Here is a 105,105-nt window from a genome sequence, read left to right on the forward strand (position 1 = left end):
TAGCTCAGCCTCACAAAACTTCCGTAGAATGAATTCCTGGACACATGAGCACCTAAGAAGAAAGCAGGGCCACTTGTTAAAATGTCCGCAGAGGGCCGGGCTCCTCACACAGCCCGTGGCTCTCAGCAGGCAGGGGATCTGATTCTGTCTCACACTCCGGCTTCATGTCTCGGTGTCCCATCCCCAACCTCTGCACTATTTCTAGCTTCTTTCCACTTGTGCTTTCCTTAAACTATATAGACCTAAGTGGCTCCAGTTACCTCTCAAGGCATTGACACAGACACATGAGCACACAACAGACAGACCACGCTCCATTTCTCTGTAAGAACCATGGCCCATGTTACATGGCCCAGAGCCAAAAGAGGCTTCGTTCTCATCCCCATGAACCAGGAAGCTCGGCCACCACCCCACATCCTCCCTCAGGATCCCAGCATCTTATTTTCCCCTTCCCTCCATCTCCAATCTGCACACTACTCCAAGACCAAGCTTTTCTAGCCTTCCATTCACTGTCTCTTTCCTGCATACATGTGCTTTCCATAGAAATGTTGGGATCCGGGGGAGAAACCCTGCTGTGCTGAATTTAATTGCATCATTTTACCTTCATGCTTTTCTTGAATGTTCATGAGCATCTGGATTCAGTTAAGAAAGGCTAGGAGTGGGGAGGTGGGTGACTCCTTTACATCTGGAGTCCTGGAGTGAGTGTCCTGCTTTGCCATACCACGGTCCATGGATACATCTGGAGCTTGTCCCAATCTGCTGGGTTCCTATGAAGGTCTCAGGTGCTTATTTGAAGCCCCTTTCCTCTGGGCAGGGCGTGCATGCCTGGGTCACTCCTCACCGCTTGTTACCTAGGGTCAGGCTGCAGGGGTGGGGTGGGGAGAAGAGCTGATGGGAAGGCTGGTGAGCCTTCTCTTGTTTTTTGAGATGGAGTGTCGCTCTGTTGTCCAGGCTGGAGCACAGTGGCCCAATCTTGGCTCATTGCTACCTCCACTTCCCAGGTTCAAGTGACTTTCCTGCCTCAGCCCCCTGAATAGCTGGGACTACAGGTGCCCGCCACCACGCCTGGCTAATTTTTGTATATTTAGTAGAGACAGGGTTTCACTATGTTGCCCAGGCTGATCTTGAACTCCTGACCTCAGGATCCACCTGCCTCAGCCTCCCAAAGGGCTGAGATTACAGGCAGGAGCCACCACACCCAAGCCTTGCAGAAAGAGCTGGATTTATGCCATCACTTTGGAGAGCACCTTGGCAGCTTCTACCGAAATGGTAAATGCATATGCAGTGCCACCCAGTGGCAGAACTGTCCTGCGTGTGTGCACGGAGGCACACAGGGATGTTCAAGGCAGCGTTGTCATACTGGTGAAGAATGGAAAATGATTTAAATGTCTATCAATAGGAGAGTGGAAAAAATAAAACTCGCCTTAGTACTATGATGGACTGTTACAACAGACAAAAAAAAAAAAAAAATCCGTGACATATGTAAAGTTCAGTGATGGAGGCCAGATAGCAAAGACATGATTTGGGGTAGAAAGTAGCTAGTGGCAGAATGACTTGTACTATAGGTATTTATGGGTATTTGATAAAACACAAAAGAATACTAAACAGTGTTTCAGGGCAAAGTATATTTACAAAGCATATTTTAGAAACATGGACAAAAGGGATGCACTTAAAGTCCAATATGATGCTGCCTCTGATGAAGAAGGCAGGAGAGTCAGTGAGGGAGATGGCCAGACGTGGTGGCTCAGGCCTGTAATCCTAGCACTCTGGGAGTCTGAGGCGGATGGATCTCGAGGTCAGGAGTTCAAGACCAGCCTGGCCAAGATGGTGAAACCCCATCTCTACTAAAAATGCAAAAATTAGCCAGGCACGGTGGCACGCACCTGTAATCCCAGCTACTCAGGAGGCTGAAACAGAGAACTGCTAACCCTGGGAAGTGGAGGTTGAAGCAGAGTTTGCAGTGAGCCGAGATTGCACTACGGCACTCCAGCCTGAGCAATAGAGCAAGACTCTGTCTCAAAAAAAAAAAAAAAAAAAAAAAAAAAAAAAAAAAAAAAAAAAAAATTTGGTGAGGAAGAAGCATAATGGAAACATCAACCTCAAAATTCTAAAGAAATGCGACTCAGTGTTGGTCGCTGCAGTGACTCACGCCTGTAATCTCAACACTTTGCGAGGCTGAGGCGGGCTGATCAACTTGAAGTGGTCAGGAGTTCTAGGCCAGCTTGATCAACATGGTGAAATCCCATCTCTAAGAAAAGTACAAAATTAGCCAGGTGTGGTGGCACACACTTGTAATCCCAGCTACTCAGGAGGTTGAAGGGAGGGAATCACTTGAACTCAGGAGGTGAAGGTCGCCGTGAGCTGAGATCATGTCACTGCACTCCAGCCTGGACAGCAGAGCCAGATTCTCTAAATAAATAAATAAATATCCCACAAAAACTCAAGAGCAAAAAGAATAAAAAACAACCATGCAATTCAATTAGAAAATGGGCAAAAGGCATGAACAAAATGGGCAAAAGGCTAATTTTTAGAACAAGGACTAGCACAGAGCAATGAACACACAGGCCTGTGCAGAGAAATTACATTCTGTTCATCTTAGCCTCAAACTGGCTTAAGCTAAGGAAGGAGAATATTTGGTTTTCAAATCTAAAAATCCCCAGAGTAGATCTGCTTTAGAACATTGTGCCTGAATGTGTGCTTTTCCTCTGTTTTGCCTTCTTTTGAGTTGACTTCAGGTTTATGCAGCCTCTATTTTCACAATGGCCCCCAGAAGAGACAGACCAGCCTTCAAGTTCAAGTTCAGTAGAAGAGAGGTTCTTTCTCCTAATGATTAAAAGAGAAGGTCTGGGTTCATCATCTTTTTATTTTTATTTTTATTTTTATTTTTTTATTTTTGACAGAGTCTCACTCTGTCACCCAGGCTGGAGTGCAGTGGCATGATCTTGGTTCACTGCAACCTCTGCCTCCCGTGTTCAAGAGATTCTTCTGCCTCAGCCTCCCGAGTAGCTCGGATTACAGGCATGTATCACCAAATCCCACCTAATTTTTGTATTTTTAGTAGAAACAGGGTTTCACTATGTTGGCCTGGCTGGTCTTGAACACCTGACCTCAAGTGATTTGCCCACCTCAGCCTCCCAAAGTGCTGGGATTACAGGTGCGAGCCACCACACCGGGTTCATCTTTCACCGGCCTGGATTGAGTCACGCACTTGAGTGTGAACCATCATTGTGGTCAGAGGATGAGCTGCACTGATAATCAGGGTCCTGGTTTCACAGCTGCCCCTGGAGCAGGAGGTGAGGGTGAAGTCAGCTCCACCAAACTACATGGCCGAGGGCAAGGGAGGGATGCAGTTACTAAGGAGGAAGGCATGTTGCAAAGAAAGCCAAACCAACCAGTGCCACCTCCAATTGCTGGTTCATTTTTGAAAAGAGACTGCAGAGCATGTTATTATAAAATTGCCATCTTTCCCAGGCGTGGTGGCTCACACCTGTAGTCCCAGCACTTTGGGAGGCTGAGGCGGGCGGATCATGAGGTCAGGAGTTCGAGACCAGCCTGACCAACATGGTGAAACCCTGTCTCTACTGAAAGTACAAGAATTAGCCAGGCTTGGTGGTGTGCACATGTAATCCCAGCTACCCAGGAGGCTGAGGCAGGAGAATCACTTGAACCCGGGAGATGGAGGTTGCAGCGAGCCGAGATTGCACCACTGCACTCCAGCCTGGACGACAGAGTGAGACTCCATCTCAAAAAAACAAAAACAAATTGCCATCTTCAGGTCCCTCAATCAGTACACCCTATCCTCATTTGTGTGTGTGTGTGTGCGTGTGTGTGTGTGTGTGTGTGTGTGTGTGTGTGGTGTGTTTTGAGACAGAGTTTATGCTCTTGTTGCCCAGGCTGGAGTGCAATGGGCAATTTTGGCTCACTGCAGCTTCTGCCTCCCAGGTTGAAGCAATTCTCCTGCCTCAGCCTCCCAAGTAGCTGGGATTACAGCTGCACGCCATCTCTATTTTTAGTAGAGATGGGGTTTTGTCATGTTGGCCAGGCTGGTCTCAGACTCCTGGCCTCAGGTGATCTGCCTGCCTCAGCCTCCCAAAGTGCTGGAATTATGGGCGTGAGCCACCGTGCCCCACACACCCCTCCCTCTTATCACTGTGTCCCACCCCTAGGAGCAGGATCTCCCCAAGCTTATTGACAGTAACATTGTAAATGGTGACATTCTGAGCCCATCTTTAGGAGAAACGTCTCCAATAAGTTTACACAAACCAAGTGACCTGACTTCACATCACAGTCCCTTTCCAGTAGACACTCACTCTCCCCACAATTAACCTGAAAACCAGAGAGGGCTGAGGGGAGCCTTGCCTATGTAACCATCAAGCCTTCCTTTCCTTGCTGAACATGATGCCCCAGGAACCATTTATTTACTGGCAGGTGCAACAGAACCAGCTGAATTGCCCTAGATTATTTGAACTAGATCCTATCAAGTAGTCTAACAGGAAAATACAGGCTTTCACAAAGGCTTTGTGAATTGTCATGTTCAAAATAAAACACACTAAGCCTGTTCATAACTTTTGCCCTGAAAACCTTTCTTTAATCTTTGCTGACAAGAATTAAATACACACTTCCCCCAGCATGACACAGGAGCAATCTAATTAGCGTCGCACTTCCCTCCTCCTCCAGGTACTCTGGCTTCTAAGATTGGAAATCCTACGTATGGTTTGGGTTATATAATATTCCACCCAATTGTAAATGAAGTAATCCTTCCCCATAATACAAGAAGAAAAATACTAATTCAAAGAATCCTTAGGCCGGGCATGGTAGCTTCTGCCTGTAATTCCAGCACTTTGGGAGGCCGAGGTGGGCAAATCACTTGAGGTCAGGAGATCAAGACCAGCCCGACCAACACGGTAAAACCCCATCTCTACTAAAAATTAAAAAATTTGCCAGGTGTGGTGGCACACGCCTGCAATCCCAGCTACTTGGGAAGCTGAGGCATGAGAATTGCTTGAGCCTGGGAGGCGGAGGTCAAGATTGCCTCATTGCACTGCAGCTTGGGTGACAAAGTGAGACTCTGTCTCAAAAAAAAAAAAAAAAAAAAAAAAAAAGAATCTTTAGAACACGAACTAGTTTCTTCTGTGGGGAGCAATTTTGGCTATCTAAGCACTTTTGTTACTTCTTTATCTTCTCATGGAATAGTTCTGGTTGTTAAGTCTCAAATTTAATACACCAACAAACTTTGAGTTTTACCAGGCAGACTTTAAACTCACATCTCTGAGAGCTGAAGTGGCATTAGACTTTATGAAATTTTGAATTGTTAAATACACATCAGGTAGCAGAATGTTTTATGCGTGTGCACAATTGCACTTAGCGGAGTAAGCCTGTCTACCATCTCGCTAAGTCAGCAATTCTCAAGCTGCGGATCTCAGGGCCGTTTATGCTTTTGAAAATTACTGAAGGTCTGGGCATGGTGGCTCGTGTCTGTAATCCCAACACTTTGGGAGGCTGAGGCAGGTGGATTGCTTAATCTTAGGAGTTCAAGTCCAGCCCAGGCAACATGGCACAACCCCATCTCCACAAAAAAAATACAAGAATTAGCCGGGCATGGTGGCGTGCACCTGTAGTCCCAGCTACTTGGCAGGCTGAGGTGGGAGGATCACTTGAACCTGGGAAGAGGAGGCTACAGTGTGTTGTGTTCACGCCACTGCACTCACCCTGGTTGACAGACTGAGACACTGACTCAAAAAAAAAAAAAAAAAAAAGCCAGGTGCGGTGGTTCACGCCTGTAATCCCAGCACTTTGGGAGGCCGAGGCAGGTGGATCACGAGGTCAAGAGATCGAGACCATCCTGGTCAACATGGTGAAACCCCATCTCTACTAAAAATACAAAAAATTATCCAGGTATGGTGGTGCACACCTGTACTACTACTCGGGAGGCTGAGGCAGGAGAATTGCTTGAACCCAGGAGGCAGAGGTTGCAGTGAGCCGAGATGGTGCCACTGCACTCCAGCCTGGGTGACAAGAATAAAACTCTGTCTCAAAGAAACAAAACAAAACAACAAACAAAATTGAAACAGAAAAAATTTTAAATGTGTATTAGCTCATAATAACAACCATAAAACCATTACATGTTAATATAAATAACACATTCCTAGAAACAAACAACTATACCTTCAATACATTCATGACAGTGGCATTGTTTTACATTTTTGCAGATCTCTTTAATTCCTGGCTTAATAGAAGACAGCTGTATTTTCCCATCTGCTCTACATTCATCCCATCATGATACCACATCACATAGCTCTCAAAACCTCCACTGCACCCATTATTGGTGAAATAATGAGGGCTAGCCGGGCACGGTGGCTCAAGCCTGTAATCCCAGCACTTTGGGAGGCTGAGGCGGGTGGATCACGAGGTCGAGAGATCGAGACCATCCTGGTCAACATGGTGAAACCCTGTCTCTACTAAAGATACAAAAAATTAGCTGGGCATGGTGGCGCATGCCTGTAATCCCAGATACTCAGGAGGCTGAGGCAGGAGAACTGCCTGAGCCCAGGAGGCGGAGGTTGCGGTGAGCCGAGATCGCGCCATTGCACTCCAGCCTGGGTAACAAGAGCGAAACTCCGTCTCAAAAAAAAAAAAAAAAAAAAAAAAAAAAAAAAAAAAAAGAAATAATGAGGGCGAGGAGAGCAATCAGCATCTTAATAGCATTATGAATAGTTTGGACCTCACAGACCACACTTTGAGAACTGTGCCCTAGATTCACAGTTTGAAGCTACCTGGGTTGGTTTTTCCTTGATGTGTGGTTTTAAAGGGAAGAGGGAAGGAGGGAGGGAGGAACTCACTGAGGAAATCCTAACATCCTACAATGTTTAAAATAACCATGAAATAATGAAAACAGAACACATAGTTTCCAAGTGAATGGAGGAATAAATGAAATGAGAAAGAAAAAAAACAAACACACTTAATCTCCAAAGAAGGTGAGAGAGGAGAAAAAAAGAGATATTAAAGATGAGGGAAGGCTGGGCATGGTGGCTCACACCTGCAATCCTAGCGCTTTGGGAGGCTGAGGCAGGCGGATCACCTAATTTCAGAAGTTCAAGACCAGCCTGGTCAACATGGTGAAACCCCATCTGTACTAAAAATGCAAAAATTAGCCAGGCATAGCGGCACATGCCTGTAATCCCAGCTACGTGGGAGGCTGAGGCATGAGAATCACTTGAACCCAGGAGGTGGAGGTTGCAGTGAGCCAAGATCGTGCCACTGAACTGCAGCCTGGGCAACAGAGCAAGACTGCATCTCAAAAAAAAAAAAAAAAAAAAAAAAAAAAGGAAAATTAAGATACATTTCCAAAGTCAAGAGTCAAAGAAAAAAAATCACATGGAAATTGGAGCCTAGAGCTCAAAATAATGAGAATTCTGCAAATCAAAACTTGTGACATCCCACTAAAGCTGTTGTTAGAGGGAAATCTATCACACTAAATGCTTACATTAGCAGAGAAGAAAGGCTGAAAGAGCATGTTAGAAAAGGAAAAGAGAAGACTCACTAGAGCAAAGGAAGTAAACAATAAAGATAAGATTAGAAATTAATGCAACAAGTAAACAAAGATAATTGCTAGAGAGGATCTTGGTTTACTGAAAAGACAAATTAGCAGACCTCTGTCAAGACTGAGAAAGGGAAGACGAAGGCACAGACACAGTAAGATGTAACCGCTACAAAGTACCGTGCCCTGCTTCCCACCACGTGGACTCTTCTCCCAAGGACTGTTGCTTTTCTTGCCCAGTTTGTCCCCCTGTGCCAGCCACTGCTTTGCTTGGGGTGCTGTTCCTTTGAGCCCACGCATCAGGAACCCCCCTTTCTGAATGGGGGCCAAGGATAGAGCTAAGAGCTCTGCAGCAGATAAGTGAATGCTACCATCTTCTAGATACAGAGTAGCGAAGATAAGGAATTCCAAGACCGATATTACAGGATAAAAAGGCTTGTGACTTACCATAAGGCAGTACCAGCCATCATTAAGAAAATGTCATAGGCTGGGCGTGATGGCTCACGCTTATAATCTCAGCACTCAGGGAGGCCTAGAGTACAGTGGCGTGATCTCGGCTCACTGACACCTCCAACTCCCGAGTTCAAGTGATTCTCCTGCCTCAGCCTCCCTAGTAGCTGGGACTGCAGACGTGCCACCATATCCAGCAAATTCTTTGTATTTTTAGTAGAGATGGGGTTTTGCCGTGTTAGCCGGGATGGTCTCAATCTCCTGACATCATGATCCGCCCACCTCAGCCTCCCAAAGTGCTGGGATTACAGGCATGAGCTTCTGTGCCTGGCCCAGCAGGCTTTCGTACCTGGAAGAGTCGTGTGGTCAGAAAGAGGAAAGTCAGTGGCTGAGCTCTTTCTAAGGCAGCTTGACCTTCTGGGTCCCCCACCAAACTTTGTCCCCAACAGACTTATTTCACTCAGAGTTCATTCTTGTTTTGTTTTGTTTTTTGGAGACAGTTTTGCTCTTTCTCCCAGGCTGGAGTGCAGTGGGGCGATCTCGACTCACTGCAACCTCTCCCTCCCAGGTGCAAGTGATTCTCCTGCCTCAGCCTCCTGGGTTGCTGGGATTACAGGTGCCTGCCACCACACCTGGCTAATTTTTGTGTTCTTAGTAGAGATGGAGTTTCACCACGCTGGCCAGGCTGGTCTCAAACTCCTGACCTCAGGTGATCCGCCTGCTTTGGCCTACCAAAGTGCTAGGATTACAGGCATGAGCCACTGCGCCCAGCCAAGGAAACAAATGTTTTAAAAGGGAAAAGGATATAGCCACTGGCCATAGGGCAATTAGATCTCTGAGCCACCCCCCCACCCACTCTTGGCATTTCCCGGTGCCTGAGATTTTGTCAGTCACACGGATAGCAAGTAGTGTCCCCATGCCATTTCAGTGCCGTCTCGTTTTTCTGATTACTAATGGGTTGTACATTTCTCAACAGAACTCAGGCTTCCTTGCTCATCATCCTTGTGCTGGACTTGTGTCTCAGCAATGGCTCTTAATTGCAGCAACAGAGACCAACTCTGGCTCATTTAGGGATTTAATGATAAGATATTGGGTAGCTCAGAGACTTGCCAGGAAGGCTGGAAAACCAGGCTTCTAGAATCAAGGAAGCTGCACAGACAGGGCCACATTAAAAGTCATGCCATTAACTCAGTCTAGGGAGGATGCAGGACCCCTCCCCCACCCCACCCCACACTAGGACCTAGGGCCACATTCCGTTTGCCACCGCTACTGCCACTGCCAGAAGTGATTTTCCACTTTCCTCCTTTGTGCCATTGCCTGAGATTCAGAATTTGGGGCAAGTGCATCTGACTGGCTAAAGTCAGGCATCGGGGATGCTTGGAAAACAAGGTCCCTGCATCAGTAGCTTCTCTAGTGGGATGCGAGATGGGTTTTGCCTCCCCACAAGGCTCAGATGTGGCCAGTTCCTTAAACAGAGAAGGGGTTCAGAAGCCAGGAAACCAAAAGATGACCAGTGTTCCCTCAGGGCCTTGCAGAAGTCAGGACAGCCTATACCACTTCTATTTTTTGTGTTCCAATATATGAATGATGCAATACCAAAACCATGAGATTTACGTATTTATGTGCGCATTTGAGGTGACCAAAACCATGCTGTTGGCCGGGCGCGCTGACTCAACGCCTGTAATCTCAGCACTCTGGGAGGCTGAGGCAGGTGGATCACCTGAGGTCAGGAGTTCGAGACCAGACTAGCCAACATGGCAAAACCCCGTCTCTACCAAAAACACAAAAATTAGCCAGGTGTGATGGCAGGCACCTGTAATCCCAGCTACTCAGGAGGCTGAGGCAGGAGAATCACTTGAACCCGGGAGGCAGAGGTTGCAGTGAGCCCACCACTGTGCTTCAGCCAGGACGACAGAGCGAGATTCCGTCTCAAAACAAAACAGAACAAAACAAAACAAAACATGTTGTCTTTTACATGTTTCCAATAATAGAGCAACATTCTTTTTTTTTTTTTTTTTTTTTGAGACGGAGTTTTGCTCTTGTTACCCAGGCTGGAGTGCAATGGCGTGATCTCGGCTCACCGCAACCTCCGCCTCCTGGGTTCAGGTAATTCTCCTGCCTCAGCCTCCTGAGTAGCTCGGATTACAGGCAAGCGCCACCATGCCCAGCTAATTTTTTGTAGTTTTAGTAGAGACAGGGTTTCACTATGTTGACCAGGATGGTCTCGATCTCTTGACCTCGTGATCCACCCGCCTCAGCCTCCCAAAGTGCTGGGATTACAGGCTTGAGCCACTGCGCCCAGCTAGAGCAACATTCTTAATGTGAAATGAGTAATGTATTGTTCATAAAATAGTTTTAGGATGTTATTGTTATTTTTGACAGAATTCATCACAGTGGATAGCCAGAAATAGGCCACAGGTTCAAAGCTGGGTGCTGTCAAGATAGCCCTGTGACTGCATGATCAACTTCCCTCAGCGTTCACACCAGAAGAGCGATGATGAGGCCGCGGCCAGATGCTCTGGTGTGGGCACATGGCCCTAGCCGCGACTCAGCATTGCTGTGACAACAGGACTTGTCTTTGGGCAGCGGCCCCTCCCAGCACAGGCAGCCTAGTCTTTTCCGACAGCCCAGAGCTGCATTCTGTCACGCAGACGCGGAATGCTGAAGAGGTCAATTACAGCACAGCACTCTCCTTAGAGAAGACACTCCTGCTTTCAATGCCTGACGCTTGGGAACGGTTTTTGCATCTCGCTCCTCCCCAGCCCCAGGGATGGGCCCTTGGAAGCCTGAATGTGTGAAATCATTTATTTACTGCAGTGATTCCAGCTACCCTCAGAGTGACCCTGGAGGTCTTCAGGCAGCTTGAATCCCTCTGCTCCCGTATCTGCTCTCACTTGGTCAGAAACAAGGTGCAGAATGGTTTCCCATAATTATTTCTCTAATTTTAAAAAATCGCATTGTCATGCATGAATATATCCTTTAAAAAAAACCCAACGGTACAGAAGTAAAATGTGAAATGCCATTTAACTTCTCCCTGACACTTCTTCCTTTCTACAAGAAACCTCTGTTTTGTTTATGTCCATATATGTATATATACAAACATTTGGTTTAAAAATGCATAAATGGGGCTGGGAGCAGTGCCTCACGGCTGTAATCCCAGCACTCTCGGAGGATGAGGCAGGCACCTGAGGTCAGGAGTTCAAGACCAGCCTGGTCAACATGGTAAAACCCTGTCTGTACTAAAAATACAAAAATGAGCTAGGCATGGTGGCAGGCGTCTGTAGTCCCAGCTATTTGGTAGGCTGAGGCAGGAGAATCACTTGAATCCAGGAGGTGGAGATTACAGTGAGCCAAGATCGAGCCATTGCACTCCTGCCTGGGCAACAAGAGCAAAACTCCATCTCAAAAAAAAAAAAAAAAAAAAAAATTCATAAACGTTATGTAGGTATTATGTAATTTTAAAAGTCTTATAAATAAGGAGGATTTTTTCCTAGTATGACGTAAGGTAGAAGTTATCAAAAAATGATGATAAATGTGAGCAAATAAAATAGAAAACTTATGAAAAACATTAGCAAAGTAAAAGGCCACTATCCTTCTACTTATATACCTGATATGGGGTTTGTAAGCCAATATTCAAAGAACTCCTGTAAGTCAAATAAGAATGAGGCAAGTATTGGGAGAAATACAAATGACTCTACACAATATGCAAATATTGTCTATCTCTTTTTTTTTTTTGAGACGGAGTTTTGCTCTTGTTACCCAGGCTGGAGTGCAATGGCGCGATCTCGGCTCACCGCAACCTCCGCCTCCTGGGTTCAGGCAATTCTCCTGCCTCAGCCTCCTGAGTAGCTGGGATTACAGGCACGTGCCACCATGCCCAGTTAATTTTTTGTATTTTTAGTAGAGACGGGGTTTCACCATGTTGACCAGGATGGTCTCGATCTCTTGACCTCGTGATCCACCCGCCTCGGCCTCCCAAAGTGCTGGGATTACAAGCTTGAGCCACTGCGCCCGGCTTTGTCTATCTCATTTTTAATCTGGGAGATTAATATGAAAATAATACAGAGTAAGATGGTTAATTTTATGTGTTGGCTTGACTAAGCCACAGTGCCCAGATATTTGGTGAAACATTACTCTGGGTGTTTCTGTGAAGGTGTTTTCGGAAGAGATTGACATTTAAATTGGTGGATTTGAGCAAAGCAGATTGCTTTTCAAAATGCAGAGGCCTCCTCCAGTCACTGAAGGCCTGAACAGCACAAAAGGCTGACCTCCACATGCAAAAGAGAATTCTCCCACACACTGGTTTCCGACTTCATCTGCAGCAGTGGGTCCTCCTGGCTCACCAGCAGGCTCTCTTTAGACTCAAACCACAACTTCCTCCTGAGCCTCGAGTCAGCCAGCCTCCTCCATCAGACTTTGGGCTTATCAACCGTTCACAATCACATAAGCCAATGCCTTAAATCTCTTTATACACACACACAGACACATACACACATAGAGACACACACAGGCACACAGAGACACACACACAAAAATGCACACACACACACACGCAAAAACACACACACAGAGACACACACCAGCACACAGAGACACACACCAACACACAGATGCATAGATATCCAAGGACACACACACGGAAACACACACAAACATGCACACCATGGAAACGTACACAGAGATACACACAGACACATGGAGACACACACACAGAGACACACAGACATGCACACAGAGACATGCACAGAGACACATACACAAAAACACACAGAGACATGAACTAACACACAGACACACAGAAACACACACGGACACACACAGACATGCACACAGAAGGACACAGAGATACACACAGACACACACAGACACACAAAAACATACACATAGATGCACAGAAACACACACAGACATGCACACAGAAACACACTCACAGAGACACATATATAGACAAACACAAAAAAACATAGAGACACACACAGACACGCAAGACATATGTACAAAAATATACACAGAGACACACTCACACACAGAGACACACTCACAGACATGACACAGACACACAGAGGCATGCACAGAGACAGACACAGAGACACACACACAGACACACACAGAGACACACACATACACACACACAGAGACACACACACACAACACACACACACACTCTATTGGTTCTGTTTCTCTGGAAATCCCAGGCTAATACATGAGTTTCTAAATTCCAGATAGCATCTGAAAACAATTAAAATATAATATTTTCTCTTGTTGGCAGAGTTATGGAATCTCTTACAGACTGTTGGGGAAGTAAGGCAGGAAGGTGATTCATCAATATTTACCAAAACTTTATACGTATATATAATTTAATTCAACAGTGTGACTTTTAGGAAACTCACAGTGTGCTTGCCATTATGGAAAAGGATGTGCCTCATAGCATTATTTATAACAGTGGAAAATTAGAGATCCTTTTTTAAAATCACTCACTCATTTATCCACCATCAAATGCCCACTCTTGGCTAAGCAAGGTTTTCGGCACCCACTGGGTGGGTATATAGCGATGAACAAAACTGACATGGTGGTTGCTGTCATGGGCTTCTCAGTCCTGTAGGCGTCATGTTAAACAAATGAACACACAAATATATACATCAAACCATCAGAGTGCACTGTGAGATAATATCAGAGGGGGGCAACTTGAGACTGGGTGATCAGCGAAAGCCTCTCTAAGGCATGACATTGGACAGAAACTTGGAAGAAGTGGGGAACCGGCCAGGTAAAGAGTGGAGCACAAGGTGCATGCAGACATTCAGAGCTTGGCCTGCTCAAGGGACAGAGAGAACGCCAGGCCAGAAAAAATGTTTAAATTTACCTGCAGCCTGGAAGCCCCACCCCACTTTGAGTTGTCCTGCCTTTCTGGACCAAACAAATGCATTTCTTATACGTATTTGATGTCTCATGCCTCCTTAAAATGTGTAGAACCGGTCTGCACCCTGACAACCTTGGACACATGTTCTCAGGACCTCCCGGAGGGTGTGTCATGGGCCGTGGTCATTCATATTTGGCTCAGAATAAATCTCTTCAAATATTTTACAGAGTTCGACTCTTCATTGACATTAGTAATTGTGTGTATGCACAACTGTGTCTGGACATGTAAGTGATTTTTGGTGGGTACCACATGGCTCCTCTTGATTTGGGAAACTCAGAAGAAATTTCAAGCCCAACTTTTGCACTCTGGCAACCGACTGACCCCACCGGAACCCAGGACTCAGCGCTGGTCCTGTGGCTGTCACCCAGAGGTAGACTCAGTGCATAAGGACCATTTTCCACACCCCTGCAGTCTTATCCCCAACCAGTCAGCAGCACCCATTCCCTCAGCCTCTGCCAACCTAAGATTTGGCCTTTAAAAACCATCTGAGAGAGGAAAGCATCCCGGCTGTTTTAGTTTGGACACTCTTCGGTCTTCAGGCTTGTTGTGGTAGCAATTGGATTGCATTTTGATAATTGTTTGTTTATGTGTGTGTCAATATAGTTGTGACAAATTATAATTTGATCAATAGATATTCTTTTGCAATGCTCCGGCCCCTCCATGGGTCTCATTTTGCTGTTGAATGGGGAAGTGGGATGGAGTTCCATGTATCCAGGTTTTTATGTTGCTGTTCTAAGCAGGGTTGGGTTATAATTGCCTGATGGGTTTTTCTTGCCAACTGCACAGACAAAACTAATTCACAGAGACCATGATATTGCAGTAGAGAAAGAATTTAATTAAGACAGAGCTAGCCAAACAGAAAGACTGGAGTTATTATTCAAATCAGTCTCCCTGGGGACTCAGAGGCTAGGATTTTTATAGATAATTTGTTGGCAGAGGTCTAGAGAATGGGTGCTGTTACCTAGTCGGGGATAAAACTGTAAAGGTGTGTGGAAAATGGTCCTTGTGCAGAGTTGCCTCTGGGTGGGACCCACAGGACCAGTTGAGTCATGAGTCATGGGTTCAGGTGGGGTTAGTTGGTTGCCAGAGTGCCAAAGTCTGAAAAACATCTCAAAACACCAGACTTAGGTTCTACAATAGCGACGTTGTCTATAGGAACAATCAGGGAAGTCTTCTGCTCTCTGGCCACATGACCCCTGAGCAGTAAGAGATTATTGCTATGCTTACATTTTAACAGAAACCAGGCACCTCCCATAATCCCAGTTGTGTGGTCTTTTATTCGTTTTATAAAGGCAGCTTTAGTCTCTGAGGAAGGAGGATTTAGTTTTAGGGGAAAATGGTTATCATCCTTGCTTGAAAGTTAAACTATAAATTCCTCCCATGGTTAGCTTGGTCTATGCCCAGGAATAAGTGAGGACAGCTAGCCTATAAGGCTAGAAGCAAGATGGGGTCAGCCATGCTGGACTTCTCTCACTGTCATCATCTTTGCAAAGGTGGTTTCAAGGCCTGATTAGTACATGATGTTCTTCTGTGATACTCTTGGGCCCCAGTGTTCTTTGGAGTCTGGGGAGGTTTGGCTTTTAAAAATCAAACTATAGGCCGGGCATGGTGGCTCATGCCAGTAATCCCAGCATTTGGGGAGTCTGAGGTGGGCAGATCACTTGAGGTCAGGAGTTCAAGACCAGCCTGGCCAATATGGTGATATCCCATCTCTACCACAAATACAAAAATTAGCTGGGTGTGGTTGCAGGCATCTGTAATCCCAGCTACTTGGGAGGCTAAGACATGAGAATTGCTTGAATCTGGAAGTGGCGATTGCAGTGAGCCAAGATGGTGCCATTGCACTCCAGCCTGGGTGACAAAGTGGGACTTCATCTCAAAAAAGTAAATAAAAATAAATAAATTAATTGAAAAAAAAAAAACAAAACAAAACCTATAGATCAGGCACAGTGGTTTATGCCTATAATCTCAGCACTTTGAGAGGCTAAGGCAGGAGGATCACTTGAGCTTAGGAGTTTGCAACCAGCCTAGACAACGTAGAAAGATCCTTTCTGTACAAAAAACCTAAAGTACTAGCCATGTATGGGGGCATGCACTTGTAGTACTAGGTATACAGGAGGCTGAGCTGGGAGCATTGTTTGAGCCTAGGAAGTCAGGGCTGCAGTGGGCTGTGATTGCATTACTGCACTCCAGCCTGGGCCGCAGAGCAAGACCCCGTCTCAAAAAATAAAAATAAAACTATCGTGGAACCTGCTTTACTCAAAATTTTCGTTCGTAGCCTTTGTCGAATTACCTATTAGCGCAAACAAAATTTACCTATGTGAGTATGTTCATAAACTGGTGAATTTGTATTGCTATCTCATGGCTAGAATTCCTAGGCAAAGCTATTGGATCTTTGCATGTGCCTATGTTCCTGGATGTTATATGTTGTTTTTGCAAAGTACCAAATTAGCATGTAAATAAAGGAACGCTCATAAATTAAGTATATGAGTCCAAGCATTTTTCAAGTTTACATGACTTAGGTTAATCTTTAAAAAATGAGCTGGCTTTAAGATAATTGGTAAAATAAAAATAGAAATGTCTTGAGTTGTCAGCATACATTTTTGTCTGGGTTTTATCTTTGTCTCTGCTAGATATTTTAAGGTGTCGGAGTTTGGCACGAAAGATTGTAAGATTGTAAATCTAGCCAAGAACAAAATGATCTTTGCATAATTTTTTAATAGAAAAGACTAATTTCATATTGTTAGTTTAATAAAAATGGGGAATCCCCTGAGTTATTGGTGAAAATATCCATGTATTTAACTTGCAATGTCTTACTTAGTGAACACTTGATAGTCACAGGTGATAAAAATGGTTAATGAAGAAATAATGACTAGCTTTGTTTAATATCCCAATTCTCATTAGTAAGCTAGATAAATTCCTAAAAACGAGTGAAATGTAAATGGGATAAATGCAGTAGGGAAACTTTTCATGGAATTTAAAATCTTGAAATTACATTGGGTGCTTATTGGACGTCTGGGACATTTTCATAGGAAAACATGTTTTTTTTTTTTTTTAATTGTGGAACTGTCTCACCTATACAATGTTAATATCCGTTAGGCGGTTCAGGATTTCTTGCTTCCAAGGTTTTCACTAAAATTTAAAATTATTAAGAACAAGAATTCGCCGGGCGCGGTGGCTCAAGCCTGTAATCCCAGCACTTTGGGAGGCCGAGGTGGGTGGATCACGAGGTCAAGAGATCGAGACCATCCTGGTCAACATGGTGAAACCCCATCTCTACTAAAAATACAAAAAAAATATTAGCTGGGCATGGTGGCGCGTGCCTGTAGTCACAGCTACTCAGGAGGCTGAGGCAAGAGAATTGCTTGAACCCGGGAGGCGGAGGTTGCAGTGAGCCGAAATCGTGCCATTGCACTCCAGCCTGGGTAACGAGCAAAACTCCGTCAGGAAGAAAAAAAAAAAAAAAAAAAAAAAGAACAAGAATTCTAGTTAATACGTAATTCTGTATGTAAAATGTGCCAAAGAAGATGTGTTCTTACTGAGAATAAGAATAATTTTGTCTAATTCAGAAGTTATCTAGAGGTTGATTCACACTATGAGCTTGGAAAGGTTATTTATGAAACAAGGTAGAAAGTAAAGGGGAGAGAGATGTGGCGAAAGTTATGGATATAAAGATGTGTTTTTGGTAAGGAAGTTTATAAAGAAAACATTTTAGTAGGAGAAAGGATCTTACATGGTAAATTTTTGTCTTAAAGTAAAATTAGTGGTTATTTAAAAAAAAAAAAATTAGGCGCCGGGCGCGGTGGCTCAAGCCTGTAATCCCAGCACTTTGGGAGGCCGAGGCGGGTGGATCACAAGGTCGAGAGATCGAGACCATCCTGGTCAACATGGTGAAACCCCGTCTCTACTAAAAGTGCAAAAAATTAGCTGGGCATGGTGGCACGTGCCTGTAATCCCAGCTACTCAGGAGGCTGAGGCAGGAGAATTGCCTGAGCCCAGGAGGCGGAGGTTGCGGTGAGCCGAGATCGCGCCATTGCACTCCAGCCTGGGTAACAAGGGCGAAACTCCGTCTCAAAAAAAAAAAAAAAAAAAAAAAAATTAGGACAGGCATATGTACAGTGGCTCATGCCTGTAATCCCAGCACTTTGGGAGGCCAAGGCAGGCAGATCAACTAAGGTCAGGAGTTCGAGACTGGCCTGGCCATCATGGTGAAATGCCGTCTCTACTAAAAATACAAAAATTAGCTGGGCGGGGTGGCACACACCTGTAATCTCAGCTCCTCGGGAGGCTGAGGCAGGAAAATTGCTTGAACCTGAGAGGCAGAGGTTGCAGTTAGCCAAAATTATGCCACTGCACTCCAGCCTGGGCAACAGAGCAAGACTCTGTCTCAAAATAAATAAATACATAAAAAATAGGACATAACAAGAAGTCCAACCATGTCATAGACAGCTGGGGTAAGTCATACATAATTTGTTTCCTTTTTTCCTGTTTCTCTGCGTGTCTATGTTCATGCACATACAGAAAAAATAGGAAGTTGAAAAAGTTTAGTTAATAAGATAGTCTCAGCTGGGTGCAGTGGCTCATACCTGTAATCCTGGCATTTTGGGAGGCCAAGGTGAGTGGATCACTTGAGGTCAGGAGTTCAAAACCAGTCTGGCCAACATGGTGAAACCCCATCTCTACTAAAAATACAAAAATTCAGCCGGGCGCGGTGGCTCAAGCCTGTAATCCCAGCACTTTGGGAGGCTGAGGCGGGTGGATCACGAGGTCAAGAGATCGAGACCATCCTGGCCAACATGGTGAAACCCCGTCTCTACTAAAAATACAAAAAACTAGCTGGGCATGGTGGCGCGTGCCTGTAATCCCAGCTACTCAGGAGGCTGAGGCAGGAGAATTGCCTGAACCCAGGAGGCGGAGGTTGTGGTGAGCCGAGATCGCGCCATTGCACTCCAGCCTGGGTAACAAGAGCGAAACTCCGTCTCAAAGAAAACAAAAAAAAAACAAAAAAAAAACAAAAATTAGTCTGGTGTGGTGATGGGCGCCTGTAGTCCCAGTTACTTGGGAGGCTGAAGCAGGAGAATTGCTCGAACCTGGGAAGCGGAGGTTGCAGTGAGCTAAGATCATGCCACTGTGCTCCAGCCTGGGTGACAGAGTAAAACTCTGTCTCAAAAAAATAAAATAAAAAATAAATAAATAAAATATTCTTTGTTTCTTTTGAGATGGAGTTTCACTCTTGTTGCCCAGGCTGGAGTGCAATGGCGTGATCTCAGCTTACCTAAACCTCCTCCTCCTGGGTTCAAGTGATTCTCCTGCCTCAGCCTCCCCAGTAGCTGGGATTACAGGCATGCACCATCATGCCCAGCTAATTTTGTATTTTTAGTAGAGACAGGGTTTCTCCATGTTGGTCTGGCTGGTCTTGGACTCACAACCTTAGGTGATTCACGCACCTTGGCCTCCCAAAGTGCTGGGATTACAGGCGCCAACTACCTCGCCTGGCCAAATAAAATATTTTTTAAAACCTGGTGTAAAATTACAGAAATTTGGCTAACATTGTTCATAGTTAAGGTGCTTAGTTGTAATGAAGTTAAAATAAGAAATATTATAAAGAAATACATTGGCAGTTTGGCAATTCTTTTTTAATGTAGTTAAGCATGAAGCCAGATTTAGCATGGAGCCCAATTTAACATAAATGCGTGTACTGTGTTGTTTCATACTGTATTTGCTATTCTGCATAGACAGTACTACCACTAAGGGTCTTACCGGTCACGTGCTTCAGGTGAATTTCTCTTTTTTTTCTTTCTGTATTTTAGAAAAACAGTTTCACTCTGTCACCCAGGCTGCAGTGAAGTGGCATGATATCGGCTCACTGCTGCCTCCACCCGCTGGGTTCAAGTGATTCTCCTGCCTCAGCCTCCAGAGAAGCTGGGATTATAGGTGCATGCCACCATGCCCAGGAAATTTTTATATTTTTAGTAGAGATGGCATTTTGCCATGTTGGCCAGGCTGTTCTTGAACTCCTGGCTTCAAGTGATCTGTCTGCCTTGGCTTCCCAAAGTGCTGGGACTACAGGTGTGAGCTACCACACCCAACCTCAAGTGAATTTTTTAATAGCACAGAATGTATAGTGGCTTTGGTAGTTTTAAAGACATTAATTTGTGTGCTAGCAACAAAATATCCACGGTGTTTTTGTTTGTTTACTTATGGGCTCTGGGTAACACTGTAACTTCTAAGTTAAAGTAAGTAGGTTGTTGGGTGTGGTGGCTCATGGTAGCCAGGAGTTCAAGAACAGCCTGGCCAACATGGCGAAATGCAGTGTCTACTAAAAATATAAAAATGCCCTGGGCATGGTAGCATGTACTTATAATCCCAGTAGTACTTTGGGAGGCTGAGATGGGAGAATCAGTTGAATCTAAGAGTTTGAGACCAGGCTGTGCAATATAATGACATCCTGTCTCTACTAAAACTTAAAAAATTAACCAGGCATGCTGGCATGGATGAAACTCAGTGACATTGTGCTGAATTAAAGGAGCCAGCTCAAAAGCTTACACACTGTAGGATTCTGTTTATGTGACATTCTTGAGAAGATAAAACCTTAGTGATAGCTGATCTGTGTTTGGCAGTGGCCAGGGGTGAAGGGAAGATGTGACTATCATTGCTTTTTATCTTGATATTAGTGGTGGTTACAGGAATCTCTCTGTGTAATTCACAGAACTGTCCACCTTTTCCTGAAAACGTTCATTTTATTGTATGATCATTTTAAAGATTAAAAAAGAATCAAATCTCTAAAAAAAATAAAGAATGGGCTGGGCATGGTGCTTCACGCTTGTAATTACAGTATTCTGGGGGGCTGAGGTGGGCACATTACTTTAGCCCGGGAGTTCAAGACCAGCCTGGCCAACAAGGTGAAACCCCTCTCTACTAAAAATACAAAAGTTAGCTGGGCACGGTGGTGCATACCTGTAATCCTAGCTACTCAGGAGGCTGAGGCAGGAGAATCACTTGAGCATGGGAGGCGGAGGTTGCTGAGATCACACCACTGCCCTCTAGCCTGGGTGACAGAGCGACTGTGTCTCAAAGAAAGAATGAATGAATGGTGTTTGGGTTTCTGGTGTGAGCAGACTGTGGGTGGTGTTGCCAATCGTAGATGTGGAGTGGGCTGGTGGTGGGGCCACATTAGGGGGACGAAGTAAGGAGCTGGGTTTGGTCTTGAAAGTCTGGAAGTTGAGATGTCGATGTATACAGTTGGATATATAAGCATCTGGTGCTGGAGATGGAAATGTGGGAGTCATGGATGCTTACAGCCATTGTGATGGATGAGAATGCCTGCAGAGAGGAGAGAGCGGGGTGGGGTGGGGTGGGGTGGTGCTGAGCCGGAGGAACACCTGCCTTCAGCGCTGTTGGGGGCGGGGCAGGGAAGGAGGAAGAGCCAGCGTCAGTCCTTGGAGCGGAACTCCCTGCCTGTCCTGTGACCTCCAGACCTTTTTGTGGGTGAGGGTGACAGCTTTCAGAGAAGAGCTGTAGGGGCAGGGCGGGGCCACAAAATAAGAACAAGGGATGAGGAAGAACATCTTCAGAAAGTCAGCAGGTCTCTGCCACTGCCTGTCTTGGGTTCTGAGTAGAAGTATGAGCTGGGCTTACCGAAGAATCACACTTCCTCATGCTCCTTCCCCATCCCTCCCCACCTCTGAGCAGCCCTCCTCCGCCTCCACTGCAGCAGTGTGGCCACAGGCTGGAAGCCTAGTAAGCAGTCCACAATCCTCAGGCCTGATTCACTTTCCCCATACAAATACCTAAACGTTTTGAATTTGTTATCAGTTGAAAACAATGTAAGATTTCAAAAACAGCAATAACAACTGGATTTTCAGCTTGAAAAATTGTAAGGTATGACAGAGCTGCACCCACAGCCTCGCGCGGTGACAGGAGGTGAAAGGAGCCTTTGCACTGTCCCATCGCCACCATTCCCACCACGCCCTGCAGATCTCCAGCACCAGGATAAAAGCTGGTCGCCACGTCTTATTTGTTTGCACACCGTTACTACCCTTTTATGTAACCCAGGTTATCATCCAGCAGCCACAACCTCTGCAGAGCAGCCCAGTAAAAGCAGACACCTGCTTGGCTGAAGGAAACTTAGCGAGATTGATATTAGGTACACAAATGCTACCAGCCAAGAGGTGAGGTGACACCATTTTTTGAAAACTTCCTTACTGGGGCTTCATTGACACACCATAAAATGCATCCATTGTAAGGAGAGAGTTCAGTAAGTTTTGACTTCTTGTGTGTCCCCCCACTGCAATCAAGTGATCTGACATTTCCATCACCCAGAAATGTCCCTCTGATATCTTCCCAGTCAACACCCTTCTCTCTCCCATTCCCCACCCCTGGCAACCACTGGTCTGCTTTCTGTCAGAGGCTACACTGTGAATCAAAAGAAGGTCAGCCGGAAAAGCTGTAAGCAGAAGGGTTCACTGCAGAGTGAACGAACAGACCAGCAAGCGTGGGCCAGGGAAGCGGTCTGCTGACCTGCACTGGCTGGGGATGCCTGGCAGTGCTCCTGCAAGTCATTGGATTGGTTACCAAAGGATACACAAACAAAGAGTTATTTTTATGACAGCTTTAAGGGAGCATTTCAGACTGTTTAAAAAAAAAAAAAAGATGAGGGTAAGTGCTCTAAGCTTAGAGAACTACTGGAAATTATCAAGGCCAGGTGCAGTGGCTCACGCCTAGCATGCCAGCACTTTGGGAGGCTGAGGCAGGAGGATCACTTGAGCCCAGGAGTTTGAGGTCAGTCTGGAACACATAGCAAGACCCTATCTCTACAGAAAAGCCTCTTTTAAAAACATTAACCAGGCATGGTAGCATGTACCTATAGTCCCAGCTACTTGGGAGGCTGAGGTAGGAGGATCTCTTGAGCCTGGGAAGTTGAGGCTGCAGTGAGCCATGATTGTGCCACTGCACTCCAGCCTGGGTGGCAGAGCCAGACCCTGTCACAGAAAGAAAGAAAAAAAGAAAGAAAAAAGACGGGCACGGGAAGGGAGGGTCAAGGGAATAATCTAATTGTGTGCATTAATTGTAAATGTAAATTAGGCATCCAGGACCACGTATCCCCATCTTCACGTGGGCATTGTGTATGTTTGAGTGACTCCACGGGCACAAGGCCTGGGTAGCTCTCCTGTGCCCAGGAACACTGAACAGAGACAAGTACTGTTCCACAGGATAACATTACTCATGGTCCACCTGGTCCCCAGTCTTTCAGCCCTCTTGTTTCTATGGCATCCAAGAGCCCATAATAAGTATGAGAGTGTTTTGTTTTTGAAACGGAGTCTCACTCTGTTGCCCAGGCTGGAGTATGGTAACAGTCTCGGCTCACTGCAGTCTCTTTCTCCCGGGTTCAAGCAATTCTCCTGCCTCAGCCTCCCGAGTAGTTGGGATTACAGGAATGTGCCATCATACCCAGCTACTTTTGTATTTTTAGGAGAGATGGGGTTTCACCATGCCGGCCAGGCTGGTCTTGAACTCCTGATCTCAGGTGATCTGCCTGCCTCAGCCTCCAAAAATGCTGGGATTTATAGGCATGAGCCACCACGCCCAGGCATGTTGATCAGCTTTTCATTCCTTCTATCCCATCTTTTCTCTGGAATGTGATCCCAGCATCATTTTCCCAGAATACAGCCTGCTGCCTATTTTGATTTGCCTCTGTATGAATGGCTTTTCAGAACTGGCCTCAAAGGAAAGTCAGAAGGCTTCCCACAGATGTTAATGAAGTTTTGGGAACCACAACTACCTGTATCTCTTGGGGACTTTTTACTGTTGTTTTCTAAACCAGAAGAGTCATGTCCTCAGAGAGGAAGGTCAAAAGTTGAGCACCTTCTCACACTGTTCTCCCCCCCAAATAAAAACCTTGCTGTCCCACTTCTAATTCCCAGAAACAATGGCCTCACTTTTCTTCCAGGTGTCTTTCAGCTTTTATCAGTGCTCAGCTTCCTTTTTTTTTTGGAAGAGTCCTACAGCTAATTTTGCAGACTCCCAGGCTTCTTGCTTGCCTCGTCTGGTCTTTGCCTCCCTTCTGATGTAGGGCAGATGAGCCCTAAATTAGAGCTTAGCCTGGGAGGGTTCTTGGCTTTACCCAGGAAATTATTTACTTATTTATTTATTTACTTTTTTTCATTTTAATTTTTTTTGAGATGGTATCTCACTCTGTCACTCAGACTGGAGTGCAGTGGTGTAATTTTGGCTCACTATAACCTCTGCCTCCTGGGTTCAAGTGATTCTCCTGCCTCAGCCTCCTGAGTAGCTGGGATTACAGGCTCGGGCCACCACACCTGGCTAATTTTTGTATTTTTTAGTAGAGACCATTCACCACATTGCCCAGGCTGATCTCAAACTCCTGATCACAAATGATCTGCCTGCCTAAGCCTCTCAAAGTGCTGGGATTACAGGTGTGAGCCACTGCACCCGGGTCACCCAGGAAAGAATTTAAAGGCTACCCAGTGGTAGAAGAAGATGGCTTTATTGAAGTGGCAGTGTTACAGTTCTGGCAGTGCGACAGATCTGTGATTGCCCCTGCAGAGCAGGGCTACCCCACAGGCAATGTGCTAAGAGTAGCAGCTTAGGGCAATTTTGCATTCATATTTATATGTATTTATAATTACGTGCAGGTTAAGGGGCGGTTAATGCCCAAAATTAACCCTCCCCCTCCCCTCCCTCTCCTTCCCTTCTTCCCTTCCCTCCCTCCTCCCTTTCTTCCCCTGCCCTCTCCCCTGCTCTCCCCCTCCCTTCGCTCCCCTCCCCCTCCCCTCCCCTCTCCCCCATCCCTTTCCTTTCCCTTCCCTTCCTTTCTCTTTTTTCTTGGTCTTGGTCTGTTGCCCAGGCTGGAGTGCAGTGGTACAATCACGGCTCACTGTAGCCTCAACCTCCTGGGCTCAAGCGATCCTCCTGCCTCAGCCTCATGAGCAGCTGGGGCTATGGGCATGTGCTACCATGCCCAGCTATTTTTTTTTTTTTTTTCCTTAGAGGGAGGAGTCTTGCTACATTGCCTAAACTGGTCTCGAACTTTTGCCTTCAAGCAATCCTCCCACTTCAGCCTCTGAAGGTACTGGGATTACAGGTGCGAACCATCCCACCTGGCCAACACTGGGTGATTTAAAATTTCTAGTTTCCCCTCACTCCCCTGTGCGCTGTGGTCCAGGGAAGCTGTAGCTGAGATAGGACGAGCCTTCCCTTCCTCTTGTCCTTCTGGGTTGCCCTGCCCTTGGTTTCAGTGAAAGAGGATCTCTCCTTCTAAAAAAGTTCCTCTTGTAAGCCTTTAAAAACGTGTTTTGCTAATTAACGAAAAGGATATTGCTGAGAAACCTGCTTCTTGAAAGTCAAAGATAGTCAGAAACTTAGCTGCATGAAATCCTCAGTGAGAAGGGACACGTGCTTCTGCTTAGAGGAGCAGTGTCTCTGACACAGAGATGCAGCCTTGATTTTCAACCCATCAGAGCTTCAGAGAAGGAGTTTTCCAATACCTTTATCGTTGCTTGGTATTTTCCAGGGAAACAGGACCTTGAGTAGTCTTCTTGGCCCCCACCTAACATTGGCCTCTCCACACATCCCTGCCTTGCATTGAGCCTATCACACCCCTCTTCAGCTACATCCATGCTACCCTTGGCTCTAATTCAATAACGGTGTCTCTTCTCTTGTACAAGACCCCATGCTTCTTGCAGAGTGTGATCTCCCTTCCTGCAGCAAGATCCTCAGCCTAGTTTTGTTGGGCTACAGTTGGTGAGACAGGCTCGATCAGTATATTAGATAGAACCATTTCCGTGGCTCAGACATTCTCAGAGGCAACAATATTGATCCTAAGTATGTGAAAACTAGTTCTTGGGGAACAACAACTACAAAAAAAAATTTCACAAGGGTTTGTATCTTCCTTTCTTTTCCTTCTTCTTTTAAGATGGAGTCTCTCTCTGTAACTCAGGCTGGAATGCAGTGGCGCCGTCTCGGCTCACTACAACCTCTGCCTCCTGGGCTCAAGCAATTCTCAGCCTCCTGAGTAGCTGGGATTATAGGCACCTGCCACGACGCCCAGCTAATTTTTGCATTTTTAGTAGATACGAAGTTTCACCATGTTGGCCAGGCTGGAAGTGATTCACCCACATCGGTATCCCAAAGTGCTGGGATTATAGGCATGAGCCACGGTGTCCACGTGGTTTGTGTCTTTCTAAAGGGTGTAATATACACAGATAGAGAGTGTGTTGGTTGCATTGAAATTGCATAAGCAGGCAGAGGAATGGGCTGCTTAGGAAAGATGTATATCCAAAAAGGCTCCAGAAGGGAGCGAGGATATTAGAAGCTGAAGAGACCCTGCATTAGCTAAGATTGAGGAGCATCAAGTGCCCACTGTGAGTCACCTGCGCAATCACTGGCTCTAATTATCTTAATCTGTATTTTTCAAGAAGGCTTTTTTACTGGAGAGAGGATGTACCCACACAGATAGTCACTGTGCTTTACATTTCATTCTGTTTCTTGTCACACCCTGATTACATGTGTCCTGCTCAGATGGCCTCATCTGACTTGGGCACATTTCACTGGGCTGGGTGACCACAAGTGACACACAGCTGGAGAACCACAGAGTGGCTCAGGGGCATGGGTGTCAGAGCCAACTGACTCCAGCTTCTGGTCCCACTTCAGTCACCCACCAGCTATGGGATCTCAGGCAGGAGATGTCACCTCTCTGGGCCATTCCGTCATCTGAAACGGGATAATGCTGGTACCTACCACAGGGCTATTGAGAAATAGAAGATGATGTGTGAGGCCAAGTCCTGCAGACCGGGCAGCTGGTATTTGCATCCCTGCAGGCCAGATCCTCTCCCGGCGTCCAGGCGTCCTGGCATTTGGCCCTTTTCCTCTGGAGTCTGGTGTTTTCTCCTTCCATCCACCAGTATCCCCCGGACAAGCACACCACCAGAACAAAACAGGAGAAGGAGGAAAGACCGTTCTCTTTGGCTTGCTTCTTCATTTATTTGGGTAGTTTTTCTTCTGTCATTGTTCATGATCCAAATTTGTCATTGTTCTCTGACCCAAATGTATTGAGCAATGGGAATGGCCTTTTCTGGAAAAGGCGCTGCGGGAGCAGAATGCAGCCTCAACCCTGGAGCCCTGTCTCCCACGCTCCTGACTCGCCAGCTGGGAGCAGCCCTGAGGATGGGTTTCTCCCCTCTCCCACCCCTGCCACTCACTGGTCAGCCCCCTCAGACCCCGGGCACTGCCCTTAGCTCCTGTGCCACCGTCAGAAAAGCACAGGAGTCGCCTGCTGCTCTGAGGACCTCAGTGTTCTCCAGAGCAGCGGCTCACCCTGACCCCTTCCCAGAGCCCAGTCCATAGAGTGTGGGTGGATGGGGATGGAGGTGAGAGCAAGAGCTCAGCTTTAGGGCACACACCCTTAGGAAGGCTGGGTGTCCGCCCTACCCCCAAGCCCCACTGATTCCCAGCTCACCACTCCAAGTCCCGCCTGGTGTGGGCGAGGAAGTACCCTGAGGATGACAGGCCAGCTACACCCACCTGCCCCAGAGGACCTAGCTTTCAGCACAGGCCACCTGGCCGTCCTTTCCCCAGCCCCGCTACAGTCCACTACTCCTCCTTTCTTCGGGGAGGTCCTCCTTGTGCCCCTCCCCTCCCTTCTGCTCCTTCAGCTCCACGCTGCCCTCCTGCCGCCACGGAGCGCAGAGTCCACGCAGCCTCCTCAGCAGCTCATGAAAGTCGTCTTGGAACGCGGATGAGGAGAAGTAGTAGACAAAGGGGTCGACACAGGAGTTCAGGGTGCTGAGAAGCATCACGTAGATCCTCCACGCCGGGCTTTCACCCTGGACAAAGCCCATGACATGGGACATGTGTAAAGGCCCAAAGCAGACGAGGAAGTTGAGCAGCGTGGCTGCCACCAGCCCCGCCACCCTTCTCTGCCGCCGGCGGCTGCCCCTCCTGCCGAGGATCCACACCAGACGGCTGTAACAGTAGCTGGTGATGAGCAGGGGGACCACAAATAGGGCCACAACCATCTCCAACCGCACGGGCAGCAGGATGGCCAGCTGGTCCTCCTGGAACTCCATGTAGCAAGTCTCAATGGTATTCTGCCTGTGGGAGGAATTCCTCGAGAATTCCATGACATAGACTATGCTGCAGTGAGCAGAGGCCAGCAGCCAGCAGGCCACACTCACCACACCCGCCTGTCCCAGCCTCGACCGGGTCTTGTACCACAGCGGGTGGGCCACGCTCAGGAAGCGCTCAATGCTCACGGCTGCCAGGGAGAGGGCAGTGAGATAGACGGTGGTGAAGAAGATGAATCCCGAGAGCGGGCAGAGGATGAAGGGCAGGGGCCAGTGCATGCCGCTGGCCGCCTCCACCATGCGGAAGGGCAGGAACAGCAGCAGGAGCAGGTCCGAGGCGGTCAGGTTGAGCAGGAGCACGTCCACGGCCACCGGGCGGCGCCGCAGCTTGCCCACGAAGACCACCAGGGCCAGCAGGTTGAGGGGGAGCCCCACCAGGAAGGTGAGGAGGTACACGGAGAAGGCGAGCCAGTGATTGCCGGGGAAGTAGGACCCGTCGGGGCCTGCACCCATGCTGGTGGCCACTGGTGAGAGAGTGACATGGAGCTGGTAGTGGGGGGCCTTCCTGCCCTGGCCAGCAGCATCTCACCCAAAAGGGCACGTGGTCACCACGCCCACCCCTCTTGCCTCCAGGTGCTTTCCAGGCGGGGTCAGCCTGCCTGTCTTCCTGAACATGCCCTGTCCCCTTCCTTCCCCAGCAGAGAAGCGCCCAGGGGCTCCTCCACCCAGCCCCTCGGGCCCAGGCTCACCTGCTTCTTTGAGACCCCAAGATATCTGCCGCACAGCAGCTTCCTGTCTCTCCAGACCCAGCGCAGTTGGCTATTTATCCGGCAGAACTGATAAAGACCAGGCGGTGCCCATGACATCACTCACTGTTGAACAGTGGCACAAAACTCTGTTGCCAGGGCTGGTCAGTATGCAAAAAGGGGAACGAAATCCACAACGGTGTGCCTCCCTGCTCCCGCAGCCTCAGCTGGGATGCCTGGGCAGGCCTGAGCTGACTTCCTTCCCTCCCCTTTCCTCCACTTGAATTTTGTCTGCTTCTCTAGAATGGCACTTGTTCCGTTTGCCTTGTCGGGGCACAAAGCGTGAGGCAGTGACAGAGACTGGGCTCTGTCACTTCCCGACTTTGTGATTTAGGGGAAAATGATGTGTCTGTTCCTTTCTGATTTGTGATTTGGGGGAAGTGTCTGCTTTCTCTCCTCCAGAACAGGCATCATCAAAGTACCCATCTCATATTTCAAAGCATGAACACATGCAGATTAAGACATATATACAGTTAGACTAAAATGTTAATCATGTAGGTCAGTTGCTTTTTCAAAACATTTATTTTAGATTCAGGAGCACATGTGCAGGTTCGTTACATGGGCATATCGCATAATGCTGAGGTTTGGGCTTCTATTGTGCCCATCACTGAAATCGTGAACATGGTACCCAACAGGTGGTTTCCCCAGCTTGTCCTCTGCCCCCCTCCCCCGCTTTGGAGTCCCCATCGTCTATGGCTTCCATCTTTAATGTTCGTGCGTTCTCTCACTTAAAAGTGAAAACCTATAGCATTTGATTTTCTGCCTGTGTTAATTCACTTAGGATAATTCACTTGGGCCTCCAGCTGCATTTATGTCCAGCAAAGGACATGATCTCATTCTTTTTTATAGCCGCATAGTATTTCATGCTGTATACATGCCATTTTTTCTTTATCTAGTCCACCATTGATGGGGACCTCTGCTGATTCCATCATTTTGCTGTTGTGAATAGTGCTGTAACCAACATATGCACACAGGTGTCTTTTTGGTAGAAAGATTTCATTTGATGAAAAATGATATTGATGATTTGGTAGGAATTGTGTGGAATCTGTAGATTGCTTCAAGCAGTATGGACGTTTTAGTGATACTGATTCTTCTAATCCATGAACATGGCATGTTTTTCATTTAGTTGTGTTTTATAGTTCTCCTTGTAGAGATCTTTCACTTTCACTTCTTTGGTTAGATGTATTTCTAGGTATTTTATTTTTGCTTGTGGCTATTGTAATTGGGATTTGTGTTCTTTATTTGGCTCTCGGCTTGACAATTGTTGGCATGTAGAAATGCTACTGATTTTTGTACACCAATGTTTTATCCTGAAACTTTGTCAGTCATGTATCAGGTCTAGGAGTATTTTGGAGGAATCTGTAGGGTTTTCTAGGTATAGACTCATAACATCAGTGAACAGAGATAATTTAACTTCCTCTTCCTATTCGGATGACTTTTATTCCTTTCTCTTGCTTGATTGCTCTGGCTAGGACTTCCACAACTACGTTGAACAGGAGTAGTGAGAGTAGACACCCTTGTCTTGTTCCATTTCTTACAGGGAATGCTTCCAAAGTTTACCCACTCAGTATGATGTTGGCTGTGAGTTTGTCATAGATGGCTCCTATAATTTTGAGATATGTTCCTTCGATACCTACTTTTTTGAGGGTTTTTATCACTAAAGGATGTTGGATTTTATTATATATATTTTTTCTGCATTGGTTGAGATGATCATAAAATTTTTGTTTTCAATTTTATGTGGTGAGTCACATTTATTAATTTGGACATACTGAACCATCCTTGCATCCCTGGAATAAAGCCCTCTTGATCATGCTGAATTATGATTTTGTCATGCTGCTGGATTTGGTTTGCTAGTATTTTGTTGAGGGCTTTTGCATCTGTGTTCATCAGGCTATTGGCCTATAGTTTTCTTCTTTCACTGTGTCCTGCCAGATTCTGATAGCAGAATGAGGCTGTTTTTGTAGAATGAGTTAGGGAGGAAACTCTCCTCCTCAATTTTTTGATATAGTTTCAGTAGGATTAGTACCATCTCTTCTTTGCAGGTCTGGTAGAGTTTGACCGTGAATGCATCCAGTCAAGGGCTTTTTAAAGTTGGTAGATATTTTATTACTGATTCAATTTTGTAATTCATTATTGGTCTGTTCTGGGTTTCAATTTCTTTCTGGTTCAATCTTGGTTGTGTGTTTCTAGGAATTTATCTGTTTCCTCTAGATTTTCTGGTTCATGTGAATATAGATGTTCATAGCAGTCTCTGAGGATCGTTTGTATTTCTGTGGGATCAGTTGTAATGTTGCTTGTGTTATTTCTGGTTGTGTTTATTTGGATTTTTAAAATTTGTTAATCTAGATTGCAGCCTATAAATCTTGTTTATTCTTTCAAATAACCAATTTTTCATTTCATTGATCCTTTGAATGGCTTGTCGGTCACAATTTTATTTAGTTCTCCTCTGATTTTAGTTATTTCTTTTCGTCTGCTAGATTTGGATTTAGTTTGTTCTTGTTTTTCTAGATCCTTTAGGCGTAATTTTAGGTTATTAATCTGAGATCTTTCTAACTTCTTGATGCAGGCATTTAGTGAGATAAACTTTTCTCTCAATACTGCTTTTGCTGTATGCCAGAGGTTTTGGTATGCGGTGTCTCTATTTTCAGCTGTTTCAAAGAATTTTTTGACTTCTGCCTTAATTCTTTAACTTCTGCCTTAATGACTTACTCCAAAGTCATTCAGGAACTAGTTGTTTGGTTACCAAGTAGCTGTGTAATTTTGAGAATTCCTTTTGGTATTGATTTCTATTTTTATTCCACTATGGTCTGAGAAGATGGTTGGTGTGATTTTCATTTCTTTAAATTTACGGAGGTTTGCTTTATGACTAAGCATTGAGTCAATCTTAGAGTATGTTCTGTGTGCAGATGAGAAGAACTTACATTTTGTGGTTGTTGGGTGGAGTATTCTATAGATGTCTATTAGGCCCATTTGAACACATGTCCAATTTAAGTCCAGAATTTCTTTGTTAGTTTTCTGCCTCAGTGATCTGTCGAGCGCTGTCAATGGTCTGTTGAAGAACCCCATTATTATTGTTATCCATCTCTTTTCTTAGGTCTAGTAGTTATTATTTTATAAATCTAGGTACTCCAGTGTTGAGTGAATATACACTTAGGATGTTAAATCTTCTTGTTTAAGTAACCCTTTATCATAGGAAGCACGCTTGTTTGTGCTTTTTTATTACTGTTGGTTTAAAGTCTGCTTTATCTTATACAACAACAGCAACCCTTTGTTTTCCATTTGCATGAGAGATCTTTCTCCATTCCTTTGAGGGTTTGGATGCCATTATATGTGAGATGAGTCTCTTTCTCCTTTGTGAAGCTTAGTTTGGTAGGATATGAAATTCTTGGGTGGCATTTTTTTTAAAAAGAAGCCTAAAAGGCCGGGCACAGTGGCTCATGCCTGTAATCCCAGCACTTTGGGAGGCTGAGGTGGATGGATCAAGATCAGGAATTTGAGACCAGCCTGGCCAAGAGGTGAAACACTGTCTCTACTAAAAATACAAAGAAATTAGCCAGGCATGGTGGTGCACAACTGTAATCCCAGCTACTAGGGAGCCCGAGGCAGGAGAATTGATTAACCCAGGAGGCAGAGGTTGCAGTGAGCTGAGATCCCCCACTGCACTCCAGCCTGGGCGGCAGAGTGAGACTCCACCTAAAAAAAAAAAAGAAAAAGAAAAAAAAGAAGCCTAAAAATAGGCACCTACTCTCTTCTGAACTGTAAAGCTTCTGCTGAGAAGTCCACTGTTACTCCAAGCAGACTCCTTTTATAGGTCATTTGGCTCTTTTCTCTAGCTTCCTTCAAGATATTTTTCTTTCATGTTGACCTTGGGTAGTCTTGTGACTGTGTGCCTTGGGGATGGTGATTTTGTATTAGCATCTCTCAGGAATTCTCTGAATTTCTTATATCTGCATGTTGACTCCTTTAGCAACACTGGGGACATTTTCCTGAATTATACCTTCAAATGCATTTTCCAAGTTGCTTATTTTTTTTCTTCTGTGTGAGGAATGCCAATAAGTCATAGTTTCAGTCATGTACCATAATCCTATACTTTTCAAAGCGTTTGTTCATTTCTTAAAATTATTTTTCTTTATTTTTGTGTGACTGGGTTAATTCAAAAGACTGGTATTCTTCCTCTGAAATTCTTTCTTCTGCTTGATCTAGTCTACTGTTGAAGTTTCCAACAGTATTTTGAAATTCCTGTAGCAAATTTTTCAATTCCAGAAGTTCTGTTTGATTCTTTCTTGTGCTTTAGTTCACATCCTGGCTCATTTTTATGCCTTCTTAATATTGGATTTCAACTTTCTCTTAGATCTTGCTGAGTTTTCTTGCCACTCACATTCTGAATTCTAGATCTGTCATTTGCAGCATTTCAATCCGGTTAGGATACATTTCAAACCGAAGTGCTCTCCAGCTGCAGCGGTAATTTATTTCTTCATTCAAATACTTTTGGAGCACAATGATGCTATTTCATACCCACTAGAATGGCTACAAGCAAAAGGCAGGCAATTGTTGATGGAGAAGAAGGGGCCTTGGCCTCTCATTGCTGGTGAGAATGTCAGATGGTGCAGCCGCTTTGCAAAACAGGTGGCAATTTCTTAAAAAGTTAAACATCAATTTACCATGTGATCCAATAATTCCACCATAGGTATTTATTTAAAACAAGTGAAAACATTTGTCTACACAAAGACTCAGTCCTCAATGTTCACAGCAGCATTCATTATAAGAACCAAAATTAATTATCAGCGAACACAGGAACAAAAACCAAACACCGAATGTTCTCACTCATAAGTGGGAGCTGAAGAACGAGAACACACAGACACAGGGAGGGGGACAACACACATGGGGGACTGTAGGGAGGTGGGGGGAAGGGGAGGGAGAGCATTAAGAGAAATACCTAATACACGTGGGGCTTAAAACCTTTAGATGACAGGTTGACAGGTACAGCAAACCACCATGGCACATGTGTACGTATGTAACAAACCTGCACATTCTGCACATGTATCCTAGAACTTAAAAGTATAAAAAAGAAGCCGGGCGCGGTGGCTCAAGCCTGTAATCCCAGCACTTTGGGAGGCTGAGGCGGGTGGATCACGAGGTCGAGAGATCGAGACCATCCTGGTCAACATGGTGAAACCCCGTCTCTACTAAAGATACAAAAAATTAGCTGGGCATGGTGGCACGTGCCTGTAATCCCAGCTACTCAGGAGGCTGAGGCAGGAGAATTGCCTGAGCCCAGGAGGCGGAGGTTGCGGTGAGCCGAGATCGCGCCATTGCACTCCAGCCTGGGTAACAAGAGCGAAACTCCATCTCAAAAAAAATAAATAAATAAATAATAAAATAAAATTTAAAAAGCATAAAAAAGAAAAGTAACCCAAAGTGGAAAACTCACTTGGAGGCCCTTCTGCTAATGAATGGATAAAAAAAAAATGGCACAATCCATACACTGGAATTCTATTTGGCCACAAAAAAGGAATGAGCTGTCTATACCTACTACATCAGAGCTCCCCAACCCCGGGCTGCAGACCCGCGCAGGGCAGTGGCCTGTTAGGAACCGGGCCACGCAGCGGGAGGTGAGCAGCGGGCAGACAAGCCCGCACTAGCGCCCGAGCTCCGCCTCCTGTCCTCCTGTCGGATCAGCGGCAGCATTAGATTCTCAAAGGAGCGCGAACCCTATTGTGAACTGCGCATGCGAGGGCTCTAGGTTGCGCGCTCCTTAGGGCAATCCAAATAACAGCCGGATGATCTGAGGTGGAACAGTTTCTTTCCCAAATCATCTCCAACTCCCTTGAGGTCGGTGGAAAAATAGTTTTCCACGAAACCAGCCCCTGGTGCCAAAAAGTTTGAAGACTGCTGTACTACATGATGGATGAATCTGTAAAATATTATGCTAAGTGAAACAAGCCAAGAGGTCCCACTGAGGGCGAAGGAGAGCTGGGGTGGGGGGCAGGTCCGTGGGGCCGCCGTCCTGCCTACACGGCTCCAGTGCGCAACAGGCTCCCCGTCCCCAGATCTTGAGGCCCCGGAAAGGAGGGGCTCCTGGGATCACTCGCGGGTTCCGGCCCTGCCTGTAAAATTAGAAATCGCCTGGTGGTAGCCGGGCGCAGTGGCTCAAGCCTGTAATCCCAGCACTTTGGGAGGCCGAGGCGGGTGGATCACGAGGTCAAGCGATCGAGACCATCCTGGTCAACACGGTGAAACCCTGTCTCTACTAAAAATACAAAAAAGTAGCTGGGCATGGTGGCGCGTGCCTGTAATCCCAGCTACTCAGGAGGCTGAGGCAGGAGAATTGCCTGAACCCAGGAGGCGGAGGTTGCGGTGAGCCGAGATCGCGCCATTGCACTCCAGCCTGGGTAACAAGAGCGAAACTCCGTCTCAAAAAAGAAAAGAAAAGAAAAGAAATCGCCTGGTGGGATCACCGAGGAAACGGAGGCCCACAGAGGGAGGCGGCAGCCAGGGAGCAGTGGAGCCTAGATGAGAAGCTGGGACCTGTGGCCCCCAGTCCTGAGGTTCCCCTCCACCATATCACCTCTTAAAACCAGAGGAGCACCTGCAGGGTCACAGGAGATAGGACATCGCGAGGGTCCCAGAAGAACGGAGGCCTCTTGATTTCTGAGACCCTGTGGGGAGGAGGGGTGGAGAGAATTCAGAACAGGGCTGGGCCCACAGCCTGAGTCTTTCCTGGGAATGGGAGTTTGACTCCTGAGCCCGCTGCCCTTCGCCTTCCCTGGCAAGGCAGGAGCTGCTCCCCCACAGTGGAAAGCCGGCAGGACAGCGGGAAGGAGAAGGGTGTGGATGATGTGGGGGTTGTGGCCAGGGGCAGGAAAAGGGGGTCCCCCAGGGAGATCCCAAGGGTCAGCTGTGCCGTGTCCATGTCACAATTGAGCTCAGCAGTCCTCAGGGGCCACCTGGACAGGGGAATCTGGGCGTTTGGGGAATAGTCAGGTGAAGAAAGGAGTCACAGAAGGAGAAACCCACCTCCTGGCGCTGCCAGATGTCTCTGAGGCTCAGCAGTCCCCTCAGCGGGCTGAGGGAGGATGCCTGGGATGGGCAGTGAGCCGGAAGGGGAGGAGGGCGGGTGGCAGGGCCATTAGCCTGAGGTTCTAGCAGCTTGGGTGAGCAGCTAATGGGGCATCCTGGCTGGAGCTGAGACCGCACCGGAGGAGGTGAGGGGCTAGGAAGATGCAGGAAAACAGAAGGGCCAGGGAGGAATCGGGATCCTATCTGGGTAGGAGCCGGGCTTGTAGCCAGTGCCTTGCAGGAGCAGGGCTGGGGCTTGGCCACAAACCGGCGCTATTCCCTCCCCACCTCTCCTGACTGTTCACACCTGCACTGGGGCCAGGTCTCCCCACCCTCGATGCACCCCTGGGCAGGCCCCTGGCCTCACTGGCTCACCCCAACAGCACAGGGTACCCCGTGACTGCATTCACCAAACCATCTCCACGTGGCAGTGGGTGTGGGATAAGGTGTGATCACATTCAGGTGTGGCTCTGCACAGGTGTGATCACGTTCAGGTGTGGCTCTGCACAGGATGTGGGCTTGTTTTAGTTTTTGTGAGGAGGGGGCCCCTGTGTTCTCCCTCCCCTTCCCCTCTAGCTCCATGGTGGTGGCTCCAGACCTTTCCAGGGCTGGCAGGAGGAGGAGGAAGGCAAGGGACAGGCACAGCCTCCGCTGGAGACATTGGGTGTCCCTCCCTGAGGCACAGGGGATGCGGCCTGGCCGGCTGCGCAGCTTCCTTCCCTCAGCCCTGAGAATCCGGCCGGCTGTTCAGCTCCCCGGTGGGGTCACTTGGGCCTCCCAGGAGGACCTCTCTGGACGCTGTCTCAGGTGTGTCCACGCCTGCCGATGAGAAGCCAGCTCTGCTCTGTGAATCTGTCTCTGGTTCTCACTGTGCCCATGTCTATCTCTGTCTCTGTTTCCCCCCTCAGAATGACAACACAGACTCTCCACATCTGTTTCTCAGGTGTATGTGGGTCACCTGACCACTCTGCCCCTTCCAACTTCAGGTCCTCCATCATAAGCCTCTCTCCGTGTGGCCTCCTGACAGCTCTGGTCACCAGGCTTCAGGGGGGACAGCACTGGGGTCTCAGCCTATCACCACCTCCCTCCAAAGACGCCATCTCACTCCTTTTTGCCTGTGATCACCTTACCCATGGGAGACTCACAACTGCTTGCTCTGCCCGATGGAGAGGGTGCCAGCTGCCACATCCCCCACAGGCCTTTCCCGCCTCCTCTGCCATTCTCCCACCCCAGCTAGATGGCAGCAGACGGCAGCCCCAGATGCGTCTCCTATTCTCTGACAGCCCCGCTCCCTTGGCTTCTGAGATGTATGGAAAATGCTGGAACGTGCTCCTCACCACCACTCCCACGATCACCCATACTCTGATGGCTTTTCGTCCTCCCCAGCCCCGGGCTTTTGCTTAGACAGACTGGGCCGGGCTGGGTGATGGCTGGGGACAGCAAAGCCCATGAAGCTGCCTCTTATTCCCTCTTAACCCCGGGGGAGGAGCAAAACTCCAGCTCTTCATGGCTCTTTTTCGATGGTGGGGTTTTCAGCTTTTCTGTTCTCTGCTTTGGGGTGGCAGTGCCCATTCTAAAGTTGCAGGATTCTATGGCACCTTTGTCCCCTTGAGAGCCATGAAGACCACAATTTTGTCAATCTCTTTGCAGCTGTCAGGGCTGAGTGCCCTGGGATGGACAGGTGAGCCGTGGGACAGAGAGACAGCTCACGGCTTCCACTCTCCACAGTGCCGCTCTCCCACCTGAAATCCAGGTCCCCACGCATAGCCAGTCCTCATTCTCCCAGCAAGCTCAACCCCAGGAAGCAGATATTTAAAGACCCTGGTGTTGAACTCCCTGAAGTTCTGAGCCCAGCCATCTGCATGCAGTAGGTGTTCAATGAATGCTTCTGAAATTCTGCTGACTGAATGCAAACAGGGGCTGGCAACTCCCAGATGGCCTTGCTCGGGGACCAGATCCTGACCAGTTATTTCTCATGGGCCACCCCTCAGGGAAAATGAAAACCGCCTGAATGGCCACATTTTGGTGACTAGAGCTCTCTCTGACTTTGCAGAAACCTGAAGTCCACGGTGCTAATTATCTTAACTTGTTTTTTCAAGAGGGCTTTTTTTTTTTTTTTTTTAACTGGGAAATGGTTGAACCCACACAAATAGCCAATATGCTTTGCATTTCCTTATGTTTCTTATCACACTCTGTTTACATGTGTCTTGCTCAGATGGCCTCATCTGACTTGGGAACATTTGACTGGGCTGGGTGACCACAAGTGTCACACAGCTGGAGAACCACAGAGTGGCTCAGGGGCATGGGTGTCAGAGCCAACTGACTCCAGCTTCTGGTCCCACTTCAGTCACCCACCAGCTATGGGATCTCTGGCAGGAGATGACACCTCTCTGGGCCATTCTGTCATCTGAAACTGGGGATAATGCTGGTATCTACCACAGGGTTATTGAGAGATAGAAGATGATGTATCAGGCCAGGTCCTGCAGACCGGGCAGCTGGTATTTGCATCCCTGCAGGCCAGATCCTCTCCCGGCGTCCAGGCATCCCAGCATTTGGCCCTTTTCCTCTGGAGTCTGGTGTTTTCTCCTTCCATCCACCAGTACCCCCCGGACAAGCACACCACCAGAACAAAACAGGAGAAGGAGGAAAGACCGTTCTCTTTGGCTTGCTTCCTCATTTATTTGGGTAGTTTTTCTTCTGTCATTGTTCATGATCCAAATTTGTCATTGTTCTCTGATCCAAATGTATTGAGCAATGGGAATGGCCTTTTCTGGAAAAGGCGCTGCGGGAGCAGAATGCAGCCTCAACCCTGGAGCCTTGTCTCCCACGCTCCTGACTCGCCAGCTGGGAGCAGCCCTGAGGATGGGTTTCTCCCCTCTCCCACCCCTGCCACTCACTGGTCAGCCCCCTCAGACCCCGGGCACTGCCCTTAGCTCCTGTGCCACCGTCAGAAAAGCACAGGAGTCGCCTGCTGCTCTGAGGACCTCAGTGTTCTCCAGAGCAGCGGCTCACCCTGACCCCTTCCCAGAGCCCAGTCCATAGAGTGTGGGTGGATGGGGATGGAGGTGAGAGCAAGAGCTCAGCTTTAGGGCACACACCCTTAGGAAGGCTGGGTGTCCACCCTACCCCCAAGCCCCACTGATTCCCAGTTTGCCACTCCAAGTTCTGCCTGGCATGAGCGAGGAAATATTCTGAAGATGACTCTCTAGCTATACCCACCTGCCCCAGAGGAACTAGCTTTCAGCACAGGCCACCTGGCCACCAGTTCCAGAGCCTTGTGAGTGTTTACTGCTCTTTCTTTCAGCTAGACAGTCTTCTCCCTGCTCCTTTCCGCCCTGCCACCATGGACCACAGAGCCCACGCAGCCTCCTCAGCAGCTCATGAAAGTCGGCTTGGAACGCGGATGAGGAGAAGTAGTAGACAAAGGGGTCGACACAGGAGTTCAGGGTGCTGAGAAGCATCACGTAGATCCTCCACGTTGGGCTTTGATCCTGGACAAAGCCCACGACATGGGACACGTTGTAGGGCCCAAAGCAGACGAGGAAGTTGAGCAGCGTGGCTGCCACCAGCCCCGCCACCCTCCTCTGCCGTCGGCGGCTGCCCCTCCTGCCAAGGATCCACACCAGGCGGCTGTAGCAGTAGCTGGTGATGAGCAGGGGGACCACGAAGAGGACCACAGCCATCTCCAACCGCACGGGCAGCAGGATGGCCAGCTGGTCTTTCTTGAACTCCAGGTAGCAGGTCCCATTGGTGCCCCTGGTGTGAGAGGTGTCCCCCGAGAATTCCATGACATAGACCACACTGCAGTGAGCAGAGGCCAGCAGCCAGCAGGCCACACTCACCACACCCGCCTGTCCCAGCCTTGGCCGGGTCTTGTACCACAGCGGGTGGGCCACGCTCAGGAAGCGCTCAATGCTCACGGCTGCCAGGAAGAGGGCGGTGAGATAGACGGTGGTGAAGAAGATGAATCCCGAGAGCGGGCAGAGGATGAAGGGCAGGGGCCAGTGCATGCCGCTGGCCGCCTCCACCATGCGGAAGGGCAGGAACAGCAGCAGGAGCAGGTCCGAGGCGGTCAGGTTGAGCAGGAGCACGTCCACGGCCACCGGGCGGCGCCGCAGCTTGCCCACGAAGACCACCAGGGCCAGCAGGTTGAGGGGGAGCCCCACCAGGAAGGTGAGGAGGTACACGGAGAAGGCGAGCCAGTGATTGCCGGGGAAGTAGGACCCGTCGGGGCCTGCACCCATGCTGGTGGCCACTGGTGAGAGAGTGACATGGAGCTGGTAGTGGGGAGCCTTCCTGCCCTGGCCAACAGCATCTCACCCAAAAGGGCACGTGGTCACCACGCCCACCCCTCTTGCCTCCAGGTGCTTTCCAGGCGGGGTCAGCCTGCCTGTCTTCCTGAACATGCCCTGTCCCCTTCCTTCCCCAGCAGAGAAGCGCCCAGGGGCTCCTCCACCCAGCCCCTCGGGCCCAGGCTCACCTGCTTCTTTGAGACCCCAAGATATCTGCCGCACAGCAGCTTCCTGTCTCTCCAGACCCAGCGCAGTTGGCTATTTATCCAGCAGAACTGATAAAGACCTGGCCGTGCTCATGACGTCACTCACTGTTGAACAGTGGCACAAAGATGCCTTGAGCTCCGCGGCCAGGGCTGGTCCGTATGCAAAAAGGGCAATACATTCCACAATTGTGTGCCTCCCTCCTCCCACAGCCTCAGCTTGGGATGCTCTAAACAGGCCCCGGCCGACATCTTGCTCCCCTCCCCTCTCCTCCACTTGAATTTTGTCTCCTTCTCTAGAATGGCACTTGTTCAGTTTGCCTTGTAAGGGCAGGAAGTGTGATGCAGTGACAGAGAGCTAGGCTCCATGAGATCTGTTCCTTCCCGACTTTGTGATTTGGGAGAAATGACTTAAATTCTCTGTGTCTCTGCTTTTACCCCTGCAGAGCAGAGATTGTTATAGTACCCATCTCACAGATCAATGCATTCAGGCATGAAGATTAAAACGGTATGTAGGTAGATTAAAAGATTACTAATACACATCGAGTGCTTTGAAGGAAGCCTGACATGTGGTAGTGAGTGCATAGCGGATGTCAGCTGCTATTTTCCCTGTCACTGGTGCAATATTATCTCTGGGGTGACAATAAAAATAAAAAAAATAATAAAATAATAATAATGGTGGTGGCAGCAATGATGATAGCAGCTGCATTTTCACGGGCACATAATCCATAGCAGACACTTTGCTTCTAGGTCATAAAATCCTTGTCCCTTGCCGTGGGGAGGTGACTTTTTCCAGGTGATCCAACTTGTGAAACGTTGCCACCGGGGTGCAAACCCAAGCCCTGTCCAGCTTCACAGGTGATCTGTTAGTTCATTCAAACATTGACGGGGCACAATGAGATATCATTTCACATCCACTAGAATGACCGCAAACAAAAAGACAATGCCAAGGGTTGGCGGGGATCTGGAGAAACAGGGGCCTCATTTCCTACTGATGAGAATAACGGGAGGTGGTGCCACTGCTTTGGAAAGCAGGTGGCAGTTGCTTAAAAAGTTAAACATAAATTCACCACGCGATCCAACAATTCCACTGTAGGTATTTACTTAAGAGAAATGGAAACACAGGTCCACATAAAGACTCTATCCTAAATGTTCACGGCAGTCTCAGTCACGATTGCCAATAGTGGAAACGTTACCTGGCAGCCCATTAGCTGGTGTGTGATTTTAAAAAGTGGCACATCCATATACTGGAATTCTATTTGGCAATAAAAAAGAATGAGCTACCCATACATGCTACAACCTTATGCTGAGTGAAACGAGCCAGACATAAAAGACGATATATTGGCCGGGCGTGGTAGCTCACGCCTATAATCCCCACAGTTTGAGAGACCAAGGCAGGTGGATCACCTGAGGTCGGGAGTTTGAGACCAGACTGACCAACATGGAGAAACCCCATCTCTACTAAAAATACAAAATTAGCTGGATGTGATGGCACATGCCTGTAATCCCAGCTACTTGGGAGGCTGAGACAGGAGAATCTCTTGAACGCGGGAGGCAGAAGTTGCAGTGAGCCAAGATCGTGCCACTGCACTACAGCCTGGGCAACAAGAGCGAGACTCCATCTCAACAAACAAACAAACAAAACACATATTCTAAGATTGCATTTATATGAAACGTCCAGAATAGGCAAAGTTACAGAGTCAGAAAGTAGATCTGTGGTTGTCTGGGGGCTGAAGGTAGAAGTGGAGATTAAGTTGGGTTTTTCTTTTGTTTGTTTTGTTTTGTTTTGTTTTTTGAGATGGAGTCTTGCTCCATCAGCAGGCTGGAGTCCAGTGGCACCATCTCAGCTCAAAGCAACCTCCACCGCCTGGATTCAAGCGATTCCCCTGCCTCAACTTCCCTAGTAGCTTGGACTATAGGCATGTGCCACCACGCCACCAAGGTAGCCAGTGGCATGTACAATTTTTTGTATTAGTAGAGATAGGGTTTCACCATGTTGGCTAGGCTGGTCTCGAACTCCTGACCTTGTGATCTGCCCACCTCGGCCTCCCAAAGTGCTTGGATTACAGGTGAGGCACCGCGCCCGGCCGGGGTTTTTTTTGAGGCAGGGTCTTGTCCTGTCATCCAGGCTGGAGTACAGTGGCGTGATCTCAGCTCATTGCAACCTCCACCTCCCAGGTTCAAGCGGTTCTCATGGCTTAATCAGGAGACTGACTCAGGAGAGTAGCTGGGATAACAGGCGCCCACCACCACACTCCACCAATTGTTGTATTTTTAGTAGAGATGAGTTTTGTCATGTTGGCCAGGCTGGTCTCAGGTAAACTGACTTCAGGTATTCCACCCGCCCTGGCCTCCCAAAGTGCTGAGATTACAAGCATGAGCCACCCGCCTGGCCCAAGATTAAGTTTAAATGAACATGAAGGATTTTACTAGGGTCATGCAAATGTTCTAAAGTTCATTGAATTGCACACTTAACATGGGTGAATTTGATGATACGTACATGATATCTCAAGCTGTGGAAAGTACAGCAGTAGGTTGGGTGCGGCGGCTCAGGCCTGTAATTTTAGTACTTTGGGAGGCTGAGGTAGGAGGATTCCTTGAGCACAGGTTGTTTTTTTGAGATCAGCCTGGGCGATATAGGGAGATCTATATCCACAGAAGGAAGGAAGGGAGTGAGGGAGGGAGGGAGGGAGGGAAGGAAGAAGGAAAAGAAGGAAAGGAAGAAGGCAAGGAAGGAAGGAAAGGAGGGAGGAATTAGCTGCGTGTAGTGGCGTGTGCCCGTGGTCCCAGCTACTTGGGAAGCTGAAGTGGGAGAAACACTTGAGCCCAGGAGTTCAAGGCCGCAGTGAGCCGTGGCCATGCCACTGCACTCCAGCCTGAGCAACAGAGTGAGACCCTGTTCTCCCTCCCCCCACTGCTGCCACACACACACACAGAATGCAGTCATGACTGAAAAGTTTTTGCTGTCATGCTGTTTATATTTGGTGTTTGGGGGCTTGGGGGATGGAGTAGGGGAAGGATAATGAAGACGTGGATACTGAAGAGGTAAAGAGCCACTGGAGAGAACAGTGCGGGTGGGGGAGTCTCTCGGGTGCACAGGCTTGGCCTGCTTGCGGGGAGGTGGTAGGAGGTTTGGGGCTCACGGGAGTGAGAGGCGCCTAGGGTGGATCACGCCAACTCTCCTGGGCCCCAGGGAGGCAGTAGATTTGCCTTAAGTGGGAGGAGGCAAGAGGAACTGGGAGAAGCAGCCCAGTGCCCAGCAGCGGCTGCGGAGCAGGAGCCGACGAGAGCCAGCCTTGGCGCCCCATGGTGCGGGAGGAGGCAGTGGGGCTGCCTGAGCTGGAGTTTGGGTTTTTACTGAAATTCCCTGGTGTTGTCACTGCACAGATGCCAGGCTTATTTCTGGCTTCCAAAAAAAGTTACTTAATGTCTCTGGCCTGTTTCCATATTGATAAAACAGCCATAGAGCTTTCTTTGGAGGGCTATTAGGGGCATTCATTCATTCACTGAGCAAACGTTTACTGAGCACCTACTGTGTGCCAGTCTCTCTTCTGGGTGCTGGGGATATATCATCAACTGCAAGAAAAATCCTTGCATGCGTCGACATTTGAGACTGAACAGAGCTCATCTGCAGAAGTCAGTTAGTGCACACCAGCTGGTGGCTGCCATTTGTTGTGCCCCAATACATCAGCATCATGTTCATGGCAGTGTGGTCATTTAGAGCAGGGGCCCAGGTGTCTGTCTCCTTCACAGCCACTCCTCTCTCCCCTCCCTCTCATGGATTTGGGATGCCATCCTTTGCAAAATGGAATGCAAATACAGGGTTAACCCCCATACCCCCAAGTTCCCAAATGTCTCCTGGCCCTTGTGGGTCCTGCTTGGAAGGATCACATCCCACATTTGCCCCTTCCTTGCTGTAGGGCCTCAGGCAAGTTTCTTCAACCCGTTCTAGGATCGCAGCTACCTCGTGCAGCATTTGTGCAAATTAAGTGCTCCTTTTCCGAGGAATCCACAGTGCACCAAGCACTGCCTATGGAGTGGCTGGCGTAGCTCTTCAAATTAGAACGCAATACTCCTTATCTTGATGCAAGCAAGGCAGGCATGCAGCTTTGTGAGCAAAGGACAGGCTAGAATTTAGTCAGTGTCTGCCCCTCTGCCCAGCACCCTCGTGCAGTGAACACCTGCCCATCTGTACAGCGGTCGCGTGGCTGAACCACAGGGTTGTGTAAAGCTGAAGTGAGACAACGCTCATTGTCAGACACTCAGCATGGTACCCATCATGTATTACAGACTATATAGTTGACCTTCGACTAGCACAGGTTTGAACTGTGCAGTCCACTTACTTGTGGATTTTTTTCAGTAAATATATTGGAAACATTTTCAGAGATTTGCAACAATTTGAAAAAACTTGCAGAGGAACCACAAGCCTAGAACTACTGAAAAAAATTTAAGCAAAAGATAGATATGCCACAAATGCAAAAAAAATACACGTAGCTACTAGTCTATCTTATCATTTTCTATCCTAAAATGGACACAAAGCTCTGGGTTTTTTTGGAGACAGGGTCTGGTTCTATTGCCCAGGCTGGAATGCAATGGTGTGATCTCAGCTCCCTGCAACCTCTGCCTCCCTGGCTCAAACCCTCCTCCCACATCAGCCTCCCAAGTAGCTGGGACCACAGGCACACACCATCACGCCCTGATAATTTCTTTGTATTTTTGGTAAAGACAGGGTTTCACCATGTTGCTCAGGCTGGGCAAATCTCTTATAGAAAGTTAAAATTGGCTGGGCATGGTGGCTCACGCCTGTGATTCTAGCACTTTGGGAGGCCAAGGTGGATGGGTCAACTGAGGTCAGTCATTCAAGGCAAGCCTGGCTAACATGGCGAAACCCTGTCTCTAATAAAAATACAAAACATTAGAAAGGCGTGGTGGTGGGTGCCTGAAATCCCAGCTATTTGAGAGGCTGAGACAGGAGAATTGCTTGAACCAGGGAGGTGGAGGTTGCAGTGAGCTGAGATCATGCCATTGCACTCCAGCCTGGGAGACAGAGCAAGACTCTATTTCTAAAAAAAAAAAAAAAAAAAAATATATATATATATATATATATATATATATGCACACACAAACACAAACTCTACTTGATGCCATTTGAAGTCAAGAGAAGTGCAAGCAAACGTAAAGACGTGCAGTATTAAGTCATAAGTGCATAAAATTACTGTAGATACACTGGACTCCTGTGATAATTTCATAGCACAGGAGGCTGTCTTCGCGAGTTCAAGTGTTGAGTATCTGCTTAAAACACCACGTGAAGCTAATTGTCTCCTGGTGAGCAGCTCTCGCCAGTACATTGTGTATAGAAGTAAAAAAGTGATCTCTCATAGTTCTTGCATATTTTTCACCGCGTTTAGTGCAATACCGCAAACTTTGAATAACCCCATGGGCCCCTATGCGGGGCCACTAGTGATGGCAGCGCTCCTTCCAAGAAGCAAAGAAAAGTCATGACATTACAAGAAAGAGTTGAACCGCTTGATATCTACCATAGATTGAAATCTGCAGCTGTGATTACTGCTGATTCAGATAGGAAATTTCTCTCATAAACAGACGACATAAACTTACGGTACTGATAAATACAGCACAGTGCTGTGAAGATATTTCTCTTTCTAATGATGTTCTCCATAACATGTACTTTTAGCTTACTTTGTTGTAAGAGTACAGCATATAATACATATAACATACAAAATATGTCTTTTTTTTTTTTTTTTCCCCAGAGACAGAGTCTTGTCACACAGTCTTCCCCACCTCAGCCTCCCAAAGTACTGGGATTACAGGCATAAGCCACTGTGCCTGGCCTCAAATATGTCTTACTCAATTGTTTATATACCGAGTAAAGCTTTCAGTCAACAGTAGACTATTAGCAGTTGAGTTTTAGGGGAGTCAAAGTCATGCACAGATTTTCCACTGCATGGGGTGTTGGTACCCCCACGTGGTTCAAGGGTCAACTGCATGGACTTTGCCGATCACTGCCGGGCCTTGCCTTTTCCCTCCCCCGCTGAAGCATCTTTTCCTGCCAGCCTCCGTTCCCAGCTCCAAGGCTGCCCCCTTGCGAGTTTCACGTGGCATAACAGTGTCATTATCCTGCCTCCTGCCCCCTCTCCTACTGGGACATCAAATGTTCTCTCCTGGGAGCTGATTTCAGAGTAGCGGCTCCTAAAGTGCATCACCAGAGTGGCAGTTCCCGTGGGTCAGAAACAGACCTCCTCCTCCTTCCAGCAAGTACAAGGCCTTTGCCCGCGGCTCACTGAAGACAGGCAGGTGAGGACGCGCAGAGGGGAGAGACGGGTGAGGAAGGGGGCCCACGTGTGCAGGGGCAAGCTTACCTCCCCCTGCCACCTTGTTCTGGCTCCATGCTCCTCTCCTGACCCGGGTGCAGCCCTCGGCAGGTGCAGCTCTCGGCTTGAGCGGCTCCAGGGAGGCCTCCGGGCCAGGCTGCCCTGCAGTTCCTCCGCAGCAGCTCCCCGCAGGGACCAGGAGAAGTAGCCGGGCCCTCCCGCCCCATGCTCCTTCCCCCTAGCGGTGGCCACTACTTCTGGGACGTGCCCCCTTGCGTTCTTGGCGCACACCCTGTCTTCAGGCCAGGACCCCTTCCCAAGTAACCAGTCACCAGCGGGTTGAGCACCACACTCCAGGCACCCGTGATGAGCCCCAGCTTCCTCCAGGAGCCTCCCATGTCGGGGTTCAGGAAGCTGGCCACGTTGGAGGCGTTGTAGGGTCCCACACAGAGCAGCAGCGTGAGCAGCGCCCCTCCGGCCACCCACGCGGCTCTCAGCTTCCGCCTGTGCGTCAGGCCGGATCGGGCCAGCGCCCGGAGGCAGCCCACATAGCAGAAGGCTGTGATGGCCAAGGGCAGGAAAAAGAGCAGAAGAGAGAGGCTGAGGCGGGCAGGGGCGGCGGAGGCCGGGTCCCAGGCCTCCAGGCACACGGGAGAGCCGTTGACCGGGGTGTTGATGCCCAGCGAGGTGTTGCTGCTGTCCAGCCAGCCTCCCGGAGCCTCCAACCCAAGGACCAGGCCCAGGTGGCAGAGGACGAGGGCCCAGATGGCCGCGCACACCCCCCAGGAGTAGCACGGCCTCCGGAAAGCTTGGTAGCCCAGGGGGAAGGCGGCTCCCAGGTAGCGGCCGGCGCTCAGGGCGGCCAGGAAGCCCCCGCCGGCGTAGAGCGGAGCGAAGTGGGCCACCGCGAAGACGGGGCACAGCGCGGCCGGCAGAGGCCAGGCCCCTAAGGCCAGCGCCTCCACCGCCTTCAGGGGCAGGGAGACCGTCAGCAGCAGGTCGGAGCAGCCCAGGTGCAGGGCGTAGACCAGGCTGGGGGTGAGCCGGAGCCGGGCGTGGGCCGCGGCCCCTCGGATGGCCAGTAAGTTGAGTGGGAAGCCCAGCGCGAAGGCGGCCACATAGAGCGCGAAGGAGAGCTGCGGGGGCAGGTCCATGGGGCCGCCGTCCTGCCTACACGGCTCCGGTGCGCAACAGGCTCCTGGTCCTCAGATCTTGAGGCCCTGGAAAGGAGGGGCTCCTGGGATCACTCGCGGGTTCCGGTCCTGCCTGGAGGATTAGAAATCGCCTGGTTGGATCACCGAGGAAACGGAGGCCCACAGAGGGAGGCGGCAGCCAGGGAGCAGCGGAGCCTAGATGAGAAGCTGGGACCTGTGGCCCCCAGTCCTGAGCTTCCTCTCCACCATATCACCTCTTAAAACCAGGGGGAGCACCCACAGGATCACAGGAGATAGGACATCACGAGGGTCCCAGAGGAAGGGGGGCTTCTTGATTTCTGAGACCCTGTGGGGAGGAGGGGTGGAGAGAATTCAGAACAGGGCTGGGCCCACAGCCTGAGTCTTCCCTGGGAATGGGAGTTTGACTCCTGAGCCCGCTGCCCTTCGGCTTCCCTGGCAAGGCAGGAGCTGCTCCCCCACAGTGGAAAGCCGGCAGGACAGCGGGAAGGAGAAGGGTGTGGATGATGTGGTGGTTGTGGCCAGGGGCAGGAAAAGGGGGTCCCCCAGGGAGATCCCAAGGGTCAGCTGTGCCGTGTCCATGTCACAATTGAGCTCAGCAGTCCTCAGGGGCCACCTGGGCAGGGGGATCTGGGGGTTTGGGGAATAGTCAGGTGAAGAAAGGAGTCACAGAAGGAGAAACCCACCTCCTGGTGCTGCCAGATGTCTCTGAGGCTCAGCAGTCCCCTCAGCGGGCTGAGGGAGGATGCCTGGGATGGGCAGTGAGCCGGAAGGAGAGGAGGGCGGGTGGCAGGGCCATTAGCCTGAGGTTCTAGCAGCTTGGGTGAGCAGCTAATGGGGCATCCCGGCTGGAGCTGAGACCGCACCGGAGGAGTTGAGGGGCTAGGAAGATGCAGGAACACAGAAGGGCCAGGGAGGAATTAGGGTCCTGTCTGGGTAGGAGCCAGTGCCTTGCAGGAGCAGGGCTGGGGCTTGGCCACAACCCAGTGCTATTCCCTCCCCAGCTCTCCTGCCTGTTCACACCTGCACTAGGGCCAGGTCTCCCCCACCCTCGATGCACCCCTGGGCAGGCCCCCGGCCTCACTGGCTCATCCCAACAGCACAGGGTGCCCCGTGACCGCATCCACCAAACCATCTTCACATGGCAGTGGGTGTGTGGGATAAGGCGTGATCACGTTCAGGCTGTGGGCTTTGGTTTTTTCAAGGAGGGGGCCCCTGTGTTCTCCCTCCCCTTCCCCTCTAGTTCCATGGTGGTGGCTTCCGACCCTTCTGGGGCTGGCAGAAGGAGAGGGAGGAGGAAGGCAGGGGATGGGTGCAACCTCCGTTGGCCAGCACTGGAGGACCCAGGCTTTGGCCCCCACTCTGCCTGTCTGGGGGTGGCACGATGTCCAAGCCGACTCCCTCTGGGGTGTGTGGATGGGGACATTGAGGGGCACTCCCTGAGGTGCAGGAGATGTGGCCTTGGCTGGCTACATAGCTTTCTTCTCTTAGCCCTGGGAATCCTCCCAGCCCTTCATGTTTCCCATTGGGGTCACCTGAGCCTCCCAGGAGGCCTAAGGAAGATTTCTAAGGGCTCCAGATTCTCCCTCAGGTGTGCCCATGCCTGCCAGGGAGAAGCCAGCTTTGCTCTGTGAATCTGTCTCTGTCTCTCACTGTGCCCGTGTCTGTCCGTCTGTCTGTTTCCTGCCTCAGAATGACAACACAGACTCTCCACATCTGTTTTCTCAGGTGTGGGGGTCACCTGACCACTCTGCCCTGTCTGAGTTCCAGATGCCCATCGTAAGCCTCTCTCCGTGAGGCCTCCTGGCAGCTCCGGTCACCAGGCTTCAGGGGGGCAGTACGGGGGCTCGGCCTATCACTAACTCCCTCAAAGACACCATCTCACTTCTTTTCATACCTCAGAGCCACTAAATTGGTCCACGCTCGCCTTTTTTTCGAGACCCGCACATGGGGTGCAGCACCCGCTGTGAGCAGAGAACTTGCCTCCTACTGTTCAGTGTGGTGTTGGGAACCAAGAAACTGACAGAACAGAGGAAGAATCCGAAAGAGTGCTGTTTCCTCTCCTACACCAAGAGCAAAGCCCCGGGGAGCGGTTGGGTTTTTCCACCCACTGGCATCTGGCTCTTCGCCCAAGGTCACCTCCTCCGAGGGCCTTCCCGGGTGCCTCAGCCACCTTGATCCCTTCTGTGAATCTCGCTTTTGCTGTGTTTCTTCAGGGCATTCATGACTGTGACATCGTCTTGGCTGGCCCCTGGGCTAGAATACCGGCCTCCTGAGGGCAGAGGTTTTTGTCTGCTTTGCCTATCACATGTTGCACAGGAAGCGTGTGGGGAACTAAATGCACAATCCATTGTCTGCGCCCCGGGAAGACGGTGAGAGCTGGGATTGTGGAGGGTGGCCTGGGCTTGTGTCTGGTGTCCTGGCCCCCCCAGCTTCCTGGCCACCTGCTCTTCACGCCTCAGCAATGTCTATTGATGGCCACATCTCATGGTCAATCAGCCATGTAGTAGGTTTATGTCAGCAGCTGCGCTGAGGGACAGGGTGGGAAGGGGAAGACACTCGGTGGTTGCCAGGGAGCCTGAGCCAGGCCCTTCAGGCTTAGGACTGCCTTGGCTCCCTCCAGGGGATCCTGTGCTAAAAACCTTTGGGTCCCCTAGATTTAGAGATCCCCAAGGTTGGTCCTCTGCTTTATATTTTTGGTGTCCTAACAACTGGATCTGTACTGGTTGCATTTCCAGGTGCTCAGTAACTGTGTGCGAATGAATGAAGGAAGGGATGAATGACACCGAACCTCATTTTGGCCAGACATCCCAACACCCTCTCCGTCTCATTTAAACAGTGCTTGAAGTCTCATCTTCCTCCAGCAAAGTTAACGATGCTCACCAGAAATCAAAACAGGGACAAAGTGGATTGATGCAGAGATCAAGGCCTCCCTGCACTGTAATTCCTAGAGTCAGCATCTAGGTGTTGAGCAGAGATGGGAAAGGAGGGTGGGAAAGGAAGTCAGCAGTTTGGGGACACCGGCCGTGTGTCAGGAGCTAGTCCCCTTGATGATCGGATAATCACACCGGAAAATTGGCTTTGGCCACTTCACAGAATCAGGTGGATGGGTGGAGAGAGATCAAATCTGAGAAGCGGAAAGGGAAGCAGGGGCACCTAACTGGAAAATCTGAATCAGTGAACAGAATTAGGGAACTGGTGCGGAGGACCGTGAACGGCAGAAAAGCTATGAGCTTTCTCAGCGTGGCTGGTCTTCAAGACTTTCTCTGGCAGCTATGGGTTGTGCAAGAGCTGGGTAGCATCACTTTTGAGAAGAACTGTATTGAATTGGCTTCCCCTTTTCACATTCTTCGAGAAATGCAAATGAAGGATGGGGTTTGTTTCCTGGGGGACTTTTGGCTTCTGTGCTGGCTCCAGCCTATATGACGATGCCTCACTTCCTATCAGGGGCCACCTGCATAGTGGGCAGTGGCCTCTCCCTCTCCACTTTACAGATGGAGAAACCAAGGCTCAGGCAAGCTGGCAAGCCTTGCCAAGATCACCCGGCTAGTTAAGTCAAAAAATCAAGACTCAAGCTCTCACGCTCATCTGCCTGCAAAGCCAGTATGCTTTTCCTAACAAGACGCCGGACTCTCCAATGGGCTGATTTGATCACTAAACTACTGTGACCATTCCCTTCCCCACCAGGCCCCATGAAGCCTTCCCCCTCTCCTCTTCCCCACTCTGACTCCACAGACTGAAAAGAGTTCACTGGTTCTTTCAAGTGGCATCTGAGCCATTTTTATTGTGAGCTCTGTCTCCATCACATGTTTATCCACACCGGTGTGTCCATGTCAAACCCGGAGTTCCCGGAGGCGAGGGGCCACTGTGGCATACGCTCCCTATGCAATGCCTCGCTTCCAGAGGAGAAGCCAGGCCAGGACTGGGCCCCTTCCTACCTTAATTCTGTTCTTTTCTGGGCTTTCCCCCCAAGAGGCAGAAACTGGGCATAAGATTCGTGAGTGGGGATGTCAGATCAGGGGTAGGAGGCCAAAGAGGTGGAGGAGGGAAGGAAAAATGATGATGGGCAGATCCCAGAGGGACACAAGCAGCTGGGGTGGGGGTGGAGGTGGGGGTGGGGGTCAGAGGGGAGGGTGGCAGCCTACGGGTGGGGGTCGGGGCACGGGAAGGTGTGCATCTTGGGGCAGGTGTTTAGATGGGTTTCTGGGTAGCAAGGGGAGTGGAGGGTTGGGGTTACCCTCACCAGAAAGACTGGCTGAGCAAGACACAAGGTTCTCTGCAGTGAGCATGTGTGAGTGTGTGCGGGTATGAATGTGTGTGTGTGTGTGTGTGTGTGTGTGTGTGTGTGTGTGCGTGCGCGCGCGCGAAGGAGGAAGCCATGTGGTGGAGTCTGGGGAAGCTCTGGGACTTCCCTGGCCCCTGCTGCTCCCAGCGCCTCTGCTGCAGCCCATCCGGCGTCAGTGCTTGAGGATCACGTAGTCCACGTTTTCCGGTGCCTGAGGCCGCTCCCCAACCCCAAACCGAATCAGCTCCGAGTAATGAATCCCCTCATCCTCTGGAAAATCTGGAACCACGTTCTCATAGTCGTCCTAAGAAAGCCACGTGGTGATCAGCCTGGCCCCGCTGCCGCCAGCCTCCCACCGCGGCTTTCCTCCGAATCCTCTCCTTCATTCCACTCAGGGGTCCAAAAGCCCAGGCAGGCGTCCTGGTGTTCAGAAACTGGCTGTGGCCGGCATCCAGGACCTGGAGGTGCCTGCCTGGCTCTCACCAGCTCTTCTGGAGCAACCGTTTCCAACACCCAACCTCTGCCATCACGGATGTCTGCCTAAGTCCTTCCTTGCGGGACCCACCACCGAGGCCAGGCCCGTCCCCAGCCTTCCACAGCCCCTCCCTCCTTACCACTTGCCGCTTCTGCAACACTGAATAAATGACCGAGTCATCGCGGTCTGGGGGAGGTCTCTGGATCTCTGAGGTCTCTGCATCTCTGAGAGGGCAGGTAGACAACCACATATGAAGCATTTCTCATGAACTTTCCTTTCTCTTTTTTTTGAGATAGAGTCTTGCTCTGTCACCCAGGCTGGAGTGCAATGGCATGGTCACCGTAAACTCCGCCTCCTGGGTTCAAGTGATTCTCTTGCCTCAGCCTCTCGAGTAGCGGGGGTTACAGGCGCCCACCACCATGCCCAACTAATTTTTGTAGTTTTAGTAGAGACAGGGTTTCACCATTTTGGTTAGGCTGGTCTCGAACTCCTGACCTCCTGATCCGCCCACCTCAGCTTCCCAAAGTGTAGGATTACAGACGTGAGCCACTGCTCCCCCAACAGCACCCCAACATCAGCCTCTTCTGTAAAACCTGCTGCCTCCCCAGCGCCCAAAGCTCAGAGTAGGAGCTCTCGCAAATGTATGTGGAGGGAGTAGGCGTGAGTGTGTATCACGAGGTCTTGACCTCCGTGATAAGGATGGACTGGGCATGCGTGCTGCTGACTGGAAGGAGCAGGTCCACTTCCGGAGACTGACCCTTATCCAGAGGCTTGTTATAGAGCGGGAATGAGGTGTGTATTGTGGTGCCTGGCATGGGCCTGGCACAAAGAGGGCAGACAGGACAAGAGCTTTTCCTCTCACCTCCCCCCCAGGGTGCTGGGCCGCCCTCCCGGTACCCTCAGTACCCAGTTCGTGGTGTATTCGTCTCAGGAAATTGCAGGGTGGCATAGCTAATGACATCTTCCATCATCGGATTGTAGCATCCCAGGGAGTGGGGGCCTTCCGAGAGAGGGGCTCTTCTAACCTGGAAGGGAGGCGTGGGTGAAGTGCCAACCACCTGTTCCCCGACTCTGGTCCCCTTCTCTGTCCTCTGACAGCCCAGGTCTCCCCAGAGGACATTTTATTCCCCTCCTTCACCTCGTTTCCCCACTTTCCTTCACAGTCTGCCCTGCATTCACCTTTCTCCCATCCTATTTTTTTTTTTTTTTTTTTTTTTTTTTTTTTTTTTTTTTGAGGCAGTCTGGCTCTGTCGCCCAGGCTGGAGTGCAGCGGTGCAATCTCCGCTTACTGCAACCTCTGCCTCCCGGGTTCAAGCAATTCTCCTGCCTCAGCCTCCCGAGTAGCTGGAATTACAGGCATGCACCACCACACCTGGCTAATTTAAAAAATATTTTTAGTAGAGACAGGGTTTCACCATGTTGACCACGCTGGTCTCGAACTCCCAACCTCAGGTGATCTGCCTGCCACAGCCTCCAAAAGTGCTGGGATTACAGGTGTGAGCCACCGTACCGAGCCCCATCCTACCTTTTTATTCCTCACAAAGAAGCTCTGGCCACTGGAATTCTCCTGAAGCCCCTGCTGGCTCTGTGTCCTCTCCCAGCTGAGAAATAAAGGCACATGTGTGAGGGTCAGGGACTCCACAGGCTGGAGGCTTCGAGATGGAGCAACTGGACACAGGCCTCTGCCAAGGGAGAGAGGAGGAAGTGGGCAGTGGCAGGAGCTCACCGTTGCTGGAGCTTGAACCCACAGATCCCCAGGATGAGGATGGCCAGGCAGGACCCGAGAAACAGGGCCACTTGCCTGCCAATGGTCTCTGGGCTATCTGGGTGGAGAAAGAGAGACCTTAATCAGCTGAGGAGCCAGTTCTGCCTGGCAGCCTTTGCCTGGAAGGCATCCTGGACTTCTCTCTGCAGCCAGACACATCCTTCTCCCATGCATGCATGCGAAAGGGGTTCGGAAGAAGAGGGCAACACCCACCCCTGCCTGCTCTGGGCCTCCTGTTAAGAGGAAGGCCCTAATTCTGAGAAGCTGCTTTTCCCACAGAGGCGGCACGCCAAGAGCCTGTGACTCGCACCCGCACGAACGGGTGTAGCTCTTTACGGCCGTGTGGCTGTGTGATCAGCTCCAAAAATGCCCCTGTCTTCCACGTGGCATTGGCAATTCCACGTGGGAATGCATCTTGCAGCTGTCCTTGCAGGCATGCCCAAAACAAGAGGCTGCAGACCTCGGCCCTTAAGAGGGCACTGGGAGGAAAACGTATGCAACCTTCATACGAGAGGGCTCCATGGCCCTGGGAAAGAGAGGTGGGTCTCAGGCTGTCTGCAAAGGGGAGACCCAGGGAAGTTTTTTATATGATGGGAGGTGTCTGTGACATTTCCAGATAATATGTTCCAGATGTTTTCCTTTGGTCTTCGGCTGTGCTGGTGATGGTTCCCTACGTTGATTGATTGATTGAGACAGATTCTTGCTCTGTTGCCCAGACTGGAGTCCAGTGGTGTGATCTCGGCTCACTGCAACCTCCGCCTCCCGGGTTCAAGCGATTCTCCTGCCTCAGCCTCCTGAGTAGCTGGGATTACAGGTGTGCATCACCACTCCCGGCTAATTTGTATATCTTTAGTAGAGATGGGGTTTCGCCATGTTGGCCAGGCTTGTCTTGAGCTCCTGGCCTCAAGTGATCCACCCACCTCGGCCTCCCAAAGTGTTGGGATTACAGGCATTGAGCCACTGCGCCCAGCCAGGTTCCCTAAATTTAAGGCCATGTTTCCAATCATTAATCTGCAAAAGTACAATAAATTAATCAAATATGTTCTCTATGCTTCCAGACTCTTCTTTTTGTTATTGTTTTATTTTTAATGTATATATATTTTGGTATATTTTGTAGAGACTAGGTCTTGCTATGAGGTATGGGCTATGTTGTCCAGGCTGGTCTCAAACTCCTGGGCTCAAGTGATCCTCCCACCTCCGCCCCTCAAAGTATTGAGATTACAGGTGTGAGCCACCTTGCGCTTCCTGCAGACTTTAGGCACCCTGTGTATGCACAGATACAGAACAATGTCCAAGTGGTATTATTCCATGGAAAAAAAGCAAAGTACTGGGCAAAGTGTGAGCTCTGCCTGGTCTGTGTCACGAGGAATGGTGTGTAGACACAGACCCCTGCATGTGAATTGTGCATGTGAAAAACACCCCCGGGGAAGGTGGGGTGATGTGTGCAGTGGGGACCTGTGGTGGGGATGAGTCCTTGGGAATCAAGAGTGAGCAGCATCTGTCTTTCCACTATTGACCCTTTCATGCTTACATTTTATATTTTTACCACGTGCTTATATGATCTGCTTAAAAATCTCCCATGTCTACTACTCTGGAGGCCGAGGCAGGAGAACCACTTGAGCCCAGGGGGTCGAGGCAGGAGCTGAGATTGTGTCACTGCACTACAGCCTGTGCAACAGAGTGAGACCCTGTTTGGAAAAAAAAAAAATCACTGACATCTTAAAGGATAAAAACAAGGAGCTGGGTGCGGTGGATCATGCTGTAATCCCAGAAGTTTGGGAAGCCAAGGCAGGCGGATCACAAGGTCAGGTGTTTGAGATCAGCATGGTCAATATGGTGAAACCCCGTCTCTATTAAAAGTACAAAAATTAGCTGGGCGTGGTGGCACATGCCTGCAATCCAGCTGCTCAGGAGGCTGAGGCAGGAGAATAGCTTGAACCCGGGAGGTGGAGGTTGCAGTGAGCCTAGACTGAGCCACTGTACTCCAGCCTGGACGACAAGAGTGAGACTGTCTCAAAAAAGAAGGAGAAGGAGAAGGAGAAGGAGAAGGAGAAGGAGAAGGAGAAGGAGAAGGAGAAGGAGAAGGAGAAGGAGAAGGAGAAGGAGAAGGAGAAGGAGAAGGAGAAGGAGAAGGAGAAGGAGAAGGAGAAGGAGAAGGAGAAGGAGAAGGAGAAGGAGAAGGAGAAGGAGAAGGAGAAGGAGAAGGAGAAGGAGAAGGAGAAGGAGAAGGAGAAGGAGAAGGAGAAGGAAGGAAGAGGAGGAGGAGAAAGAGAAGGAGGAGGAGAAGGAAGAAGAAGAGGAAGAAGAAGAAAAAGAAGAGAAGAGGAAAGAAGATAGAAAGAAGGAGGAGGAGAAGGAAGCAGGAAGAGAAGAAAGGAAGGAGGAGGAGAAGGAGGAGGAGGAGGCAGCGGCGGTGGGGGAAGAAGAAAGAAGAACCACCACCCGCAAGAACAAGAGCAGGAAGAGGCCTTACAGTAGACAGTGAGGGTGCTGAGGGGCGAGTGGCCCTCGCCCACACTGTTGGTCCCCCGGCACCAGTAAGCGCCCGAGTGCTTGACCTCCACTGGCTCCAATCTCAGCGTCTGGCCAGGATAGTGGAAGGTTTGGTTATTCCAGTCAAACCAGGTGTAGTGGGAGACGGGAGGGTTGGCATCGCTCTCACAGGTCAGGGCTGCTCTCTTCCCCTCCATCACTCGGTTCCCTGGGCTCATGGACACACGAAGCCTCCGGGGTGCATCTGCACAGTGGGTGAGGGGGAAGTGGGAGGTCACCACCAGGCAGGTCGCCCGGTCCCGCTCTGCTCCACTCCCAACCTCCGGCCCCCACTCACACAGCACTTGGAGCGACCAGGGTTCGGATGCTGTCTGTCCTATGGAGTTCTTCACCCAGCAGCTGTAACTCCCAGCGTCTTCTGGGGAGATGGAGTCAAAGTTCAGCTCACTTTCTTTCCCCAGAAGGTTGCCATTTTTCTTCCAGAAGAACTGAACTTCTTTGGGGTGGCTGCTTGTGAAGCCACATTGGAGGCTGACTGAGTTCCCAGAGTAAATCTTGGAAAGGGGCTTGATTTTCCGGACCCACACGCCTCGGGGGGCATCTGGAGGGCAAGGGTCCCAGGCTGACCTCACCGTTCCCTGTCCCTCTTGCTGTCCCCAGGCCTCCCTTCCCCTTGGCCCTGAGGCCAGGCTCCTACCCCTCAATTTTGTCGAAGACACTGGCCCAAGCTCCAGCCTCGTCACCTTCCATCCCCATGTCCCAGCCAGGCTACCTCCCAGATCCCCCTGCCCAGCCCGGGGACTCACACTGGACATTCAGGGTGACCTGGGAGGCCCACGAGCACCAGTTGTTACAAGCTGCACAGCTGACGACGTTGTTGTTCCAGGCAATGTTTTGGATCTTCAGCACCGCAGATGATGACGTCTCCTGGGAGCTACCCATTTTCCATTCATACCAGGTAACGCTGGGGTTACTGGAATTGTAGTTACAGGAAAGGGTCACTGTGTCTCCTTCTCGAATCACCGTGGGGTTTTGAATCACTGTGGTCACCTCCTTGGGAGGATCTGGAAGAAAACCAGAGAGGTGAGTAAAGAAAAGCCAGTTGTCCTTAGTACCCCTTCCCTCTTGCTTCCTCTTCTCCTGCTACCTGTCCCAGGCATCCATACAGGTCCTAAAGTAGTTGCTTCCTTTCTGCATCTGTGTGAGGACAGAAACCCTGCCCTGGCTCTCTGGCCTGGCTGTGGTTTGGTGCAGGGGTCCAGAGCACAGCACCTGAGCCAGATGGCTGCTGAGAGGCGCACCGGCATGAGCTGCAGGTCTCAGTTTACACCTTAGCCAGATGGCTGCTGAGAGGCGCACTGGCATGAGCTGCAGGTCTCAGTTTACGCATCTGTCAAATGGGGTCTTGAGGCCAGGCGTGGTGGATCACGCCTGTAATCCCAGCATTTTGGGAGGCCAAGGAGGGTGGATCACCTGAGGTCAGGAGTTCGAGACCAGCTTGGCCAACACAGCAAAACCTGTCTCTACTAAAAATTTTTAAAATCTCATCTGTAGTCCTCACTACTCAGAAGGCTGAGGAAGGAGAATAGCTTGAACCTGGGAGGCAGAGGTTGCAGTGAGCCAAGATCACGCCACTGCACTCCAGCCTGAGCAACAGAGCTAGGCTCTATCTCAAAAACAAAAGGCAGCAGGGGTTGGGTGGCGGAAGTGGGGGTGCCCTGAGAGTTGGGGGGGGTCCTGAGAATTCCTAACCTCCTAGAATTGTTCCAAGGAGGAAATGAGATGGTGCCCTTAGAGGAGAGTGTGGTGTGGCAAACACTGCACAAACACCACTGCGGCTGCTGTGGCCATGCATCCAGCTGTCTGAGATGCTCAGGACTTGGGCACCCGTGTCCCATCAGCACATATGACATCTCAGGGTCAAGGATCAAATCTATGCATTCTTTGTCCTGTGCTCTACTCAGTGATGAGATTCACTGTGTTAACCAGGGTCTCACAATGGAGGCGTAATGAGGCATGTTGCCCCAGTTCTCATCAAAAACTTCAAGGCCTCTTTTGAGACTCAGTCACTGCCTAGGGACACTAACTCTCTGTGTCCCTCATGGAGTCCTGGTATCTTTTTTCTTTCTTTCTTTTTCTTTTTTTCTTTCTTTCTTTTTTTTTTTTTTTTTAGAGACAGTGTCTTACTCTTCTATTCCCCAGGCTGGAGTGCAGTGGCACCATCTCGGCTCACTGCAAATTCTACCTCACAGGTTCAAGTGATTTTCCTGTCTTAGCCTCCCAAGTACCTGGGATTACAGGTGCCCTCCATCACATCCAGCTAATGTTTTGTATTTTTAGTAGAGACAGGGATTCGCCATGTTGGCCAGGCTGGTCTCGAACTCCTGACCTCAAGTGATCCACCCACCTTGGCCTCCCAAAGTGCTGGGATTACAGGCATGAGCCACCATAACTAGCCAATTCATTCTTTTTTTTGAGACAGTCTCACTCAGTCACCAGGCTGTAATGCAGCGGTGTGATCACTGGCTCACTGTAGACTTGACTGCCCTGCCTCAGATGATCCTCCCACCTTACCCTCCTGGGTAGATGAGACTACAGGCATGCACGACCATAATAGGCTAATTTTTTTGTAGAGATGAGGTTTTACCATGTTGCCCAGGCTGGACTCAAACTCCTGGCCTTAAGTGATCCGTCTGCCTCCGCCTCCCAAAGTGCTGGGACTGCAGGTATAAGCCACCATGCCTGGCCCACACCTGTAATCCCAGCCCCAGCATTTTCCTTTCTTTTCTTTTTTTTTTTTTTTTTGAGACCCGGGTCTTGCTCTGTCACCCAGGCTGGAGTGCGGTAGCAGGAACATAGCTTACTGCAGCCTCACCCTCCTGGGCTCAAGCGATTCTCCCACCTTAGCACCCCCAGTAACTGGGACCACAGGCACGCACCACCACGCCCAGCTAATTTTTGCATTTTTTGTAGAGATGGTATGTCACTGTGTGTGACTCAGGCTGGTCTCAAACTCCTGGGCTCAAGCGACCCTCCTGCCTTCGCCTCCCAAAGAGCTGGGATTGCAGGTGTGAGCCACCGTGCCTGGCCTCATTCATTCAATAAGCATCTACTGAACACACACTTCCGTGAGCCGGGCCCTATGCTAGCAGCTGGGAACGCAGCTGTGAACAGCAACAAAGCCCCTACCCTGAGAAGCTGACATGTCAGGAGACCCTGGCTACTCTTGACTGTAGGACCCAGGAATGCCCTGCACCCCATCTGCCTTCCCCCTCCCTGTGTCCATCGTCTCTCCCTAGAACCAGAGGCTGCATGGCTACTCACACTGGACGTCCAGCTCAGCTCCCGGGCCCCTCTGTCCAGTACCAAGAATGTTTTCTGCCACGCAGGAATAAGTCCCGGCGTGCCAGGGGAGGGCCTTGGGGATGCAGAATGTCCCCTCTGTCCTTCCCTGCACTTCTTTCCCATTGTGGTACCACGTGTAATTTGCTGGAGGAGGATTGGCCTGTGATGCGCAAAGAAACTTGACTTCATTTCCCTCCACAGCCGGTGACGGGAGGATCTGAATGTTGGAAGGTTCTGGGGCATCTGGAAGAGGGGGCAGAGGCGAGTGGGGAGGTGAGGAAAGCATCCCCTCAACCTGAGCACATGGCCCCGAGAGCCCCTGAGGCTCCCCTCTCCGGGTCCTCCCCTGCCAACTCCCTGCCTGGCCCACCCCCAGCTCCGAGGGGCTCACACTGCACTTGCAGGACCACTGGGCCTGACGTTCCTGTGCCCACGTCATTGGTGGCCTGACAGCAGTACGTCCCACTGTGGTGCTTGGTCACTTCCGGCAGCAGTAGCCTGAGTGTGTTCTGTCCCTCCAGCGGGGACCCATCCTTGTGCCAGGATACAGTCCTGTAGTCTGGGTTGCTGCTGCTGACCTCGCAGGTCATGGTCACAGAATCCCCCTCCCTCACTGTGGGTTCACTGGGAGTGACCTTGATCTTCAATTGTGGGCTGTCTGGAGGAGCAGAGGGGCAGTCGGGGATGGGGCGGGGAATTCTCAGCGGGCAGAAGGTGGGGAAAGGACTTTTATTCTGACAAAGCGGTGACCAGGTCGGCCTGGCCTGGCCGTGGCCTCCTAACTTGGCTTTCAGCTTCCCCCTCCCACTTCCTTTGCCTGCTGGTCTCCACCAGCAGCATGCAGGGTTCTTCACACCATCCACCAGACCTCGCCAATCCTGGGGGAAACTACAAGTGGGTTCCACACGTTGCCTAGAATCCCAAACCCTCACAGCAGCCCTTGGGATCCGGAGTCCCGCTCCATCTCCTGCCTTCCGTCCTGCCATGTGGCCCTCAGCCTCTGAGATCCTCCCCCTCCCAGCTCCTGCCTGCAGCCTTTGAACATGCTCTTCTCTTCCCCTGAAATCCTCCTCTCAAAAATATTCGCTGGCCTCAGCCCCTCCCTCTGTTCCAATCAGCTTAAGTGCTCACCTTCTTAAAGAGATCTCTCTTCATCACTCCCCTCTCCTGGCCTTATTTTTTTCCTAATACGCACATCTACCTACAATAGTGTTGTATTATTTCTTTGTTAACATTGCTTTGCTCCATATTCTAATGTCTTTGCTCCTGCTCTGTATTTCTTTGTTAATCCATTTGTTGTCCGTCTCTTTCACTGCAGTGCTGGCCCCATGTGGGGCAAGAGCTTTGCTCACTGCTGCACCCTGCCCCCTGCCCCGTGCCCCCGCCCCCGCCACAGCTGGCAGCCCTAATAAGGCCTGGAACCTAGCAGGTTTGTGATACATATTTATTGAATGAATGAGGCACAAAATAAAAGATTCCCCCCCAAGAGGGAAACAAAGAGACCTAACCAGATAATCCCCAAATCATGTCTCTGCTTGAAGATGGACCGTTTTTTGTTTTTTTTGTTGCTTTTTTTTGAGATGGGAGTCTGGGTCTGTCTCCCAGGCTGGAGTGCAGTGAGTGGTGAGATCTCGAGTCACTGCAACCTCTGCCTCCTGGGTTCAAGTGATTCTCCTGCCTCAGCCTCCCAAGTAGCTGAGACTACAGGCGCGCACCACCACACCCAGCTAATTGCATTTTTACTAGAGATGGGGTTTCACTGTGTTAGCCAGGATGGTCTTGATCTCCTGACCTCATGATCCACCTGCCTCCCAAAGTGCTGGGATTACAGGTGTGAGCCACCATGCCTGGCCAAGAATGGACCATTTTATTCTGTTAGGCTAAATTGAATCAATTTCCCAAAACCCCATGGCTGACAAGGTGGGTGGTGCCAGAGGGAGCTCAGTGTGACCGGGGCTTGAGGACACCACTGTCAGTGTAGGCTTCCTGGTGCCCTGGGTGCATGCCCCCTGTGGGGCTGGGGAGAAGGTGACAAAGACCTTGCCCTTCCCATAGGAGCATGGGGAGACTCACGCTTCACATTCAGCTGCACTGTGTCTTTGGAGAGGGCCTTCCCTTCCGCATCTTGGAGCTGGCAGGTCACGTTCTTCCCGTGGTGAATCCACTGCGTCCTGAACTTGAGCTCGCTCCGGGTGAAGAGAGACTCAGGGACCTTGTTCTGGGTGAAGACAGACTCAGGGAACACGGAGGTCGGGGTGACAACAGCCTGTGTCATTAAATCCCCCTCCAGGAACCACTGCAATTGGATCTGATACCCATGGCAGGTGAAATTCAGCAAGCAGGTCAGAGTGATTTCCTGGGATTCTTGAATTTCTGGAGGGAGCTGGATATGAGGTGGAAAAGGCCTTTCTGCAAAAGAACAGAGCCCATGCTGGAGCCTGGGGAACTAAAGACATGAGTGTACACCTGGCTTTAGATGTCCTGTCCCAGATCACCCCTCAGGAACCCCTTGCCACTTCATTCCACCTCTCTCCAGTCCTGCTTTGTTTTTTTTTTTTTGGGGGGGGGGATGAAATCTCCCTCTGTCACCCAGGCTGGAGTGCAGTGGCACAATCTCAGCTTGCTGCAACCTCCGCTTCCCCAATTCAAGTGATCCCCCTGCCTCAGCCTCCCAAGTAGCTGGGATTACAGGCATCTACCACCATGCCCAGCTAATTTTTTGTATTTTTAGTAGAGACAGGATTTCACCATGTTGGCCAGGCTGGTCTCGAACTCCTGACCTCAAGTGATCCTTCTGCCTTGGCCTCCCAAAGCCAAGATGTAAGCCGCCACGCTGGGCCTCTTTTTTTTCTTTAGAGACAGAGTCTTGCTCTGTCACCCAGGCTGGAGTGCAGTGGCACAATCCTAGCTCACTGCAGCCTTGACCTCCTGGGCTCAAGCAATCCTCTCACCTCAGTTCCCTGAGTAACTGGGACTACAGGCCTGTGCCACCACACCTAGCTAGTTTTTAAAATTTTTTGTAGAGATAGGGTCTTGCCATGTTACGAAGGCTGGTCTCAAACTCCTGGGCTCAAGTGATCCTCCGACCTCAGCCTCCCAAAGTGCAGGGGTTACAGGCGGGAACTACTACACCCAGACCAGTCCTGCTTTTCTCCACTTTGAATCACTTTTGCTCACCTGAAATCCTCTCTGAAAGGCCTTGACCACACTAAACGTCCTTGGGAATAGTAATCTATACTTCTTTCATTCTCATTGCTGGATGTGTGCTTTCTGAATGATGCAAGGTTGTACTCCCACCACCTCTTAAGTGTATTTTACCAGTTTAGTTATGTGCTTTTCGGCTTTGACAACCTTGTGTTGGTTTCCTGGCTTCATTCAGTATTGGAGCCATCCAAGCATGGTATTCCTTTAGTGGGGTGGGTCTGTGTGCAGCCAGCCTCAGCTTTCCCCCAGGTTGGACCACCCGCTTCAGACAGCGGGGTCTGAAGCTGCATCACTCACTCCAAATTTAAGGCTGCTCAGAACTACCCATCCAGGAAACAGGATGTGGAACAGAGCAAGCACACTCCTAGGGCAGAGACCCCACACCTGTGTTTGATGGGTCAAATCCGCCCCTACATGTGCAGTGCTATAACTGAGCCTGTGTTATAAAAAATTTAAGATGTTCATTTTCCTTCTTTTCTCTTTGTCCTTTCCTTCCTCCATGCATGATTAGTTACATTTGGTCATTTCCGTAGCAGGTAACCATTAATTCACTAATAATTGATTAACTTATATCCTCACCTCCTGGGGGCAGTCTGCAAGATAAAGGAACTTGTCTTTCTTTCAAAGAACAATGATCCTTAGGTCTCACAGACCTCTTTGATAACATGCAGAAATTTAATGAGTCGAGGCCAGGTGCAGTGGCTCACGCCTGTAATCCCAGCACTTTGGGAGGCCGAGGCGGGTGGATCACAAAGTCAGGAGCTCGAGACCAGCCTGGCCAACATGGTGGAACCCCATCTCTACTAAAAATACAAAAATTAGCTGGGCGTGGTGGCGGGTGCCTGTAGTCCCAGCTACACGGGAGGCTGAGGCAGAAGAATCACTTGAACCTCGGAGGCAGAGGTTGCGGTGAGCTGAGATCACGCTACTGCACTCTAGCCTGGGCAACAAGAGCAGGACTTAGCCTCAAAAACAAACAAACAAACAAAAACAAACAAACAAAAAACAGAAAAAAGAAATCTGATGAGCCGAGGGGCACAACAGCTTTGATGATCGGGATGTCATCCCTGCACACCTACTTTACTCATAAAAGCCCCCAGCAATCCTCAAAGTCAGGTTAGATTTGAGTTTCCCTCTTCCCTCCCCTCGCTTTGGCTAAATTAAAGAATCCTTTCTCAGCTTCTAAGCACTGATGAGTCAGTGTTTGGCTGACGCATCAGGGGCTGGAAACTGGCCTCTGGCGTTTGACAACAGTGTCATCTAGCCTTGAAGAGCTCATGGGAACTTGCCATGAACATTAGCATGTGGAGAGATCTCACTGGAAAATCTAGATTTCCATCGTCTCTTGAAAAATCAGAAGATCTGGCCAGGTGCAGTGGCTCATACCTGTAATCCCAATGCTTTAGGAGGCTGAAGCAGGAGGATTGCTTGAGGCCTGGAGTTTGAGACGAGCCTGGGCAACATAGCAAGACCCATTTCTACAACAAATTAAAAAGCCAGGCACAGTGGCATACACCTGATATCTCAGCTGCTCTGGAGGCTGAGGTGGGAGGATCGCTTGAGCCCAGGAGATCAAGGCTACAGTGAGCTGAGATTGCGCCACTGCACTCCAGCCTGGGTGATGACAGAGCAAGACCCTGTCTCATAAAAAGGGAAGGGAGGCTAGGTGCGGTGGCTCATGCCTGTAATCCCAGCACTTTGGGAGGCCGAGGAGGGTGGATCGCCTGAGGTTGAGAGTTTGAGACCAGACTGGCCAACATGGAGAAACCCTGTCTCTACTAAAAATACAAAATTAGCTGGGCATGGTAGCATATGCCTGTAATCCCAGCTACTTGGGAGGCTGAGGCAGGAGAATCGCTTGAACCTGGTAGGTGGAGGTTGCAGTGAGTTGAGATCATGTCAATGATCTCCAGCCTGGGCAACAAGAGTGGAACTTGATCTCAAAAAAAAAAAAAAAGAAAAAAAAAAAGAAAGAAAGAAAGAAAGAAGGGAAGGGGAAGGGGAAAAGAAGAGAAAAAAAGTAAAATGAGCATCTTGTGATTTTTATATGGTAGGCTCAGTTATGGGATTGCACGCGTAGGGGTGGATTTGACCCATCAAACAGGTCTGGAGCCGAGGGAGTGTGGTCACTCATTTTCACACTAGGTTTCCTTGGTGGGCAGCTCTGAGCAGCCCTATGTTTGGGGTGAGCGATGCAGCTTCAGACCCCGCTGTCTGAAGGGGGTGGTCCAGCCTGGGGAAGAACCGAGGCTGGCTGCACACAGACCCACTCCACTAAAGGAATGCGGTGCTTGGATGACTCCAACACTAAGGCCAAACACAAGTTTGTCATAAAAGCTGAAAACTGCATGGTGAGAAAGAAAGAGAGAAAGATTGGAAAATCCAACAACCTTAGAATCCAGGTCCCAGAAGGGCAGGAGCTGTGGGTGAGGTGAGACACCTGAGGTCCCACAGCTCTAGTGCTGCCACCTCGCCATCACCACCCGCCAGCGTCCCCTGCCTGAGCCCTGCAGGCAGCTCAGTTTGTGAGCTCTGTGCCAAGAGTCAGGTATTTCCTGCCCCCAGCTCGCCCCTACCCAGAGCAAAGGACCCACTCCCCGAAGGCCTTACCAGAGACACTGAGGTTTGTTTTTTCCATCCATTTATTATTTTTCTTGGATTCCATCCTCAGCCCCAGCACACCACTGTCATTGACGTATACCGGGTTGATTCTCAGTGTGCAGTTATTCTCGTCGTTCCCCAGGAATTGCACCCTTTGTTCAGAAGGAAACGTTCCGTCCTCTTTGTTTTCATAGAGTCTGGTCCCCTTGAAGCTCTTGGTCTTGTCGTCATAGTTAGGATTGTGGAACAGGATGAATCTTTTCAGAGCATCATTGAGATCTGGGATTCTGTAGGTGCAGGGGACCCAGACGCAGGCCCCCTCCCAGGCGTAGAGGGCTTTAGGGTGCTGAAATCTCCAATCACTTGAGGCAGAGAAAGCCAAGTATTCTGAAACTCACCACAGTGATCAGAAAGCATTATTGAGGGGGCATGAGAGCCTTCTTTTAAAAACTATTCTTTATTTTTAAATTTGTTTAATTTTTTATTCTTTTTAGAGACAGGAGGGTCTGGCTATGTTGCCCAGGCTGGTCTTGAACTCCTGACCTCAAGTGATCCTCCCGCCTCAGCCTCACAAAGTGCTGGGGTCACAGGCATGAGCCACCACACCCAGCCGAGACCTTTCAAAAGACTAAAGAATTCCCTCTGAAGATAGTGGGAGAGATACAGAGAATCACAAAGACAGCAGGATGCAAAGAGATAAGCATATGTATATATGGGAAACGTACATATTTGTATGTACATTTGTAATCTATATACACTGGCCACCCCACCCTACCCTATGTTGACGCCTCTCAGCCCAGGTCTTTCCTCCTCCTCCAGTGCCCACTGACATCCCAGAACCCCAGTACCAGCCCAGGCCACAGTCCTTACCCAGGAGCAGGAGCCAGGGGCCGAGGAGATGCATGGTGTCGTGTCTGGGCGGAAGCCTGAGCAGGGGAGAGTTTGTCTTTGAGCCGTCTGGTGGCTTACTTCTTCCACACGGCTTTTCTTGCTCACCCAGTGAGCTCTGACCCTTCCCCTGGCTCCAGGAGGACCCAGTCTGATTGCATTGTGGGGATATGGCATTTGGGATCCTCACAGAGTTCTTTCGTTTTTGGTTTTTTGTTTGTTTGTTTTTTTGAGACAGAGTCTCGCTCTGCCACCCAGGATGGAGTGCAGTGGTGCGATCTCAGCTCACTGCAACCTCTGCTTCCCAGGCTCAAGTGTTTTTCTGGCCTCAGCTCCCCAAGTAGCTGGGTAAAGGCAGGTGCCACCATGCCCAACTAATTTTTGTATTTTTAGTAGATATGGGGTTTCACCATGTTGGCCAGGCTGGTCTTGAACTCCTGACCTCATGAACCACCCACCTCAGCCTCCCAAAGTGCTGGGACTACAGGTGTGAGCCACTGCTCCCAGCCCAGAGTTTTTTCTCCTTCAACCTGAAAGCTCCATGGGGGCAGTCTCTCTCTCTTTTCAGAACTCCTTCCTTTCTTCCTTCATTCCTCCCTTGCTTTCTTTTTTCCATCCATTCATTCATCCATCTCTAATTTTATAAGCTTCCTACCCAGGTCTCAGGCTTTGAGTGGCAGCAGACCACTCAATGCCTCAAATGTCAGGCCCTGGATAACATGGAGCGCTCCCTGGTGCTACTCATCAAGGATTATACTCAGGGACAGACATGGTCAAAATTTGGTTTGAAAGATCAGGTAAAAGAAAATTCTAAAACCAGTAACAAAGTATGGGTTATCCGGGCACAGTGGCTCATGCCTGTAATCCCAATACTTTGGGAGGCCGAGGCAGGCCTATCACTTGGGGTCGGGACTTCAAGAGCAGCCTGGCCAACATGGTGAATCACCATCTTTTCTTTCTGTTTGAGACCGAGTTTCACTCTTGTTGCCCAGGCTGGAGTGTAATGGTATGATCTCAGCTCACCCCAACCTCTGCCTTCAGGGTTCAAATTACTCTCCTGCCTCAGCCTCCTGAGTAGATGGGATTACAGGCATGCACCACCACACCTGGCTAATTTTGTATTTTTAGTAGAGATGGGGTTTCTCCATGTTTGTCAGGCTGGTCTTGAACTCCCAACCTCAGGTGGTCCGCCCAGTTCGGCCTCCCAGAGTGCTAGGATTACAGGTGTGAGCTACCGCACCCAGCCCGAAACCCCATCTATACTAAAAATACAAAAAAAAAATCAGCTGGGCATGGTGGTGCACCCTGTAATCTCAGCTACCGAGGAGGCTGAGGCAGGAGAATCACTTGAACCCAGGAGGCGAAGGTTGCAGTGAGCCAAGATCTCACCACTGCTCTCCAGCCTGGTTGACAGGGCAAGACCTTGTCTCAAAAACAGCAGCAACAACAACAACAACAAACCCCAAAACATAAAAAAACAAAGAATGACACCAGAAGAGCATTTGGAGGGGTCTGGAAGGTCTCAGGAGAATGTGGTCCAGAGTTCCCCCTCAGATGCCCCACAGGCCAGGCAGGAAACAAATCAACCAGGTGGTGACAAAAGTTGTGCCTCCTCTAAAGGTGGTGGCTGTCTCAGTTCCAGCCAGTTATTGCCAGACAGAACCTGACTGAGCTCACACTGTCTGATCTTCCACTGTTTTAAGAGAAGCAGCCAAGCTTCTATGTGGAATGTCCTACTTCAGAAGAAAAATAGACCAGGAGAGGATTACTTGAAGTCAGGAGTTTGAGACTAGCCTGGGCAACATAGCAAGACCTCGTGTCTACAAAAAAATTTAAAAACTAGCCAGGCATGGTGTCGCACACCTGCAGTCTCAGCTAATCAAGAGGCTGAGGTGGGAGGATCATTTGAGCCCAGGAAGTCAAGCCCGTGGTGATCTCCCCACTGCACTCCAGCCTGGGCAACAGAGCGAGACCCCATCTCAAAAAAAATAAATAAAAATAAATAAACTAAAAATATACAGAGCTTGTCCAAAAAAACCTGTCTGTGGGTTAGGTTTTGCAACTACTGCCCATCTCTCTCTTCCTCTATGCAATGAATGTGTCCTCTACCACCCCTGACCTCTGCACAGAGTTATATTTACATAGAGTTAAATTTAAGTCCCAATTTACATGATCGTGGCCCTCTGTGCTGGCCCCCGGGGACCCCAAAGGATGTGACAGCAGAGTGTGTCTCCGGTCTCAGCACCAACACAAGCCCCTCCCACTCACCCACCAATGTTTCCCAGGCATCAGTGTTCCCCTTTCTGTCTGTTTATCTCCTCTAGCCACATGGCTCATGCCGAGGGCTGCTGGGTGTCCAGTCATGGGTGTGGGGAATGCTAAGCTGCTTGCCGACAGCAGGAAGGGGGTCTGGCCTAGCCTGAGCATGAATTCGGGGTGCAGGGACTGAAGCTGAGGCAGATTCCCCAGGCAGAGCTGACATCAGCCCTGCAGGTGCTCATAATGTCACATGCAAAAGTCTTCAAGGTCACATCCACTTGAGAAAAGCAGGGTTAAAGAGTTAAGTACGATTTTTTTTTTTTTTTTTTTGAGAGTCTCATTCTGTTACCCAGGCTGGAGTGCAGTGGCATGATCTCAGCTCACTGCAACCTCTGCTGGGTTCAAGTGATTCTCCTGCCTCAGCCTCCTGAGTAGCTGGGACTCCAGGCATGTGCCACCCCTGCCATCTGATTTTTTGTCTGTTTGTTTGTTTTCCTAGAGATGGGGTTTGACCATGTTGGCCAGGCTGGTTTCAAACTCCTGACCTCAGGTGATTCGCCCAACTTAGCCTCCCAAAGTGTTGGGATTACAGGCATGAGCCGCCATGCCTGGCATAAGTTAGATTCCTTACTGCAGGACTTTAAAAACCTTTTAGTAAACACTACCTACACCATTAATCTCTAGACATGGGGATTAGAGTATAGTATAATAGATTGTCCACAACTTCTTTAGCCATGGGATCTATTTTATATGTTGCATAAAAACCTTTGCAGGGTTGCAGGGCCAGTGCTCTTTGAAATCCCCTTAAGGTTCCCTAAGGGGTAACAAGGGAACCTATGACAAGGACTAGACTCCAATCCATGCAGCTGAGACTTGCCTCCAGGAGCTTGGCCATTGTGCCTGCTCTGCCAGCACCCTCTAGCCATACCCTCCTCTGGGATGGGCTGGAGTATCCCAGCACGAGCAGGAGACGGGTACCTCCAGAGCAGGGCTGTGGGCTGCCTTAAGGAGCTCCAGGAGTCTCTGGAGCACAGGAGTAGGGCCCCAGGCCCAGGAATTGGAAGACTGAGTATTGAGAGCAAATTCTGACGTGTGTGATAATATCATATTGCTTGCTGAGGGCGGCAGCAAGAAAATCCTAGTCAGCCCCCTAAAGCAGAAAACTGCTTAAGACGTTCTAAAACAGTAACCAATATGAATATGTCCCACACCAGACGAATTAGTTCTTTGAACACAGGCTATGTGACTCTTTCCTTTCATTCCCTTGTAAAGAGTACTTTCTAGTTTATCTTTAAATTATAGTGAACATACACTAGCTGTCTGGTTAGTTTATCTTTAACCTATGAAAGAGCAAAGAGCATCCACTTGTTAAACTTGTCACTGGAATGTAAAGAATAAATACGTGGGTCAGAGTCTGCTCTGGGCTCTCAGCTGGGAATGCTGTAAGTCCCCAGATGTCTCACCTTTGCTTTCTATCTCTCTGTGTCTGTTTCTTAATTCCTGCAGCACCCCCTGGGTTGGGGTCTCCACAGCCAAGCTGGTCTCGGCAGCTGAGGGTGGGGTGGAGGTTAGGGAGAGCAGTCATTATGCACAGAGGCTCAGGACAGGGCCATGCTGTCCAGACCTTCTTAGCTCTGCCTTGTTGAGGGCCTTGCAGAATCTTGGGGCCAGCCTCCCTGGCTCCATTCTTCCCTCCTGGGCATCCAATAACTTACCCTACTCTCGGAAAACTTCACCAGGCCTGGCAAGGTGGATACTCAAGACAGGGGTCTGTCTACAACCTGTTGTAACACAGGTAAGAGAGAGCCAGGGAGGTCCCCGCTGTGTCCCCAGCTCTGGGAGGTATGTCTGGCCCATCTGCTGTTCCATAACTTGCTTGTCAAATGCAAAATAAAAGCAAAATGGTTTTTACCTGTTTCCGCGTGTCCTCCTTCTTCAGGGACCCTGGCAGCATCTGAGAGTGAAAGGAGAAGTATAGTAAAGTCTCTGGTCAGAGAGGTTTACTTCCATGGCCACACCCCCTGCTTCTCTGTGGCTCTTCGGGGGACCAAGCAGCATTGTGACCTGGGGAGTGGGGAAGAGACAATGGAGGGGATGCGGGCTTGGAGTCAGATTGGAAGACTAGCATATCTACAGGCACTTATTCCTTTCTGTGCATGGGTTTGCAATATCAGATCAAAATGGGCTCCTCCACAACTCCTCCTTTACCCAGCTCTCAGGAAATATGAATGACTCAAGCCAAGCAGGAGGACTGCCAGCTCGCTGAAAAAGGCACAGGGCCACCTGAAAGTATTTGTAGTTTAGTGACACCATCCAGTTACTACCACTTCCACTACTTTCCATCATAAGCATAAATGATGGGGTATCTGACCACCTGCACTGAAGCTTCAGCAGCCCCAAGGGCTGAGGGAGGAGCACACAGATATCGAGAAGGAAAAAGATATCTTGGCCAGGTGCGGTGGCTCACGCCTGTAATCCCAGCACTTTGGGAGGCCGAGGCAGGTGGTTCACATGAGGTCAGGAGTTCGAGACCATCCTGGCCAACATGGTAAAACCCCATCTCTACTAAAAATGAAAACGTATGGCCACACAAAAAATTAGCTGGATGTAGTGGTCAGCACCTGTAATCCCAGCTACTCTGGAGGCTGAGGCAGAAGAATTGCTTGAACCTGGGAATCAGAGGTTGCAGCGAGACGAGATCATGCCACTGTACTCCAGCCTGGTGACAGAAGGAGACTCTGTCTTAAAAAATAATAATAAATATTATTTGATAATAAAAAGGAATGAGGTACTGATGGGTGCTATGACATGGATAAACTTTTTATTTATTTATTTTTAGAGAGAGTTTCACTCTTGTTGCCCAGGCTGGAGTGCAGTGGCATGATCGTGGCTCACTGCAACCTCCGCCTCCCGGGTTCAAGCAATTCTCCTGCCTCAACCTCCTGAGTAACTGGGATTACAGGTGCACACCACCACATTCAGCTAATTTTTCATATTGTTAGTAGAGACAGGGTTTTACCATGTTGGCCAGGCTGGTCCTGAACTCCTGACCTCAGGGGATCCACCCACCTTGGTCTCCCAAAGTGCTGGGATTACAGGTGTGAGCTACCACACCCAGCAATGGATGAACTTTGAAAACATTAAGTGAAAGAAGCCAGTCACAAAATGTTACATATTGTGTGATTCCATTCATATGAAATATTCAGAAAAGGCAAATCTGTAGAGACAGAAGTCGATCTAGTGGTTGCATAGGGCTGGGGTGGTTGGGGAATGCGAGAGGAAATGAAAAGTGACTGCTCATGGGCATGAGATTATTATGGGGGTGATGAAATGTTCTAAAACTGGTTGTGGTGATGGTTGTAAAACAGTGAATAGACTCAAGACCATTCAACTGGACATTTTACATGGGTGTGTTTTATGGCATGTGATGAATTATATCTCAGCAAAGCTGTTATATATGTAGTATATATGTAATATATGACAGCTTTACATTATATAGTGTGTGTGTATATATGTGTGTGGTGTATGTATATCATGTATATATAGTAAAAACCAGGCTGGGCGTGATGGCTCACACCTGTAATCCAGGATTTTGGGAGGCTGAGGCAGGCAGATCACCTGAGGTCAGGAGTTGAAGCCCAGCCTGGCCAACATGGCAAAACCCTATCTCTACTCAAAATACAAAAATTAGCAGGGCATGGTGGTATGTGCCTATAATCCCAGCTACTCAGGAAGCTGAGGTAGGAGAGTCACCTGAGTCCGGGGGGTAGAGGTTGCAGTGAGCCTCGATCCAGCTACACTCCAGCCTGGGTGACAGATGGAGATTCTGTCTCTAAATAAATAAAAACCAGTCCAATTAGAAAATAGGAAAAAGATAGGAAGACACATGTTCCTGAAGAAGGTATACAGAAGGCAAATAAGCACATGAAAAGATGTCCCACATCACCAGCCACTAGTGAAATGCAAATTGAAACCCATGACAAGATATCACTTTAGAACAGCTAAAATTTAAAAACCAATAATGACAACGCCAAACACTGGTGAGAATGCCGTGAACTTGAATCATTACACGTGGTCGGTGGGAATGCAAAATGATCCGGCTACTCTGGAAAAGAGTTTGTCACTTTCCTGAAAAACTAAACAAAATATACCTACCAGATGACCCAGCAATTGCACTCCTGGGCATTTTATCCTCAAGAAATGAAAACGTATGGCCACACAAAACCCTGCACACAATTATTCACAGCAGCTTTATTTGTAATAGCTAAAAACTAGAAACAGGCCGGGCGCAGTGGCTCACGCCCAGGCCGAGGCAGGCAATCACCTGAGGTCAGGAGTTCAAGACCAGCCTGGCCAAGAGGGTGAAACCCATCTCTACTAAAAATACAAAATTACCTGGGTGTGGTGGTGCACGTCTGTAATCCCAGATACTCCGGAGGCTAAGGCAAGAGAACTGCTTGAACTTGGGAGGCAGAGGTTGCAGTGAGCTGAGATTGCACCATTGCTTTCTAGCCTGGGCAACAAGAGTGAGACTCTGTCTCAAAAAGAAACAAAACAAAACAAAACAAAAAACAAAAACAAAACTGGAAACATCCAATGCCTCCGACAGGTGAGTTGCTTAACAGATTATGATACATCCATGCCATGGAGTAATATGCAGCAATAGAAAGGAGTGAGGTGTGAATAGGATACGGGCAACAACTTGGATAATTCTGAAGAGCAGTACAGAAAGTGAAAAAAACCAGTCTCCAAGGATCACATGTGTTGTAACATTCTTTTTTTTTTTTTTTTTTTTTTTTTTTTTTTTTTTTTTTGAGTCGGAGTTTCGCTCTTGTTACCCAGGCTGGAGTGCAATGGAGCGATCTCAGCTCACCGCAACCTCCGCCTCCTGGGTTCAGGCAATTCTCCTGCCTCAGCCTCCTGAGTAGCTGGGATTACAGGCACGTGCCACCACGCCCAGCTAATTTTTTGTATTTTTAGTAGAGACGGGGTTTCACCATGTTGACCAGGATGGTCTCGATCTCTCGACCTCGTGATCCACCCGCCTCGGCCTCCCAAAGTGCTGGGATTACAGGCTTGAGCCACCGCGCCCGGCTTGTAACATTCTTTTTGTTTGTTTTTTGAGACGGAGTTTCGCCCTGTCGCTCAGGCTGGAGTGCAGTTGCAGGATCTCAACTCGCTGCAACCTCTGCCTCCCAGGTTCAAATGATTCTTCTGCTTCAGCTTCTTAAGCAGGAGATTACAGGCACCTGCCACCACCAGGCCTGGCTAATTTTTGTATTTTAGTAGAGACGGGGGTTCACCAGGTTGGCCAGGCTGGTCTCGAACTCCTGACCTCAAGTGATCCACCTGCTCTCTGGGATTACAGGTGTGAGCCACCGCGCCTGGTCGTAACATTTTTGAAATAACAAAATGATACAGGTGGAGAAGATGAAAAGTTGCCAGGGGTTAGGGATGGTGGGAAAGTGTACGACTCTGAAGGGTGTAGCATGAGGGAGGTCTTTGTAGTGACAGAATAATTCTGTATCTGAATTGCAGTGGTGGTTATATTCATCTAGATGTGATAAAATGGCATAGAACTGTACACACACATTATACCAATGTCAAATTCCTGGTTTTGATATTGACCTGAATGATTTTAAAAGTAACCATCAGGGCACGCTGGGTGAAGAGCACACCAGACTTCTCTGTTCTATCTTTGCAACTTTCTGTGAATCTATACTTATTTCAAAATAAAATTAAAAAAAAATTTTTTTTTTTGCAGCCTCGAACTGGAGGTGGGCTCAAGTGATCCTCAGCCACCCGAGTAACTAGAACTACAGGCGCCACTCAGCTAATTTATTTTTTATTTTTTGTTGAGTTGGGGATTCTCTACATTGCCCATTCTGGTCTGGAACTCCTGGCCTCAAGCCATCCGCTGCATCCGGCTTCCAAGATGCTAGGATTACAGGCACAAGTCACCGCACCTGGCCATGATTTTTTTTTTTTAACCCCAGCAATCTCAATGCGGGACTCCAGGCCAGGTGACCAGGCCCCAAAGGTATCAGGCAGGGGACCCTTTGGGACTCGAATCCTTGCTCCTCACCTAGAAGGAGAAGCTGAGGTTCCTGCAGGCCACAGCACCAGGCGTGGCTCATAGTCTTGTAACATGAGGAGACTGGACCATGGGCTTGTGGATGTGTCTTGATTTCAGAGGCCAAGGGCTGCGTGGAGAAGGCAAGGGAGGAGGAGCAGGACCCCTGAAAGCGCAACCTCTACGCTTTCCCTTTTCCTTCCCCCTTTACTCCAAACAGGTCACTGGTCTCCTTTTTCGGTGACTTGACTGTCAGCCCCTTGCCAGGGAAGCAGTGAAACCAGGCAACTAACAGAGTCCCTGTGAGCCCTGGGTGGCCACGCCCAGCCTGGCTGTGTCCCCCTCGCCCCTGACCTCTGCCCAGGACAGTAATAAGATGAGAACAACAACAATAGCCCTTCCTCACAGGGCTAGCGACAGCACACACGCGACACACTCAGCAGCCCGCACATCCCATGACAAGCATGCAGTAAAACCACCTGGGTTCCAGTCCCAGTTCTGCCATGAATCTGCTGTGACATTGCCTCAGTTTCCCCTCCCAGGGTGGTAATAAGATTGCTGCTACGACTTCAGGGCTGTGCTGTGACAGTTCCCAACCCCTACAGCACTTTGCACGGTGGCTACTATGGAACGGGCTCTCCGTAAAAGAGAGCTGTCATTATTCCAGACATTGTTATGTGCCCTGCTGACCCAGCACTCCCTGGAGACATTCATTCATGCACCTCTGGCTACTCAGCCCCAGCCTGAGCTTCACAGCGAGGCCCTTTGGGACCAAACTGTCATTTCCTCCCCGCTCCCCAGGCAGAGCGAGCTCTAGGGTGGGAAGGAGTGTTCAGCTCAGTTGCTGCCAGGCTTCTCTGTTCTATCTTTGCAACTTCCTGTGATAATTATTTCAAAATTAAAAGAATTTTTTTTTTAAACTTGTGAGGTGAGGTTGTCACCTCCTGTTTAAGGAGCAGCCTGGAGTTGAAGAGCAAGAAGAGTGGAGGAAGAAAGAGGCTTGGCTATTTCCTTCTCCTTTTTCTCTTTTTTTTCTCTTATTTACTTATTTATTTGAAATGGAGTCTGGCTCTGTCACCCAGGCTGGAATGTAGTGGTGTGATCTCGGCTCACTGCAACCTCCGCCTCCTGAGTTCAAGTGATTCTCCTGCCTCAGCCTTCCAAGTAGCTGGGACTACAGGTGTGCACCTGGCTAATTTTTGTATTTTTAATAGAGATGGGGTTTCGCCATGTTGGCCAAGCTGGTCTCGAGCTCCTGACCTCGGGTGATCTGCCCGCCTTGGCCTCCCGAAGTGCTGGGATTACAGACATGAGACACCGCACTCAGCCTTTTTTTTTTTTTTTCTTTTTTAGGGACTCAGTCTTACTCTGTTTCCTGGTTTGGAGTACAATCACAGCTCACTGCAGACTCAAACTCCTGGGCTCAAGCCGTCCTCCTGCCTCAGCCTCCCGAGTAGCTGGGACTACAGGCATGCACCACTGTGGAAAGTAGGAAAGTTCCTCTTTAAAGTTTTCTTTCTTGTTAAAGAATAAACCATAAGTGTGGTAATAACTCTTTGTTAAGCCCTATCCTATGTAGCTGATAGATATGCCATGCTTACAGGCACGTAGTACGTTCTATGTCCTTGTACTTTAACCAAGGTATCTGTGCTGAACGTGCTCACAGGCATGTCCCAGCTCGCCATTGGTTTTGCCTGTTTAGAAAAGCGGTAAGATATTAGCCAATTGGGTTTTAGTTTAAATTGTGAGGTCTGGCTCCAGCAAATCAAAATCAGACACAGCAGTAAGGACAACCCCAAAGGCATAAGGGATAAACATGTCTGCTTTTCTTTTGTTCGTTATACTCTCGTCACAAGATGGCTAGCGAGGGTACCCTTCCTGCCATACAGGAAGTACAAAAGTAAAAAGTGTTTTGCTGAGAGATCTTTTGTCTCAGTGCTGATTTTTCTTTGCGGCACCCAGCATCTGTTTCCAACAGCCACTGTGCCCGGCTTATTTTTAAACATTTTTTTCCTACATACAATGTTTTGCTCTGTTGCCTGGTTTTGAACTCCTGGAAAGCACTTCTCAGCAGTGCAGTGCATCTCCACCCTGGCCTGTCACAAGAGCCGGGCCATGTATCATCAGCCACCCGGGGAGGAGGCTCTGGAGTGGCCAGTGCTGGGCGGAAGCTCTTTCATCAAGTAGGATAATGGAGCTGACTGCCCCAGGCACCGTCCCAGGGACAGGGTGGGAGGCGGGCCAGGGACAGATGGGTCATCTCCATCAGGAGTGACTCAGGAGGTTGGCAGACCGGGAGGGACAAAGAGGCCCGTGTCATGACCATGGCCTGGTGCCTGAGTGTCCTCCCTCCCACACATGGTGGCCCAGCCCTCCTGGCATGTGAGGCCATGAGACCTTCTCACCTCCCTTTTTGCCCTGGCAGACCTCATCTCAGCGTCTGCCCCCATCTCTCTGAGTCAGCAGCGGGTGGTTCACACCTGTAATCCCAGCACTTTGGGAGGCCGAGGCTGGCAGATCACTTGAGGTCAGGAGTTCGAGACCAGCCTGGCCAACATGGTGAATTCCTGTCTCTACTAAAATACAAAAATTAGCTGGGCGTGGTGGTGGCAGGCACCTGTAATCCCAGCTACTCAGGAGACTGAGGCAGGAGAATCGCTTGAACCCAGGAGGTGGAGGTTGTGGTGAGCTGAGATCGTGCCACTGCACTCTAGCCTGAGTGACAAAGCAAGTCTCCGTCTCAAAAAATAGTAAAAAATAAAATACTAGGATTAAATTCCATTGCTGGACAGGGTGGCTCACATCTGTAATCCCAGCACTTTTGGATCACCTCAAGTCAGGAGTTCAAGACCAGCCTGGCCAACATGGAGAAACCCCATCTCTACTAAAAATACAAAAATTAGCCAGGGTGGTGGTGCGTGCTTGAACCACTTGAACCCGTGAGGCGGAGGCTGCAGTGAGCTGAGACTGTGCAACTGCCCTTCAGCCTGGGCCACAGAGTCAGACTCTGTCTCAAAACAAACAAACAAACAAAAATGTCCAGTCCTGCCTGTGGCCTACAAGACCCTCTGCACTCGAGCTTCCCTGGGCAACTACTCCAGCTCCATCACTCCACTCAAACATGCTTCTTTCCTTCTTGTTCCACGAATGTAACAAGTACATTCTCTCCAGGGGCCTTTGCACTTGATTTTGGTCTCCCTGGACCCATATTCCTCAGGAACCCACAGAGCTCCCTCACTTACTTACTTCCGTTCTCAGCTCAAGTGACTTCTCCTTCTGAAATGGCACTGCCTGACCTTGCATTCTCTGCGGTTCCTTCACTTTCTGATCTGCGGTCATGTGCTTGCTTGCCTTTCTGATCGTTGCCTATCTCTTCCGCAGAATGCCAGCTCTGGGAGGTCAGATGGTGATTCTATTTGGGCACTGCTGTGTCTCTGGGGCCCAGCATAGGCCTGGCACACAGAGGTGCTCAGTGAGCACGTGTCGAATTCTGGTGGGTCCAGGAGCTGGGTGGGGAAAATCTGAGTGAACCTCAGTTCAGGACCTTGTTGTTGTCTTGAGACGGGGTCTCACTCTGTCGCCCAGGATGGAGTGCAATGGTGCAATCTCAGCTCACTGCAAACTCTACCGCCTGGGCTCAAACGATCCTGCCACCTCAGCCTCCCGATGGGACTACAGGCTCATGCCATCATGTCTGCCTAATTTTTGTATTTTTTGTAGAGACTGGGTCTCGCTGTGTTGCTCAGGCTGATCTCGAACTCATGGGCTGAAGCCATCGCCAGCCTCAGCCTCCCAAAGTGCTGGGATTACAGGCAGAAGGCACCACCCCCAGCCCCTGGTCCCACACGTTCGCCATGGTTGAGTGCCAGTCCTCCTAAGGATGGCCTTTGTGTCAAATTCCCTCATCATTTCCCAAACTTTAGAGGTTTGCCAACCACCTTCAGGACTTTTGTCCTATCAGTCACAGGCAACATGTTTATTTAATACATTTTAAAAATCAATTCAGTTGATTGATTTGTTTATTTATTTTGACTTAGCCTCATCCGAAGCCGGTTTGGCATTCTGGTTTCCTGATGCTCTGGTGCATACTAAATGAAGCATGTACAGTAGCGTCAGAGTAGCTCCACATGCCCGGGGTGTCCAGGCTGCACTTTGGGCAGCGCAGGGTTACTCCCCCACCCCTGGTTATTGACAATGTTCTGAGCCTCTGGGCAAAGTCCTCCCAGGCCAGACCTGCTGGAGCCAGGGTCTGTCATCAGGGGACAGGTGTGTTGTGGCAGGGCGGGTGACCTGGAAGAGGCTTCCCTCCTGGCTGCTGAGAGGCCCCTGTGTATCCCCAGCCCCATGTCCTGCCTCTCTGGCTTTGCTTCAGCTCCTGGAATTTTGCTAAACATTGTCCCCCTTGGGGCCTTCACACAGGTGTGAGTTTCCTTCCATAGGGAATCCCCCCTGCGCCCCCGAGACCCTAAGTCACACTTAAGATTCTATGCTGTCAAACAGCGGTCCCCAACCTTTTTGGCACCAGGGACCGGTTTCATGGAAGATAATTTTTCCATGGACTTGGAAGCAGGGAGGGAATTGAGGATAATTCAATCACATTACATGTATTGTGCACTTTATTTCTATTATTATTACATTGTGATATATAATGAAATCAGTATACAACTCACCATCATGTAGAATCAGTGGGAGCCCTGAGCTTGTTTCCCTGCAACTAGATTGGTCCCATCCAGAGGTGATGGGAGACAGTGGCCGATCATCAGGTGTGATCAGTGAGCGCACAGCCTAGATCCCTCACGTGCGGTTCGCAATAGGCATCGTGCTGCTGTGAGGATGCATGCCGCTGCTGAGCTGACAGGAGGCGAAGCTCAGGCAGTCGTGCTTTCTTGCTGGCACTCACCTACTGCGCAGCCCACTCCCTAACAGGCTACAGAGTAGGCTCAGCCCACGGGCCTGTGCTGCATACCCCTGCTGTAAAGACCCTGAGCTTCTCCTTGGGAACAGGTGTCACAGCTGCAGTTTGATATTGTGCCTGAGATTCTTTCATGTCCCTCTTCCCGTAAGACTATAAGCCCCATGAGGAAAGGGCATGCACCCCCTGGCTTGGACAGGCCCCACGGAGGTCCCCGCATGCCTCCTTTCCTTCTGCATGTGGACTTCCTGTTCCAGCCAAGCAGCCCCATGTCACCTCCGCCCCTGACCTGGTTTGTTTATTCCTGCCTCTAGGACTTTATTTTGGTCTGTGCTGTGTCCTCTGCCTTCTTCAAAACCCAGGGAGAGGCCAGGTGTGGTGGCTCACACCTGTAATCACAGCACTTTCAGCCGAGGCAGGTGGATCACTTGAGGTCAGGAGTTCCAGACCAGCCTGACCACCACGGTGAAACCCCGTCTACTAAAAATGCAAAAATTAGCTAGGCGTGGTGGTCCGTGCCTGTAGTCCCAGCTACTTGGGAGGCTGAGGCAGGAGAATCACTTGAACCTGGGAGGTGGAGGTTGCAGTGAGCCAGGATTGTGCCACTGCACTACAGACTGGGTGACAGAGTGAGACTCCATCTCAAAAAAAAAAAAAAAAACCACACACACACACGGAGAACTGTCACCTAGGAAACCCTGCCCTCACTGCCCACAGCCCACAGCTTAATTTTACTGCTCCTCCAGCACTCGGGCTCTGGGAGCTGCTGCTGGTTCTCACCAAGATGGCCGTGTAGCACAGCATCAGAGTGTGGCCTCTGGAGCCAGCTGTTGGGGCTCAAATCTGGGCTCCACTGCTAACTGCTGAGGACTGTGCTTCAGCCGCTTGTTCTCAAATGTCCACAAGCATCAGAATCCACCAAGGACTTCTCTAAACACAGACTCCTGGGCCCCACCCCAGGGTTTTTGATTTCTGAAGTCTAGGACGGAATCTGAAAATTCACCTTTCTAGCAAGTTCCCGGGTGCTGCTGCTGCTGCTGCCTAGGGACCACACTTTGAGAACCACGGTCATCATTGTTAGGGAAGGTAAATGAGGTTAATGGAGATGAATTAATATAAACTAGGTAGAATCATAGAAAGCGTTCAACAACTGTTAGTTACTAATCCGTTTACACCAGACACTCTGGCCCTTTTAAACTTCCTGACAGATACTATACAACAAGTACATTTGATATAAAAATTAGCCAGGAATCGTGGCAGGTGCCTGTGATCCAGCTACTCAGGAGTCTGAGGCAGGAGAATCGCTTGAACCTGGGAGGTGGAGGTTGCAGTGAGCCGAGATTGCACCACTACACTCCAGCCTGGGTGACAGAGTGAGACTCCATCAAAAAGAGGAAAGGAAAGGAAGGTAAGGGAAGGGAGGGGAAGGGAGGGAAGGGGAGGGAAAGGGAGGGGAGAGAAAGGGAAAGGGAAAGGGAAAGGGAGGGGAAAGGGAAGGGGAAGGAGAAAGGGAAAGGAAGGAAGGAAAGGGTGCATTTGAATCAGAGGAATCTAGTCCAGGGCCTGGCCACACCATTTCTGAGCTCTGGAACCCGGGGAAAATCACCTAAATTCTCTAAGTCTCAGCGTTCTCATCGTCACAGGGTTGTCCATGGAGTCCCTTCTCAGGATAGCCTGAGCCTCTGGAAAGTGCTCAGTACACAGCTGTGCTTAATTAATGTTTCTTGAACTGAATGTAGTGATGTGTAAAGGCTGATGCTGCAAATTGCAGCATGAATGTGAGAGATGGCGGTGAAACCAACACGGGCTGGAGAGACCTAGATCTGTGGCTCGCACTCCAAGCTGCAGCGACCAGGAGGTAATGTCGTGAGGGAAGCCGGCCAGGTGTGGGACAATAGGGAGTGGTGGGGACTGCAGCCAATGCATAGGACCCTCCCTTTCAGCAACTCGTGGCCACATGCGAGTGCAAGCCCATGAAGATTTTTATGTGAAATCACCCAGAAGTCAACCCAGACCCAGCCTGAAGCTACCAGCTCAGAGTGGGAGCAACTGAATGGCCATTGGTCCTGGGTTCAAGGCTAAAATCCCCAGGTCCTTGTCTGCACACAGGGCTCAGCCGAGAGCAATGAGAAACTCTGTGATGGTTTGGGAGACGATGGGATGGCAGGCTGCCCAAAGACGGGTCAGAGAGCATCAGGATCTAGACTGGCATTTGGCTTCGGGGCATTTATTTCATGTCCCTTTTTGTACAGGCCCCGGGCCAGGTGTGGGGGCAGGAGACCAGGCAGGAAGTAGCAATAAATAACACGGACAGACAGAGCTCCCCTCCAGACAAACGAGGGTAAAGGAGGTTAGAGAGGAGCCATAATGAGGGCATGGGTGTATTGGCAGGGAGGGGCAGCTGGGAGGAGGGGGAGGTCAGACCCCCAGGACCTCACTGTCACCTGCCTCATTCTCCTCCCACCCAAGCCCCCGATACTTTTGGGAGGAAGGGAGCCCACAGCCAGTGGGGGCCAGCGAGGGTCCTGAGGGGGGGTCAGCCACGCTGGCTGCCCCCAGCTCCTTCACTTGACCCGGATTTCAGCATACTCAGCCAGCTCCTCCGTCAGCGTGTAGCTGTCCTTGGTGGGCCGTTTCCCCAGGTCTGAGTGGGAATAGCTCAGGTCCAGCTCTGGGGATTCGCCCCGAAGGCCCAGCAGCCTCCTCTCAGATCCCAGGCGCCTCTCGCTCTAGGAGGGGAAACCACCCATTAGCAGGGTCCTGCTCCCTGCCTTTTCTGGATGCAGAGGCCAGAGTGTTTGCACCCTCAGAGCTTCCTGAGTTCAGTCCCAAATCAATCTCTGCATGAACCTCCTTCCTCAAGGATCACAGGCCCAGTAAGGCCCCCGATCACTGGGTCCCACTCTGGAGCTTCTGCCAGGGTTAATCATTGTTGAGCTTGAAATCTGCCTACAAATTCAGTTTCTCCAGGAAGCTTTCTTCTTCTTTCTTTTTTTCTTTTCTTCCTTTCTTTTTTTGAGACCCAGGCTGGATTGCAATGGCGTGACCTCGGCTCACTGCAACCTCCACCTCCCAAGTTCGAGCCATTCTCCTGTCTCAGCCTCCCGAGTAGCTGGGATTACGGGCACCTGCCACCACGCCTGGCTAATCTTTTGTATTTTTGGTAGAGACGGGGTTTCACCATGTTGGCCAGGCTGGTCTCAAACTCCTGACCTCAAGTGATCCTTCTGCCTTGGCATCCCAAGGTTCTGGGATTACAGGCATGAGCCACTGCACCTGGCCAGGAAGCTTTCAATATAGGAGTTTGAGGGGCACACAATTTAACCCCTAACGCCTTCCCAGGTGAAAGCCACCTAGCTGGGACCCCACCTTTCCATATTTCTGGAGATACCTGGTTCAGTACATGCTCTCCCATGTTTGGACCTGGCATGTGGACCCCCTCAATCTGAGAGGTCCTGCAGGTGACATGTGGGTTACCCTCATGCTTCCCACCCCTCCCTCCACCCCCCAGCAACAGGAATTTGGACACACAGGACGGTGGCCACAGACAGACAGGAGCTGCAACAGGACAGACTAGACAAGGCCAGCACTGCCGGGCAGGCCGGGATTTCACCAGAGACCACCTTGACGCCTGATGGGGACACATGCACATGCACGCCGACCCCAGGGCCCAAGGAGGGCCCAGAGGAGAGCACACTGAGGCCCCCGGAACCTACCTCCTGGGGCGCTCAGTGAGATTCCAGGGTAGAGACCTCTTTGGACTATTGGAGAAGGAAATGCAGTCATAGACACAGGCAGGGAGGGAGGGTTAGGGGGCCCTTGGGCCCCACGCCCCATCGCCCCCTACACAGCTTCAGCCTGGGCACCTCCTCCCCAGCCTCCAGGTCCAACCCAGCCCTGGAATTTCCTCCTCTCCTCTGAGAGGCTGCCCCACTCCCCTGCCCCTCGGCCTCACAGGCCCTTCCCAGGCCCTTGGTGTCCCTGGCATCCAGGTTCCCAGGCTGCCTGGAGCCGCACGGCTCTGGTCCTTACCTCATACTTCTCTGGTGCCCCAGAGATGCGGAAGTCGCTGCTGAAAAGGACTGGAGGATTGTCCCCGGCCGAGAAGCTGGGACTCTCTGTCACGTTCTTTCTGCAGGGCAGGATTCGTCAGATCTCCCTCTGCCCTACCTTTGTGTACCCCATGTGTTTTAGGAGTTTGGCTCAGGGAAACTCAGAGTTGCTCCCACCCATCTCTAAGATGTGGCAAGCAGCCTTTTCAGAACCACCGGCCTCTCCTGCCCACACAGCCCGCCCTCCCCACCTCGGTGGCCCCTGCCTGGCTGGGGACCAGCCACCGGACCCCTGGGCTCTGCCATTTTTCAAGACCCCCGCCTGGATTCTCCAGGTTCCCCTCATAGGCTCTGTGTGTCTGCCCCTCTTGCGGCCAGGAGGTGGAGCAGAGAAGTTAATTCATTTCTCAGGACAGCTGATGGGTGTGGGCCACAGCTCAGCTGGATCAGGTGGGTGCAGTTTGGGGCTGGAGAAGCTTTCTGTTGGTTTGTTTTTAGAGACAAGGTCTCTCTCTGTCACCTAGGCTGGAGTACAGTGGTGAAATCATAGCTCACTGCAGCCTCAACCTCGTGGTCTCAAGCGATCCTCCCTCCTCAGCCTCCTGAGTAGCTGGGACCACAGGCACGTGCCACTATGCCTAGCTAATTTTTTCATTTTTTTGTAGATGGGGGTCTCCCTATGTTTCCCAGGCTGGCCTCTAACTTCTGAGCTCGAGCGATCTTTTGAGACATATTTTTATTGCCACAGATGTGTGTAATCTTTGGGGCTTCTGGTGTCAAGTGGGCCTGCTGCTGTGGCTGCAGGGGTACCTGGGCTTTCCCCACCACACTGAGTGTGTAGGGGAGAGTTCCTGGAGATAGGGAGGCTGTCAAAATAGAATGTGAGGAAACAGGGCTCAAACGATGTGTGTAAAGGGCTCAGCCCAGGCCCTGGTGTGCCCCTGAGCAGCAGGGGCTGGGACTAACAGGAACCCTCTCTCCTCTGTCCGAAGATCCTTCCCAGAGCAGAATCTGCCTCCTCTATACCTATGGTGCTGCCTTCCCACACCCACTCTGGGCCTCCTGACCCCACCCGGGGTCTCCTTTTTGGAGATTCCCATCCCCAAATCAGCTCTGGCTGGCACTCACTTCCTGCGTGTCTGGGTAATGTAGCAGACGATGGCAATCAGGATGGCAAAGGTGACCACAGCACCCACCGGCCCAATCTTGGCCCACATCAGTCGATCTGAGAACAGAGAAGACCCAGGCACCCTCAGGGTTGTGGGCGGTGATGGCGACACCTGAGAACTCTGGGGACATTCTGGGGTGACAGACAACATATTCACACAGCCAGGGCATCCTTGCCCTCATTGACTGGCACGGAGGCTCCCGGTGCCAGGGCAACCCCTTTTGTGCTGGGAGGCCCTGGGGAGGGGCTCGTACCTCAAAGGTCTGAGCCAACTCGGGGCAAACTCAGGGCTGCTTCTCCGCTCCAACCAGAAAGGAAGAATTTGACCCTTTCTCAATCTGTACAGCCCGTGCTCTGAAGATGTTCATCAGCCTTGGGAATTTGGATCCAAGAGGAGCCCGCCCCGCTCCTGTGGTTCCCACCCCAAGGCCACGCTACTCACGGGCTCCTTGGAAGGGCAGCTCCAGGCTCTTGGCACCATAGAGGTTCCTCGCGGTGCAGATGACGCGGGGCGGGGCCTGGGCCTGCCCACGCAGCGTGAGGATGCTGGTGAGCACGAGGCCGCTGCGCTCCGAGTACACAAACTCCCGCTCGCTCTCGTTCACAGTCACGTTGCGCGACGGCAGCTCGAAGGCCACGGACGGCTCCGGGTTGGACTTCACCACGCACAGGCACTGCACCGTGTCTCGGGCTGCCGCACAGTGTGACTCCAGGAGGAGCACAGGGGCGACTGCAGGGGTAAAATCAGCACTGAGAGTGGCCTGGAGCCTACTCGAGGCCCAGCCCGGGAGACTGCTTGGCTCAGGACAAGGCCAGCGTGGCCAAGGATGGGGGCGGTAGCTTCATGGATGGCCTCCAATTTCCCCTCCTTTTTCCTCTGTCCTGACGGAGAGTGCCTTGACCTTGCTACCACCCACCAGCTGCCTGTTTTCCCTGCAAGCTTCACTAACCCATGCCCCGGGCCTTGAACATTCCCAGGCACTGATAAAGATGTCTAAGTTGTTGCTCAAAACACTGAAAGAGGCTGGACACAGTGGCTTGTGCCAGTAATCCTAGCACTTTGGAAAGCCAAAGCATGGGTGGATCACTTGAGGTCAAGAGTTCGAGACCAGCCTGGTCAACATGGTGAAACATCGTCTCTACTAAAAATATAAAATTAGCCAGGTGTGGTGGTGCACACCCATGGTCCCAGCTACTCGGGAGGCTGAGGCAGGAGAATCATTTGAGCTTAGGAGGCAGAGGTTGCAGTGAGCCGAGATCAGGTCACTGCACTCCAGCCTGGATAACAGAGTGAGACTCTGTCTCCATAAAAAAAAACACACACATACACACAAACAACAACAAAAATGAAAGAATGAAAAAAACCAGCCCCGGCCCTGGGCCAAATTCCTTAAACTCTCATGTAAACCCATACCCTGACCCTCATGGACATGTCTGGGTAGAACCTCCCTTTCTCTCGATGCAGCTCTGTGCAAGTTCCCCTTCTAAATGCTTTGGACTGATGATCACCTGGTGTGTTTAGGCTTCTCTCTTTGGAATCCCTAGTGGCTTCATTTTAGGGTGGCTTGGGGCACTCTCTTGGGGCAATTCTTCTGGTGCCACTTTTGGGGGTTTGGCCTGGATGGACCACTGTGTCACAAGGATGGGCTGTTTGTCCTGCACCTTGGCTCTTTCACTCTCTAACCTATTTCACCTTGATATACATCAATCAGATCACGACACTCCCTGCTCAAAACCCTCCTTCTGTTGCTCTGTGGGTCACCTAACATACAAATCTTCTGTTTATGTTTTTGAGATGGAGTCTTACTCTGTTGCCAGGCTGGAATGCGGGAGCATTCCACACCCCCCCACCCCTCCATTCAAGCAATTCACCCGCCTCAGCCTCCTGAGTAGCTGGGACTACAGGTGTGCGCCACCACGTCCAGCTAATTTTTTTGTATTTTCAGTGGAGACGGGGTTTCGCCGAGTTGGCCGGGATGGTCTCGATCTCTTGACCTCGTGATCTGCCTACCTCGGCCTCAGGCATGAGTCACTGTGTCCAACCCAATCCTTTATTTTTTTATCATTTAGAGACAGGGTCTGGCTCTGTCACCCAGGCTGAAGTGCAGTGGCACTCCTATAGCTCACTTGAACTCCTGGCCTCTAGCAATCCTCCTGCCTCAGCCTCCCAAATTGCTGGGATTACAGGTGTGAGCCACTGTGCCCAACCACATTTTACCATTTTTGACATGCAGAAAAAAATTCACATGGTTCAATGTAATATATAGAGCAAAAAATATGACTACCCTAAATGAAATCAGTATAGATCATGTTCTTTAGGTCAGATTTTGCTGTCAAATCAGGGTCATGCCAAATCTGCAAAAACCCTTTTGACTTTAAAGCTTTATGTTTAGAATTGCAGAAGACAGTAAATCTGTCATGCTCATGACAGTTACTGGAGGGTTTTTGTTTGTTTTTGTAGAGACAGGGTTTTGCTATGTTGCCCAGGCTGGTCTTGAACTCCTGAGCTCAAGCAATCCTCCTGCCTTGGCCTCCCAAAGTGCTGGGATTATAATATGCAAGCCACCGTGCCTGGCCCTTTCATCTTACAAGGCCGCTCAGGCTCTGCCTGACCACACTCTCTCTCCTTCTCTATATTCTCTTTCTTGGCAGGAGAGTCCAGCACCCTCCTCAGCTTGCTCTAGACTGAGCACTGGTTGACCAAAACCCACTTACACACAGCCAAGAGACCCTTGGCTCACCTACCCCACCTATTTTTAATTTCCAGCAAAAAGAATGTGCCGTTAAAAGTGGTGGACCTGAGGGTCACATGGGCACATGGATTCAGGGGAAGGACTGGAACCTCTGTGCATACGTCTCTAAGTCTACTGAATAAAAAGTCCTGTTCAGGCAGAGATGCATTACGCTTGCTATAGCGTTAACCAGCTAGCATACCACCGAGTAAATGAATAACAGCAAACCTGAATGGACAGACATTAAACTTTTCAAAAGCACTTTTACTCAAGACAGCACCACCAGTGCTCTGGTGACAAAGCGTCTGCCCTGGATGCTGGCGGAACCCCAACACACTGCCTGTGCGCGTGCTTAGTATCTTTGCAAGCAACCTGTTAAGCTGCGGAAACCCTTATGGGACTCTAAATTCTGAAGACAAAGGTACAAAGAATGAGGAGTTTGCAGTGAGATGGATTTGGCTTGAATCCCAGCTCTGCCATCTACTGGCTAGGTGAGGCCACTCAGCCTCCTGGGCCTCCAGGATGGAGTTCTCGTCTGTGCAAACCAGGGGGTTACAGTCAGTAGCTCACAGCGGGCTGCGGGACTCTGAAGATAGGGGCGCGAATGTGTTGTAAACACGTCACATCCCAGCTGGGCGCTATGGCTCACCCCTGTCATCCCAGCACTTTGGGAGGCCGAGGCAGGAGGATCGCTTGTGCCCAGGAGTTTGAGACCAGCCTGGGCAACAGAGCAAGACCCCATCTCTACAAAAAAAAAATTAAAACATTAACTGGACGTGATGATGCATGCCTGTAGTCCCAGCTACTCAAGAGGCTGAAGTGTGAGAATCAGTTGAGCCCAGGAGGTCAAAGCTACAGTGAGCGATAATCAAACCACTGCATTCCAGCCTGGGCAACAGGGCAAGACCCTGTCTCAAAACAAACAAACCAAAAACACTTAACATCCCACCCAAGTACTCATGGGTAGATGGAACCATTCCAGCACAGGGGTCACAGGAGCAAAACCTCCACAGTAGAACGCACAACAAATATTTAACCTGGAGTCCAGAGGAAAATCAGTGAGAAAGGATGATGACATCCAATATCCACAGCATACATAGCACATGCTAGGCACTGTGGACACTCAGTGTTATCCTCTTAGTTCTTCTTCTATTGGGGGCAGGGTGGAGTGGGGTGGGACAGAGTCTTGCTCTGTCATCCAGGCTGGAGTGCCTGGAAACAGGAAGGTGACATTCCAGAGGGAGTTGCTTGAAGAAGGGGAGTCAAACTGACTTGTCTGCTACAAGCTGGAGTGATGGCTGTGGGGTAGGGGTGGTGGGAGATGGTGGCACAGTCCACAGAGAGGAGATGAGAGAGGCTGCCGGGCGGTGCAATGGTGAGTTTCATTTTCAAGACAGTCACTTTTTATGTGCATGTATGTCATCTCTCCAGCTATCCTGTACCTGTTTGTAAGTGTGGTGTCCTCTCAGCCCCATCCTCTGCTGCTCACAGAGCCGCACGGCCCTCTGTGTATAGCAACTACCCCATCAATATATTCTGATGCCATTAACGTAGGATGAGGTCAACGCTGGGCAGGGAAGAAGAATGGAACCAGACTGGCTGGATTCAAACCTCAAATTCTGCCATTTCCTGGCTGTGTGAACTTAGGCAAAGGGCTTAAGCTCTCTGGGCCTCAGTTTCCTTCTCTTTAAACAGGAGGACAGTAATAGAACCTCTCTCATAAGGATGTCATGAGGATGAAGTGAGTGGGTTGCTGCACAGCGCTTCCAGCAGTGCCTGGTACACAGTGACGCTCTACACGGGTTAGAGATCATGGTCTTTGTTTTAGTGAATGCAGAGGGTCAGTGGCCACAGGATCCAGAAATTTCCTTGGTCAAAAGCCCACCCCAGGCTGGGTGTGGTGGCTCACGTCTGTAATTCTAGCACTTACTTTGGGAGGCCAAGGCGGGCAGATCATTTGAGGTCAGGGGCTTGGGATCAGCTTGGCCAACATGGTGAAACCCTGTCTCTACTAAAAATACAAAAATCAGCTGGGCGTGGTGGCACACACTTGTAATCCCAGCTTCTCAGGAGGCTGAGGCAGGAGACTCGCTTGAACCCAGGAGGCAGTGATTGCAGTGAGCTGAGACTGAGCCACTGCACTCCGACCTGGGAGACAAAACAAGACTCTGCCTCAAAAAAAAAAAAAAAAAAAAAAAAAAAAAACCCACCCCAGGATGTAGGAACACAGTATTCTCAAATGGGATTTTATTTTCCTGCTATGAATTCAGCTTCCCTGCCCCCGCTTCCTCGTCTCTGTGGACAGGCAAAGCTGACACTGATTGGGATGCGTGCATGCCCACAGTAACCGGCGTGGGAAGGTACTTACACTCCACAGACAGGTTGAAGGCAGTGGCCCTCTGGCCATACTGGTTCTCAGCCACGCACCAATACTCTCCATCATCCTCGGGTGACACGGCTGGCAGCTCCAGCTGCAGCTCACTCTCGTAGATGACTGTGGCCAGGATCTGCTTCTCCTTGAAGATGGTGAGAATAGGGTCGGGGTTGCTCTGTGTGGAGCACAAGATGGAGACCGTCTCGCCCTCCACCGCCACCACTGTTCCGTTCACCGTCGGCTTCCAGGGTGCATCTGCGGGGTGGGACGGCACTGATGGTTAGAACCCAGGAGGTGCTTCTTCAGCCAGCCAACTCTCACCCCCAGATGGAACCCCCAATCCCATCCCAAACCTAACACACTATTTCAAGATAGCTCAGGTGACCCCAGTCCTGGCTATCTCATTTCCAAGAACAGCAGCTGTGTAGCCAGAGTGCTTGTCTTCAGATCCCAGCTCTACCCCTACCCAGTTGTGTGTGGACCCACGTCTTAACCTCTCTGGGTCTCATTTTTCCAGTCTGGAAAATGGGCTTCATAATAGTTCCAACCTTAAAGGGGTGATCATCCAACATTCACTGAGAACCTACTGAGTGACAGGCACTGCTCTAGCTTGAACAAGGCCCATGTGGGGAGAGCCGATGTAATTAAATATATACTTCATAAGATGGGGAGAAGCGTGTAGAGAAAAATAAAGGGGCTGAGGGTATGGGAAATCAGGATAGTTACAGTTTGGGATAGGATGATGGAGGAAGGCTTCAGCAAGCCTAGGAAGTGGGCAGAGCCAGCTGTGGGAACACTGGGAGGATGAGTACATGTCAAAAAGCACTCAGGAGGCTGGACGCAATGGCTCACACCTGTAATCCCAGCACTTTAGGAGGCCGAGGTGGGTGGATTGCCCGAGGTCAGGAGATCGAGACCAGCCTGACCAACATGGTGGAGCCCCATCTCTACTAAAAATACAAAAATTAGCCAGGCATGGTGGCGCATGCCTGTAATCCCAGCTACTCAGGAGGCTGAGGCAGGAGAATTGCTTGAACCTAGAGGTGGAGATTGCAGTGAGCCAAAATCATACCATTGCCCTCTAGCCTGGGTGACAGAGCGAGACTCCATCTCAAAAAAAAAAAAAAGCATACAGAAGCTGTGGAGTAAATGTTGGCTGGGGCTGTCATTATTAATATCTTCAGCGCTGGGCACTTTGCCTCAATACACATTTGTGAATGAATGGTCTCTCCTTGGTTCTCAGCTAAGAACCCTCTTCTGAGCAGCTCTCTTCTTGTGGGCCCAATAATATAAGTGTGCATACAAGGGCTGGATGAGGCCTGAAGTTCCCCCAACCCTCTCATTAGAACGACAATGGAATTAATTTAAAAATGCAGATTGCTGGCCACGAACACAGTGGCTCGCGCCTGTAATCCCAGCACTTTGGAAGGCCAAGGTGGGAGGATCACTTGAGCCCAGAAGTTCAAGTCCAGCCCAGAGAACATATCGATTCTCTGTTTCAACCAAAAAAAAAAAAAACAGAAAAATTGTGTCTGGGTCTGGTGGCAGCTGCCTGTAGTCCCAGCAGCTCAGGAGGCTGAGGTGGGAGGCTTGCTTGAGCCTAAGAGTTTGAGACTAGCCTGGGCAACATAGCAAGATCCCACCTTTACAAACAAATTTTAAAATTAGCCTGGCATGTGGTGGTGCACACCTGTAGGCCCAGCTGCCCAAGAGGCTGGGGTAGGAGGCTTGCTTGAGCCCAGGAGTTTGAAAAAAGTTTTATTAAAAAGTCTCCAAAAAGCCGGGCGCGGTGGCTCAAGCCTGTAATCCCAGCACTTTGGGAGGCGGAGGCAGGTGGATCACGAGGTCGAGAGATCGAGACCATCCTGGTCAACATGGTGAAACCCCGTCTCTACTAAAAGTGCAAAAAATTAGCTGGGCATGGTGGCACGTGCCTGTAATCCCAGCTACTCAGGAGGCTGAGGCAGGAGAATTGCCTGAGCCCAGGAGGCGGAGGTTGCGGTGAGCCGAGATCGCGCCATTGCACTCCAGCCTGGATAACAAGGGCGAAACTCCGTGTCAAAAAAAAAAAAAAAAAAAAGCCTCCAAAAAAAGTTTTATAAAGTAATTCCTGGGGCCAGGCCCACATCAAGTCCCAGACTAGCCAGGAGCTGCCCCCAGAAAGCAGCAGTTAACAGGATTCCCTAAGAGGCAGGCGTGGCTCTTGTCCTGGGAAGGAGGGTCAGGCAGAGCAGGTGTTCCCCGGATTCTTGCGCAAAGAATGAAGGGGCACTTTGACCTGCAACCCTCCTGTCCACCTTGGCCTGGATAGTGTTTACGGCCAGTCCCCGGCGGGGCCCAGCCTGTGCTCGCCCTGGATGAGGCCCCTTTCCCTTTCTCTGTCTGCTGCAGATGGGCGTGTGGGCGCACAGCGCGGGCCGCTCACACATGACGCTGAGCTCCACAGTGCGGTTGTCCTGCCCGTAGGCGTTCTCGGCCAGGCAAGCATAGACTCCGTCCTCAGTGGGGGTCACCTCCTCCAGCTCCAGGAGCAGGCTTTCGGCCACGGCCTCCCGGAGCACGGTCCCGTCCCGCATCCAGGTCAGCAGCGGCGGCGGGTTGCTATCAGCGCCACAGAGCAGGCTCACGTGGGAGCCCTCGATGGCCTCCACCGAAGAGTTCATCTCCACAATTACCGGGGGATCTGAGGCCAGCGACACAGCGAGGTTAACGAGTAGATGCGGGTGAACCCGGCCCAGGGTCCACTCCTAGCCCTGCCCGACCCCGGCCCCAACACTGCCAGGCCCCGCCCTCCTCCTCGGCCCCACTCCAGGACTGCCTGGTTCCACCCCCACCCCACCCCACCCCACCCCACCCTCAGCCCTGGCTGGCCCTGGCCCCGCCCCCAGCAGGTCCGGCCCCGCCTTCTGCCTCAGGCCCCGCCCCGCCCCGCCCGCACCCAGGCTCACACTTGACGTCCAGGCTGGCGTAGCCCTCGAACTGCAGGGTGGTGTTGGGGAAGGAGGCCTGGCAGCCCAGCCGGTGGCCATTGGCCTCCCTCGTGGGCACGAAGTGCAGCAGCGACACCTGCACCCAGGTGCCCTCGTCCTCCCGCAGCCGGCCCAGCACAGCAGGCTCCCCCAGCCCCTCGTGGCCCAGCCAGCTCAGCTCAGGGCGCAGCTCTGGGCAGTTGTCCGGCACCATGCAGCTGACCTCCACTTCCGTGCCTGCCACCACCTCCGGGGGCACCACGATGTTGGGGGTGTCTGCATGAGGTGGGGAAAGAGAGGGCTGAGGAAACAGCGCTGGGTTCCCCGCCCTCCCCGCCCTCCCCGCCCTCCCCGCCCCACCTTGTCCACCTCCATTGCTGGCAATGGTACTCCTCAATGGTACCGCCTCTACTCCCTGCCTCCGGATTCAGAATTCCCTTCACCCCTTCTTCTTATTGGTCACCGCGGAGCCCTCCACGGAGCCACCAGGGCGCCATTGTGATGAAAATCACAGTGTCGTGACTAAAGCATTTGACAGCTTTTAACTTGCCAGTCCCTCCTGCCAAGTGACAGGGTGAGTGCTGTAATTTTGCTCACTTTGCTTATGAGGAAACTGAGGCTGGCACCAGACAACACTGGCTACAAACCCCATGGCTCTGGCGTCAGCACGGGCTCCCCACACTGCATCACCTTCCCACGCGGCTCTCCTCTCCCATGCCTGCTTGGTTTACCCTCTGCCTGGGATGTAAGAATGTGTGTGTAAGTGTGCAGTGTGTGGTATACGTAGGTGTGTGGGGGGGGTGTGGGTGTGTGGTGCATGTGTGTAGTGTGATGTGTGGTCTGTGTAGTGTGTGGTGTGTTTGTGATATATTTGTGTAGTAAGTCTGTGGTGTGTGTGGTCTGTGTCATGTGTGGTATGTATGTGTATGATGTGTGGTAGTACCTGTATGTGTGCAGCGTGTTTGGGGTATTGTGTATGTGTGCTTTGTGTGTGTGGTGCATGGTTTGGGTCATGTGTGTGGTATGTGGTTTGTATAGTGTGTGGTGTGTGTGTGGTGTGGTTTGTGTGGTAAGTGTAGTATGTGGTGTGTGTGTGCTGTGTGGTTTGTATCATGTATGGTGTGTGGTATGTGTGTGGGGGTCACATACCACACACACACCATACATGATACAATTGTACTTTGTGGGTAGTACATTTATGTGTACAGTATGTGTAGGGTGCAGCATATATGTGGTTGGTGTAGCATGCAATGTGTGTGTAGTGTGTGGTATGTGTTTGGTGAAGGGGTAGTGTGTGCAATGTTTGTGTGGTTTGTGTAGTGTGTGATGTGTGTGTACAGTGTGTGGTGGTAGGTATAGTGTGTGGTTTGTGTAGTGTGGGGTGTATGCACGGTGTCTGGTTTGTGTAGTGTGTGTGGTGTGTGTTTGGTGCCTGGGTAGTGTGTAGGTAGAGTGTGCAGTGTGTGGTGTGTGGTTTGTGTAGTGTGTGGTGTGTGTGATGTGTGAATAGTGTGTAGGCAGTGTGTGTAGTGTGTGATTTCTGTAGTGTGGTATGTGTGTACTGCACCTGTGCAGTCTCTTTCTGCCCCAGGGTGAACCCGGCTCCTCGTATGGACTCAGTGCTGGTGGGGCTTAGGGCTGTAAGCAGCAGCGTGGCTCAGAAATGAGGCAGGGGGATCCCTGGAATCAGGCAGTGTGCCCTATTCTGATTTCCATGTCTGGCCATATCTGTATTCTATTTGGCTTAAAGGATGTTTTAAACATATCTGAATCAGCACCCAAAATTTCAGAATTAGATTACACCAAAGAATCCCAAATTCTGGTTTCTCTTGAAAATTCAGAACGCCGGACAGCCACGGACAGCCCTGCTTTCTGTTGGCCAGAGCTGGGGGCCATGTGCCAGGAGCTGCTCTGGGCATCTGACAGCTTTTCACTTACTGCCATAAGTACTGTTCTTATACCCATTTTACAGATGAGAAAACCAAGGCCCAAGGAAATTAAGTCACTTGCCCAAGGTCACCACACTAAAGCAGGGACCCAGTGGCCTTGCCCCTAACCCCAGACCCCACTGCCTTTCTCGAGGTGTTTCTAGAACAGTAGGAGCACCTGTTTTCCTCTGAGGGCAAGAAGACTACTTTGGGGCCATGCTTTGTTCATTTCTGTCATCTGCATGGTCCGCGTGGGCCTCGAGGTTTGTACCCCCAGCCAAATCAGCACTCCCAGATCTGCCTTCCAGGCCTGCTGGGGAAGGTGTGGGGAGGCCTTCCGGCCACACTTCTTCCCGCCCCGCCCCCCAGCCCCAGTGCCTGCACTGCACTGCCGCCGGGACTCACTGATGATGTCCAGGACGCTGTGCTCCGAGAAGGTGTACTGGTTGTAGCCGCCCAGGTCCCCACGGAAGTAGTACTTCCCGCCTAGCTCAGGGCTCAGGCTGCTGAGCAAGAGGGTGCAGTTGCGCAGGCCCAAGTCCCCCAGGAGGCGGCTGCGGCCCTGGAAACTCTCGTGAACAACTTGGGTGCGAGACTTGAAGACCACTGGGGGGTAGTTCTTGGGGTAGGGGCTGTTGAAGTACCAGACGCCATGCACCACGGCCGGCCGCAACTCATCCGGGAAGTCGAAGCGGCAAGGGATGGAGACGCACGTGCCCTCGAAGGCCGAGATGGACGAGGGCATCCAGGCACCCCAGTGACCCCCTCGGGAGGCTGCGGGCAAGCAGGAGAGCTGAGGCTGAGGGACACATCCTACCCGATCACCCCCTCTGGCTCCCATCCCTGACAACATGCCTGGGGCTGCAGGGACCCACCTTCAACCTGCTCAGGGGCCGAGGCCCTTGGGTACCCAGCACCTGTCAGCCATTACCTGAAATCATAATCCAGAACAGAGGCAGTGCCGTGAGGAATATCATTCTGCACAGCGAGCGAGTGGTCGCTGGAGAGGGAGAGGAGAGGGTTAAAGGCTGGGGGAAGTGAGAGGGGGTATTCCATCTGGGCTTCAGGAAGCGGCCCATTCACATATTAGCTGCTGCTGCTATCATTATTTATTTATGCATTTATTTACTTATTTTTCTGAGATAGGGTCTCGTTTTGCCACCCAGCCTGGAATGCAGTGGTGCAATCACGGCTAGCTATAGCCTCGAAATCCTGGGCTCATGTCATACTTCTGTCTCAGCTTCTGGTATGCTCCACCACACCCAGCTAATTTTTTCTTTTTGTAGAAAGACGGTGGGGATGGGGGTCTCACTACGTTGCCCAGGCTGGTCTCGAACTCCTAGCCTCCAGCAATATTCCTGCCTTGGCTTCCCAAAGGATTGCAGGTATAAATCACCACGCCTGGCCTGCTGATATTTTTAATTTTTTTACTTTTTGAAATGGGGTCTCAGTTCTGTTGCCCAGGCTGGAATGCAATGGTGGAATCACGGCTCACTCACTGCAGCTTCAGTCTCCCATGTGTAAGCGATCCTCCCCACTCAGCCTCCCGAGTAGCGGGGGCCACCAGTACACACCATCATGCCTGGCTAATTTTGTTTTACTTTATTTGTTTTTTTTTTTTTTTAAAGAGATGGCAGTCTTGCCATCTTCCATGTTGCCCAGGCTGGTCTTAAACTCCTTGGCTTAAGCGATCCTCCTGCCTCAGCCTCCTAAAGTGCTGGGATTACAGGTGTGAGCCACCGCACCCAGCCTGCTGCTATTACTTATCACAAACCCTTCTGTGGCATCAGCCATGCACCAGTCCTCATTACCTTATTCCGCCGTCTTAACTCATTTGATCTCTTTGAGGAAGATACAATTATCATCCTCATTTTATAGCTGAGGTCCAGAGAGGTTAATTGACTCTCCCAAGTCCACACAGTTGGTCGGCCATCTTAGCCACCTGTTCTGTGTCTGTGCAGTGATGACATGTTGATCATTATCTTTGTCACCAGGATGCCCCTGGAGATCTCCAGAAAGTAAGAACCAGAAAGCCCAGGCAGGGCCAGCATTGCAAAGCCGAAGCAAAGGAATAAAAGTTGGTTCCCTGCCCCTTACCTGAGTCTCCCTGAGTTGAGGACGTCTTCTGGGTCCACCTGAAGCTGCCAGGCAACCTGCAACAAGAGTCACTCAGGGGTGGGGGTGGGGGATCGGGGTGCACAACCCACCCCCACTCCAGTATCTCCTGCGTGGGTTGTGGCTTGTTGTCCGGCTGCCCTTGTGGCCTCCCGTCGTGCCTGGGACCTTCCCACACAGCCTCAAAGCCACTCTCTGGCAACAACTCCCCCCAAGCTGGGGTGTGGGAGAACTGTGGGGAGGAAAGGGGGAACAACCACATCGGGGTATGGTGGGGGGGGGTGAGTCAGAGGGGCGTGGCAAGCGGAGTGAGGGAGCAGATGTCCCACGGCCGGCCTTGGGGCGGCAGGCAGGGACCCAGCACCATCAATGACTGGGTTTCACAGCATCAGCATTCCCGACGTGCCGCGTGAATTCCTGCCGCCCTCTCCCACCCCACAGACGGCCCCTGGTGTCCTCGCCCTCACCAGAATGGGTCCCGGTACAAAAGAGTCCTGTTCCCTCAGGCAGAGAGTGCTTTAGCCTGAGGGGGGCTTTCAGGGTAGGTGGAGAGTGAGAAAGGGGTTCTCCTGGCTGGGCTTTGAGTGGGGCCAGGAAGGCCCAGGGTGGGGGCTAGTGAGCCTCTGGTACCCTGCTGCTCTGTGGGTTGCCTCGGGGTTGGAGCCAGGGTTTCCAAGCAATTGCCTTTCCCAGCCTTCACCACGCTTCCCACGGACACAGACGCATGCACAGTCAGACACATTCAGTCACAGGGATGAAATGTGAAAGATGTAGCCCCAGCCAGAAGGGGCAGGCGCACATAGCAGGAACTTGTGCGGACACCCAGATGGGACCCTGAGCACACAGAGACAGGGCCCTCTGTGCCCACAGAGATGGGCCGGCACTCACACAGTCCCCGGGGCATGCATGCACTGTCCCTGCTGCTGTCCACACACACCTGGACAGACACAGGTGGCATTCATTCAACACACACAGACACACACACAGCCCTGCATGCATGCCAGGCTCACAAAGATGCAAGGACCTGCGCACACACACACTGAGGTTGGCTATAGATGGATCCACCCAGACACGCACCGATGGATACCTGGCCGACGCTGCCCTTGCACCTGTGACAGGAAGGCACAGGAGAGAGACGCAGGTGAGGATGAGCACGCGTGCAGGCAGACATGAAACCAGCAGGTAGAGCAGGCATTCTTAACAGAGGTGAAAACCGGTTCTCGGGATGGGGCCAAATCAACCTCAGCTATAACAATGTGCGTGGCCACAGTAAACCTATGTACAGCAGATCTGTTGGGTTAAAATGCTAAGGGAAGGACGGGATGGGGACAGATGTATGTAAAATGTTTCCTTAGTTGGGGCCAGGCACAGTGGCTCATGCCTGTAATCCCAGCACTTTAGAATGCCAACTTGGTAGAATCTCTTGTGCCCAGAAGTTTGAGTCTGAGATCAGCCTGGGCAACATAGTGAGAGTTACATCTCCAAAAAATGTAATAGTAATATAAAATGAAAAAGTTTTCTTAGTGGGGATTAATGAAGAAAAGTTGACTGAGGCTCACAGAGGAAGGTGCATGGGCGGCCATGTATGTGCACACACGTATACACACATGCGCATGCGTACACGCGCGCACACACACACACACACACACCCCTCTGTTGTGTGCCCAGGTGCTAGAATGTGCTCACTCACAGCCTACTGCCCCCATTCACCTCTCAGATTGCAGACTGCAGGTGCCTGATCACCTGGACATCCTTCCGTTCTTCACCCAGATGCAGACCTCCTCCACCCCATCTGTCCCGCACTCGGGAGCCCCAAGGAAACCTCTCCTGCAAAACCTCCATCCCGCTTTCTCTGTGGTTTCTTCCCAGAGCCCCACTGCTGCCCCAGTGATGGTCCCAGGCCATTCCCAAAGCAGCCCCAGCCACACCCTCCTGCATCCTAAATCGGTATCGGTGCACAGCGACCCTCCCTCGCCCGGAGCACCTGACCCTGCTCACGTCTGGGTGCCAAGGCCATGGTGCCCTACTCCTCGTGCCCTGGCCTCCCTGCCACCGTACTCACTTGGACTCGGTTGCTTCTGCACCTCTGCTCCGCCGGCCCAGCTTGCAGTCCCCTGCCTCCCAGGGTCTAGGCCCCCACTTGCCAGCCCCTCCCCTCCCCCGGGTGCCAGGGGCCGCCTGCCTCCAGGGCCCAGCTCCTCCCTGCCCCCGGGGGAGGGGGGCACAAAGGGGCCCTTGTCACCACGGGGCTCGGACTAGGCAGCCTGATGCCTGGGTTCTCCTAGCTCCATCCTGGAGGGGTTGGGGGTGGCTGCCTTGCTCACTTTCCTCCCTCCATCCCTGTACACCCCAATTCTGGGTCCTGGCAAGCGAGGGGTGGGGGTGGTCTAATCTCTTTGGAAGTCCCAGGCTGAGGGACAGAAGCATTGTCCTCAGGGAATCTTGGTGGCAACATTAGGTGGGCAGCAGGAGGAGACAGGTCCTTTCCACCCTCAGCATCAATGTCACTTCCTCTTGCCATTTGTAATGACCTTCCATATTCACGGACTCCTTTCGAGAGAACAGGACCTCCACGTGGCCACAGGCTTTGTCTTGGATATTCTCAATCCATCCCTGCTCCTAGACCAGCTCCTGGCACTCAGTGGAGCTTAATGAACAGCGCGGGTGTGTTCCTCCAAGCCCCGGGGCACCTTCAGACTCAGGGCCTGAGCACCGGCTGCTCCTCCTTCCTAGAGAGCAGTCCCCACCCCATAGCACTCCCCACTCTAGAACTGGCTGCAGCTCAGCCGGCCTGTAGGCTCAGCAGCCTGGGGCCGCTTCCCTGGGAAGCTTTCCCATCTTGTCCCGTCAGCCAGGCCCCTCCATTGCAATGCTGTCCTTTCCTTCTCTAGCCTTGGGAGGCTGGCCCTCGTGTACCCTAGGTGTGCCCACCTCTGCCTCCCACTAGCCCAGGAGCTCTCAGAGGCAGTGGCTCACCGGAAACCTGTCTCTCTGCCATGTGCACCCTTCTGTCCCCTGGAGCAGTGCTTGGAGCACGGAGGGCTGTGCTGACCGAGTTGGGTGAGGCCCCTCTGAGTACAGATGCCACCCCTCGGTGGTCACGGCTTTTGCAAGGTGGGAGGGAGGGGCTGGGGCAGCTGGACGTGGCGTGACGAAGCACACCATGATTTCACTGTGAGCTATTCCGCCGCACTGGGACATCGCCTGTCGCCCTTCAGGCCAGAGCGGTGGGGAGGGAGGGTCCTCGATCTCAAGGGAGAACCCAGGGGGTGAGGGGCGGGGAATCCCTCAGACCAGGGAGAGAGGCGTTGCGGGGCTGTGGGGGACCTGGAAGGGGAGGGCGCGTCCCACCCCCACGCCAGGCTTCATGATGTCAGACTCTGCCCGTGCCTTTCCCAGTCCCGGACAAAGGCCCATTGAGAGTCGGGTGGGGCTGGAGCGCCTGGGTCCTGGAGAAGAGAGGGGCTTGGTGCCTGGGCTTTGGTGGTGGTGGTGGGGGGGGTGACAAGGAGATCCTGGGGGCATTGGCATGTCACAGCCCTCAGGGTCAACACTCACCTCGTTGGCGCTGGAGTCGTGTGCTGGTGCAGTGTGGGGCTCCAGCTCCTCTCTGGGTGTCAACGGAAGGCTGTCGCTGGGGAGAGGGCAGTGGCCCACAGGAGCACAGGCCATAGTCACTGACATCTGCAACTTGGGGAGCCAGTGAGAGGAAGGGGCTGGGTGAGAGGGCCTGCAAGCGGCGGGCCGGCGACCTGCAAGCGGCGGGCCGGCGACCTGCGGCTCCAGGGGCCGGTGATGCCGCATCGGCTGATCTACGCGAAAGCGGGTGTCTCCGTTTCCGAGGGCGGTTACAACAAAGTTTCACAAGCTGGGTGGCTTAAGAACCAGAACTGAGGCTGGGCTCGGTGGCTCATGCCTGTAATCGCAACACCTTGGGAGGCTGAGGCGGGTGGATCACCTGAGGTCAGGAGTTCGAGACCAGCCTGGTCAACACGGTGAAACCCCGTCTCTACTAAAAACACAAAACTCAGCTGCGTGTGGCATCAGGTGCCTGTAATCTCAGCTACTCGGGAGACTGAGGCAGGAGAATCACTTGAACCCAGGAGGCGGAGGTCGCGGTGAGTTGAGATCGTGGCACTGCCGTCTAGTCTGGGCGACAGAGTGAGAATCTGACTCAAAAAGAACGAACAAACAAATACAGAACTGAGCTTGAATTCCAAGATCAAGGTGTTGGCGGCCTTGGTTCCTTCTGAGGGCTCTGAGGATCTTCTCCGGGACTCTCTCTGCATGGCCTCTTCATCTTCACGTGCTCTTCCCCGTATTCATCCCCGCCCAGCGTAAGGTTTCTTCTCTGTAAGGTTTGTTGCCGAGTTTAAAATGAAGAAACTGAAGCCTGCATGAGAACAATTAGACGCTAATTTATTCGACCCCCGGGCGAGGTTTTATGGTCCAGGGAAATGGGGCTAGAGAAATCGAGCTTGACTTCTCTCAGGTGTGGGGCTCTATAGGGAGGGAAGGCGCTCTGATTGGCTGCGGAGAACAGGATGTGGAGGTAGCAAGGTAGGCGGGAGTTCCGGTGAGCGGGCTGGACAGGGCAATGCGCTATTGGGTGGGTTTTGGCGGGGCTTCTTTAAATTTTGGCGGGGTTTTCCAACGGCTAGCTAGGTGCCGAGTGCAGAGTTTAGTGCCGAGTGCAGAGCCTGGTGCCGAGTGCAGAGGGGATTTCCAAGGGCGGGCTAGGTGCCGAGTGCAGAGTTTAGTGCCGAGTGCAGAGGGGATTTCCAAGGGCGGGCTAGGTGCCGAGTGCAGAGTTTAGTGCCGAGTGCAGAGCCTGGTGCCGAGTGCAGAGGGGATTTCCAAGGGCGGGCTAGGTGCCGAGTGCAGAGTTTAGTGCCGAGTGCAGAGCCTGGTGCCGAGTGCAGAGGGGATTTCCAAGGGCGGGCTAGGTGCCGAGTGCAGAGTTTAGTGCCGAGTGCAGAGGGGATTTCCAAGGGCGGGCTAGGTGCCGAGTGCAGAGTTTAGTGCCGAGTGCAGAGCCTGGTGCCGAGTGCAGAGGGGATTTCCAAGGGCGGGCTAGGTGTCGAGTGCAGAGTTTAGTGCCGAGTGCAGAGCCTGGTGCCGAGTGCAGAGGGGATTTCCACGGGCGGGCTAGGTGCCGAGTGCAGAGTTTAGTGCCGAGTGCAGAGCCTGGTGCCGAGTGCAGAGGGGATTTCCAAGGGCGGGCTAGGTGCCGAGTGCAGAGTTTAGTGTTGAGTGCAGAGGTGGGCGTGGCAAAGCTAGATGCTGAGTGCAGATTCTGGTGACGTAATTTCAGGCGTGGCGAGGGATGGGCGTGTCCGAGCTTCTGGTGGGGCAACCGGCTTTACACACAGATTTCCCATTTTTCTGTCTGTATGTATGGATGCACGTTAGAGACACAGCCTTGCTTTGTCCTTCAGGCTGGAGCGCAGTGGTGCAATCATAGCTCACTGCCACCTCGACCCTCCAGATTCAAGTGATCCTCCCGCTTCAGCTTCCCTAGTAGCTGGAACTACTGGCAGGTTTTTTTATTTCTGTTTTCTGTTTTGGTAGAGACAGTGTCTCACTATATTGCTCAAGCAATCTTCCTATGTTGGCCTCTGAAAGTGCTGGGATTATAGGCATGAGCCACCGCACCCTGCCAGATTTATCATTGTCTTGTTTTTTGTGTTTAAAGACAGTTTCGCTCTTGTCACCCAGGCTGGAGTGCAATGGCGCGATCTCAGCTCACCGCAACCTCCGCCTCCTGGCTTCAGGCAATTCTCCTGCCTCCTTCTCTTGAGTAGGTGGGATTACAGGCGTGTCCCACCACGCCCAGCTAATTTTGTATTTTTAGTAGAGACGGGGTTTCTCCATGTTGGTCAGGGTGGTCTCTAACTCCCCATCTCAGGTGATCCGCCTGCCTTGGCGTCCCAAAGTGCTGGGATTACAGGTGTGAGCCACCGCACCCAGCCTGCACCCATCCCCATCTCATTTTAAGTCCATTACTTCTGTGAAGACCTTACCTCCAACTCAGATCACATTCTGAGCTACTGGGGGTTAGAACTTCAGTGTGACTGGGGAGAACACAGTTCAACGTCTAGCAGCAGGAATTCAGAATCAAGCTCTTGGCTGTGGGGAGCTCTCCCTTAAATCGTAAAGCTCTGATCGATGGGGGCTGAGGCTGGATCCATCCAAGAGCCCTTTGCTGCCCTCTGTCAGTGCTGGCAGCTGCACAACCAGCCCCCAAAGGACTGCAGCTTGCTCAAAATGCAAGTTCCAAGCCCCACCTTGCACCTGTGAAATCAGAAATTCTGGAGGCCCAGCTGTCTGCCTTTTGTCTGTTTTACAGACAGTCTCACTGTTTCCCCCAGGTTGGAGTGCAGTGGTGCCATCATAGGTCACTGCAGCCACATTCCTGGCCTCAAGTGATCCTCCCACCTCAGCCTCCTAAAGTGCTGGGATTATAGGCATGCACCACCACGTCCAGCCTCATCTGTATTTTATTTTTACTTATTTAATTCATTTTTTTGAGACAGAGTCTCATTCTGTCACTCAGGCTAGAATGCAGTGGCAAGGTCTTGGCTCACTTCAGCCTCCACCTCCCAGGTTCAAGCAGTTCTTTTGCCTCCTGAGTAGCTGGGACTACACATGTGCCACCACTCCCAGCTAATTTTTGTGTTTTTGGTAGAGATGGACTTTCACCGTGTTGGCCAGGCTGGTCTTGAACTCCTGGCCTCAAGTGATCCTCCAGCCTCAGCTTGCTAAAGTGCTGGGATTACAGGTTTGAGCCACTGCACCTGGTCCCATCTGCAATCTCACAGGCCCTCCAGGAGCTTTTGAGCACGCTAAAGTGTGAGTATCTCTGCTTTGCATGTTCTCCCATCTCTCTAGGGCCACCCCAGAGAACTGCTTGCTAAGGAGAGAAGAGCACCCCATGTCGTCATTCCTGATTTCAGGTTTCCCACTTGCCAGGAGGGAGGCCTCCACCCTTCCCTGTCAATATAAATCCTTTATATTGATGAGGCACTGGACAGTTTCCAAAACAATTTCACACTCATCTAGAGCCAGATAAGCCAAGTCCTGTAGAGACGCTTCTGGTTATTTTGTTTTTTATTTTGAGATGGAGTCTTGTTCTGTTGCCCAGGCTGCTGTGCAGTGGAATGATCTTGGCTCACTGCCACCTCTGCCTCCTGGGTTCAAACAATTCTCCTGAGCCTCCTGAGTAGCTGAGATTATAAGTGTGTGCCACCACACCTGAATAATTTTTGTATTTTTAATAGAGACAGGGGTTTCACTATGTTGGCCAGGCTGGTCTTGAACTCATAAACGAAGGTGATCCATCGGCCTCGACCTCCCAAAGTGCTGGGATTACAGGCATGAGCCACCGTGCCAGGTGCTTCTTTTAAAGGTAAGGAAAAGCCAGGCATGGTGGCTCACACCTGTAGTCCCAGCATTTTGGAAGACTGGAGTGGGAGGATCATTTGAGGCTGAGAGTTCGAGACCAGCCTGGGCAACACAGCCAGACCCACATCTCTACACAAAATACAAAAATTAAGTGGGGCGTGGTGGTAGGCACCTGCTCCTCAGGAGGCTGAGATGGGAGGATTGCTTGAGCCCCAGA

General features: G+C 50.7%; 5 protein-coding genes across 12 annotated transcripts; all 5 read right to left on the reverse strand.

Moving 5' to 3' along the window:
* Window positions 1-27,502: 27,502 nt before the first annotated feature.
* LOC101046459 (free fatty acid receptor 3-like) lies at window positions 27,503-28,498 on the reverse strand. The gene has a single exon (XM_010347922.2). It carries the CDS (start codon window positions 28,496-28,498, stop codon window positions 27,503-27,505), a length of 996 nt encoding a protein of 331 aa, XP_010346224.1.
* Window positions 28,499-38,509: 10,011 nt separating this feature from the next.
* On the reverse strand, window positions 38,510-40,519 carry LOC101046144 (free fatty acid receptor 3). The gene is made up of 2 exons (XM_010347921.3): window positions 40,331-40,519; window positions 38,510-40,105 (listed from the first exon to the last, which is right to left on the reverse strand). Exon 2 carries the CDS (start codon window positions 40,092-40,094, stop codon window positions 39,084-39,086), a length of 1,011 nt encoding a protein of 336 aa, XP_010346223.2. The 5' UTR covers window positions 40,095-40,105; window positions 40,331-40,519; the 3' UTR covers window positions 38,510-39,083.
* A 6,406-nt stretch (window positions 40,520-46,925) lies between these two features.
* On the reverse strand, window positions 46,926-47,828 carry FFAR1 (free fatty acid receptor 1). Its single transcript, XM_010347920.3, has one exon. The coding sequence runs from the start codon at window positions 47,826-47,828 to the stop codon at window positions 46,926-46,928; it is 903 nt and encodes a 300-aa protein (XP_010346222.1).
* A 3,772-nt stretch (window positions 47,829-51,600) lies between these two features.
* CD22 (CD22 molecule) lies at window positions 51,601-71,167 on the reverse strand. 6 transcript variants are annotated; one of them, XM_010347917.3, is made up of 14 exons: window positions 71,074-71,167; window positions 66,885-66,940; window positions 66,024-66,401; window positions 62,283-62,618; window positions 60,601-60,867; window positions 60,189-60,452; window positions 57,671-57,928; window positions 57,202-57,465; window positions 56,845-57,108; window positions 54,333-54,429; window positions 54,132-54,207; window positions 53,513-53,631; window positions 52,746-52,830; window positions 51,601-52,435 (listed from the first exon to the last, which is right to left on the reverse strand). In XM_010347917.3, exons 2-14 carry the CDS (start codon window positions 66,916-66,918, stop codon window positions 52,304-52,306), a joined length of 2,574 nt encoding a protein of 857 aa, XP_010346219.1. In that variant the 5' UTR covers window positions 66,919-66,940; window positions 71,074-71,167; the 3' UTR covers window positions 51,601-52,303. The 6 variants fall into 6 exon arrangements, with proteins under 6 accessions (XP_010346219.1, XP_010346218.1, XP_074242650.1 ...); XM_010347916.3 differs by having other exon boundaries at window positions 66,024-66,407; XM_074386549.1 differs by lacking the exon at window positions 71,074-71,167 and adding an exon at window positions 70,625-71,043.
* An 11,190-nt stretch (window positions 71,168-82,357) lies between these two features.
* Window positions 82,358-99,589, reverse strand: MAG (myelin associated glycoprotein). 3 transcript variants are annotated; one of them, XM_039467151.2, is made up of 12 exons: window positions 99,547-99,589; window positions 97,467-97,522; window positions 96,301-96,369; window positions 95,775-96,143; window positions 93,421-93,717; window positions 92,898-93,155; window positions 90,467-90,727; window positions 85,809-86,096; window positions 85,327-85,423; window positions 84,179-84,278; window positions 83,863-83,907; window positions 82,358-82,875 (listed from the first exon to the last, which is right to left on the reverse strand). In XM_039467151.2, the coding sequence occupies exons 3-11, from the start codon at window positions 96,344-96,346 to the stop codon at window positions 83,875-83,877; spliced, it is 1,749 nt and encodes a 582-aa protein (XP_039323085.1). In that variant the 5' UTR covers window positions 96,347-96,369; window positions 97,467-97,522; window positions 99,547-99,589; the 3' UTR covers window positions 82,358-82,875; window positions 83,863-83,874. The 3 variants fall into 3 exon arrangements, with proteins under 3 accessions (XP_039323085.1, XP_074242652.1, XP_039323084.1); XM_074386551.1 differs by lacking the exon at window positions 83,863-83,907 and adding an exon at window positions 98,562-98,593 and having other exon boundaries at window positions 99,547-99,585; XM_039467150.2 differs by lacking the exon at window positions 83,863-83,907.
* Window positions 99,590-105,105: the final 5,516 nt, after the last annotated feature.

The sequence above is a fragment of the Saimiri boliviensis genome, chromosome 14, assembly GCF_048565385.1.
Source record: "Saimiri boliviensis isolate mSaiBol1 chromosome 14, mSaiBol1.pri, whole genome shotgun sequence".
NCBI lineage: Eukaryota > Metazoa > Chordata > Mammalia > Primates > Cebidae > Saimiri > Saimiri boliviensis.

Excerpts from the sequence above, each read along its gene's own strand:
- FFAR1 (XM_010347920.3), bottom strand. The coding sequence starts at position 47,828 with ATGGACCTGCCCCCGCAGCTCTCCTTCGCGCTCTATGTGGCCGCCTTC.
- MAG (XM_039467150.2), bottom strand. The coding sequence starts at position 96,346 with ATGATATTCCTCACGGCACTGCCTCTGTTCTGGATTATGATTTCAG. Across the intron at positions 96,144-96,300 it reads GTTCTGGATTATGATTTCAG|CCTCCCGAGGGGGTCACTGG; the intron begins GTAATGGCTGAC and ends GCTTGCCCGCAG. Across the intron at positions 90,728-92,897 it reads TGTGGAGCTCAGCGTCATGT|ATGCACCCTGGAAGCCGACG; the intron begins GTGAGCGGCCCG and ends CCCACCCCGCAG.
- LOC101046144 (XM_010347921.3), bottom strand. The coding sequence starts at position 40,094 with ATGGGTGCAGGCCCCGACGGGTCCTACTTCCCCGGCAATCACTGGCTC.
- LOC101046459 (XM_010347922.2), bottom strand. The coding sequence starts at position 28,498 with ATGGGTGCAGGCCCCGACGGGTCCTACTTCCCCGGCAATCACTGGCTC.
- CD22 (XM_074386548.1), bottom strand. The coding sequence starts at position 70,746 with ATGACTGCTCTCCCTAACCTCCACCCCACCCTCAGCTGCCGAGACCAG. Across the intron at positions 66,941-70,624 it reads CAGAGAGATAGAAAGCAAAG|GCTTCCGCCCAGACACGACA; the intron begins GTGAGACATCTG and ends TCCCCTGCTCAG. Across the intron at positions 52,436-52,745 it reads TGTTGCAGAAGCGGCAAGTG|GACGACTATGAGAACGTGGT; the intron begins GTAAGGAGGGAG and ends TGGCTTTCTTAG.